Raw genomic sequence first — 144,179 nt, 5'->3', positions numbered from 1 at the left:
CAGTGATGTTTAACAGTCTGTTTGTGAATGTCTTATTTCCAGATGTTTGATCACCAGTCCATTGAATGTCAAAGACAAACCCCACTCCAAATAGTTCATCCAATTTCAGATGCACAAAGGATGTTGATATTTCAGTTACCACAAGACTGTCATTTGATCCTGTTTTAGAAAACAGAAGCATGCGAAACAGCCAAAGATTTTTTTACATTCTTATAAATAAAAGTACAAAAGCTGTAACTTGGGTGGTACATTTTCAAAAGGTAGACTTGTGTTCTATTTAGGCAAGGCAAGGCAAGGCAAGTTTATTTATATAGCACATTTCACACACAATGGTAATTCAAAATGCTTTACATTAACAAAAATAAAAGAAACAAGAAAATAAAAACAACAAAGAATAAAAAAATATTAAAAACTGATTAAAATGTGTTAAAACAAGTTTTAAAAGAATGAAAAAGAAAAGAAAAACATAATATCGTGATCTGTTGTACGTAGCACAGTGCTTATTCAGTAAAGGCACAGCTAAACAGATGTGTTTTCAGTCTTGATTTGAATGTACCTAATGTTGGAGCACATCTTATCATTTCTGGAAGCTGATTCCAGCAGTGGCTTTGGATTTTGGACTTTTGACTTGGAATTGTTTAATTTACTTGATTCTAATGATCTGAGTGATCTGTTTGTATTCAATGAGCAAATCTGTGATGTATTGAGGTCCTATGCCATTTAGTGATTTATAGACAAGTAATAATACTTTAAAATCTATTCTGAATGTAACTGGGAGCCAGTGTAAAGACCTGAGGACAGGTGTGATGTCCTCTGATTTTCTGATTCTGGTCAGAATCCTGACAGCAGCGTTCTGGATGAACTTTTTGGGAAGTCCAGTGAGTCCATAACAGTAATCCACCCTGCTGTTGATAATAGCATGAACAAGTCCTCACTGGAAACAAAGCATCTAATTCTTGCAATATGTTTGAGATGATAGTATGCTGATTTAGTTACTGCTTTGACATGACTACTAAAACTCAGATCTGACTCCAGAATCACACCGAGATTCTTGACCTTATTTTTTGTTGTTGACCATTAGAACCAAATTGACCGCTAGAGCCAAGGTACACATTCACCTTGAGAACATCATCCCTGTTCTAAAATGCAATGACTTCAGTTTTCTCTTTGTTTAACTGAAAAAGTTTTGGCACATCCAACTGTTAATTTTATCAATGCATTGGCAGAGGGTGTCAACGGGGTTGTAGTCATTAGACTATAAGGCTAAGTAGATCTGAGTGTCATCAGCATAACTGGGGTTGGAGATTTGGTTCTTTCTCATTATTTGGCTCAGTGGGAGCATATCAAGGTTGAACCGGAGAGGTGCCAGAATTGAACCTTGTGGAACTCCACATGTCATGGGTGTCCACGTTGAACTATGGTCACCTATTCTGACATTGTAACCTCTTACTTCAAGGTAAGATCTGAACCATTTAAGGACCGACCAAGACAGGCCAACCCAGTTTTCCATTCTATTCAGAAGTATTTAGGTATCATAAAACTAACAATAGGTACTAATATGAACCTGTACATTCTGCAGTTATACAGTTTTAAATTCATTATTTGTAGACAGTACTGTCTGGATTCTAAATACTAAAGATGCATCACATGCTATTTTCTGTTCCAAGTAAGCTTGAGGTGACTGCAAGGATGATTACAAATTAGCAGTACAACCGAATGAACTATAACAGGAGAGGAAGAGGTTATAACCTCTAAACAGCACCAGGTAGTTTTTGAATGGTTGGTGGATTGATTTTATATTTGTGTGTATATAAAGTTTAATCCAACTCATTGACTAGCATGTTACATTTGTTTCAAAGTGCTGGAAAATGTAAAAAAAAAAAAAAGCCTTTTTCTGTGAGGACAGCATGCTAATGTGGTCAGATTACTGATACGACTAACCATAAATCATCTTCCACTGTCAATAAGCATGAACCATAGCATACTTGCTTTTGATGTACGCACAAACAGAAAATGCTGCTTCGCAAAGCCAAGATTGCAGAGCCCTGATAATGTGGTTGAGTCAAACATTGAGTATGTTTACATGGGCAACAATACTTTAATATGATTTTAATACGATTAAGACAACATTCTGATTAGAGTCTACCATGTAAACAGGGATTTTTGATTACCTTAATCCGACTAAAGTCATGACTGAACTAAACGGAAATTAAGACATGTGGAGTATGCATATATTAGTGGCATTATTGAAGTAAACACCGTAATCAAACTATTATTGTCATGTAGGAAATACAAGCAATTTCAAAACATTTTTACAGCAAGATGGTAAGAGCTGAAAGGAAACGACTTTCTTTATTAGTACAAGTGAACCCTTACAAAAAAGATTCATACTTTAAGAAATTATACTTTAACTTTATAAATGTTACCAGTTGATACTCCAGATGTAATTGAACATTTTAGCACTCACCTGTTCCAACGCTCTGTGCATTCAGCCTCTGAGGAAAAAGAAAGTTGATCAGTTTAGAGGTTTCTAAGAGTTAGGCCCAATCCCAATTCTACCCCTTAGCCCTTCCCCTTTCCCCAACCCCTTTTACGCGTTCACGTGAAGGGGTAGGGGTGTCCCAATTATCTTTAGCTTGACGGCGTAGGGCTAAGGGAAAGGGCTAGATCCCCCTTCAAACAGAGATTTTTCAGGACCACACTCGAAACCAAGGGGTAAAAAAATTTCCCAGAACACTATATACAACGGCAGCATGACTGCACACGGAAGTCAGGAGATGCACAAATAAGTATTTTTTGTCATTATTACGATTTTTACAAAAAACAAGCATATGTTTTAATACATTCCTAAACGTGTTCGTGTTTTACAGTCATGCTTAAATTTTTTTTTTATAAAAAATGTAAAATTTCGCTATCTAAAATCCATAATAATAACTCCTAAATAGTAGTCCCACAACATTCTGTCCCTCGATGACACTCGAATACCCTGTCAGAAAAGTCTAGTGGCTAGGAATGACCTTTTTACAGTGTCTGGTATAATGTTAATGTTGTTTTCTTGTGTTTACATTGATGAATATGGCCACTGTGTAAATAAACAATACAGTTACGAGCTTTTTGCCACATTATATCGTTATGATAACATGATATCGTTGCCTTCAGTGATTTCCTGAAGATAAATACCAAAAAATAACACTACTGGAATAACTACAGGAGTCGCCATCGTCGATCTCATATGAAGCAAGAGATCGCTATGACATTTGATGACATGTGCAGGTGTTGTAGTGGGTTGCCATTTTTTAAGGGTACATTTTGAGGCTCTTCCCCTTCACATTCTGTTTCAAGGGCCAAGGGGAAGGGGTAGAGGTACAAAAATAGAATTAGGATTGGGCTTTAGAAGCTTTGGTCTAGTTTACAAAATTAAAACTTGCCTTTGAGTAATTACCAATCAAATTCAACGTAAGCTGTCAGATGTTTAAGATGACGTTTAAGCTGTCAGATGTGAACTCAATACAACCCGCACAATCTCACAATGCACACAAGCTCAGTGTTAAACTTGTTGCTCATCTGTAAATATGTGCCAAAATCATAGCTATCAGAGGGGGGAATATCCACTTAAACATAAATACTGCTGAAGTATTTAAATACTATCAAGGCCAATTTATACTTCTGCATCAAGAAAATGCAGGTACACAGACAGACTTTTAAAGAATGAATGTTGAATGTTGTACTAGTCAGATTTAAGTTAAACAGTTAGATCGACTTTAAAACACAAACCATTACCTTGTTTGCACGATACCACCAGTGTTGTCTGTGAATAAATGTGCTTGATTTGACATTATGTTAGTAAGAACGTAAGAATATTTTTTTATCACTGTATTAGATGCTTCAGCTATAATGATGTGCATTGCACAGCTTTGGAAACTAGAATTGTGTAATGGGCTTCTTGTGAGATGATTCTCGCCTACCTGTCTGTGATGCAATGCCCTGATAGACTGTATTTTTGTGTTTTTCTATTGAAAAAGGAATAACCCAGGCTCATTCTGAAAATGTACCTCTACATACATATCTGGAGACCATCTAATACATCCCAGGAGCTACGTTTTTTTGCAGTTTATGTTTTTGCGAATCCACGAGAAGCAGATGAGTACACTTTTTGACATCTCAAATTTCCCGCGTGAGTGCCATTCGTGCCTGATGTTCTCTCGTAAATGCACCAGAGGCCGCTGTCGACTGACCATTTGACTGACTAAATGACTGACTGACTGACTGACTGACTGACTGACTGACCGATCGATTGACCCACAGTCCCCTTTCCCTAAACCCAACCAACAGTATTTGAAAAGGCACAGATTTACACGCCCACACACTTCCCAAAACCCAGCTGACAAATTTAAAAAGCAATTCAGAAAAAGTAAAGCGCTCCTCTGATTTTTACCACATATACCACATTCTCACCCTGTTATTTACTGGTTTATTTTATTTTCTGGCTTCTGTTTTTGTCTTTCCCTCTACCTGGAACCGTTCTTCACTGGACTCCAACCCTGTTGTCGTGGTTATCTTCTCTCTGCATCTAAAGTCCACCGATGTACATGGTGAGCTAACTGGACAAACTGGTTATAGCTGGACAGCTGTCCATATGGAGGTCAGCTGGTAAGCGTGAAAAGGAACAGCATCATACCGCTCCGTATCGTTCACAAAAAAATAAAAAAAGAAATGCAACAATACGTACTTCTAGCTACATAATTCATGATCTCCAGAAATCTATATAGGGCTATGTTTTCAGAATGAGCCTATGTTGAAAAGGAAAGTTATGACGTGACAGTATGGTAACCCATACTCAAAATATGTGCTCTGCATTTAGCCCAAGTGTACACACACAGAATTGAACACAAACTTTTATGATCCATAAAACAAGCTGCAGTTACAAAATGACAGCAATAAAATGACACAATATATATATATAAAAATAATAATTGTGTAAGATAAGCTAATCTAAATAAGTGGGTTTTCATTTGAGCCTTAAATTGGTATAATGAATCTAAATCACGCATGTTAGCTGGGAGGGAATTCCAAAGATGAGGAGGTAACCCATGGTGCTTAAACGAGCAGTGGGTGTGTGTAGCAGACCAAGTGAAGAAGAACAAAGGGTATGATAACGAGATCTAAGAGATATTATGGCACCAGATTGTAGAAAGTTTTATATGTGATCAGGAAAATCTTAAATTTAATGCAAATTTTAATGGGAAACCAATGAATGTGTTGGAGAATTGGGGTAACATGTTGTATAGATATAGTCTGGACTATAATAGGAGCAGCAGAATTCTGAATCAACTGGGGTGTATGGAGAGATTTGTGTGATTAACCAAATAATACAGGTTTAGGGTGCTTTCACATCTGTGGTTTAGTTCATTTGGTAATTCATTCATTCGGACCAAGGGCAGTGTAATTTATACACTGCTGCATTTTTCTGCTGTTTTGGGTCCTTTTCACACCACACTGATTGCTTTGGTCTGAACCAATTGAAAAAAAAAACTAAATGCAGTCATGTAACAAAATCCACATCACTCATTAGTCAGATGTTATTGTACATATTTCCTAAACTGCTTTTTGATTGGTCAGAATTAAAAGTGGATTCGGACACGTCCTTAATGCTTTTGCGCCACGCGCTTTAGACTTTGTGCCTAGATCGTAAAATAGAGCTCTGAATTTGAACTGCTCCTTTAAAGTGGACAAACTGTTCTTTTTCTTTTCAGTTTTTGACTTTCCAGAGGTAGTTTTGAACCTACTAGTTCACAATACACAGCTCATCTGTTTTTCAGTCACTATAGTGCATGCAACTGCAGTGATGTAACATTGACATATTTTCCCACATGTTCAATAAAACTAGAAAATTACAATGGTAAACAGCTGAAATTAAATATCTGGAGTCACTGTTATTCAGTCAGTATACAGTGTATAGAACCCGTGATGTAGGAATGGCAAAGGATAAAACAAAAAAGGATCCAAAATTTTAGGTTTAAATATATAAATAATTTATAAATGGAAGTTTGTTATATTAGTAAATGCTTTTTGTATATTACTAAGTGTTGTTTTTCTTAATTTTTTTTCTGGCAAAACATAAAACATTTTATGGTGCTATTCAGTAAACTGTAAAAAAAAAGGAGGGGGTTGGGGGGGGGCTGCTTTGAGAATTTTTCTGCCCAAAAATGGTGTTTTACAAGAAAATATTTGTATTACCTATTTGCCAACTACTGTACCTTATATAAATGTAAATTACATGAATGTAATAAATTCATAGCTTGGAAACAATAGCCGATAATTTGTTTTAACTCTCATTTTTTTAATTCAGCACTAATAAATAGTACAGTTTATCTCTGAATGTGACTTAGAACAAACTTTAAACCAGAGTAACAGGTAAATTCATTAGCAACAAAGATATCCAGATAGTAGACCTAAGTTGATTCCACATTGAATAAATGTTAAAACATGAACCAAACTATCATTGATTCAATATTATTGTTAATTTCTAGCCAGTTTTGCACCCTGAAATAATGTGATTTCAATGAAATAACCAGATCAAAATCGTCACAAAAAAATAAAATTTAATTAAATCACTATTTAAACTGAAACTGACATTGAAATAAAGTTTAAACATCAACCAAACTATCATTGAAACAACGTTAAAAGTTATCATTGATTTTTAGCCAGTTTTTCACCCCTAATAACGTTATTTAAACAAAGATAAATAGATCAAAATGGTCACAAAATCAACATTTTGTTTGAACAAAATTTAATCACTATTTACACTGAAAACAACACTGAATATGTTTAAACATCAACCAAACTATCATTAAACACTCAACATTTAATCTAAATCATTTAACATCAAACAAGCACCACAATTTAAGCACAATAGAGAACGTGTCCTACCTGAAAAACGACAAAGAACAGAAGTGCTGTGCTTTTACATGCAGATTTAAAAGAAAGACATGCCATCTTTTTGATGGATACATACACACAAAAAATTAATACAGCTGTTATCTGTAACATTAAACTCCTTTGTAGAAAACAGTTTTGTTGGTTATAACGCAGCTCAAAATAAGCTACACAGAAGTAGATTTGCATAATTTCCACGCAAAGCATAACAGCAGCACTGTTCTCGGTTGTCTCTATCAGGCTCACATCATTTCAGTGTTTTCAAGTCAAATAAACAAACATCATGTCATGTTTTTGCCATAAAATGGAGACGTTTGGGTTTTGAAAACTATTTACAAATTTTTTTGGAGCCTAATTTACTACACAAAAATGTTTTATTTCTATATATATTTTTTTGTCAATGCCATGATTACAGCATTCGTACATGTACGAACATTGTACGTCAAAAATGAAACTATACAGTTGAAGTCAGAATTATTAGCCCCCCTGTTTATCTTTTTCCCCAATTTTTGTTTGATGGAGAGAAGATTGTTTCAACACATTTCTAAACATAATAGTTTTAATAACTCATTTCTAATAATAAATATTTTTTATTTGCCATAATAACAGTAAATAATATTTTACTAGATATTTTTCAAGAAACTTCTATACATCTTAACGTGACATTTAAAGGCTTAACCAGGGTAATTAGGTTAACTAGGCAGGTTAGGATAATTAGGCAAAGTATTCTATAACGATGGTTTGTGCTGTAGACAATCGAAAAAAATATATAGCTTAAAGGGGCTAATAATTAAAAAAAAAAATAAAAAAATAAAAAAAAAATATATATATATATATATATATATATATCTATATATATATATATATATATATATATATATATATATATATATATATATATATATATATATATTATAATTTAAAAATTTTTTTTTTATTATTAAAAACTGCTTGTATTCTAGCTGAAATAAAATAAATAAGACTTTTTTTTCCGGAAGAAAAAATATTTTCAGACATACTGTGAAAATTTCCTTGTTTTGTTAAACATAATTTGGGAAATATTTGAAAAAGAAAAAAATATTCAAAGGGGGGTGGGGAGGCTAATAGTTCTGACTTCAACTGTATATATTTTTGTCCTCCCATTTAGACAAATATTCTCCCATTATATTGTCTTTGGTTTACTTCTGAGCTCTATTTACTTTTAAAAAGTAAGGCTTAAAGAGATAGTTCAACTAAAAATGAAAATCATTTACCCCTTAGCTTGTTTAAAATCTTTATGAGTTTCTTCTTTGTGTTGAACACATTTATTTATTTTTTTATGTTAGAAACCTGTAACCACTGACATCCAAAGGACTTTTGAAGTCTATTGAAGTCAATGGTAACAGGTTTTCAGCTTTATTCAAATTATGTTATTTTGTGATACAGACCCATAAAGGTATGGAACCACTTAAGGGCTGAGTGCATATTCATTTTGGGGTAAAATATCCCTTTATGGTTCATTATCATTGAGTTTACCTTGTTTTGCATTAAACACTTCAGGGGTAGTACAGCTCAAAACAAGCTACTCTATAAAACAAGATTTGCATAACCACCACCCAGTTAAAATGGCACTATTGTTCACTATAAGGTTAAAATCGTCACTATATTCTCATGAACTTACATCATTATTTGATTATGTCATGCTTTGAGTTGAAGTTTGTCTATTTGGATTATTTGAACAATGAGGTTTGTTACCACAATTGTAATAGTTTAGATGCAAAAACCTTTAAATCTGAATTTTTCTTTTAAAATGAGCTCTTCTGTGTAGGTTCAGTAATTTCACTTTCATGGCAAAGAATATGTTGTTTTCATTCCCCTTAAAGTGAAATAACTATGAAAGTTAATTTCCACCACTGAATAAAAATATTAAAAGGTTATTGTGACTTTTTATCTCAGAATTGTGTGATATAAACTTGCAATTCTGAGTTTAAAAATCTTAAACCTGAGATAAAAGTCTTAATTCTGAGATAAAAGTCAGAATTCTGACTTTATATCTCACAACTCTGAGAAATAAAGTTGCAATTGCCTGATATAAAGTCAGAATTGCAAGTTATAAAGGAGCTTCCTGTTATGAACACTGACCTTAAATGGAGTGTTAAAGATGCATGGTTATTTTATTACCTAAAGAGAACCTTCCCAGAAGGTTCCCTCCAGGTTTTATTTAGATTTTTTTTCATAACCTTAGTGTTATGAAGCGGACAGGAGACAGAGGTAAGGAAACGTTAGGGTGTTTATTAAATGACAACAAGGAGCACATGAAGGATAGCCAGGAGGATCAGGAATGATGTTGGGGTCTTTTCCTCCGTGGCTGGGTAACAGGAATACACGAGGATGGACAGCACACACCAGATACAGCTGACAGAGGATGACACAGACTTGGAAGGACTGGAAGACAGGACGATTCGGGTGGACCAGGAAGACTAGGAGGAATACAAAGAGAACAGGTAAGTAAAGCGTTTGTTTTAGCTGAGGATGACTACGCTGAGTGGTCGCTCAGTTGTCCGCTTTCGTCGAGACGAGCCCGGACAATGAGCGACTGGAGTGCTGTGCTTTTATCTGGTGCTCGTGAATGTGATGCAGCTGTGTGCTCATTAGAAGTCAGGTGATGGTGATCTTCGTGAGTGGGGATCGTGAGAGCCTGACCAATCCGTGACAGTACCCCCCTCCCCAGGGCCCGCTCCTGAGGGCCGACACCTCCGACGCCGTGGTGGTCTCCCTCTGCCTCTAGGCGCTGGGAACTCAGGGTGGCTCTCATGAAACTCCACCATGAGACTAGGATCGAGAATATCAGCTCTGGGAACCCATGTCCTTTCTTCGGGGCCGTACCCTTCCCAGTCCACCAGGTACTCCAACTGGCCACCACGACGTCGGGAACGCAAGATCTCCTTCACTGCGTAGACGGCTCCTTCTTCTAGGAGCAGTGGAGGAGGGGGTTCCTCTTCGTGGTCAGGCTCTGTGGAGGGAAGAACAGGATCGTGATAGGGTTTCAGGAGTGATACGTGGAATGTAGGGTGAATACGGTAGTGAGAGGGTAATTGTAGTTTGTAGGTGACGGGGTTAACCTGTTCCACGATGGTGAAGGGACCAACAAATCGGGGACTTAACTTGCGAGAGGGCAGTCGCATGCGTATGTCCCGGGTGGATAGCCACACCTTTTGTCCGGGTGTGTATCTGGGTTCTTCAGACCTTCTTCTATCGGCGGTTACCTTGCTTCGACGGACTGCCCTCTGCAGATGTTGATGAGCCTCGTCCCAGACTCTCTCGCTCTCCCGGAACCAGTGCTCCCCTGCGGGGACATCAGATGGTTCGCCATCCCAGGGAAAGAGCGGTGGTTGGAAGCCCAGGACGCACTGGAATGGCGTGAGTCCGGTGGAGGGTTGCCGCAGTGAATTTTGGGCATATTCTGCCCAGCCCAAATACTGGCTCCAGGAGCTCTGGTGACCACTGCAGAAGGTCCTCAGGAACCGTCCCACCTCCTGAATCTTCCTCTCTGTCTGCCCGTTGGTTTGGGGATGATATCCAGAAGAGAGGCTGACGGCCACACCTAGGAGCTTGAAGAAGGCTTTCCATAGACGTGAGATGAACTGTGGACCTCTGTCCGACACAATATCTTCTGGAATACCAAATGACCTGAAGACTTGATTAAAGATATTGTCGGCTGTTTCAAAGGCTGTGGGAAGACCTTTCAGAGGGATTAGTTTGACAAACTTTGAGAATCTATCTACGATGACTAGAATACAGGTATTACCTTCTGACGAGGGGAGGTCAGTGATAAAGTCCACTCCTAGGTGTGACCAGGGACGGTTCGGAATCGGCAAGGGATGGAGCTTTCCAGCGGGTAGATGACGTGGGCTCTTGGATTGGGCACAGTCCTTACAGCCCTGAACATATTGCCTCACATCCCTTGCCATGTTTGGCCACCAGAATCGTTGGGATACTAGCGAGAGAGTATTGTTGATCCCTGGATGTCCAGTGCCTAGCGAGGTATGTAAGGAGTGGATCAGATCTACCCGGTGTTCAGGTGGTATGAACTGCCGATGAGGAGGGCATCCCGGCGGAGCAGGGGCTTCCGGAGTGGCAACGACTGGAGGAGCGTTCCAGGTGATCGGACAAATGGAGATGTGTTCGGGAAGAATCGTCGTTGGGAGTTCTTCATGATCGTGATGCTCGTGTAAACGAGAGAGAGCGTCTGCTCTTAGATTCTTGGGTCCTGGACGATAGGAAATGGAGAAATCAAAACGTGAGAAGAAAAGTGACCATCTGGCTTGACGTGGACATAGTCTCTTGGCCTCTTTGATATATTGGAGGTTTTTGTGATCTGTGATCACCTGGAACGGATGTTTGGCTCCCTCCAACCAGTGACGCCACTCCTCCAAGGCTAGCTTGATTGCTAGAAGCTCCCTGTCTCCTATGCTGTAATTCTGCTCCGCCGGGCTCAACTTCCGAGAGAAATAGGCACAGGGATGCAGTCGGGGCGGTGTATCATGATGTTGGGATAATACTGCCCCGACGCCGGTGGTGGATGCGTCCACTTCCACCACGAAAGGAAGATTTGGGTCAGGATGAGTCAGGAGTGGGGCCCTTGTGAACTCCTTCTTAAGAAGGCGGAAGGCTGCGGCTGCTTCTTTGGTCCACTCCAGTCCTTTGGGTTTACCCTTGAGGAGATTAGTGAGAGGTGATGTAATCCTGCTGTAGTCCTTGATAAACCGTCTATAAAAGTTAGCAAACCCAAGAAACCTCTGGAGCTCCTTAATGGAAGTGGGTTCTGACCAGGATAGAACAGCCTCAATTTTCTTCCCATCCATACGTATACCGGTTTGGTCAATGATGTATCCCAAGAAATGAATCGACTTCTGGTGGAATGAGCATTTCTCCGCTTTGAGGTAGAGGTGATGTTCTCTCAATGTGTGTAGGACCTCCGCAACGTGTTGGCGATGTTCGGCCTCACTCCGGGAGTAAATGAGGATGTCATCTATGTACACTATTACAAAGTGGTGAAGAAACTCCCGGAGGACTTCATGAATGAAGTTTTGGAATACGGAGGGGGCGTTGACCAGACCGTAAGGCATGACCTCATATTCATAGTGGCCAGTAGGGGTCACGAATGCTGTCTTCCATTGGTCCCCCTCACGTATTCTTATCAGATTATACGCGCTGCGGAGGTCCAATTTAGTGAAGACTTTAGCTTCTCGGAGCTGTTCCAAAGCGGCTGGTACCAGAGGAAGGGGATATCGGTATTTTACTGTACCGTTATTTAGGACCCTGTAGTCGATGCATGGACGCAGCCCTCCGTCCTTCTTGGCCACAAAGAAGAAGCTTGAGGCGGCTGGTGATTTGAGTGACGTATGTACCCCTGACTCAGAGCCTCCCTTATGTAATCTTCCATTGCCTGATTCTCTGGAAGCGAGAGCGGGTAGATCCTACCTCTTGGCAACTGGGCATCTGGAACTAGGTCGATCGCGCAGTCCCATGGCCGATGCGGCGGTAGCTGGGAAGCTCTCTTGGGGCAGAAGACATCATGAAAGGAGCTGTACTCCTTAGGAATGTGGATAGACTGCTTCTCAGGAGGACTCTCGACCGATGTTGTAAACAAAGAAATGGGGTTCCGACCTTGAAGAGGGAGATTTGGAAAACAGGTAGGTGTACATCCAGATCCCCATTTCTTTATCTCTCCTGTGCCCCAAGAGATGATGGGATCGTGCTTCACCAGCCACGGGCGCCCTAGAATGATGTCCATATTTGCACCCTCCAGAACCAGAAATTGAATCCTCTCTTGATGTAACAACCCCACTTGAAGAAGGATGTCTTCGCATTGTCGATGGATACGGGTCGAAGATCGAGTGCACTGGGTTATCGGTTGTATCTGGTATATATGCGAGGACGCCTCAGTACGTAGGTGGAGTTGACGACAGAGGGATTGGGAGATGAAGTTCCCTGCTGACCCGGAGTCGATGAGGGCTGTGACAAGGAGAGAAATAGAGGCAGTAGTTATTTGTACGGTGGTAGTAAGTGGTTTACATTGTTCAATATTCGTACTGAATACACTCACTGAAGTCCGAATGGGACGAAGGGGACACTCCATACGGGTGTGTCCACTGACACCGCAGTATAGACACAGACCCCGGGTCAGCCTCCTCTGTCGTTCCGCTGATGTCAGTCTTCCAGACTCTATTATCATGGGTTCTGGTTCTGGAGAGGCTGTTGACTCAGGCGATTGGAGGAGTGCAGACGAGGGGGTGATGGTGTCCTGTTGATAGGAACGGAGACGATCGGAACATCGGAGAGAATGTTGGATGAATCTCTCCAGACCCATAGTATCATCTAATGTGGCCAGCTGGATTCGGAGAGTGGGTTCCAAGCCGAGCCGGTACGTGGTCAACAACGATCTCTCATTCCATCCACTTGCAGCTGCTAGAGTGCGAAACCGGAGAGCATATTCCTGTGTAGATAGAGTACCTTGCTTTAGATGATACAGCTGCTCTCCAGCGGCTACTTCCCCATCAGAACGTCCAAACACCTCTTTGAAATACTCCGTGAAGGTAGTGATGGAATTCATGACCGGCCCGGCTTGGTTCCAGATCGTCTCAGCCCATTTAAGTGCAGGCCCAGAGAGTAGTGATACGATGTAGGCGATCTTTGACTTATCTGTGGGATATAGAGAAGGTTGCATTTCGAATATGAGGGAACATTGTAACAGAAAACCATTGCACTCCCCCGCTCCGCCTGAGTAGGGCGCTGGTCGGGCCATGGGACTGGAAGGAAGGGCCGAAGAAGAAACTGTGGAGGCGGAAGTGCTCGGTGCTGGTGGTGCGTTGGAAAGTGGAGCTGGTGGCTGTAGAATCCGCTTCAACTGGTCCACCAGCTCTTGAAAGTGATCGGGGGTGCTCATGTTGTCGTCGTTATGGGTCCGGGCTTCTGTTATGAAGCGGACAGGAGACAGAGGTAAGGAAACGTTAGGGTGTTTATTAAATGACAACAAGGAGCACATGAAGGATAGCCAGGAGGATCAGGAATGATGTTGGGGTCTTTTCCTCCGTGGCTGGGTAACAGGAATACACGAGGATGGACAGCACACACCAGATACAGCTGACAGAGGATGACACAGACTTGGAAGGACTGGAAGACAGGACGATTCGGGTGGACCAGGAAGACTAGGAGGAATACAAAGAGAACAGGTAAGTAAAGCGTTTGTTTTAGCTGAGGATGACTACGCTGAGTGGTCGCTCAGTTGTCCGCTTTCGTCGAGACGAGCCCGGACAATGAGCGACTGGAGTGCTGTGCTTTTATCTGGTGCTCGTGAATGTGATGCAGCTGTGTGCTCATTAGAAGTCAGGTGATGGTGATCTTCGTGAGTGGGGATCGTGAGAGCCTGACCAATCCGTGACACTTAGCTTGTCAATCTCAATAATATGTTTTTTGTCCACATACAGAGATGGATATGTTAAGCGTGATAAACCTTCTGCCTTAGACAGGGTTCTGCCTCTGAGGGAGAGATCTCGTAACAGCCATTGGTTCATCTTTTTTTTTGGTTCTTTGAATACTTGGGTTGAAGTTTAATGAAATTCTTTTTTGTTGGTCCTTGGTAATTGTGATACCTAAATGAACAAGTTCATTTTTGAATGGAATACTACAAATAGAAGATTTCATGCAGTCCTCAATGGACATGATTTCACACTTATTGATATTAAGGTTTAAGCCAGAGGCTATGAAAAAAAAATCTATATTATTTATTGCAACAGAAACTTGATTTTCATCTCTAAGAAAGAGAGTGGTATTGTCCGCCAGTTGAGATATAGTAAGCTCTCTACCTAATATATTGATACCAATTATCTCACTTGATTAAATATGAACAGACAAAAGCTGAGCTTTGAATCTGCTGAGCTTTATTGAATCTGGGAGACAGGTGGTATGTCTCCCAGATTCAATGTCTCTAGAGGCATCTGACAAGTTAGTCTAATTGAGCTATTACTATTATTATATAGATTTTTAATAGCTGAGAAAAAAAAATCACCAAAACCAAATTTTTTTAGGGGACTGTAAAATAAGTGGATGTTCAATATTCTTTTTCGAGGCTTGTTTGCTGGTTGCAATCCATTCCGTTATTGGTATAATCGTGGTCGCTAGCTAAGCAGCTAGACCCCTCCACGTTGGCCATGGAATCGTTTAGACGTTTCTGTCTGGACTTTCTAGGCATTATAATCGTGTTCTTTTAGACTTTTACTGAGACTTTGTGTTAATCCTTGTAAATTATTTCAACTACATTTGCAGAGGCTGGCAGCCAATTTGTGCTTTAAATTCAGTTTGATGCCTAGAGCTTGTAATGTTGCGGCCATTCACTCCGCCATCTTGCCGGAACCCAGAAAACCTGTCACTCACACGCCGACTCCAGCTTCATCACGTCGTCAGCCAGCTGTGCTAATCAGGTTGGTTTATTCCAGATAGCATACGAATGTGGGCCACTTTAGGCAGTTATGCGGCACTGGTGGTATTCCTTCGGCCCAGACAAAATGAGTGTGAGTGTGAAGTGGCACACCTGTACAATGGCAAAGAGGAGCCTAAGATTCAAATTCATAGATGGGTCATTTAGGGCAAAATGTAATTTGAATGTGAGCCTAATGTGGCCCATGTAGAAAATGATAAATTTGGCCCAAATGACAAAGGACAAATGTGGGCCAAAAATGTGGCATAGTCATTTAAGGGTAATCTGGGTCTAAACCTAAAGTGGCTCACACGTGTAAGTGCAAATGTGGCCCAGTTATCTTAAGACATATGTGGGCCACTTTTGGCAAATATTTGGCACATTTAGCTCTGGCTAATGTGGCTGTGAGCCTAAAGTGGCCCAGAGAAGATATGGCAAATGTGGTCCAGTTATCCTAAAACAAATGTGGGACACTTTTGGCAAATATTTGGCACAGTTAGCTCTGGCTAATGTGGTTGTGAGCCTAAAGCGGCCCAGAGAAGATATGGTATAAGTGGCCCCATTATCTTAAAACATATGTGGACCACATAGACTAAAGTCACCATCATGACGAAAAATGTTTGCTTTAATTGGGCTCATAGCCCTGAACCTCTTAATGTAATTTTTTTGGGCTGCTGTAACTTTTAAGAACTTTGCTTGAAAAGTTTATTCATTACAGCAAACAAGCCAAGTAAAAAAAAAAAAACTATAATGAAATAATATAATTCACTGATGTTAACCAATGTTTAATCCGTTATTAGAAGTAACGTAATAACATACATGAACATGCCACAGAATTAGGATAGTTTACAAGCTAAAAAAATTATATGGTTCAACTTCTACTCACAGAGACATCAAAAATCAGCATATGAACCTCAACAATGGTGACAATTAACAAAATTAACTAAATTCACAAACATAACAAAAATGTTACTAAAAATGACAAAATCAACAACGTTAACATAAACAGCAGAATCAAAAGCAAATAAATGAAAACTGTAGCATCAATAAGCCATAGAATGTATTCGTACTGCAATGCATGCTGGGAGTTTTGTACTTTGCCACACCCAGCAGGTGTAGGCCAGATCTAGGCCAGAATAGAAGAAAACTGTGGCCCAGAATAGGGTCAGTTCTGGTTCGATTGGTTGAATTCTGGCTGATGTGTGATATTGCTATGGCTTAATTGTGACCCAGATCTGGCAAACAGGAGTGGGCCGCCCAAGTGCCATCATTCCATGTGGTACAGTATGTGGGCCAGATGTAAGTGTCTGGTGTGGGCCACATTTGAGCCACATACATTTTGCTAGCTGGGATCAATTGTCTTTTGATTTCGGTATTTTTTAGGACTTTGTCAAAATCCTTGTGAATTTGTTCATTAAACCTAAGTTATTATATCAAATGTAAAGTTTAACAAGACCATTAATCACATTATACGGTACTTGCTATTTAAAAGCAAACGGTTAATTTATAACGGTTAATTTATAATGGTCAACTCGTTACGTTAACCACTTCAGAGTCTGTTTTCTGAGGCTATATTATCTTCTACAACCACACAAATCTATCAACTTAAAACATTTTACACTCATAATGGTGTTAGTTTGATTTATTGTTGAACTGTTCTTCAACCAAATCTTCGAGGTGGCCATATGAGCTGGTATATTGTAGAATGGCAACGTGAGTACAATAACGTTATCTTTATCAATAAATGCTCTGACATTTAACCAACTTCGCACAGATATTCAGAAGTGTGCTTTTTACAAAGGCTAAACAGATATTATTAGGATGTAATTAACGTCATCTTTTTATGTAGACAAAGTCTAGAGCTAGTATAACAAACTTGATGCACATTTCCAATTTTTTCATTGTCAATTTTAGTCAATTTTTCATTTCCACAATTAACACAGAGCCCCGGTGTTAGATTGACCTCCTTTAGACCCAAACATATAGGTTTCGTACAATATTTAAATCATAATCACTGATTTTTCTTTTGCAAAGATCCATCCGGACACAGGTTGCAGCATTTTTTCTGATGTACATACAGGTACTTTTTTCACTGATGTTCATAAACATATTTAATTTAAGAATAACTTGTACTTAAATCTAATTAAAGGATTAGTTCATCAAAAAAATGTAATTACACCATTAATTACGCATCTTTATTTCATTCCAAACCTTTTTTGTTTATCTTTAGAACACAAATTATGATATTTTAGATTAAATCTGAGAGCTCTCTCATCTTCCATAGATGGCAAGGTTCCAGACAAAATCCAGAAAAGGAACCCAAACAAATCCTTAGACCATATGCCTTGAGTGGTTCAATCTAAATATTATGAAGCTATGAGAATATGTTTATGCATACATAAAACAAGAGTAATATATTTATTGAACAGTTTCTTTTCCTCTGTGCCAATATAGGCGACAGTGTGGCCGAAGTAACACTTCAGCAGCTTGACATGCAATAAAAAGCACAGCACTCTCTTGAACATGCCTTATATTGATACTGAAGAAAAGAAACTGTTGAATAAAGTTGTTATATTTGTTTTATGTGCATGGAAAAATCATTCCTTGATAATATTCATTTCGAACCCTGAAGGCACATGGTCTGTTTTGAGACTGTTTTTGTTGCCTTTTCTGGACTTTGAGTGTCTCTGAATCCTTGCTGTCTATGGATGAGGGAGTTTCAGATTTAATTTGAAAACTATCACAATTTGTTCAGAATATAACAAACGTCTCGGGATTTGGGACATGGGAGTAATTTATAACAAATAATGTTTTGGTGAACTAACCCTTTAATAATGCAACAATTTAAAGTCATTAATAATTTCTTAAATGGTTTGTTAGTGCAAAAAAAAAAAATGTATTTTTGTAATTTATATTGGATTTGTAACATTTTTGTAACATCTAGATAACAAGAAAAATATTTACCTGAGATTACAAGAAAACACAAAAAAGAAAACAACAGTGCAACAACGCATAGCCTCAGTGTTTCAAATAACCTGTTTTTTCATGTCTGTGATCCCTAAGGCAAAACACAATGCAGTTTCATAATTCAGTAGTACCGGTAAAATTGCTTGTAAAAAAGTTCTATATTGTGATTGTTTTTAGACAGTTATTAATGCAATAGAGGGATTTCATAAGAACATAAATGGTGATGAGTGGTAACAAGAGTTTGTGATAAATGTTACCTACAGTGGTCAGCATAATTGAGTACAGCGGATTCTGAAAATGAATATTTCTAAGTATATAAGATAAGTAATGTCTCTGTGTGTGTGTATTATATATTATATATATATATATATATATATATATATATATATATATATATATATATATATATATATATATATATATATATATATATATATATTAGTCATTGAACATCTTTAGAAATAAAAAGTTAATACATTTAAATTCATGCAAAATATTTGAAAGAAAAATACAAACTACAACATTTCAACTAAATTGTAGAATTTTGCTCTTTTTAAATGTTTTATTCAAGATTTTTCCCTAACATAAATTTAGGTGTACACACACACGCACGAATATGTGGTTTGTAAGAAACATAGACATAATAATTTATAATGTACAAATTATATATTCTGTGCTGTAAACCCAACCAAGTAATTTCAAAATTATATTCAAGTTAATTGAAATAATAAAATAAATGTTAAAATCTTGTTTTTTAATTGAATTGAAAATTCTCTCTAAATGCATTACTCTTCTTATCATCTTGTGCATTTTCAGATATCATTGCACATTCTTAAATTTTTAGGGATATACCACAAATAATATCTGTTTCTTTTTTCTCTTTTCAGTACTGATCTCCATCCAGCCCCAGTTAAGCAGAGCTGAATCAGCTGATCAAGATCTCCAGTATTACAACAATCTGCCAGGTACAGTAGTGTGTGTTACAGCGAAATCATGCAACATAGTGTAGCATGAGTTTTCAAGTTTGAGAAACCCTTCTATACTGATTAGCCAGTAATCACTGTTGGATTATCAAAGCATTTTTTAAAACAGTATTTTTTTCAGCTCTTGGTAAGCCAGTTGAAGCACATTTCCAAATTTTTCATAGTCAATTTTAGTCAGTCATATTCATTTGTTTTGGGTCAATTTGTCATTTCCACAATCAGTGCACAGCCCCGGGGTCGAACTGATCCATCCAGGCACAGGTTGCTGCATTTTTTTTGATGTACATACAGATACTATTTTCATTGATGTTTATGAACAATAAGAAGAATAACTTATATTTAAATCTAATTAAAGGATTAGTTCATCAAAAAATGTAAATTACACCATTAATTACTCATCTTTGTGTCATTCTAAACCCCTGTTTGTTTATTTTCATAACAAATTATGATATTTTAGCGCTCTCTTATCCTCCAGACAGCAAGGTTCCCGATTCAAAATCCAGAAAAGGAACCCAAACAAATCCTCAGTCAGAACAGACCATATGCCTTCAGTGGTTCATTCGGTCTCTGGGGTTTGGGACAACATGAGGGTGAATAATTAATAACAGAAATAACATTTTAAATTGAACTAACCCTTTAATATTGCAACAATTTAAAAGTTATTAATAATTTGTTATATTGATAATAATAAATAAATAATAATTTGTTGAATCAGTTGTTTATATGTGTTTTTGTAATTTATTCACAAGCTGTTTATCTTAAGTTCATAAATGTTTGATTTAATATGGTATTTAAGAAAACACCAACTTCTGCATTGCTAAAAAAAGAGAACACATCAGATTCATCTTGAACAAGACACTAATCAGAATGGATTTGTTACATTTTTGTGATAATTGAATAAAATATGAGATCACAAAAAATAAAACACGAAAAAGAAAAAAGACAGCAATGCATGGCCTCAGTGGTTCAAATAATTGGTTGGATTTTCACATCTGTGATCCAGTTCAGTAGAACCGGTAAAATCGCTCTTAAAAATCTGTTATATTGTACATTGTGTTTTTTTTAGACATAATTATTATTGCATTACAGGGATTTCACAAGAACATAAATGGTGATGAGCGGAAATGAAATAAAATGTACAATTTTTATCAATTTTTCAGTGAATATATTTTGGTGCATTTGAACAAAACACATTTATTAAACATTTTATTCAATATTTTTCCCTAACATATAAATTTGGGTGTGCTATTTGTAGATCGTTATCTTCAGTTATTTTGGAATATTAGCTCCAGATTTGGTTTCAGTACTGACTAATATAATGTGTATGCACAAATATAATATTGTAAAGCTTTCTATAGAAAATATAAATTTAAATGAAAGATTTGTGAGAGGTAAACTCATATAGGTTGAGCACTTTGTTTATTTTGCACTTATAAATGACTCTCTCTTTTTATCATTTAATTTTTAAGTATGTGATTGTTTGACTCTTTAATGCAAACAAGTGGACAGTTTTTCCAGCTGCTATCAAATGAATAATTATTGTTGTTTATTACTAACATTTCTCCCCTTCGGATGGGGAACTCCAATGCTATGTGGAAACTTCCACTATGGGGATTTCGTCAGAAACCAATCATCAGAAAGAGTATAAAAACTGATTGTCATTGATGCCAGCTGTGCACGCTGACGCCGCCAACTCATTGGCATTTCATTGGCGGGGTCAGCGTGCACAGATGGCATCAATGACAATCAGTCATGCTATAAAGACGCAGCCAGTGCCATTCTTGACATCCTTTCGCTTTCAGAGCCTTTCACGAAGCTTCTGAGAGAGTCTTTGAGGGTATCTTCAACCTGTGTCTACAGAGAGAGATCGAGAAGCAGCTTCTCCCGGTCCAGAGCGCGTATACGCAGTGGCAGATGGTCGAGCTAGATTTTTCTCCCTTGCCTGGCGTCCTTTGGGTCCGGTCCTCCAAGAGCAGTTTGTATGTAGGAAAAAAGCTTTTCTAAAAGAGCAACACGGTCGTGCAGCGCGTCTCTCCGTCCGTGCGTTTCTGGATGCGGTGGTTTCCTATTCCCGGATGATGGGCACGAGCACAGCGTTTCATGTCTGGGGATCCAGCATGTTAATGTGGTGCTCGCGGGCAGTACATGCCATCACTGTGATGTCATGTCTGTTGCGCAGTTAAGATCGTGGCTCGCTCTTGCAAAAGATCCACCCACCCCAGTTGTAACACGCACTGAGGTTGGCACTCGGGCAGATCTGAGGGTTTCAGTTTCTTGCTCCTCCACGCGCTCCATCCAGGCTTCTGGTGAAAAGAAGCGCTCCGTCCTGGGATGGTCGCTCTCTCACATGATGACACCAGGGGGTCAGATGTCCATCGCTGCATTGGAGGATGGGCTGTCATTGTCTGATGAGGATGCGAGCCCGCTCGCTCCCTCCCTCCGGGGTGGAGAGTGCGACGTTGGCATCTAAAAAGCAGACATGATGGCCGTGCTTTCTCGGGCTGCTTTGGCCATGGGTCTGGTGATGGTTTATCCCCCAGCCCCGTGGCCGGACCGATTTGATGGGTGTTATGCAGAGGATATAAGGAGGAAAGACCTTCAAAGCCCGGAAGTGCACAGTAAACTCACGCAGTCTAGAGGTCACTTTTTTTCTGCCCTATCTGCGTGCGCTTCCATCCTCACCATCCTTGGAGGGTGGGCTGTCAAGGTCTGACGAGGATTCGAACCCGCTCGCTCCCTCTGGGATGATGAGCGTGGCGTCGAATCTAGAAGCAGACTTTGTGGCTGTGGTTCCCCAGGCTGCTACCGACTAGAGGGGTGTGATGTGGAGGATGAAGGCAAGACCTTCTAAGCCTCCCCATCCCCTTCTTCCTGGATGGGCACAGTAGGCTCATGCAGTGTGCTGCGTGCGCCTTCGCCCCCTCACCATGCATGCTATGGCCACCTACCAGTGCCACCAAGCGCAGGCGCTGGCCCGGCTGCGCTAGGATGGTTCCGACCCAGGACTGAGCATGAGCTCCGCACCACAACCAACTATGCTCTTAAAAAAAAAAAAATCGGCTGTGTGTGCCCTGGAAAAGACGATGATCACATCCGTGATCCAGGAACGCCACCTTAGGCTAAACCTGGTGATGTGCGTGATGTTGACAAAGTTCGTTTTCTTAACTCACCCATATCCCAGGCGGACCTGTTCGGTGACACCGTCGGTGAATTCGCCCAGAAATTCACGCCAGTGATAGAGCAGTCTGAGGCGATGGGCGATATCTCTGTCGGCGGGATTGGTTTTTACCAAGCTTGCGGAGGTTGCCCCCATGCCCCTTCGGCTCGCGGACATCCGCATGCTCAATTTTCTTGCTTACTGGCTGATTTTAGCCCACTCACGGGAGCAATTGATTATGCACAGAGAGAAGGTGCTCCGGCACCTTGCCTTCCAACTACTGGTCCTCTGACCCCAGCAAGCTGTCCCTGGGGCCAGACACTCTCCCTAGACTTGCAGTCTGGGCTTTTGAGTGCCCCTTTGCCTCCACCTCAAGGGTATCTGGCCCTGCGAGCTGTCCCTGGGGCCAGCCACTCTCCCTGGGCTTGCAGTGTGGGCTCTTGAGTGCTTCTTGCCCTCCACCTCAAGACTCTCTGGCTCAGCGAGCTGCCCCAGTGGCCAGCCACTCTCCCTGGTTTTGCAGTTTGGGTTCTTGAGGACCCATTGCCCTCCAACTCCAGGATCTTTGAACCCAGCGGGCTGCCCCAAGGGCCAGCCACTCTCCCTGGGTTTGCAGTCTGAGCTACTTAGGGCCCCTTGCCTTCCACCTACAGGTCCTCTGACCCCAGCAAGCTGTCCCTGGGGCCAAACACTCTCCCTGGGCTTGCAGTCTGAGCTATGAAGTATCCCTTGCCCTCAACCACAAGGCTCTCTGGCCCAGCAAACTTTCCCTGGGATTACACACTCTCCCTGTGCTTGCAGTCAGGACTATTGAGTGGCCCTTGCCCTCAACCTCAGGGTTCTCTGGCCTAGCAAGCTGTCCCTGGTGCCAGACACTCTCCCTGTGCTTGCAATCTGGGCTCTTGAGGGCCCCTTGCCCTCCAGATGTAGAGTCTCTGAACCCAGCGGGTTGCCCCAGGGGCCAGCCACTCTCCCTGGGCTTGCAGTTTGGACTGTTGAGGGCCCCTTTCCCTCCAGGTCCAGGGTCTCTTACCCCAGCCGGTTGCCCAAGGGGTCAACCACTCTCCCTGGGCTTGCAGTTTGGGCTCCTAAGGGCCCCTTGCCTTCCACTTACAGGTCCTCTGACACTAAAAAGCTATCCCTGGGGCCAGACACTCTCCCTGGGCTTGCAGTTTGGGCTCTTGTGTGTCCCTTTCCCTCCACCTCAAGCTTCTCTGTCCCAGCGAGCTGTCCCTTGGGCCAGCAACTCTCCCTGCCTTGCAGTTTGGGCTCTTGAGGTCCTCTTGCCCTCCTGATGCAGAGCCTCTGACCCCAGCGGGTTGCCCCTGGGGCCAGCCACTCTACCTGGGCTTGCGATTTGGGCTCTTGAGGGCCCCTTGCCCTCCACCTCAAGGCTCTCTGCCCCAGCAAGTGGTCCCTGGGACCCGCCATCTTCCCTGGGCTTGCAGTCTGGTCTTTTGAGGGCCCCTTGCCCTCCAGCTGCAGGGTGTCTGACCCAAGCGGTTGGCCCCAGGGGCCAGCCACTCTCCCTGGGCTTGCAGTTTGGGCTGTTGAGGGCCCCTTGTCCTCCAGGTCCAGGGTCTCTGACCCCAGCGGGTTGCTCCAGTGGCCAGCCTCTCTCCCTGGGCTTGCAGTCTGGGCTCTTGAAGGCCCCTAACCTTCCACCTTCAAGGCTTCTGACCCCAGCAACATGTCCCTGGGGCTAGAGACTCTCCCTGGGCTTGCAGGTTGGGCTCTTGAGTACTCAATGCCCTCCACCTCATCGCTCTTTGGCCCAGCGAGCTGTCCCTGAGGCCAGCCATTCTCCCTAGGCTTGCAGTCTGGGCTCTTGAGAAATCATTGCCCTCCACCTCAAGGCTCTCTTGCCCATTGAGCTACCCCAGGGGCCTGAAAATCTCCATGGGGTTGCAGTTTTGGTGCTTGAGGGCCTCTTGCCCTCCAGCTGCAGGGTCTCTGACCCTAGCGGGTTGCCCCAGGGGCCAGCCACTCTCCCTGGGCTTACAATTTGGGCTCCTGGGGGCCCCTTGCCCTCCAGCTCCAGGGTCTCTGACCCCAGCGGGTTGCCCCAGGGGCCAGTCGCTCTCCGTAGGCTTGCAGTTTGAGCTCTTGAGTGCCCCTTGCCCTCTACCTCAAGGCTCTCTGGTCCAATGAGCTGCCCCCGGGGCCAACCACTCTCCCAGGCTTGCAGTTTTAACTCTTGAGGGCCACTTGGCCTCCGGCTCCAGGGTCTCTGACCCTAGCGGGCTGCCCCAGGGGGCAGCCACTCTCCCTGGGCTAGCACTCTGTTCTCTTGAGGGCCCCATGCCTTTCAGTTGCAGGGTCTCTGACCCCAGCTGGATAGCCCAGGGGCCAGCCACTCTCTCTGGCTTGCAGTTTGGGCTCCTGAGGGCCCCTTGCCTGCCTGCTCCAGGGTCTCCGACCCCAGCGGGTTGACCCAGGGACCAGCCACTCTCCTTGGGGTTGCAGTTTGGGCACTTGAGGGTCACTTGCCTTCCAGCTGCAGGGTCCCTGACCACAGCGGGCTTCTCTAAGGGCCAGCAACTCTCATTGGGATTTCAGTCAGGGCTCCTGAGGGCCCTTTGCCTCCCACCTACAGTGCCTCTGACCCAAGCAAGGTGTCTCTGGGCCCAGAGGCTCTCTCTGGGCTTCCAGTCTCGGCTTTTGAGTGCCCCTTGCCCTCCACTTCAAGGTTCTCTTGCCCAACGAGCTGTCACTGGGGCCAGCCACTCTACCTAGGCTAGCACAAGGCCCTCAAGAGCCCAAACTGCAAGCCCAGGGAGAGTGGCTGGCCCCAGGGATAGATCCTTGGGCCAGAGAGCCTTGAGGTGGAGGGTAAGGAGCATTCAAGAGCTCAAACAGCAAGCCCAGGGAGAGTGACTTTTTCTTTGACCCAGCAGGCTGCTCCAGGGGACAGCCACTCTCCCTGGGCTTGCAGTTTGGGCTGTTGAGGGCCCCTTTCCCTCCAGGTCCAGGGCCTCTGACCCTGGCAAGCTGTCCCTGAGGCCAGCCACTCTCCCTCGGCTTGCAGTCTGGGCTTTTGAGAAATCATTGCACTCCACCTCAAGGTTCTCTTGCCCATTGAGCTGCCCCAGGGGCCAGCCACTCTCCCTGGGGTTGCAGTTTGGGTGCTTGAGGGCCCCTTGCCTTCCAGCTGCACGCTCTCTGACCCCAGCAGGTTGCCCCCGGGCCAGCCACTCTCCCTGGTCTTACAGTTTGTGCCCTTGAGGGCCCCTTGCCCTCCAGCCCCAGGCTCTTTGACCCCAGCGGGCTGCCCCAGGGGCCAGCCACTCTCCATGGGCTTGCAGTCAGGGCTCTTGAGTGCCCCTTGCCATTCACCTACAGGTCCTCTGACCCCAGCAAGCTTTCCCTTGGGCCAGTCTCTCTCTCTGTGCTTGCAGTCTTGTTTCAAGAGGACCTCTTGCCCTCCACCTCAGGGCTGTGTGGCCAATCGAGCTGTCCCTGGGGTCAGCCACTCTCCCGGGCTTGCAGTCTGGTCTTTTAAGGACCCCTTGCCCTCCAGCTGCGGGGTCTCTGACCCCAGCGGGTTGCCCCATGGGGCCGACACTCTCCTTGGGCTTGCAGTTTGGGCTATTGAGGGCCACTTGCCCTCTAGCTCAAGGCTCTTTGGCCCAGCGAGCTGTCCCTGGGTCCAGCCACTCTCCCTAAGCTTGCAGTCTGGTCTCCTGAGATTCCCTTGCCCTGCACCTTAAAGGCCACTGACCCCAGCGAGCTGTTCCTGGGACCAGACACTGTCCCTGGGCTTGCAGTCTTGACTCTTGAGTGCCCTTGCCCTCCACCTCATGGCTCTCTGACCCAGCGAGCTGTCCCTGGGGCCAGCCACTCTAGCTAGGCTTGCAGTCTGGGCTCTTGAGTGCTCTTTCCCCTTCACCTCAAGGCTCTCTGGCCCAGCGAGCTGCACCAGGGGCCAGCCACTCTAACTGGGTTGTAGTTTGGGTTCCTGAGGGCCCCTTGCCCTCCAGCTGCAGGGTCTCTGACCCCAGCTGGTTGGTTGCCCCAGGGGCCAACTTTTCTCTCTGGGCTTGCAGTTTGGGCTCTTAAGAAACCTTTGCTTTCCAGCTCCAGGGTCCCTGACCCCAGCAAGCTTTGCAGGGGGCCCCTTGTTCTCCCCCTCAAAGCTGTCTGGCCCAGCAAGCTGTCCCTGGGGCCTGCCGCCCTCCCTGGGCTTGCAGTCTGGGCTTTTGAAGGCCCCTTGCCCTCCAGCTGCACGGTCTCTGACCCTTAGCGGGTTGCCCCAGCGGCCAGCCACTCTCCGTGGAATTGCAGTTTGGGCTCTTGATGGCCCCTTGCCTTCCACCTACAGGTCCTCTGTCCCCAGAAAGCTTTCCCAGGGGCTCCTTGCCCTCCACCTCAAGGCTGTCTGGCCCAGCAAGCTGTCCCTGGGGCCAGCCACCCTCCCTGGTCTTGCAGTCTGGGCGGTTGAGGGCCCCTTGCCCTCCAGCTGCATGGTTTCTGACCCCAGCGGGTTGCCCTAGGGGCAGGCCACTCTCCCTGGGCTTGAAGTGTGGGCTCTTGAGGGCCCCTTGCCCTCCAACTGCAGGGTCTCTTACCCCAGTGGGTTGCCCCAGGGGGCAGCCCCTCTCCCTGTGATTGCAGTTTGGGCTTTTGAGGCCCCCTTGCCCTCCATTTCAAAACTTTTTGGCCCAGCAAGCTGTCCATAGGTCCTTCCACTCTCCCTAGGCTTGCAGTCTGGTGTCCTGAGGGTCCCTTGCGCTCCACCAAAAGGTCACTGACCCCAGCAAGCTGTCCCCAGGGCCAGACACTCTCCCTGGGCTTGCAGTATTGACTATTGAGTGCTCCTTGCCCTCCACCTCAAAGCTCTCTTGCCCAGCGAGCTGCACCAGGGGCCAGCCACTGTCCCTGGGCTTGCAGATTGGGCTCTTGAGGGCACCTTGCTCTCCAACTGCAGGGTCTCTGACCCCTAGCGGGTTGCCCTAGTGGCCAGCCACTCTCCCTGGGCCTGCAGTTTGGGCTCCTAATGGCCCCTTGCCTTCCACCTACAGGTCCTCCGACCCCAGCAAGCTTTCCCGGAGGCCCTTTGCCCTCCACCTTAAGGGATTCTGGCCCAGCAAGCTGTCCCTGTGGCCAGCCACCCTCCCTGGTCTTGCAGTCTGGGCGGTTGAGGGCCCCTTGCCCTCCAGATGCATGGTTTCTGACCCCAGTGAGTTGCCCCAGGGGCCAGCCACACTCCCTGGGATTGCAGTGTGGGCTCTTGAGGGCCCCTTCCCCTCCAACTGCAGGGTCTCTTACCCCAGTGGGTTGCCCCAGGGGCCAGCCCCTCTCCCTGTTATTGCAGTTTGGGCTCTTGAGGACCCCTTGCCCTCCATTTCAAGGCTCTTTGGCCCAGCAAGCTTTCCACATGTCCTTCCACTCTCCCTAGGCTTGCAGTCTGGTGTCCTGAGAGTCCCTTGCTTTCCACCTAAAGGTAACTGACCCCAGCAAGCTGTCCCTGGGGCCAGACACTCTCCCTGGGCTTGCAGTCTTGACTCTTGAGTGCCCCTTGTCCTCCATCGCAAAGCTCTCTGGCCCAGCGATCTGCACCAGGGGCCAGCCACTGTCCCTGGGCTTGCAGATTGGGCTCTTGAGGAGTGCCCTCCAACTGTAGGGTCTTTGACCCCAGCTGGCTGCCCCAGGCGTCAGCCACTCTCCCTGGCCTTGCAGTCTGGGCTCTTGAGGGCCCCGTGCCCTCCTGCTCCAGGGTCTTTGACCCCAGCGGGCTGCCCCGGGGGCCTCTCTGGGCTTGCAGCCTAGGCTCAAAGAGCCCCTTGCTCTCCCTCTCATAGCTCTCTGGCCCAGCGAGCCGTGGCTGGTGCCAGCCATTCTCCCTGGGCTTGCATTCTGGGCTCTTGAGGGCTCCTTGCCATCCAGCTCCAGGGTCTCTGACCTTAGCAGACTGCCCCTAGGTCCAGCTACTCTCCTTGGGCTAGCAATCTGGGCTCCTGAGAGCCCCTTTCCTTTCACCTACAGGGCCTCTGACCCCAGCAAGCTGTCTCTGACACTCTCCCTGGGATTGCAATCTGGGCTATTGAGTGCCCCTTGCCCTCCATCTTAAGGCTCTTTTGCACAGTGAGTTGTTCCTTGGGCCAGCCACTCTCCTAAGGCTTACAGTCTGGGCTCTTGAGTGCTCCTTGCCCTCCACCGCATGGCTCTCTTGCCCAGTAAGCTACCCTAGAGGCCAGCCATTCTTCCTGGGCTTGCAGTTTGGGCTCTTGAGTGCCCTTTGCCCTTCAGCTCCAGGGTCTTTGAAGCCAGCGGGCTGCCCCAGAGGCCAGCCACTCTCCCTGGGCTTGCAGTCTAGGCTCCTGAGGGTCCCTTGCCTTCCACCTACAGGGCTTCTGACCCCAAGAAGCTGTCCCAGGGGCCAGACACTCTCTCTGGGCTTGCAGTCTAGGCTCAAGAGGGCCCCTTGTTCTCCATCTCAAGGCTGTCTGGCCCACCAAGCTGTCCTTGAGGCCAACCACTCTCCCTGGGCTTGCTGTCTGGGCTGTTGAGGACCCCTTGCTGTCCAGATACAGGGTCTTTGACCCCAGCGGGCTTCCCCAGGCGCCAGGCACTCTCCTTGGGCTTGCAGTCTGGGCTCCGGAGGGCCCCTTGCCTTCCACCTACAGTGCCTCGGACCCCAACAAGCTGTCTCTAGGGCCAGCCATTCTCCCTGGGCTTGCAGTTTGGGCTGTTGAGGGCCCTTTGCCCTCCGACTCCAGGGTCTCTGACCCCAGCAAGCTGTCCCTAGGGCAAGCAACGCTCTCTGGGCTTGCAGTCTAGGTAGTTGCAGTTTGGGCTCTTGAGGACCCATTAACCTCCAGCTCAAGGGTTTCTGACCCCAGCAGGCTGCCCCAGGGGCCAGCCACTCACTCTGGCCCAGCGAGCTGTCCCTGAGGCCAGCCACTTTCTCTGGGCTTGTTGTCTGGGCTTTTGAGAGCCTCTTTCCTTCCAACCACAGGTCCTCTGACCCCAGCAAGCTTTCCAGGGGCCAGACACTCTGCCTGAGCTTGCAGTTTGGACGCTTAGTTGCCCCTTGCCGTCCACCGCAAGGCTCTCTGGCCCAGCGAGCTGTCCCAGAGGCCAGCAACTCTCCCTGGGTTTACAGTTTGGGCTGTTGAGGGCGCTTAGCCCTCCAACTCCAGGGTCTCTGACCCCAGCAAGCTGTCCCTGGTGCCAGACACTCTCCCTGTGCTTGCAATCTGGGCTAATGAGTGCCCCTTGTCCTCAACCTCAAGGCTTTCGGGCCTATCGAGCAGTCCCTTGGGCCAACCACTCTCCCTAGGCTTGCAGTCTGGGTTCTTGAGTGCCCCTTGCCTTCTACCTACAGGGCCTCTGACCACAGCAAGCTGTCCCTGGGGCCAGACACTCTACCCTGGGCTTGCAGTCGGGGCTCTTGAGGGCCCCTTCCCATCCACCTCAAGGCTGTCTGGCCCAGCGAGCTGTCCCAGGGGCCAGCTACTTTCACTGGGATTGCAGTTTGGGCACATGAGTGCCCCTTGTCCTCAACCTCAAGGCTTTCAGGGCCATCGAGCAGTCCCTTGGTCCAGCCACTCTCCCTAGGCCTGCATTCTGGGTTCTTGAGTCCCCCTTGCCTTCTACCTAAAGGGGCTCTGACCCCAACAAGCTCTCCCAGGGGCCTGTCACTCCCTTTGGGCTTGCAGTTTGGGCTCCTGAGGGCCCCTTGCCTTCCACCTACAGGTCCTCTGACCCCAGCAAGCTTTACTGGAGGCCAGTCACTCTCTCTGAGCTTGCAGTCTAGGTTCAAGAGAGCCCCTTGCCCTCCACCTCAAGGCTGTCTGGCCCAGCATTCTGTCCTTGAGGCCAACCACTCTCCCTGGGCTTGCTGTCTGGGCTCTTGAGAACCCCTTGCCATCCAGATACAGAGTCTTTGACCCCAGTGGGCTGCCCCAGGCACCAGGCACTCTCCCTGGGCTTGCAGTCTGGGCTCCTGAGGGCCTCTTGCCTTCCACCTACAGGGACTCTGACCCCAGCAAGCTGTCACTGGAGCTAGACACTCTACCTGAGCTTGCAGTCTGGGCTCTTGAGTGCCCCTTGCCCTCCACTTCAAGGCTCTCGGGCCCATCGAGCTGTCCCTTGGGCCAGCCACTCTCCCTAGGCTTGCAGTCGGGGCTCTTGAGTGCTCCTTGCCCTCCACCTCAAGGCTCTCTGGCCCAGCGAGCTGCCCAAGGGGTCAGTAACTCTCTTTGGGTTTTCAGTTTGGGCTCTTGAGGGCCCCTTGTACTCCGGTTGCAGGATCTCTGATCCCAGCGAGCTGTCCCAGGGGCCAGCAATTCTCCCTGGGTGTGCAGTTTGGGCTCTTGAGGGCCATTTCCCTCCAGGTCAAGGCTCTCTGACCCTAGCGGGTTGCCCCAGGGGCCAGCCACTCTCCCTGGGCTTGCAGTTTGTGCTCTTGAGGACCCCTTAACCTCCAGATCCAGGGTCTCTGACTCTAGAAAGCTGTCCCTAGGGCCAGCCACTCTTCCTGGACTAGCATTTTGGGCTCTTGAGGGCCTTGTGCTCTCCAGTTACAGGGCCTCTGACCCCAGCGGGTTGCCCGAGGGTTCAGCCACTCTCCCTGGGCTTGCAGTTGGGGCTCATGAGGACCCCTTAACCTCCAGCTCCAGGGTCTCTGACCCCAGCAACCTGTCCCAGGGGCCAGACACTCTGCCTGGGCTTGCAGTCGGGGCTCCTGAGGGCCCCTTGCCTTCCACCTACAGGTCCTCTGACCCCAGCATGCTCTCCCAGAGGCCAGTCACTCTCTTTGAATTTGCAGTCTAGGCTCAAGAGGGCTCCTTGCCCTCCACCTCAAGGCTGTCTGGCCCAGCAAGCTGTCCCTGAGGGCAACCACTCTCCCTGGGCTTGCTGTCTGGGCTTTTGAGAGCCCCTTTCCTTCCACCCACAGGTCCTCTGACCCCAGAAAGCTTCCCCCGGGCCCAGTCACTCTCTCTGGGCTTGCAGTCTAGGCTCAAGAAAGCCCCTTGCCCTCCACCTCAAGGCTGTCTGGCCCAGCAAGCTGTCCTTGAGGCCAACCACTCTCCCTGGGCTTGCAGTGTGGGCTCTTAAGACCGCTTGCCCTCCAGCTACAGGGTCTCCGACCCCAGCAAGCTGTCCCGGGGGACAGTCACTCTCTCTGGGCTTGCAGTCTAGGCTCAATAGGGCCCCTTGCCCTTCACCTCAAGGCTGTTTGGGCCAGCAAACTGTCCTTGAGGCCAACCACTCTCCCTGGGCTTGCTGTCTGGGCTCTTGAGGACCCCTTGCCTTCCAGAAAAATGTTCTCTGGCCACAGTGGACTGCCCCAAAGGCCAACCACTCTCCCTGGGCTTGCAGTCTGGGCTGATGAGGGCCCCTTGCCTTCCACCTACAGGGCCTCTGACCCCAGCAAGCTGTCCCTAGGGCCTGCCACTTTTCCTGTGCTTGCATTTTGGGCTCTTGAGGTCCTCTTGCCTTCCAGCTACAGGGTCTCTGACCTCAGCGGGTTGCCTCAGGGGCCAGCCACTCTCCCTGGGCTTGCAGATTGGGCTCTTGAGGACCCCTTGCCCTCCAGCTCCAGGGTCTCTGGCCCCTGTGGGCTGCCCCAGGGGCAAGCCACTCTCTCTGGGCTTGCAGTTGGGGCTCCTGAGGGCCCCTAGCCCTCCACCTCAAGGCTCTCTGGCCCATCGAGCTGTCCCTGGGGCCAGCCACTCTCCTTAGGCTTGCAGTCTGGGCTCTTGAGTGCCCCTTGTTCTCCACCTCAAGGCTCTCTGGCCCAGCGAGCTGCCCCAGGGGTCAACCACTCTCCCTGGGATTGCAGTCTGGGCTCCTGAGGTCCCCTTGCCCTCCAGCTTCAGGGTCTCTGACCCCTGCAAGCTGTCACTGGAGCCAGAGAATCTCCCTGGGTTTGCAGTCTGGGCTCTTGAGTGCTTCTTGCCCTCCACCTCAAGGTTCTCTGGCCCAGCGAGCTGTCCCTGGGGTCAGCCACTCTCCCTAGGCTTGCAGTCTGGGCTCTTGAGTGCCCCTTGTCTTCCACCTACAGGGCCTCTGACCCCATCAAGCATTCCCTGGAGTCAGACACTGTCCCTTGGTCCAGCCATTCTCCCTGGTCTTGCAGTTAGGACTATTTAGGACCCCTTGCCCTTCAAATCCAGCGTTCCTCACCCCAGCGAGCTGCCACTGGGGCCAGTCACTCTCCCCTGGCTTGCAGTCTGTGCTCCTGAGGGCCACCTACAGGGCCTCTGACCCCATCAAGCACTCCCTGGAGTCAGACACTGTCCCTATGCCTGCCTGCCTGCCACATATGTGCTTCCCTCCAGTGCCACGACTCTGCCTGCCACACATGTGCTTCCTTCCACTACCATGGCTCTGCTCAACACACATCTGCCTTCCTCCACTGCCACGGTTCTGCCCGTCACACATGTCCCTCTTTCCACTGCCACAGCTTTGCCCGCCACACGTGTCTCCTTCCTATTTCATGCTTTACCTGCAACACATGTGCTTCCCTCCACTGCCATGACTCAGCCCGTCACACATGTGCCTCCTTTCACTGCCACGGCTTTGCCTGCCACACATGTGTCTCTCTCCACTGCCATTGCTCTGCCAGTCACACATGTGCCCCTCTCCACTGCCACGGCTCTGCATGCCACACATGTACCTTTCTCCACTGCCACAGTTCTGCCTTCCACACATGTGCCTCCCTCTACTGTGACGACTTTGCTCGTCACAAATGTGCACGAATCTGCGTGCAACACATGTGCTTCCATTGCCACGGTTCTGCCTGCCACACATTAGCCTCTCTCCACTACCACTGCTCTACTTGCCACACATGTGCCGTTCTACACTGCCACAGCTGTGCCTGCCACACATGTGTCTTTCTCCACTGACATGACTCTGCCTGCCACACATGTGCTTCACTCCACTGCCACAAATGTGCTTCCCTTCAATGCCACGGCTCTGCCTGCCACACATATGCCTCCCTCCACTGCCATGGCTTTGCCTGCCAAACATGTGCCTCTCTCCACTGCAATGGCTTTGCCTGCCACACATGTGCCTCTCCCCACTGCCACGGCTCTCCCTGCCACACATGTGCTTCCCTCCAATGCCACGGCTCTGCTTGCCACACATGTGCCTCTCTCCACTGCCACGGCTCTACCTGGCACACATTTGCTTCCCCTCCAATGCCACGGCTCTGCCTGCCACACATGTGCTTCCCTCCACTACCACGGCTTTGCTTAACACACATGTGCCTCCCTCCACTGCCACGGCTCTGCCTGCCACACATGTGTCTCTCTTCAGTGGCACAACTTTGCCTGCCACACATGTGCCTCTCTCCACTGCAACGATCTGCCTGCCACACATGTTTCCCTTCACTGCCACGTCTCAGCCCACCACACATGTGCCTTCCTTCACTGCCATGAATCTGCGTGCAACACATGTGCTTCCATTGCCATGGTTCTGCCTGCCACACATTAGCCTCTCTCCACTACCACTGCTCTGCTTGCCACATATGTGCCTCCCTCCACTGCCACAGCTCTGCCTGCCACACATATGCCTCTCTCTAATGCCACGGCTCTGCCTGCAACACATATGCCTCCCTCCACTGCCATGGCTCTGCCTGCCACACATGTGCCTCTCTCCACTGCCACGGCTCTGCCTGCAACACATGTGCCTCTCTCCGTTACCACGGCTCTGCTTGCCAGACATGTGTTTCCCTTCACTGCCACGGCTCAGCCCACCACACATGTGCCTCCCTTCACTGCCTCGGCTCGGCCCGCGACACATGTGCCTCCCTCCACTGCCACGTTTCTGCCTGCCACATATATGCGTCTCTCCATTGCCACGGCTCTGCCTGCCACACATGTGAATCTCTCCACTACCACGGCTCTGCATGCCACACATGTGCCTTTCTCCACTGCCACGGCTCTGCCTGCCACACATGTGCCTCTCTCCACTGCCACGGCTCTGCCTGCCACACATGTGCCTCCCTCCAATGCCACGGCTCAGCCTTTCACACATGTGCTTCCCTCCACTGCCATGGCTCTGCCCAGCACACATTTGCCTCGCTCCACAGCCACGTTTCTGCCTGCCACACATATGCTTCTATCCATTGCCATGGCTCTGCCTGCCACACATGTGAATCTCTCCACTACCACGGCTCTGCAGGCCACACATGTGCCTTTCTCCACTGCCACAGCTGTGCCTGCCACACGTGGGCCATTGTCCACTTTCACGACTCTGCCTGCCACACATGTGCTTTCCCTCCACTGCCACAGCTCTGCCCTCCACACATGTGCCTTCTCCAATGCCATGGCTCTGCCTGCCACACATGTGCCTCTCTCCACTGCCACGGCTCTGTCTGCCACACATGTGTCTCCCTCCACTGCCACGGCTCTTTTAACCACACATGTGCCTTGCTCCACTGCCACGGCTCTGCCTTCTAAACATGTGCTTCCCTCCACTGCCACGGCTCTGCCTTCTACACATGTGCTTCCCTTCACTGCCACGGCTCTGCCTACCACACATGTGTCTCCCTCCACTGCCTTGGCTCAGCCCACGAAACATGTGCCTCCCTTCACTACAACGTTTCTGCCTGCCACACATATGCTTCTATCCATTGCCATGGCTCTGCCTGCCACACATGTGAATCTCTACACTACCATGGCTCTGCATGCCACACATGTGCCTTTCTCCACTGCCACAGCTGTGCCTGCCACGCATGGGCCATTGTCCACTATCACGACTCTGCCTGCCACACATGTGCTTCCCTCCACTACCACGGCTCTCCTCAACACACATGTGCCTCCCTCTCCTGCCATGGCTCTGCCTGCTACACATGTGCCTCTCTCCGCTGCCAACGGCTCTGCCTGCCACACATGTGCCTACCTCCACTGCCACGGCTCTGCCTGTCACACATGTTTCCCTTTACTGTCACGGCTCAGCCCATCCCACATGTGCTTCCATCCAATTCCACGGCTCTGCATGCCACACATGTGCATCCCTCTACTGCTACGGCTCTGCCCGTCACAAATGTGCCTCCTTCCACTGCCAGGTCTTTGCCTGCCACACGTCTCTCTCCAATGCCATGGCTCTGCCTGCCACACATGTGCCTCTCTCCACTGCCACGGCTCTGCCTGCCACACATGTGCCTCCCTCCAATGCCACGGCTCTGTCTGCCACACATGTGTCTCCCTCCACTGCCACGGCTCTTTTAACCACACATGTGCCTTGCTCCACTGCCACGGCTCTGCCTTCTACACATGTGCTTCCCTCCACTGCCACGGCTCTGCCTTCTACACATGTGCTTCCCTTCACTGCCACGGCTCTGCCTACCACACATGTGTCTCCCTCCACTGCCTTGGCTCAGCCCACGAAACATGTGCCTCCCTTCACTACAACGTTTCTGCCTGCCACACATATAATTCTATCCATTGCCACGGCTCTGCCTGCCACACATGTGAATCTCTACACTACCATGGCTCTGCATGCCACACATGTGCCTTTCTCCACTGCCACAGCTGTGCCTGCCACGCATGGGCCATTGTCCACTATCACGACTCTGCCTGCCACACATGTGCTTCCATCCACTACCACGGCTCTCCTCAACACACATGTTGCCTGTCACACATGTTTCCCTTTACTGTCACGGCTCAGCCCATCCCACATGTGCCTACCTCCACTGCCACGGCTCTGCCTGTCACACATGTTTCCCTTTACTGTCACGGCTCAGCCCATCCCACATGTGCTTCCATCCAATTCCACGGCTCTGCATGCCACACATGTGCATCCCTCTACTGCTACGGCTCTGCCCGTCACAAATGTGCCTCCTTCCACTGCCAGGTCTTTGCCTGCCACACGTCTCTCTCCAATGCCATGGCTCTGCCTGCCACACATGTGAATCTCTACACTACCATGGCTCTGCATGCCACACATGTGCCTTTCTCCACTGCCACAGCTGTGCCTGCCACGCATGGGCCATTGTCCACTATCACGACTCTGCCTGCCACACATGTGCTTCCATCCACTACCACGGCTCTCCTCAACACACATGTTGCCTGTCACACATGTTTCCCTTTACTGTCACGGCTCAGCCCATCCCACATGTGCCTACCTCCACTGCCACGGCTCTGCCTGTCACACATGTTTCCCTTTACTGTCACGGCTCAGCCCATCCCACATGTGCTTCCATCCAATTCCACGGCTCTGCATGCCACACATGTGCATCCCTCTACTGCTACGGCTCTGCCCGTCACAAATGTGCCTCCTTCCACTGCCAGGTCTTTGCCTGCCACACGTCTCTCTCCAATGCCATGGCTCTGCCTGCCACACATGTGCCTCTCTCCACTGCCACGGCTCTGCCTGCCACACATGTGCCTCCCTCCAATGCCACGGCTCAGCCTTTCACACATGTGCTTCCCTCCACTGCCATGGCTCTGCCCAGCACACATTTGCCTCCCTCCTATGCCATGGCTCTTCTTGCCACACATGTGCCTCTCTCCATTGCCACAGCTCTGTCCACATCACTTGTGCCTCCCTCTACTGCCATGGCTTTGCCTGCCACACATGTGCCTCTCTCCACTGCCACGGCTCTGCCCACCACACATGTGCCTCTCTCCAGTGCCATGGCTTTGAAGAGGTTTTCCTTTAGGGCCCCATTTTTCACTCAATGTATTTTTAAATTTTTTTATACAAAAACAAAAATAAACTTGAAAAGGTTGTCTCTAGCAGGGTGGTGTTGATTACAGGCGAGCACCCCGAGGGCATTGTAATTGGTTTATAGCCTAATGTTTAGTTTTTCAATTCTTGCATTTGCATTTAAGGACTAAAAGTGCTAAAGTTGTATTTTCGTGTGAGGATCATCCGGCTGGACAAAATGTGTAAGTGTAATGAACTGTTTGAATAAAAGAGCTTATTTGCAATCAATGTTCCCTCTAAGCTGCGCGCGTGCGCAATCGCGCACTGCCCGCACATTCTCAGCGCACAAGAAAATCTATCCAGCGCATAAACAACATCAACATAACGTATTAATTAATATGTAATATTAGACTTAATCTAATCTAATTAATTCGCCCAATAATATAGTTTTTTTGTTTCTCACTCAGTGAGTGACAGGTGTCTAGCCAATGTTACGATACAGTTCACTTACGGTACAAAGCCAATCATGGCATTGACGGTGCTTGCATCTGGGCCCTGCCTATATGCGCCGTGCAGGTTAGCTAGCAGGTTAATAGATGCTAATACAAACCCCGCATCATGGCGAAACGAACAGGCAGCGACACATCCACTCACCATTGGTGTCACAAAGTCACAGTAAAAAAGAAATGCAGTTCTTTTAAGATGGAATGGTTGTCGGAGTATGTGCAAATTGAAGAAAAAGCGGTGAAATTGGGTGAGATTTTTTCTTTTTCAAGTGAGAAAGGTCTACTCTGCAAAACATGCAGCGATGCCAAAGTAGCAAGTGAGTTTTCAGAGGGAAAGATGTGGATTGAATGCAAGCTGGACTATCTCAAGCGTCACGTTCAGCATAAAAGTCATTTAAAAGCTGTCGAAACTGTACGAAGACTCAAGATGGGACAGGGGATTAGTACATTATTGCAGGAGAGCGCAAAAGACAGAGAGAAAAGGAACGAGCTGTCACACAAAACAAAATCGGACCCTGAACAAGTTAAAGTTCTCATTGACAATATTTTACTTGCCATCAAAATGAATGCATCAATGCTGTCAGTTTAACAAATCCACGATCACATGGCAAAGTATGTGAGTATACCAGAAAGCTGGCGAAGCAAAAACTATGCCTTTGAATTTGTGAACTCAATCAGAATGAGACTATGTGCAGTATTAAAAATGCACCCTGGCATACCCTGATAGTAGATGAGAGCACAGACATATCAGTACACAAAATGCTAGTCATATATATTAAATACAGGGAGGAAAATGATGTTAACTACAAAACTGTGTTTGGTGGCATCATCCAGCTGACAGCATGCACTGCTCAGGATATTGTGCAAGGAATAACTCAGTTTTACTCCAAACATGGACTGGACATGCAGAAAATGGTGATGCTGACCTCCGATGGTGCCTCAGTAATGCTAGGAAAATACAACGGAGTTGCAGCTTTGTTAAAGCGCCAAATACCACACCTAACTGAACAACATTGTGTGGCCCACAGAGAGGACTTGGGCATTGATGATGCCTGGAAAAATGTGCCTTCGATGCGAGATGTTGAAACTCTTCTTAGAACTGTCTATTCCACTTTCTCTCGGTCCGCTGTGAAGAGGGGCAAAATGGAGGACCTGGCAAAGATTCTTGATGAAGATGCACTGTCATTCAGGCCTCTGAACGAAGTGCGATGGCTGTCGCGGCACCAAGCTGTCAATGCTGTTCTGAGGAACTACACTGTGCTTACAGAATTCTGTAAAAGAGAATTCACCGATAACAGAGATCCAGTGGCAAAGTACTGCTACAAAAAGCTGAGTGTTTCAAAATTCAAGGTTACTATCACTGCTCTGGGAGATGTTTTGGGTGAGCTAGCACAACTCTGCCTCACTTTACAAAGACGCAACCTGACTGTGATGGAAGGACACTGCTTTGCTAGAGCAAAAATTGAGAAGTTGCGTTCCCAATACTTGAAGGAGAAGGATGTACAGTGGAGCGACCGTGTCAAAGAGGCAATGGGGACCTCATCAGCTGATGGCAGAAATACTGGTGAGATTACTCTTTTTATTAGTAAGCTGTGTGATCACATGGATGCTCGTTTTCCAGAGGAAGAATTAAAGGAGTGGTCTGCATTTGATATTGAAACATTGAGCTCAGACATCAGTTTTGACTATGGATCAGCAGACATTGCTACATTGGCAAAGAAGTATGAGGTCATTCTCCACCACCCATCACAGTCTATGGAGACCATTAACAGTCAGTATGCTGAATTCAAGTACATAATGAAGCAAAAACTTAAACAGAAGTCAATCAGCACATTCTCAGATATGGTTGCTGCAACACTTAGATGTGAGGAGCTAAAGGAGATTTCACAGCTTGTGGATATTTGTGCTACATTTCAAGCTTCCAGTGCCGACTGTGAAAGAGGATTTAGTTTAATGAATCATATCAAAACAAAATCCAGAAATCGTCTTGAAGTGACACATTTGGACCAGCTGATGTGCATAAAATCAAAGCAAGAAGCAGATGAGGCCATCAACCTGGACAAAGTGTACAACCATTGGAGAAGTGAGAAGGACAGACGTGAAAAATAAGGTAAAATTTAAGTCAGATTTGTGCATATTCTAGTGACGGTTGTTAAGATTTTGTCTTTATGGATATTAATCATTAAATGTTGTTACTATTAGGTCATTTATGGGTAGTAGAAATGCCAAGAAAAACTGTGTAATTAGATATTTTACAGACAAAGTGTTACAGGAATTTGCACTGTATCACAAGCTACAGCACAAATCATTGTGCAAAATGTGAATGTTTTAATGTGAGCAAAATGTTATGTCTGAAAGGTCTATATGTCTCATATCTTCCAGAACAGGACCCTCAGCCAGGCCAAAGCAGGACTGTCACATACTGTATAACATCTACACATCCCATTTTTCAGATTTTTGTCTTTTTTTTAAGTGGACCAAATTACTTATTTAAAAATAAAGCGTGCATATCTGATGTTGCTCACAGTAGTCCTCAGTTTGCTCAGGGAGCTTGTGTGTATGCCCAGATACATGAAAAATTAGAGGGAACATTGTTTGCAATCTTTAAAAAGCCTATGGGAAAATCCTATAGGGATTTTATCGAGGGAACCAGTTTTATGCTAGCAGCCGATTAGCCTACAAGGTGACGTCATAGTTCCTCCACTCTATAGAGTGGAGGAACTATGACGTCACCTTGTAGGCTATAATCGGACTACAATGCCCTCGCGCGCTCGCCTGTGTAGTCAACACCACCCTGCTACAGACAATTTTTCAAGCTTATTTTTAGAAATATGACAAAGATTTAATCTCTCAGTTTATCATATTATAATCCACGCTATTTATTATAAACAAATAAATGCGCAGAAACACATAGACCTGCATGCATTTTAGATCGTTTTTTTAGGTGGGAAATGGTTGTTGTAAAAGTTTTTAAACTATTTATAAATGTGCCTACGTAGTATTATCACAAGACATTGAAATAAGTGTATCACTCGCGTGCACACAGCTCGCTTACCTTAGTAACACGACAGAAATGAGGCATGAGGGACATGTCTATTTGCATGCAAGTTCCATCATGGATAGAGAACAACATTCAAAAAGCAGCCCAGCAGTCACATATGTTATTCTTTTTAAGGAGGAGTGTAAGTATTGTAGTTATGACAGAGTTAAATGTGTTCAGATGAAAAAAAAAAAAAAACAACAACAAAAAAATCACTTGAGCATGTTAAAATGACAGTAAATATGTATGTATTTTTTTACTCATTTATTTACAAATTTGCATTATTGAGAGCAGGAAAGAGACAGGCTGCACTGGTAAGTAATATCTTCATAATATCGTTTAAATAAAAAAAATCATCAACAAATGAATCTGTCTTTACAAGTGAAGGCATGATCTACACATAATATGAATTCCCAATTAGAAAAACACTACAAACTATAAAATACTATTCATGAAAATATTTAAATAACAGACAAATCCAAATGCCCAACACAATCGAGCTGCGTTTCAGACCAGTTCACCTGGATGACTTAACTGAAATCCCTTTAAAAAACATGACTTTGGGACGAGGAAACCGGAACTGCTAAAATGCTAAAAAAAACTGCAAAAAAAATTGCTTCTGGATTTTTGCATACAAATTGACGTCATAGTTCCTCCACTGTATTTATACACTTCAGTCATTATTTAACCAGTTCCATACTCCATTCTAGTTGGTGGCGGTAATGCACCTACAAGTTTGTTTGCCATCCGTCAGTAAAACCCAAAGAAGAATTCCTTAACATTTTTTTTTCTTTTTCTTTTTACTTTTTTATTGCTGAAACCAAGAACAAACAAACATACATACATACATAGATACATACATACATACATAACAGTACATAAAACAAAAATTACAGTATCAATCAACAAATGACATTGACAAAATGTACAGTATGAAACAATGAAAAAATAACTTAAAAGATAAAGAAAAAAGAGAAAGAGAACAAAAAACATTAAAGATTTTTTTTTCAAATACAAGGGTTAACTTAAGGTACTTATAAGAAGATCTTAAAGGCAGAGCATATTTTGACAGTTTTTAAAGCTTTCTTAGACGATTCAGAAATCAACTTTATATAATTCTCCATATCCTTAATGAAGACCACAAAGGCAAGTTTACTATTTGTGAATTTGCATATGTGAATGTAAAATTTACTTAAGAAGATTATTAAATTGATTAAAGAAACATTATTTTCTTTTGTGGGGCCCGAGTTAAAATACCCAAAAATAATAATTTTCATTTGTATAGAAAATTCTGGCAGAATCTTTACCTTAACAAAGAAATCTATATTATTCCAAATCTTCTGAATGTAATGAAATGACCAAAACAAATGTACTAATGTTTCCTTAGCATTCACACACACAAAAAAAAAACAGTTCAAGTCAGTTTAAACTCTAAACTTTTGTATAAAATTCTTGACAGGATAAAATCTGTGGATCAGTTTAAAAGAGACGTCTTTTACCTTATTTGTGAGAAAAAAATTTTGTTGTAGTGGCCAGATTTCCTCCCAGTTAAGATTATCATAAAGATTCTTCCAAAAGAAGATACTGTGTGGAATAGAGGTTAGATTCTCAAGAAATAGTGATCTTATTGTGTGATTTTTGTTTCTTTCTTCCAAAAAACAAATTTGACCGACAGGAGTGTCACAGGGATTGAGGGAAATTGTAACTGTAACTGTTGGGGAACATCCACAGTTCCTCAGAAGTGTATATAATCTAGGGATAGGCATTTCTGACCATTCTTCATTTCAATTAATCCACATGTTTGACAAACAAGTACTCGATTCATCGGGGTGGGGCTTAAGCAAGAGGCAGGGGGCGTGTGTGCTTCATAGCGACAATTAAATAACATAAAAAAAAAAATAATAAAAAAAAAAATAATAATAATATATATATATATATATATATATATATATATATATATATATATATATATATATATATATATATATATATATATATATATATATATATATAATATTTAAAGCCCATTTAAAATGTTGTTCATAAAACTATGACAGGTTTCAGAAAACAATTAAATCAAAGCTGTTGGGTTATTAAAAATCCCCATCAATATTGGTTAACAAAGTAAACATGTAAAGAAATGTGAGCAGTGGCGTATTTAGGCATGGGCAATATGGCCGATGCCCAGGGCAGTATCTTGCTGGGGGTGCCGCGGGGAAAAAAAAACGAGCCCCAGTAAAAGCTTTAAGATACGAATTACTTTATGCAAGTGTATTAATTTAAAGTAGTAATCATAGAATAAAGACATTAGAGGCCATTCACATTTGCCGTATTTTGCATGTGCAAGTTTGTTATTGTCTATGTGCAACCGAAACAACGGTGGTGAACAGTGGCGCCTGCAGCCGTACGGTTGTACGCACTGTGCATACCTACCATGAGAGGACGGAAATTAATGCCGCTTTATTTCTTTATTTATTTACTACATAATTTAAATTGAATATTAAACAGTATACAATATGATATATTGACAAAGCAAGAAAGATTGACAACAAGTAAAGGTGTGCATTTGTGTGTTTTAAAGTGTGTATGTACTTGCATGGTGGGAGATGGGTAAAGAAATCTATTGGCTTCAGTTTTGCTAGTAGTTTTTCTGCACACTAAAATTTACAATTCAAATACTGTAACTATTGTTTAAAACAAGGTTCAAAATGAGTGAACACTTTTTAAAACAGATAAACTTAATTGAGACATTTGCCAAAAGCCCGAAAACTAATGAGACAAATACTGATCTTCCACACGGAGTGGAGTCCACAGTGTCATTAGCACCTGAGCCGGGGAAACTGTCTCTTTCATCAGACAGATCAGATCCAGCTGCTGCGCAGCCTCCTCGCATGGAACTGCTACCATTCAAAGTGTTTTAAGCAATTTTATCTGACAGACTGGCATAAATAAGCAGACATCTCCATTCTAACAACAAGTTTCTGAGATTTCTCACCCTTACAACCGAGTTTGTTCCTCCAAGGTAACGTGGGAACATGTTCAGTGCTGTTGCGAATACTTTGTAAACGCCTGTCCTGCTCATTCAAATCATCTAATTAAATTAATTAAATTGTAATTGACCGGCACAACATGGAAAACAGTTTAATATGCTTCTCTGAAACTTTCATTTTATTTAGGCTAGATTATTATTTTGTTGAAGAATTGCGGATTTGTTTTGAAGCACTTCACCTCAAATGTTATACGTTCTTCTTTTTTTGTCTTGAAGATAACTGACCAAGAAAAATATTTGAACAAAGAGACTAACAATATACAAAATTCCTTTCCAAGCCCTTCCACTACTTAGCTTTGCAGGTGGATGATGTTCAGTCAGTAGAAAGTAAAGATTTAAATATTGCTTCTCTAATTACATTGTATCAAAGCTTCTGTTATATTTGCCATTGTTTTAATATATCATAATTTTAAAGATTACATCATGACATCATCTAACGGCGCTTCTGGTGTGCAACCTCCTTAAGAATATGTACAAACACACTGCATACATTTGAACAAAAAGCATATATTCAAAAACAAACTGTAGTTCGAATGTCAAGAATGTTATTTTAATGCTCTTTGTGAGACCTTGCTGTTATAAATTGAGGTGTTGCCCGGGTAACGTAGACAAAAAGCATACAAATTAAATTAAATATTGACTTTGTCATTAAATCGCATGTAATGCACACATTGATCTCAATTAGATCATGTATCTTCAGAAAGTTGCAGGCGCAGGTTGATGTGTGACCAATGGGATTGTAGCTTACTAAGTACCAGGTCTTTAATTAAGATTAAAGATTAAACATCTTTAAAAAAATAAAATCAGAGTCATGATATTTCAGATTATATTGTGACCAAAAGCTATTGAGAAGATGATTTATCAAGATACCACTCAGCCTATTTAACCTAACAAAAAAATGTCAGAAATGTATCTTTTAGTAAAAAAAGAACAGGTTAGTATTGATGTGTTTTATTACTTTATTTGATATCATTTCCAGCATGTATTAGAAACTTCCCAAAGAGTGTATAATTCAACAGATATGCAAGCAGCTTTATAAATAACATACATACATACACACAAATATGGAGGCAGCTGCAAGAAACAGGTCCAAAATAAATATATATATATTTAAGTGGCAAGTGTGAAAGTAAATAGATTCTAGTGCAATATTGTTCAAATAAAATTTAATAACTTATTGAAAGTGTTGATCATAGAAATGCATTAAAATTAGAATTAGTGCAAACATTTAAAAAAAATAAATGTTTGCAAGTGTTGCAAAAATACAGTTGCAAGTGTGATTGCTGTTAACTAAAAGTGCAGTTAGCAGGATTGTTTTACTAAGTATTATCAAGTAAATAATTATTAGTAATAAAAAGCAACATAAATAAAATTACACATCACAAGCAAATGCCCAGTTCATCCAAAGCAGCATTGCGGAACATCAAATGATATACAAATTAACTACATCTAATGAACTAATAATTTAATGTACCATACCTGTCATATATTCTTCATTTCTAATTATTAATGTTATAGCACATACAGTAACCACAATTTTAGATTGTGCATTGACAGGTTGGGAATGCTTTCAAGTGAAAGAAAAAAAGGTTTCTGCGCTAAAAGATTAAATAATATTTAGCATATTCTTTTAAAAATATGTTAAATGATAAACATTTTATTAAACATGTACTCTTAATGCAATCTAGCAAATAAAATCATGGCAGGACTAAAATATACAGTCACTTGATATTGCAGTATATAATATATAACCTACCAAATAAATCATGACAAATATTGTATTAGGACGTGTCACGGTAAAAAAATAAATATCTTGACTGAAAAAAAAAAAAAAAAAGTAAAATCACTCCTTACAAATTTCAGTGTATATTTCAAAATTCTTAACAAATAAAATGGCTGCATTATTCCAGTGTAATATTTTTAACTATATTTATTACAATTAAATTTTTACTCAAATGTATTGAGTATTGTGCAATAAAACATTCACAACTTTGATCATTTGATGAAGGATATTTTGAGGCTGTCAATATTTAGGATTTTGTTAATTTAACACTCTGATAGACTTGGAGTGCTGCTGCGTTCTGGTAAATTAAATCCACGTTAGTCCCAGTTCTTGATCGAATGAGGTCATACGCACACTGGTGGAGGTAAACATACTGGTCCTATTGACGAAAATCAGAAAGAACAAAGAAACATAAGTATAGTGAAATAGTGTACTTTGGGAAAGTGCTAAAACACATTTTATATTCAAATTTTTACTTTTGTACATTTTGTAGATTCTTTTGTTTAGTTAAGTTTCTGCTGTGTTTGCCAGCTCAGACAAGTTGAAAAGAAAACATTCGTATTTATTTATATGCCATAGTAAAGTATCTGTTTGAGTTTTCTTCACGTGTCCTCCTCCAAGCAAATGTCTCAGTTGCTGTCGTAGTCTTTGTTCTTTGAAGGAGGGAATGGAGACATTATGTTGAAACAACATTATGGGGAATTGCCAGATGACCAATCACTCTGAGGTGTAAGAAAACGGTACGGTACGGGTCACCTTTATCAGGCTTGCATTTCCACTGCCAAAAGGGTACCAATGGTATACGACAGAAAGTTTTAGTCAACGTCATTCTTGCTTGATGAAATGTCAAAGTAAAACTGTACGGGTCATTCACATATCATATGAGTAGCTCTTCTCACAAAGCAGATGCTGTATTCACATAAATACTTGTGTATAAATGTTCATTGCAAACATTTCTATGAACATGATTTGATTATAACTGCAGATCAATGATGTTCAAAATAGCCTACTGTAACATCTACAATTATATAAAACAAATGCAATATATATGAACACATACAGACGCTTACAGTCTCCGATATGTTACCAAATACAGAAAAACTACACAGAGCATACATTAGACCTTATTTGGGTTCAAAAACAACACACAGACATACAGCCTACAGTCAGTGCAAACCTCTCATCTGTATCTTTAATCTTCACCAGCACATGTAACCTCTTGTTAGAAAGTAATTCTGTCATTCTGAGTTCATAATAGTTCAAAAGGTGATGAATGGTTAAACATGGCAGTTTGTTCATGTTTTAGGTTGCTGAAAAAATCATTTGCTCCTTTGTTTTTTTTTTTTGGCTTGTCCTTTGCTTTTTTGTGCTTCACTCTCATGTTTGCCCGTTTCTGAAAGGATCGAGTGTCAGAAGCACTTCAATAATCACATGCACGTTATTATCATCAGCTCAAAAAATTTGTTTCAAATATAGAAACCGGCGAGTGCACGCGAGAAAGCAAAACCTCTTGCGCTTTAGATGGCCTTGTAAAATATGACAGGATAGATTCTGCTCTTCTTCTTGGCTTTTTAACTGTTCATCAAGACGGCAACAAGGTTTGTTTACGCTCTGGTCAACCGTGGCTCGTTGTTATATGTATATATAATTACAGTGTAATGTCTCGGCTGTGTATTTAAAATGGCGCTTCCTTTGTTTTCATTCTCCTGGCTTGTGCCAGAGCGACTGATGTATCACTGTAAACCAATAACGTTCAGTTGTGTGTCTTGCTCCGCCTTTTGGTACCCTTTTGTTGTGCTAGGTACCCTTTAGAAAGGAAACCCAAAAAGTGGTATGGTACAGTTCGCTTTAAAGTACCTTTTAACAGTGGAAATGGCCATAAAAGCATATCGAACCGTACCGTACTGTACAACTCAGTGGAAATGGGCCATAATCAGCAGAGTATATAAGCAGCACCTGGAAGAGCTCCAGTCAGACTTATGCTGTGGTCACACTAGAGTTTGAGCATGCAAAATTCTGTTGTTCTGTGCTGCGAAAAGGGGAGGGATTTAATAAGATGATTGGACATTAAAACATTGAGCCATTGATTCATGTTTTAAATGTCTGTACAGAGAGGTCTTGTTTTGATCTTCGACTGGTCTCATGCAGCCGTGTGATGCAATTTAGCAGGTCAGAGTTCACCAAGCTTGAACTCTCCAATGGTACAAACTGTGAAACAAGCTTGCGTTTCTGGTCTGTCGCACTTGCATGCGTATGATTGGAAGTCTATGGGGTAAAAAGTGCAGTGTGACCATGGCATTACCCTTTGAGGAGCCAATCACACTAGCATTCAGCTGGTGATTCTGTGTCTTTAACACTGAAACATAATGTCTTCATTCCCTCTTTTAAGCAAAAAGAGTTACAACAGTTACCAACACATTTCGCTTCAGGTCGGGAACTAAAACATAGTTGAAATAACATTATGGGGATGCTTGGAAATCACCACAGTAGCTGAAACTGTTACGCGTTTGGTGAGGAGCTTGCCAAGTGAATAGCATGAGTGCACAACGTCCCCAGGCACTTTTATACCAGAATCTGCAAATACTAAAAGATATCAGGGGGGGTTGTAAGAAGCTTTTAACCTAGCTACTGCAGGCAAGGAATTTTGTATTATGGCAGTACATTGGGAAATCAGCCCAGTCCTGAAGTGGGAGGGTGCTGTGAAGGCCATTTTCTACCCAAATGGGGAGACACTGTGATAAAATTCAAATATGGGCTAGCCCTAACTTAGGGGCAACACTACATATGAGCAAGATGGCTACTTGATGAGGAAAATACGGGTCAAGCCTGTAAGGGGAACTCCACCGTGGCTGACCGAGCGGGGATGTGCATAGAAGACACCGATCTCCAAAACACAAGATTATCAAGCGGGCAACCAGACAATGTAATGGGCCCAGCATTCGGCTCCTCTGCTGAGATGTTGGGGGCCTTGCAGGAAGTTAAAGAGAATGGCACAGCAAGCATTTTCAACACTGAAGCTGGCTTTCTCCTGACTGGCTAGCATTACCCAGAAATAGAGAGGAAACCGGCTCCACCTGAAGATAGTAAAATTTCATGAAAGTGTAGGTGTTGCCCAGGCCACAGCTCTACATATGTCTGTTAGAGAGGTGTGTCATGCTAACGCTCTGGAGGAGGCAACACTCCTTGTTGAATGCTCCCTCACTCACGGGGACATGGCTCACCGTGGCATGAGAATGTGAGGCGATGGCATTTACTAACAACACTTGCCTTCTGCCAACTACCATAAAAGACAAACAGCTGCTCAGATGATCTTAGTGCGGTCCAAATAAGGGCGCAGAGCGTGAACAGGACACAGCAAAGAAAGAGCTGGGTCTGCCTCTTCCACAGACGGTGTTTGCAGGTTCACTACCTGGTCTTATAAGGGAGTGGTAGGAAGCTCCTAGCCGAGCCGGGGTACCAGGATAAAGTGAGAGTAACCTGTTCTGAAATTCAGGCAAGAATCAATGACCGAATTTATTCATTTTCCTTCCTCAGGGGAATGTGCCAGGAAGGGCTATCATGAGGACTGTGAGTTTGAAAACCCTGGTCTGCTTGGGCCGGAGTGGCATAGCAGAAGACCTGCTTCTCATCCTCCCTGACATCACACAAAATCTGTGCGAGCAGGCTGACTGGGGAAAAAGCATATTGGCGCAGGTCCCAGGGTCAGCTGTGTGTCAGTGCATTTGTGCTGAGGGAGGCCTCAGCATGGAAAATATCTGGCAAAATACTATGCTCTACCAAATACCAAACTACCATACCAAACTCTTCTCAAGCTTGTTGAGAATGTATACCACCCATTTGGTTGACATATAATCTTTCAGTTATATATGCTCGGTTCAGAACAGCATGTGCTCCCATTCCAGCACCAACTTGTGTTGGTGGAAAGTGAGAAATGTTGCCACAGCTTCAGGCAATTGATATGCCAATGCAGCTGGGGTTCGCTATAAGAACCTGTAACTGCATGCTCATTGCACACTGCACTCCAGCCCCTCCAGGGACTGAAAGTGTGGTGACACAGCCTGGTCATGGTCACCCGGTGTGTCCTCATGTACAATGCCCATCTGGGGATCCAATCATGAAGCCAGCTCTGAAGTGGTTTCATATGGAACAATCTGAGCAGCCAACGTGACTGCGGATGCCATATTCACCAGAAGCCTCTGAAAAAACGTTGATGGGATCCCTGTTTTCCTTTTGAATACCTTCAGACAGGCCAGCACTAGCCCAGCGTGGTCCTTGGTAAGGTACACTGTCATGGAGATTGAGTCCAGCTCCATGCCAACATAGAAGATGCTCTGCCCTGGGGAGAGTATGCTCGATTCTCTGTAGACCCGAAATACCAACAGGTCAAGGTGTTTGTGTGCATAATCAACTGATCTGTAAACTGAGCTAAAATGGATCTAAATCATGCAGATGCCCATGAGCCGAAGTGGTGCCAGGGCACCCCCCAGGAGTTTATAAAACCCATGGGGATGGAGACAGCCTAAAGGGAAGGACTGCAATGCCATGACCGGCTTTCAGATGCATATCGAAGAAATAACTTTAGGTGTGAGAACATCGAGACATTAAGTATGCAACCTTTAGGTCTATATTCTGTGTACAGAAGCAATGAAAAATGCTTTAACATCAAATGAGGCTATATAAATATATATATATATATATATATATATATATATATATATATATATATATATACATATATTTATTGCTCTAAAGTCTCCTACCTCAGTCTGCACCATGAGAGCCCTGTGCATTCGCATATCATGAACAATTCCGTAGATGTCCACCATGCTGTCTCTTTCAATCTGGAAGCTCAGGTGGTCAATGGCAATGAAAGTCCCTGTTCTTCCCACACCAGCACTGATAAAGAAAAGTCAAATAACCAGATGAGTTTAATAAAGATGCCAATTTAATATTTGATGTTTACACTGCAGTATAAATGTATGGATATTTGATTATAAGAACCACAGTCACCTGCAATGCACCACAGTCGGAGAGTGGCGCGAGTACTGGTCCATGTGTTCTCTCACCAGGTGTCTAAAATCGATAAGAACCTCAGTGGTCTCTGGAACTCCATGATCTGGCCACGCTGTGAAGTGGAACTGGCGTACATAGCGAGTTTCTGCTGTTTTCATCTATAGGAGTATAAGGCATATTTTAATAAATGTTAATGATTTAAATACAACACATTCTTACATGCTAGACAAGAATTAAAATATCAGGAGGAATATCAGGAAGTGTTGCTTTACATTTTTAATTCTGAAGTCTCTAATGGTCCATTCATCCAGTTCTATCTCGGAGGTGGTTGTCACAGAGATGTTGTGATAATGACTAGTCGTTGATGGCCAGTACTTTTCACATTTAACCTATTGAAAATGGCACATAGTGCTTATTACCATTACTCTGTTTTGACTTTTGACCACTTAAAATTTGACCAGTTACAATTTTAGCTCACCCGTCCCATCTCGTTGCATTTGGTCAGCATCACTATGGTGTAGACATTCTTCTCCCAGATCATTCTCCAGAATTCATTCACCGTGAAAGGCAATGGACCCTGAGCAGCTATGAACTCTTTTCTTGAATTGTAGCCCTGATCACAAATAAAAAGAATGAAAAACATTGATTGATGCAATATATAAAAGCCTTGAGCCATCCTGAAATTTCCCTTATGTGTATATACTCACAGGGACATGGTTGGCATTAATGTAGTCATCAAAGGGGTTGCCACACATTGATAGTTTAACTCTTGAAGCATCATCTTAAGAAAACAAGTATCATGCGATTAGTAGCAAACAGTAGTTATGGATTAGTAACAAACACACAAACATATATTTAAACATGTATTTCATACACTGTTCTTTGGATATTACTTTGTCAGATATTATCTGTACTCGTATGATGAGCCAATGAAGAGTCAAAACATTATGACCACCTGCCTAATTTGCTGATGGTTATACAACATCCAATAGATGCCCAAATAGATTGATATCTAGGGAATATAGAAGTCAGGACAACACCATGGACTCTTTAACATGCCCTTCAACTTGAAATTTGTTAAACCTGGGTTATCCTAACCTCTGGATAAACAGAATCCTGTAATCTGTAATCACTTTCACGTTGGTTATACTATACCTGGAGTTAATGAATAATCCTGGGTATTCATTAACACGTTTCACATTGTACATCCCTAAAACCAGGTTTAACATTCTTATTTGCTCATTTACGTTGTCATTGTTGCAGATTGGACAAACAGCAGAGAACTGTCTTTTGACATTTCTTACTTTTGAAGTTTTTACTTCACATTACCTCTCACTGGCTGCTGTTTACACTATGCGATGAGTTTCATTACATGATGTAAACCTTACTTCTTAATTTCTGATTGGGTTTCTCTGTTGCCAAGAATCTCGTTCAACAAGCATACATGGCTCCATTTCACACAAACAAACTTAGGACCATAATGCAGGAATTTCATAACGCTCAGTAAAATGCTGTGCTAATATGTTCTCAACATACAGTTTACAGGTGTGAAACATGTCTTTATCTGGAATTAAAAGCAGTGTTTAAAATGATGATAACCTATCGTTAAGTATGGTTAGTAGACCTCCAAAGTGAAGATGGGAGGGTTCGCTTTGTGGTTTCCAAAAATTAAATACATTTTATTAAACTATAGGAATCACCATACTTTGTTCATAAGAAAAATATATAGTTAATATTTATAATAAAAACAACAACAGCAGGCAAATGAATATCCAATCCAAAAGCCTTTTGATTTTTTCCCTATTATATTGAGACTCCTGGGTTGATTACATTTGATAAGGCATGTCAAAATCAGTTCCTGGAGGGCCGCAGCCCTGCAGTTTATTTCCAACCCTGCTCCAACACACTGACCTGTAGGTTTCAAACAAGCCTGAAGGACTCAATTAGTTCGATCAGGTGTGTTTAATTAGGGTTGGAACTAAACTGTGCAGAGCTGTGGCCCTCCAGGAACTGAGTTTGACACATGTGCATTAGATTAATGGCAGAGCAAGACCATCAGTTGCAAGAGATCATTTTTATGGCACCATGTCAAACTTTATTCTGGTAATGATCTGCAAAATAAACCAAGAATGGACTTGCTGTGCTCCAAACATTGTGTTCATCCATCTCATTAGGTGAGGTAAATTAGTAAATTACTATAAAAATAATTTGGTCGCTAAACTGTTGCAGTTTTTGTATTGTCAATATGCTTATGTTTATATAGGCCTATTGGTGAGTGTGCCAACGCAATATTTGTATATTTATTACCACCTCCAATGATGGTGTGGGGTCATGAGACACTGGCATTGTTATTTTGGGGGTGATGAGCTAAAAGGTTTGAAAACCCTGACATACATGATCTGTGATGCATTCCTTCCATTACAATAATTAAAATTCAAATAGTATATCCCTTTAACCTTGGGTTCCCAACACCTTAAGCTGTTTTCCACTATCGTGGTGAACCATTCTTTATGCTGAACCATTTCATTCCGTGCCAAACTGGGCCAAGGATACAGTTTCATTTTCCACTGTGGTGCTGCAACAGAGCTCTTTGTAACGTTACACAACATGCATCAGTAGTTGCCTTGGTAATCCAATGTAAACGGCTCCCTTTGTTCATTTGTTCAAATTTAGGCTAAATAAAAGCCGAAACTAGTTTTTTCATGTTCATGTGTAAAAGTGAAAACAAATGCGTGTCTAAACATTTTTACGCCACTCTCTTGTATAGCGGTGCTATAATATACAATAGAAGTCACAGTACCCATAATAATTTAGAGGTCATATGTTGCGCAGCTCTGGGCTAATTTTATTTGAAAATTACCAAAATGTAACATGATGATTGAAAATGAGGGGAAAAAATATATATATTTAAAATCTCCGCACATAACGGAAAAATAAGCAGCAACAATAACAGTGTATCTGTATTAGTGGCATTGCAGAAATATATTTTTGGACAGGCCTTGTCAAAAGTGAGTGGGCACTTTCACTAATAAAAAAAATGAACCACTTTATTTACACAAATTATTTCATTTTTAACAATCAATTAAATCATGGTTTTATATCAGAAGTTGATGATGAAATAAAATATACTACAATTTGATGGTAAAATATAACCATTTAAATGACGGCTGTTGTTTGTTTTGTGTTCAAAAATTAAATAATGAAGGCATTGCTAACAAGTTCAATAAAAAACAAATTTGAAAACCACATAGCATATCGGGATATCAATCATATAAAGGACTATTATATTTAGCAAAATGCTGTTTTTTGTTAGGCCTATTTTAATATATATATTTTTTGTCTTCATAATTAACTAACGAGCTAGACAGATTCTTGCTTGATGTTTTAGAAAATACTTTGGTGGCAAAAATCACCCAGTTTTAAAGATCCCAAAAAACAAAACAAAAAAAAAAAAAAATTTTGATAATAAGTTATTTTTAAATGTCTGGGTAAGAACCCCCCCCCCCATTGAACACAAAATATTTTATTTTAAGAAACATTTAAAATATTTTGGACTTGTAGATTTTGTTGTAGAAGTTAATTTTCTGCTGAAGATACTGTTGCCCTAAGAAAACCCTAAGTAAAATTGTTGTGAAAAACAGTTTAAAAAGGTTTTAAAACCTTGACTTTTCCAAACCGCGGTAAACCTTGAAACCGGTTATTGTCCCATGCCTACCTTGGACAGCTACAGTGCCACTCCGTAAAGCTTTTAAACAAAAGTAAAACATTTTTTAAAGATTTGACTTTCTATGGTGACGACCGACATCATTGTAACTGTTCTTCAGGTGGTCTAGCCAGCATAAAATGACAAAACAAGTCACAGACGTCTGGGCTTTGATTTGACAAGTGCAATTATTTCCTCATTGTTCAAAGAGTCTGCAAGTTTTTGTGTTCGATGGATATAGAAATGTTGTTGTGGATTGTGAACATCGATGATCTTAAGCGTGTCTTTTTTCAATGCGCAGCAGAAAAAAAAATTCTTTTAGCAGTGCATGAAGTTCTTACCCGGACTAGAGCGAGTTTTTTTGTGCTACCAAACAGCACTGCATGCAATAAACTCATACTCAGTCACGCGAAGTAACGCTCTCAAGATGTCAATCAAGTTAAGCAAGCTCTAGCCATGTATAAAACAATAGGCCATTTTATTATTTTAGATGATGGATTAGTAATTATTTTATACATGGTTGTAATTATTTTCGGTTCAATAATATAATAACTTTAAAGGTGCAGTAGGGGATTGTCTTCAGAAACATTTTTTGTTGTGCTGGTTGAAAGTCTCTTCACGGTCCAATAGTAATTATTAAAATAAATTATCTAAATGTGTTTATATGTATATTTACATTTAAAGGGTATAGGGTAAGGCGTAAAACTAAAAAAATGTTCATCCAATAAATATTGTCGGGCCGACATCTCCTATATTTCCAATAAGTAGCCCAAACTGTGTCAACAAATATAGATTTGGGCTTTTGCGCATCTCTGTTCATGCAGTTCCGCCATTAGCCATGCGTTCACATGCAAAGAGACAGTCACAGTCGCAGTAAAATCAAATGCTGAACTGAAACTTTTTAAAGTCCTGAATCAATGTTGGAGTAACTTTTGCATGCAGGAAGGACGACACCATGGCTGAAGTATTTACAGTATGTTAGACAGGTAATGTTCTGTCTTTAGTCCCCCAAAGCTGATGTAGATTGTGTGTTGTGTTATGATTGGCATAAATGCACTGAAGTGTTGTTCAGCCACTGAAATCTTCCACCAAAATATTGATGTGACTATTTTCAGTTTCATACGGGACCTTTTACAGCATAATAATATATATTTTATAATATATAGATTAAGATAGATTTTTATTTAGTTTAACAACAAAGCATCACTAAATAGCACTATTCCACCTAGCCTGCTTTACTGAGGTGAAGTTGCTTTTATATTTACATTGGTTCATTTTTTGAACAATGACATCCTCCCTATACTGTTTACCTTGCTACTCTGAATATTCGCTCTGAAATAGCATGTAAGTATGCATGCCGCCAGTCAACCACTAACTACATTTCTAACTGGTAAATGACATGAACTAGTGGTTTGTCTGTTTTCCAGTCGCGGTGCACGCATTCGCGATTTCAGGGGGCGTGGCTTTGAAACACAGTCCCTCCCCTGCCGTCCAAAGATAATATGCTAACCGGTTCGTACTGTGGCAGATGTGTTAAACCTGGTTAAACAAAATGTGCTTGTACGAATGTGGCGGGCCAGTGATTCCCTTCTCTGCCAGAGACTGCTCTATGATTTTAAAACCCTTTTCAAACTGTATCGCTTAGACCTGTGTAATTTTTTATGTTAAATGCAGTGTTGTTTACTTGTGGATGTCTGATGACTAGCCACTGAGCCAGCTGTGGTAGCTTGGCAACAGAGCCGTGACGTCAAAACACAGGATCTACTGGCACAGTTGTCTTACCGTGCCAAGAATTCCCGACTGAGAACGGTTTGTAATCGTGCCGCACCATACCAGGCTCGGTGGAAAAACACTTAGAATGGTTCGGCGCGATAGTGGAAAAGTAGCTCTTGTATTACCACCAAAATCCAACTTTTATAATTTTCCAATTAAAGAAAAAGATAGACTTGTTGATTGTGTGTAGAAATTAATTATTCATAAATTTCAGGACATTTCAAAGCATCCAGCCAACAAGAGTGAAGCTTGCATTTCAGAAAAGATATTAGCACTTTTTTTTACAATATGCAAGATACTCACAAGGCAAAACATTGGAGTAGCGGTTCTTTGCCTTGTTTTCAATAGCCAGGGCAGCAGTCTTTGACTGTTGTGTTCCAACAGATTTTAACTCCTGCAACAGCACAGCACTTTAGTCATGACTTTGAAAACACTGTCAGAATGTATAAATTTAACTATGTAGTTAGCCATATGCTTAATTGATTAATAATATTAGTACAGAAATATATATTATATAATTTATAATATATAATATATTAAAATGTTATAAATACCTCATACTCCTCAGCAAAACCACAGTTGGAATCAGCACTGTTGCGTTTAAAATACTCTTCATAATCTTCTATTTTCAAAGCATTCTTACTGTAGATCATAAAATAAAGCATGGAGAAAAAAACAATAACATAGAAAATATTATAATATTTATTATAAGTATGTGGATTTATATTAAAAATTACTTACGTTTGATCACTGGAAAAGGAAAGAAAATAAATGTTAATCATTGACTTTATCAAATACACATTCAAATATGAACATATCAAACATAGTTACCTAATGATGTGAACAGGGATGTCGGGATATTGTTTTTTGGATTGTCTGGAACAGAGTTATAAAGGGATTTTTAATATAAAAAATACAAAATAAATAGAAAAATACATTTTTATTATTCTGTGTTTACAGTCAGTGGCTTGAAATGTACTCAAAATATATTGAGTATATTAAATTAAAAGTTGAAATGATTTAAAATTTAACTTAAGTATTTAAAATGGACAACTGATTAATAAAATAGAAAGGATTTATAGAGTATTTAATCATCCTCTAATGTAAGATAAATATCAAAAAGTAATTAGTTAGACAGACATACAGAGGTTTGGTTAAAGACATTTTGGTTTTAATAATTTTAATTTTAATTACAATTTAAATAAAAAATATATAACCTTTAAAGGGATACTGTTTTTTTAGGTGTTTGGATATGATAGTCAATATATAATAGCTTGCTTATTACCTAGTAATAAGATCACTTTTATAACCAAATTAACACACAATGTTTCTTTTAAATGCTTTTTTTTTTGAAGATTTGTACTGTAACTATTCATAAAAATAAAATAAAATCATGATTTCATTTAAACAATCTAACATTAATGTACATTTGTAACATCACTAAATTTTGTTTGCACTTAGTCTTGTGCAAGCCAGTAATATACTTAACAGATGATGAATGAATATACAGCTATGAAAAAAAATGCAGAGACCACCAAATTCTGAGTTTCTCTGTATGGGTTTCAATAAAATGTTAATATTTGTTTTAGTGCTGCACAATATATAGTTTTAGCATCGATATCGCAATGTAAGCTTCTGCAATAATTACATTGCAAGATATGCAATGTTGAGTTGGGATTATAGATGGCCAGAAACCACAGGTCAAAACACACAAGATCTGTGGAGACACTTCAAAATTGAACCATTATTTGCATTTATTTTTAAGGCCTGTGACTATGTGAGTATTTTAAGAGAGTTTAAAGCATTTTAGTAGTGCATAAAAGTATAATAAAGATTAATTTTATTGAATTATTTATGTGAAAATTTTGTACCTGAATATTGTTACTCTCTCCAGAAAACCTCAACGCATGGTTTGTTTCACTTTATTATTTGCACTATTGTATTTATTTATGACTGTAGTTTGTTTATAATATGTATAAAATAAATTACATAGAAATATATTTACATTTAACACCCAAATCATCCCAATCAATCTAAAGAAATGACTTTGCAAATAGTGAAACTGGTGAAAATTTATTTATATCGCAATATGTCGAGAAAAATCGCAATGTCAAATTTTTCCAATATCGTTGGAATCCAATATCTAATTTGGTTTATTTAACAAAGATTTTATAATATTTATTTCCAATTTAAAATGAAAATATTGTAATTAAAGCATTAAAATTTGATTAACTTTTTAAAAGATCAATACTAAATAAAACATAAAATACATTTTACTTAAACACAGAGTTAGAAATCATAATTCCAGAAAAAAAGGAGAAAGTAGTCTTTTATTTTTTTCAATAGCTCTTTAACAAACTGAAACTACGTGTAAAAGCAAACATAACTTGTTCTTGATAAAATTATCCTAAAAAAAAAAAAAACAGTATTTGATACCCATCAAGAGATTTATTCAATCATCACCTCTCTGATGATACAGAAAACTCACCTTCTTGAATAGAAAAAGACAAATAAAATTATGCCGACGGTGAGACAGATCAGTGTCAGAACTATGCCAACAATCATCCCAGTGTTGTTTGTGCTGCTGTCAGTGTTGGTGGGTGCTTCTACATCTGAATATGGTAAAAGTATTGAATATGTTAATATAAAGAAATTCAGTCACCACTAATTCCATATTATATGATTCCATATTATACACTGTAAAATGATGCTGGGATTTTGTGTTGGGTCAACATTAAGGAATCAAGTTTAAACTAATTAGTTTACAAACGTTTACAAATTTAAGTGCCTTGAACATAAAAGAATTAAGTTGTCCCCCCAAAAAACTCAAGAATTGTGTTGTTTCAGCTAATTTGGTCACACTAATTTGGTCACACTTTATTACTATAAGATTCTTATAGTCAGTTAAATATCTGTTGGAGCAGTATCAACAGATATTAAGCAGAGAGTCTACTAATACTCAAATGGACTATCAAAATAAAGTAATTTTAAATAAGTAGTTTGAATGAACAGCAAATGTCATTTTTTTTGAGTGTATTATACTTTTCTGTTCATTCTTCTGGGTTAGATAGAAGTTCCCTATGTAATGTGTTTGAGCAATTACTGATTCTATTAATCCTATTAGATCAATTCATGAAAATACATTGTGTTATTGTTTATTGTCTGTGTGGATGATTATAAAAGAGGACAGATTTTGTGATTGTACATACCGGTAAGTACAGTCAAGAAGACAAGTTGGCTTTTTATGCCTCCAGTAACAGCACTGACATGAATTGTGTAGTTGGTTGCAGGCATGAGACCAATGATTACATAGGAAGTGTCATTAGTTATTCTTTCTGTGCTTCTCTGAAAATCCCACTCAACTGAATAATAATCTATTGGTCCACTTGGTGCTGTCCAACACAGAGTCACAGATGATGCTGTGATCTTAGATGCTGTGAGATTGCTGACCACATTTGGCTCTGTGTGTGGGGAAGAAAAGAGTAAAAACATGTGTTGTTGAATGGAGGAAAGAAACCAGCTTAAGAATTTGTACAATTCAGATGTATCGCTATGAGGACCTTCCTGTAGGATGCTTCGAACAGATATTTAGTAACTGTCATCAGCTAGAACAGTGTTTTTTTAACAGGTGAGCCCAATACCCACAATTTTGAGTGGGTTATGATGCGTTTGTGCGATGCATAACCTTGATTTTGAAAGACGTGCGTGATAGCCGTTGACGATTCTGTCAGATGTACTTCAAGTGCGAGAGAAAAATTCTCCTAATTCCTTGCATGTTTCACATAATTAATCCAGTAGGTGGGATTAGTCAACAGCAATATTAATTCACAGACCTTAGCAAAAAAATTAGATAAACTATTTCTTTTATGACCACTCTCGGGATTGAGAATGTACAGGTATATGCCAATGTTGATGCATTTGGACTTGGCAGAATAGATCTGCTATGCTGCTGCTGCTTCTCCGGCTGCCTTGATCATTATGGCAAAGCGAGTACAGAGACTTGCTACTGTATGTATATTCACAGACATACCATCTGAGAATATAACACATTGCTGCTGCAAACATAATATACAGTTGAAGTCAGACTTATTAGCCCCCCGTTGGATTATTTTTTCTTTTTTAAACATTTCCCAAATTATGTTTAACAGAGCAAGGAAATTTTCACAGTATGTCTGGTAATATTTTTTCTTTTGGAGAAAGTCTTATTTGTTTGGAATTTTTTATGAACCATTTTAAGGTCAAAATTATTAGCCCCTTTCAGCTATATATTTTTTTCGATAGTCTACAGAACAAACTATGATCATACAATAGCTTGCCTAATTACCCTAACCTGCCTAATTAACCTAGTTAAGCCTTTAAATGTCATTTTAAGCTGTATAGAAGTGTCTTGAAAAATATCTAGTAAAATATTATTTACTGTCATCATGGCAAAGATAAAATAAATCAGTTATTAGAGATGTGTTATTAAAACTATTATGTTTAGAAATGTGTTGAAATTTTTTTTTAACTCTGTTAAACAAAAATTGGGGAAAAAATAAACAGGGGGGCTAATAATTCTGACTTCAACTGTATATGTAACCCTCATAGCAGATCTAAACACAGGTGGAGCTGGGATGGAGTGGGTCTCCAAAAACACACTGCAGCATAGCAGTGTAGAATGGCACAGCATTTATAATGCTAGGGAGCTAGCTCATTGGCTGCCGAGGCGACAGAAACCAATCTCTTGCACTATATAGTTAAAGATAGAGGAGTAGATTAGGTGACCTATCAGTCTGTACGCACATGGAGTTTCATGGCAGAAATTGTACTATTTTAAAGCTGTCGAAATGTGATTCTTTTGACACATCAAGCTGTGAACTGGAAGATTAGAGCATCATCCTTATGCATAAATGCACATCCTAATGTCTAATTTTGATTTCTATTTAAAAGGTCAGAGGTTTAAAAGTATATGAGCATAAAATGTCACAGTCATTTTCTTGTATGAAACATTTCTTGCGCTTTTAGGAAGTAAAGTGTACATTTTAATTCTGAAATACCATTTAACCATATACTGTATATTTCTATATCTCTGTAGAGATAAAAAAAAGTTATGCTTTTATTTTACACATTTGTTTATCATCTTCAGCATTGGGCTTACTTATTATCTGTGTTAAACAGATTGCATTTTTTATGAAGCAGTATCATAGCAGTACATACAATTTTTGATTTATTGGCTAATTTGTACAATTTCGTTCATACATTTTTGTATGATTTGTTCATCCCTCAAAGAAGAGTAGGTTTATAGGGATCAGCATGTTTTCATGTGAATGGAATCAAATGAATTGGTATGAATTAGCCAATTTTCTGATAATACATCAAATATTTTCTTTACCACAGTGTTACTTTTATAGTCAAACAGTTGTTTAAATATTTAATTTGTAAAGAGCTTTAAGTAGAGATTTGTGTAAAACAAAATGACAAGTGAATGAGTGGTCACACTTGCAAAATGTTGGCTAAATAAGTACTTGTTGGTTAACTGGCCAAAAAAAAAAAAAAAAAACACGACAAAGCCGTCTGGACTAGAATAAATAAGTTGTCTGAACAATTTTTGGGTCAACTAAGATATGATTGTTGAACTGACTTAAATGCAAGTTGATATTAACAGAAGTTTGCGCATGTGTGATGCATGAAAAAAACAGGCATGGCATTTTATTAGAAATATACACTCACTGGCCACTTTATTAGGTACACTGGTCCAACTGCTTATTAACGCTAATTTCTAATCAGCCAATCACATGGCAGCAACTTAATGCATGTAGGCATGTAGACATGGTCAAGAGTTCAAACCGAGTATCAGAATGGGGTAGAAAGGTGATTTAACTGACTGAATGTGGCATGGTTGTTGGTGCCCGGCGAATCATCTCAGACTGGTTTCTTGAACATGACAATGAATTCACTGTACTCAAATGGCCTCCACATTCATCAGATCTCAATCTAATAGAGCATCTTTGGGATATGGTGAAACGGGAGATTTGCATTATGGATGTGCAGCCGACAAATCTGCAGCAACTGCGGGATGCTATTATTGTTAATTATATGTTATTGTTAACATTATGTTATTATGGACCAAAGTCTCTGAGGAATATTTCCAGTACCTTGTTGAATCTATGCCACGAAAGATTAAGGCAGCTCTGAAGGCAAAAGGGGGTCCAACTCGGTACTAGTAAGGTATACCTAATGAAGTGACCAGTGAATGTATACAGCATTACTAAACCAAAACTACATTTGTGCAATTCTATTAGCTAACATCTCATATGGGAATTTGAGGAAATGAAAGAGCAGACAAAATAGCAATAGAAGCTTTAAATAGTATAGAAAAAAATTGAGTCAACAACTTGGTTTAAAAGTTGAGTCAACTCAAAGTTATGCAGCAAGTTGCCTTATTATTTTAAGTTGAGTAAACTTTTTATGTTATACTGTGCATGGACTTGGCAACAGGGAAACATTCAACAGCATTTATACAGTACGTTAGATTCATAATTACAAAGCATACTATTTTACATACTTGTAAAACTTGAGATGCAGACAGGATCGCTTTCTTCTGAGAGTTGATTTACAGCAGTGATGCAAAATGTGTAATTGACTCCAGCAGCCAGATTAGTGACGCAATAGAAAGTGTAAGTAGTATTTGTCTCATTTCGCCATGTTCCACCATTAGCCCAGTTAAGTTTATAGTAAGCTGTATCTTTATTTATCGCTTGCCATGTCAAGGAGACAGATGATGTAGTGATATTAGAGATTGTAAAATTCCAGTTCAGATCTGGCTCTGCGGGATAAAGAGAAAAACAAATCATGAATGTTGATTTTAAAACATATTTATAATAATAAAAAACATACAGGACACATACAGAAATAAATGCAGTGGGTTATCTAAATTAACAAGCAACAGGCTGACAGGGGTGTAAACATGAGTTGTGTTCTGTGTGCAGCTTTATTGGAAGTAACCTACTGTAAAGCTCAAGTGGGATCAAACACCAGCAAGGGGATTTCAATGTCAGGCACAAGAATTATAGGAAATGGAGTCCGTATTAGAACTGCAGGAACCACGTTGAAAACTTTGAATTAATTAAGTTTATTTATAAACTAATTTTGAGAGGATCATGTGCCTATAATTGCTTGCGGCCGGTCCCGCATTATTCAATTTATGATTCACCAATCAGACGATTAAGCCACTATAAATACCCTAAGTTCCATATAACAGCCATCTTCGTTTTGAAGAATCCCTCCTTCCACCCCTCCTCCTCCTCCTTTCCTAGATGGGTGGCACGGTGGCCCAGTGGTTAGCGCTGTTGCCTCACAGCAAAAACGTCAGTGGTTCTAGTCCTTACCAAGCCAGCCGACGTTTCTGTGCGGAGTTTACATGTTTTCCCCGTGCTCACGTGGGTTTCTCTTAGGTTCCCTGGTTTCCTCTCACCATCCAAAAACATGCAACTTAAGTTAATTGACTAATCCAAATCGGCACCATAGACATGCTCCTAGTAAGTAGTTATCCCTTAAGAGCAATCACTATCTGTTCATTAGCTACTACAGCAGGGGAGTTCTTAAACCTACCTGAGCTCAAACTCCCCTCTCGCCTTGCAAACGGGAGGATCTTATGAGCTCAGGGCTCTCTCCCAGGACGGCATGCCAAACAAGCTTTATAATCAATCATCAGCTAAGTGTGAACTCTTGAATATTAATTCATTTAGCAGGTGCTTTTTTACAAAACAACTTACCTGTGAGGATAAAAAAGCACTTCAAATGATCAGAAAGCGCCAATATATATATATATATATATATATATATATATATATATATATATATGACAATGACAAGTTTAAGTTTAGAAATGTATTTAATAATTCATAACTAGTATTGCCTGAACATACAGGAGCTTAGACAGACTTCTGAGAGAGCTCTGGTGGTAACTAGGGGAATAACTTCTCACTAGTAAATACCATCAAATGTCAAAAAGTCTTAATGTGAACAATGAATTCACAAAAAAATCCTTTTGTAATTATTTTTTACCTAAAGTCTAATCATTTGTTTCCGCTCTGTTTTTTTGACGGCTTGGGTAAAATGTTTAGACATGACCCTCCAACTATTACTTCAAACTATTAGATAAACAATATATATAAAATTGGTGTGTCTAATATTTGATGTCTGTAAATATGTGCAGGGCAGAAAAAATAGTGAAGAAGATTAAAAAAGAATTAAAATACTCACTTGGTGTTGTTGTTGGAGATGTTTGATTAGAGTCTGTAGTGGCAGCGGTTCAGTTCACAAACAACAAGATCATAAATTTTATGGCATTTGTTAGTGATACAAAGACATTTGTGCATAAAATATAATGCTGCATTTAAGAAATGTATAACACAAATGGAAAACATATATGTTGATTACGTGTAGCTGTTGCTGTTGTTTGAGATTGGGTTGTAGAAGATGTACTGGTACGGGGTGCTATTTAAAAAATAGAAACAATTTCAGTAATATGCACTGACATATCGCATTTTTGATAATAGAAGAAGATCTGACTAACTGCACTGAGTACAAAAGTAGTTTGGAATGTAAATTATGCATTAAAAATAATTGTGAAAATGGTGAAGGAACTAGCAGCTTTTTTTTGCAAAGATTTCTTAAAGAAGAGACATATTTGCAGCACTTGACTCACAAAATTTTCTTTTAGCCTTTGAGCTCCCAAAGTTAAAATTTAAAATGTATTATATGTTAATATCACTCCTACTCTGCAAAGACATGCTTTTCTTACTTAAATTTGTCCAAATATCTTACAATTTTTAAATGAAGAAGCATTTTCTAGAAAAGCAAAAAAGTAGTCTTCTTTTGAGACATACTATGCCTAATAAGTCTAATAAGTCTAATTGTCTAATAAGCCAATCACATGGTAGCAACTTAATGCATTTAGGCGTGTAGACATGGTCAAGACGATCTGCTGCAGTTCAAACTGAGCATCAGAATGGGGAAAAAAGGTGATGTAATGACTTTGAACGTGGCATGGTTGTTGGTGTCAGACGGGCTGGTCTGAGTATTTCAGAAACTGCTGATCTACTGGGATTTTCACACACAACCATCTCTAGGGTTTACAGAGAACGGTCTGAAAAAGAAAAAATATCCAGTGAGCGGCAGTTCTGTGGGTGCAAATTCCTTGATGCCAGCGGTCAGAGCAGAATGGCCAGACTGGTTACAGCTGCTGGAAGGCAACAGTCACTCAAATAACCACTCGTTACAACCAAGGTCTGCAGAAGAGCGTCTTCGACTGCACAACACATCCAACCTTAAGGTGGATGGGCTGCAGCAGAAGAAGACCACACCGGGTGCCACTCCTGTCAGCTAAGAACAGGAAATTGAGGCTACAATTTGCACAGGCTCACCAAAAATGGGACAATAAAAGATTGGAAAAACATTGCCTGGTCTGATGAGTCTCGATTTCTGCTGCAGCATTCGAATGGTAGGGTCAAAATTTGGCGTGAAATAACATGAAAGCATGGATCCATCCTGCCTTGTATCAACGGTTCAGGCTGGTGGTGGTGGTGTAATGGTGTGGGGGATCTTTTCATGGCACACTTTGGGCCTATTAGTACCAATTGAGCATCGTGTCAACGCCACAGCTTACCTGAGTATTGTGGACCGTGTCCATCCCTTTATGACCACAGTGTACACATCTTCTGATAGCTACTTCCAGCTGGATAACACGCCATGTCATAAAGCGCAAATCATCTCAGACTGGTTCCTTGATCATGACAATGTACCATCATTGAATCAGTTATCTGCACATCAATAACTGTCTGGTTTAGCTCAGCTACTAAATACGACCTCCAAAGACTACGTCGAATAGTTCGGACTGCTGAGCGAATCACTGGTACAACCCTTCCTACTCCCCAAGAACTGTACTTATCCAGAGCGAGCAGAAGGGCTGCCAAAATCACTCTGGACCCCTCACACCCAGCACACTGCCTCTTTGAACTTTTACCTTCTGGTCGACGCTACAGAGCACTGCGCACCAGAACAGCCCGACACAGAAACAGTTTCTTCCCTCAGGCAATCCATCTTATGAACACTTGATGATAATAATTGCGAAACCAACATCACTACTTGCTATACATTTTTGTACACATATACACTTATTTAACAACACACTTTACATGCCAATTTGCACATAACAGCTGCACATATAATGTTGTATGTAGTAATAAACATGTACATACACTTGTCAATCTGTATACTTGCACTCACTACTTACTTCTATTTTTTAAAATATATTTATTATCTGTTTTTTGTTCTGTCTCTGTTATCCTGTTGCACTGTAGAAGCTCTGTCACCAAAACAAATTCCTAGTATGTGTGAACATACCTGGCAATAAAGCTCTTTCTGATTCTGATTCAAATGGTCTCCACAGTCACCAGAACTCAATCCAATAGGGCACCTTTGAGGTGCGGTGGAATGGGACACTCACAACATGGATGTGCAGCCGACAAATCTGCAGCAACTGCGTGATGCTATCTTGTCAATATGGACCAAAATCTCTGAGGAATATTTCCAGCACCTTGTTGAATCTATGCCATGAAGGATTAAGGCAGTTCTAAAGGCAAATGTGGGCCCGACACGATACTAGTAAAGTGTACTGTACCTAATAAAGTGGCTGGTGAGTGTACATTTCTTATAACAGGACAATATGTTTTACTTGTCTAGTAAATGCTGCTTGCTTTAATAATTTTTTGATATTTTGGACTAGAAACAAGACATTCCCCTTCTAGGGAACTTCAACAATGCATCTAACCAGAACGCTAGGGGAACACCTCTTTTATAAGTGTCTTGAAGCACATGTGAAATCAATCTAATGTAATTAAGCGATGTCGTCAGACCAGAGAGTACAAAAGCCTGCACTGAGCCTTCAGTGTTAACTTCTTTGCTTTCAAGAAGCACGCACGTGAAAAAACACCCTCTCTGTGACCATTCATTACTGACTTTGCATACACAAAATACAAAAAAACTGACAAACTAGCTTTTTTGTTTTTGATATGGCAGAAAAAAACTTTAAACGCTGTGTGCCTCCATGTCCCCGTTTTATCACGGCTGGTGACTCACATGATTTGTGTTTAGAGTGTTTGGGAGAGGAGCATGCCCTGGCAGCATTTGAGAATGCTGACTGTGTGCACTGTGATGCTCTCTCCCGCAAAGTGCTGCGTAGTCGGAGAGAGTTCTTTAATAAAACTCCCGCGGCTCGCGCTCCTCGCGGTTCGGGTCCCGCTCGTGCTGAGGCTGAGCGTAGGCTCCATTCATGGGGTTCCCAATTAGATTTAGCGGACGAGATGGAGACGGACTCTGTCCTTTCTCTTCCTCTATCCGCGAGATCTAATCCTCCCTCGGGAGTGTCAGAAGCACGCTCTGCGGTTTCTTCTGCGCCTCGTGGGAGGGCGGCGTCATCCGTTTCCGAGGAAACCGATGCTCCGCTACAGCAAAGCCAAAGAGGGTCGGGGGATCTGACACCCCGGTCAGTAGAGTATGAGGAGTTAGTGGAGGTGATTTCACGTGCTGCTGACAGGTTTGATGTAATAGACTGGCAGCCAGCACGTGAGCAGCAGCAGCTGCGTCTGATGAGAGATGAGAGAGATGAGAGAGAATTACCCAGCAGGGTTGATCCTCCACTGAGGGACCTCCCCTTCTGTCCCGAATTACATCATGCGGTTTCTAAATCATGGAATAATCCATATTCAGCTCGTTTAATGACACCAAAAACGGTTATTTATTCAGCAGTTCGTGGGCTGGGGGAAAAAGCATGTACAGAAATGCCAAAAATAGAAGAGGATCTAGCACGTCATCTTCGTCCAGATTTAAAATCTGCAAGGGTCCCTCCTTTGTCATCTAGACCATTAGGAGTCACATCTGGTCTAGTTGGCAAAGCATACATGACGGCTGGTCAGTCTGTCGGATGCCTGCACACTATGTCAGTGTTGCAGGCATATCAGGCTGACCTAATAAAAGAGTGCTTAGATGGTGGGGGAGCAACACCCGAACAGCTTCGAGAAGCTCTTCGAGCGTCGGATTTAGCTTTAAGAGCTACTAAAGAGGCGGCCTCTAGTTTGGGGCGGTCTATGGCAACCCTGGTGGCTACAGAGCGGCACCTCTGGCTGACACAAGCAGAGGTGTCAGAAAGTGATAGAGCTATTTTTATGGACGCTCCAATATCAAGCTCAGGGCTTTTTGGTGACGCCGTCAATCGCGTCGCCGAATCCTTTGACCGAGTGAAAAAACGCTCTAGCTCCCTCGGTGACTTTCTCCCCCCAAGATCTAAAAGTCAGGGGGCTGCTAAAAGACAGCCCCAGCCGTCAACCAGCTCCTCATATCGAGCGGTACAAAAGGAGAGTGTGGCGTCTCGGGCTCCCTCTCAGGAAAAGAGGGCCTGGAGAGCACGCTCTCAGCCTGAGCCTTCCTCAAAAAATCTCACAAGGAAAATAGTAATTTCCAGGAAGGCGAAGGATAAAAGGAAGTCCTGACGTGTTGGGAGTCAGGCTTCCCAGGGCCCCCCCTGGACATCGAGAGCGCCATTCGGCGCCCTCATTGAACCAGGGTCCGCGGAGAAAGGGATTTTTGTCTCCCGGGGTGGGCATTCCTCAGTGTCTGAGGGCATTGGGGACCCCACCCCCTCTTCGGAGGGTCCAAGAGCAACCAGAGGCCAGTCTCGAGAGGCTGGTACCCCTAGCACATTTTTTGGCAGCGTGGAAACACCTGCCGATGGTGTCTCAGTGGGTCCTGTTCACGGTGGAACATGGCTACAAAATACAGTTTTGTGCACGGCTACCTCACTTCAGCGGTGTTACACCCACCATAGTGAAGCCAGAACAGGCTCTGGTTATGGAACAGGAAGTACTGGCTCTATTAAAAAAAGGCGCGATAGAGCGTGTTCTCCCACTCAACAGAGAATCAGGGTTTTACAGCCGGTATTTTATAGTTCCCAAAAAGGATGGGGGACTGCGTCCCATATTAGATCTGAGAAATCTAAATCGGTCCGTCGGGGCCCTCAGGTTCAGGATGTTAACCATCAAAAACGTGGTGTCACAAATTCAGTCCGAGGACTGGTTTGTGACAATAGACCTGAAAGACGCATACTTCCATATATCCATCCTTCCCCAACACAGGAAGTACCTGAGGTTCGCTTTCGGGGGCGAAGCGTTCCAGTATCGGGTTCTTCCATTCGGTCTAGCTCTGTCACCTCGAACCTTCACCAAAGTAGTCGAAGCGGCACTAGCACCACTTCGTATGCAGGGTATATGTATCCTAAACTACATAGACGATTGGCTAATTCTAGCTCAGACTCACGATATGGCAGTTCGACATCGAGATGTCGTTCTTACCCATATCAGAAGGTTGGGGTTTCGGTTGAACACCGCAAAAAGTGTGCTTGTTCCAGCCAGGATGACCATTTTTTTAGGTGTGCTATGGGACTCCATGACGATGCGAGCACGTCTGTCCCCGCCACGAATCGCTTCGATTCAGTCAGCCGTACACAGAGTCAAACTAGGCCAGTTCATCACTGTGAAACACTTTCAGAGAGTGTTGGGTCTCATGGCAGCAGCAGCCAGCATGATTCCGTTTGGTCTGCTGTACATGAGACCCCTGCAGTGGTGGCTCAAATCCAGGGGGTTTTCCCTCAAGGGGAATCCTTTCCGCATGATCAAGGTCTCGCGGCGCTGCCTTCGAGCCTCAAGTATGTGGAAAATGCCCTGGTTCCTGTCCCAGGGCCCAGTGTTGGGGGCTGTCTGTCATCGCGTCATGCTTATGACAGATGCTTCTTTAACGGGCTGGGGAGCAACCCTGAGGGGGCTTCCTGCAGCGGGACAATGGGGAGAACATCATCATTCTTGGCACATAAACTGCCTGGAGATGATGGCCGTGTTTCTGGCCTTAAAACACTTTCTCCCCGATTTAAGGGGCCATCATATTCTAGTCCGCACGGACAACACATCGGTGGTTGCTTACATCAACCATCAGGGGGGTCTGAGGTCTCGAATGCTATGCAAGCTGGCACATCAGATCCTCCTGTGGGCCCAGAACAAAATTCTGTCCATCAGGGCAATGTATGTCCCGGGCCATCTGAACAAGGGAGCAGATCTCCTGTCGAGGCAGGGGGTGAGATCCGGGGAATGGAAACTTCACCCCGAGGTGGTGGAGACCATTTGGGAAAAATTCGGGAGAGCGCAGGTAGACCTGTTTGCTTCCCAAGAGACCACGCATTGCATACTGTGGTTTTCTCTCTCGCATCCAGCCCCTCTGGGATTGGATGCCATGGTGCAGACGTGGCCGAGGCTTCGTCTGTATGCTTTTCCCCCGGTCGCTCTGCTCCCAGGAGTCCTGGAGAGGGTCCGTCAAGACAGGATTCAGTTACTGCTGGTAGCCCCGTTTTGGCCTACGAGAATTTGGTTTTCAGACCTCATAGCCCTGCTGGCGGGTCTCCCGTGGGAGATCCCCATCAGGAGGGACCTTCTGTCCCAGGCGGGAGGAATGATACTTCATCCCCAACCCGACCTGTGGAAACTGTGGGTGTGGCCTCTGAGGGGGCCCACCTCATAGAGTATGGACTGTCAACCGAGGTTGCTCAGACCATTCTAAGCTCCAGGGCTCCCTCCACAAGGAAGCTTTATGCCCTAAAATGGGCTCTCTTTTCAGCTTGGTGTAGAGAACACCAGCTGAACCCAGTCAGCTGTCAGGTAGTCTCAGTGCTGGAATTTCTCCAAGATCGCCTGTCTGCTGGGTTAGCTGCATCCACTCTGAGAGTGTATGTTTCAGCTATAGCGGCCTACCGTTCCCCCCTAGATGATGAGTAACTAGGGCAGGACCCGCTTATTCGTCGCTTCCTACGTGGAGCCATAAGGCTAAGGCCTGTCAGCACACACAGAGTACCGACATGGGATTTAACATTGGTGCTCGAGGGCATCTCTGTTCCCCCATTTGAGCCACTGCAGGAGGCTTCAGATAAGTTTCTGACATTAAAAACAGCTTTTTTATTAGCTATTTCTTCTCTAAAAAGGGTTGGTGACCTCCAGGCTCTGTCGGTTGCACCTTCATTTCTGGAGTTTGCTCCGGGCATGTCCAAAGCCTTTCTTTATCCCAGACCTGGGTATGTGCCGAAGGTGCCCACTCATGTGGCGAGACCTGCTGTGCTGCAGGCCTTTAATCCGCCCCCATTTCAGTCGTCGGACCAAGAGAAATTGAATTTACTCTGCCCAGTTAGGGCTCTGGATACGTATGTTAACCGGGTTAGCAACTGGAGAAAGAGTGAGCAGTTACTGGTCTGCTTCGGACCCTCAAAGAGGGGGAGTCCGGCGAACAAGCAGACTATAAGTAATTGGATAGTTGAGACTATTTCGGTTACCTATCAGGTTGCTGGACGTCCCGCACCTAAATTTAAGGCCCACTCCACAAGGGCTGTAGGGGCCTCCAAAGCTTCTATTTCGGGCTCTGCCCTTTTGCCTGTTACTTCTTTCAAGCAAATTTGAAGTTAACACTGATGGCTCAGTGCAGGCTTTTATACTCTCTGGTCTGACGACACCGCTTAATTACATTAGATTGATTTCACATGTGCTTCAAGACGCGTATAAAAGAGGTGTTCCCCTAGCGTTCTGGTTAGACGCAGTGTCTCGTTCCCTCTCGGGGAACTATGGTTACATACGTAACCTGAGACGTTAGTGGTGCACATTTGGCATCATCCAATGTTTAAGACAGATAATCCAAAAAGAAAACTAGAGGTGACACTTTTAATGTATAAAAATAAAATGTTATTTTGTGAATAAGAGGTGAAAAAATACAGCATTGACAACACCTTGACATAAAATTTGTATAGACCACATACAAAACTATATTATGCACTGCCAGAATAGAACTTTAAACTCATATGTGATTTATTTGCATGGACTGAACTCTGAAATTTCAGAGTAACTTCACAAGGTAAATCCACTATCAAAAAGTGACCAGTCACTTAAGATTCATTTCACTGATAGTATCACACACATATTTTTTCAAGATTTTTATATAAATTTCAATGTGTCTTTGTGGTAATTACTTTTGGCCATGATATTCATTTAGTGAAAAGTCTGATATTGTGAAAATATTGAGAAAACAAAATAGGATCAACAACACCAAGACAATTGTTTTACATAATGTTGGCAGAATAAAAATACTCACTTGTAGAAGCTGATGTTGTAGACACAGTTGTAGGAGTGTGTGTTGTGGAAGTGGCTGCTGGGACATTTTGAAGAATTAAGAAATAGAATCACAAGGACCTGAATATTTCTTCACATTCTTACACTTTCACATATAATAAAATTCTGCATTGTACTCAAAAGGTGATACACATACACTATATTGCAAAAAGCTGAGATATGCAATTGCACCAAAAATAGAAAACAATTAAGTAATATTTAAATGCTTAAAAAGAACAGATTGGTGAGAATGGTCTATCATTTAAAAACTATTTTCATTTTGTGGAAATTAAAAAAGGCAGGAAATTTTAATTATCGGAGAAGTAAAGTTTTGTGCATGTTCACTTTATAAGCTTTATTAAACTTACTAAAGCTCAAGGAGGTTTAATAATCAATGTTTATAATAATTGTACATGACAACAATGCAAACAGAAACAAAATACGGCACCTCTGTCTTCAGTGGCTTAGTTCAAATTGATGTGCATAATGTGAATTGGTCACAGTAATATTAGCCTTTCTTTAATGCAGTGACCGTGATTGTAACAATAATGAGACAAACAAAACAGGATTTTTCTGGACCTCCATTGAACATCTAATTACAAATGTCCAATGAAAAATAAGAAATTGTATGAAGTGAATTCATTTGTAAATGAAAGAAATGATAACCATTTTGAAAATAGACATGACCAGGTTGTACATACGAGATGCAGAATCTGACACTCAAGACTTACACATGCATATTTATTGAAAGAGGAAGAAAAACCTATTTGTGACTTGTGTAATAATATTTTGACGATAATACATATTTAATAGAATGTGCGTTTTTAAATTATATTAGAGAACATTTTTATTCGGGAAATAATTAAGTGAAATGTTTGAAAAGGTGCCTTCTGGAGCACCTTTTGAATATTTATCTTTAATCAAACTAAAGATTGTATATGACTCTTTTCAGTGTTGTTGCTACTTGTATACTTTTTTTTTTTTTTTTACAATGTAATGTATGTTTGTTAAGAAACTAATTTGATTTTATGATTATATATTGTATATTTATTCATATATGTTTTTGCCATGAATATAGCCAATGCTGCTGATATGGCATTAAAACATAAATAAATAAATAAATAAATAAATAAATAAATAAATAAATAAATAAATTAATTAATTAATTAATTAATTAATTAATAAATTAATAAATAAATAAATAAATGTCTAATTAATATGGTCACACAATATTCAGAAAATAAAAATACTCACTTGAAGCAGATGAAGGAGTTGGAGGAGTATATGTTGTGGCAGTGGCTGCTGGGAAATTTGAAGATCAAAGACATAGAATCACAAGTTTCTGAATATCTCTTGATATGATAACAGAAACAGCATCCATCCATCCATCCATCCATCTGATTTCTTTGAGTTCCAGATTTCTAATGATAATTTTATGTAATGCATATAAAATGTATTGATAATAACACTCACTTGAAGACACTGATGTTTGAGTTGAGTTTGATGTTTGAGTTGAGCCTGATGTTTGAGTTGAGCTTGATGTTTGGGTTGAAGAAGAGTCTGTTGTTTCAGTGGCTGTTGGCACATTTTAGATCAAGAAAAATAAATTCAACTTTCTTAATATTTTTTTGACATGCTTGCAAAAAACATTTTGGCATACAGTGAAATTGAATGTTCGTTTAATACACAAATAAATAATATAAACATTAGACACCACTGTAAACTAAGTATTTTTCATATAACAGAAGGTGCTTTATACTTTGGAAGTGATTTGAAATACCTGAAGCAGCAATTATTATAATTCTAAATTAGCACTGAAATACCAAAACTTTTGTATGAGGAACTACTTTCTTTCGCCATTCATTCACATATGCAACTGACGTCAGAACAGCTAGTATTTGAATGATTCTCTAGCATGATGTCTAACGTTAAATTGATGACAAAACAGATGATTTTGCTCACATTTTAAGATTATAAGGCTGAACGGCATGAAATGCCATCAGTCTACAGAGATTCCCCAGTATTTCTCTGTTGCAATCGGAATATCACAATAATTAACCCTGAAAAAGCCAAAGCAGCGCAAACACTACTGGACTACTGTTGTGTTTGCGATAAGGAAAACGCTAAACATATGCGGGCATTACTTTCTTTATTTTACTGAACTAATCTGCAGTAATGAAAACAGGAGACTCATTAGATACAAACAGATGGCCAACCAAAAACTCAGGGTTATACAAAGAGTGGCCGACACAAAATACATACATTCCTGATAAGAGTCCCATTTCACACTCAAAAAACTACAATTACTAGGGTATAAATACAGCACTGCAACATAAAAAAGAGAAAGTCACTTACAAGTTTTCTAATGATTTGTTCAACTCTTGTTTAAATTTATGTAAGGTTGTTTCTTCTCTAAGGGCTTATTATGCGGTTTCTGTCGCCATCTTGTGTATGGCGCTGTATCTCCGAAATTATAAATATATAAAATAGACACTATCCTTATGAATAAACTGCATAGTTGCAATCTAAACAACTACATTCTTGCCTAAAAAGCCTCAAAAGTTCATGATGTTGTCCAACAGCTGCAATATTTGTCAAACTGTAGTAAGTCTATTGATCTGCTTTCACTCTATATGGGCAGAGTAATACAGAAGGGTGAGGAGGCTGTAGGAGTTCTGGTATTGCAGAATATCACACTCCTATCAGCCAATCCGATTCGAAAACCAGATAGAACTGTTGTATAAATGTATATATAAATTACTCACATGTAGGTCCTGTTGATTGAGTTGTGTGAGAACTTGTAATGGTATGAGATGCTGAAATATTTAGGTAGAAAGAGACAGAAAATATTACTTAAAACGACAATTTCTACAATAAATTAATATTAGTGGAATAACAAATAACTTAAATTGTAAACTGTGTAAAAATAGCTTTTCCTAATGAAAATTCTGTGAAAACGAGTAAAGATTGGTAAGGTTTCGTAAGTTTCCTTTTTCGTAAGTTTTTTTTTTGGCCATGTACAAACACAATATGGGTCCAACAACTTTAGCGTTTATTTGTTCACACAATATTCCACTAATAAAAACGCTCACTTGATGTTGGAGTTGATGTTTGAGAGTCAGTTGAAGTGTAGTCTGTCGTGTCAGTGCCTGTGTGGAAATTTTTAACAAAGAAGAAAAAGATTATCTTAATAGAATAGAAATTTAAATTTGTGTTGTTTCTTGACAAGCTTTCGAAAGCATTTTTACCGTACAACACAATTCTTGAAAAAGAAAGGTTAGTAGGTGATTTGTAATACACAAAGTACATTATTTATTACAACCCGCAATCAGAAAAAGTTTAAACGATCTGGAAAATGCAAATAAAAAAAGAAAGTAATGATTTTAAAATTTCATTTCATTTGTATTTCATTGCAGACAATATGAACACAATATTTAATGTTTTGTCTGGTCAACTTCATTTCATTTGTAAATAGACATCCTTTCCTGTCATTCAGACCTGCAACACACAGCAAAAATAGTTGGGACAGGAGCAGTTAGGGCTAGTAATCAGATAAATTGGTTAAATAATGATGTGATATGAAGCAAGGTATACAGTATCAACAGGTGATTGTAATTATGATTTGGTACAAAAGCAGCATCCAAGAAAGGTCTAGTCCTTTAGGAACAAAGATGAGTCAAGCATTGCCAGTTTGCCAACAAATATAATTAGAAAATTATTGAAATGTTTAAAAACAATATACCGTAAAGAAAGATATGAAGACATCTGTAAATTCCAATTTTAACAGTGTGTAACATCATTAAACGTTTTAAGGAATCTGGAGGAATTTCAGTGCATAAAGGACAAGGGCGCAAGCCTAAGCTGAAAAATTGTGATCTCACTGTATCAAGAATCATCATTTATCTATAAGCGATATCACCACATGGGCTCAGGACCACTTTAGCAAACCTTTGTCAAGTACCACTATAATTAGTTACATCACAAATGCCAGTTAAAACTGTACTGTGCCAAAACGAAGCCCTATGTTAACAGTGTCCAGAAACACCATTGACTTCTCTGGGCTCTGAGACATCTGGGATGAACCATCACATAGAGCAAACATGTACTGTGATGAAATGAATAAGTATTTCAGGTATTTTTTGGAAGAAATTAGATACAGAAATTGGATGCCGTGTGTTCCCGACCAAAGAAGAAAAGGATCATCCAGACTGTTACCAGTAATCAGTCCAAAAGCCAGGGTCTGTCATGGGTTGTGCATTCAAGAAAACATCTTTTCTAGTGATGTCAATGCATATTTCAGCAAGACTATGCAAAACCACATTCTGCACATATTACAAAGTCCTGGCTGTGGAGGAAGAGGATGCAGGTACTTGACTGGTCTGCCTGCAGTCCCGACCTGTCTCCAATAGAAATTTTATGGTGTGTTTTGAAGCATAAAATGTGACAACGAAGACCCCATACTGTTGCCCAACTTAAGACTTGTTTGCAGGAAGAATGGGACAAAATTACACCTAAAACATTTCATTACTTGGTGTCTTCAGTCTCTAAACATCTTTTAAGTGTTGTGAAAAGGAATGGACATTTTTTTACAAAGTGGTGAATGCTTTACTGTTCCAAATTTTTTTAATGTGTTGTAAGAACCAAAATTGGAATAGGTGTTTATTTTCAAAACAAAACAAAAAAAAAACTAACTAAAAGAACACAATAAATAATGTTTGTTGTATTGTCTGCAATGAAATACAAGTCAAAGTTAATTTAGAAATCACTTCTTTGTTTTTTTATTTTTTTTATTTGTGTTTTCCATACTGTGCCAACTTTTTTTTTTTGATTTGGGGTTGTAATATAGAAATAGTAAAACTCCCCTCATAAATTGTACAGACAACTCTTAAATATTACTCATATGACTTACTTGAATAGGCTGTTGTTTGAGAAGAAGTTGAAGAGCCTGTACTGGTTTGTGATGCTGAAATATACAAAAAAAATAAGAAATATATTTTTAAATAATAATTCATAGCTTAAAATAACATTTTAAATGCAATGAAGTGCTGTATCACAAGACCTGTCAAAATAATTACACATTAATCTAACAGTTAACAGCAAGTTTTCTGAATAAAAATGCTGTCATTTTGGGAAGATTGAAGTAATGACCTAGGAGGAGTTCAAAAATAGCTTTTTAGGAAATTTGAGGATGGAAGAAAACAAGTGATTAAAAGGCATAATGGTCGAGCTTGACAATGGAATAATAAGAGTTCTAAGGTTATATTTCAAAATGCACTTGAAAAAAAAAATCACATTTCTTTAGCTGATGAACACACAAGCTAAATATAGTTGTCAGTTTATCATGAAGTGCTTCATCTTGTTCAGTACAAACAGCTGTTGGGATGTGTAAAACTGAACAACTAGCTGTGTAAGGAACACTACACTTGTTACCATGTAGATGTGTATGAATAAATAGATACTTCTTTGTGGAACTGCAGTCTCGCCGTCTTCTTTATTTCACCAACCAACATACAACAACTTCCGTGTCCAACACATAAATTCCTAAGGGCATTCTCAGTAACCTCTTACAAACACAAAGGAGAGACAAGCTACCATAAATATAATCTACATCCCCCCTCTTAGAAGAGGATACCAGAGCATGCATTACAAATAAAATTGAAATAGAATGCCACCCAGAATAAAGGCAATAATCAGTCTTAGTACCAACAGGATTCCAGCACCTTAAATTCCAGTACCAAATTATCATGAATCTGTAATCATCCACTAAAATGTTTACAAAATTCTCCATGAATTAAAAAAAAAACTCACTTGAAGTTGATGTTTGAGATACAGTTGTAGAAGAGGTTGTTGTGGCAGTGGCTGCATGGAAAGGTTGATGAAGAAAATAATAAAAACAAATTATGTATTGCACAAAGTGTTAATAGAATAAGATATTATTATTATTATTATTTATGAATGGCATTGCAGGAAATTTGTATGAATCATTGCTACGTTTTTCAAATTTAAGCACTGTACTAAGATAAAAATGATTAGATTTTTAGCTTCTCTATTAAGTCACTCTATGAATAAAATCGTCACTCAATAAAGCAACTGACATGCTTACGAAAACATTTTTGCATATATGTCTGTGTTTAAAGATAATTGCACAAATACTAATTCATTATTTGTTTTTAAGTTTTAAGTGTATCTAATACACCTGAAAGAAACTGCTTTTTAATAATAAAAAATTATCAGTTTTTCACAATTTAAATGTTTTCACTGTAGTCCATGAATACAAATACTCACTTGAAGAAGTTGATGTTGGAGACTCAGTTGATGAAGTATGTGTCATGGCAGTGGCTTTTATTTTTGAGGAAAAAATCAAATCAAATTATGTATTGCAAGAATTTTTTATAAAATATTATATCAATTCAGTTCAGTTTTTATGAATGAAAATGCAACAAATATTTCAATCAAGGTGGCATTTCCCAAAATCAGAAAATTAGTTTTTAAATAAAACGCAGATAAAAAATGTTATCCTCATACTTTTGTACTAAGGCATTGTGCTAAGATTAAAAACAATTAGCATTTTAGCTTCTCTATCACCTTTTTAAGCAATAAAATCTAATACAACCAAAAGCTTATTTTTGGAATGATAAAACTTATAATGTGTCAGTGTGACAGTCATTGTACAACTTCTAATTATCAATTTTTAATTAAAATGTTTACAAAATACTCACTTGAAGGAGTGGATGTTTGAGACCCAGTTGAAGAAGAGTCAGTGGCTGCTGGAACATTTTGATAAAGAAAAGAGTCAAACATTTGTTAAGATTTCTTGATAGTTTTACAAAGGTTCTCATGTGCTGAAGCTTGATGCTTAGAATATTGAAATGCTGATTTTTACAATATATCAACAATACAATGGTAAAACCATCTGCATAAAGTATTTAGAGAACTGTACATAATGATACAATACTTGTATGGGATGTTGTTTGAGTGCTTGCACTGGTAGAGGGTGCTGAAATACATAATACATAAATGCATTAAATATTATTTATATAATACTGAAATTCTTAAAGCAAAACTGAGCTGTCATCATATACTTTTGCATTCTGATGTTGTGCTAAGGTAAAAACAGTTAGCATGTTAGCTTCCTCAACAAAAGGTGGCTTTTTTCTTGCAATGATTCATTGACCAAAAATAAAAAGATGCATACATAAAAATTGTTGGATTTTAAAAAACAGTTGTAAATTTTGTTAAAGTTATTTTTTATGGTGAAACACATAATTGTAAACAGTACACATTTAATCAATTGATGTTGCTGATGCTTGATATTCAGAAGGTGATTTTTATTCACCTGAATCATATATTATTGCAATATCCCTGCACAATATGGTAAAACTTTCCAAATATAGTAAACTGTGCATATATATATATATATATATATATATATATATATATATATATATATATATATATATATATATATATATATATATATATATATATATATATATTGCTTACTTGTAGGTGTTGTGTGAGTCTCATTTGTGGACAAGCTTGTACTGGCAGGTGTTGCTGAAATATAAAGATGTTTTTAAAAAAATTATAATATTGAAATGCTTAAAAGCGATTCCACATGCAATTAAATGATGTATTAATGTATAAAAGGTTAGCATTTTAGCTTCTCTATTAAGGTAACTTCATGAAGTTTTGTTAATATTTGTTTACAGTTTGTTTAAATGATAAAATCTATTACAACAGTTTTTTGAATGAGGAAAATGATGAGAGTGTGACAGTCCTATTGTATAAACAGGATTCCAGCACCTCTAATTAACTTGAACCTCTAATTATCAACTATTAATTCAAATGTTTACAGATGAGTCCATTAATAAAATTACTCACTTGGAAAAGTTGATGTTTGAGTTGAAGAAGAGTGTGTCGTTGCAGTGGCTGCTGAGACATTGTGATGTAAAAAAATATATAATAATTATACCTCTTGACAAGTATACAAAACACACCCCTAACAAATCTATCTTTCATATTTTTAATAGGAAGCTATACAATATTATGTATATTTGTCCATATACATTAGATTAGTCAGTACTGAAGCCAAATCTGAAGCTAATGTAACGAAATAACTTGCAATAACAGTCCAAAAGCTAGTACACCCAAATTTATATGTTATAGAGAAATATTAAATACAAATTTTAAAAAGAGGAAAAATCAAGAGAAGCAAAAAGAATCTTTTAGGTTGTATTTTTTATTCAATTGTATTATATTTCATATTTTGCTTGGTGACTAAAATATTATTTAAATAAATATATCTGTTTAATAAATCTGTTTTGTTTAAACGAACCAAAATACATTGCCTTTATTCACTGAGAAACGGATATAATATTCATTTTCAAAATAGAGTGTACTCAGTTATGCTGAGCACTATATAATATAAATATTATATACAATTGTGTTAATAATGCACTGTCATGTTATATTACAGTTTTTCATGATATTAAAATTGCTGATGCTAGCTACACAGGATTTTAAAATGTACAATATACATCAATACCTTCCTTATAAACTATTTATATAATACTGAAATGCCTAAAGCAACAGTTATCATCATATATTTTTGTAATATGACGGTGTATAAAAACAGCTATTTTAGCTTCCCTTACAAAAGCAGACCTTTGTCATTTGTGCGCAATGACATGAATCATTGACAAAAAAATAAAGAAATAACATGAATTTGTCCAAAACTAAAATTATTTTGTTGCATTTTAAACAAAGATTGTTAATTTTAAAACACAAACAAAAATACAAAAAAAATTTATCATCTGGAAAGTTGCATAAAATTGATAGTGATGTGAATTACATGAAGTACCAATTATTACCTTATTGCAATAACTGTATAATGCTAAAGCTCTCCTACAGTAGTCAAGTGTGTTTATATATTACTTACTTAAAGGTGTTGTTGTTTGAGTCTCAGTTGTAGAAGAGCTGGTAGGCAGTGCTGAAATATATAGATGTTTTTAAAAAATGTAAATAATTTTAGTAATATTGCAATATTTTTGTAATATTAAATATTATGGGGCGGCATGATGGCTCAGTGGTTAGCACTGTCGCCTCAAAGCAAGAAGGCTGCTGGTTCTAGTCCTGGCTGGGCCAGTTAGAATTTTTGTGTGGAGTTTGCATGTTCTCCCTGTGTTGGTGTGTGTTTCCTCCTGGTGCTCCGGTTTCCCCCACAGTTCAAAGACATGCTCTATAGGTGAATTAAATAAACTAAATTGTCTGTAGTGTATGAGTGTGTGTGTGAACGAAAGTTTATGGGTGTTTTCCCGTACTGGTTTGCGGCTGGAAGGCTGCGTAAAACAAACTGTATGCTGGAATAGTTGGTGGTTTATTCTGCTTTGGCGACCTCTGAAAGAGAGACTAAGCTGAAGGAAAATGAATGAATGAAATATTATGGTTGAGCTTTGGGTCGACTGAGAAAAGAACAAGTTCACCCCATATATAGAATCACTTTTCTTAACCTGCAGTCTGTGCCCCTGTGTATTGATGGGTACTCTATACTGCTCAGTGAGCGCCGTCTTTCGGATGAGATGTTAAACCGAGGTCCTGACTCTGTGGTCGTTAAATTATTAAGTATGAAAATTACTAACCTTGTGCATGCGGGCACTCATTTAAACCTCTGCAAGTTTACTCCCAGGATGTCCTTCGAAAAGAGTAGGGGTGTAACCCCTGGCATCCTGGCCAAAATTTCCCACTGGCCTTTGTCCATCATGACCTCCTAACCATTTTGAGTGTCCAAAAAAAGCACTATATAAAATTATTATTATTAAACATGGGAAGGGCCCATGTTGGCTTTTTGTTGGCACAGTGGGCCCTGCACGGGGAGCCCTCACCTAGTCCCCAGGAAGCTGTCACTAGGCCCACACTGACCCTGTATTTAAAAAATTACAATAGTGCATCCATTTATTTGTGTGCATGAAAGTAAATGAGTAAACGCACATGAGTTGTTCTTCTGTTAGTAAACTTGCAGAGGTTTAAATGAGTGCCCGCATGCACAAGGGTAGTAATATTCATACTACATGACCAAACTAGTCTGCTTTAGATTGGGCAATCTGAAAAATGCTTTAAAAAATTTAAAAACAGATTATTGTATATGTGTGGTCTAAGTTGTTCTTGTTTTTTACCCCATACATTAACAACACATTTTAGTACAGATGTTTTTAATGATCATAATTTATTCCTGAAAACGTCCATAAGAATATTTAATGCAAAATGTGTACATATGAATGTTTAGTTTAGACCCATTGTTTTTATTATTTGTTGTTTATGTTTATAAAGTATAAACTGGATTCCCAAGTTGTAGTATGAACAGGATTCACCACACCTTTAATTAACTTAAACATCTAATTATCAATTAAACTGTTTACACATAAATAAAACTACTCACTTGAAGTTGATGTTTGAGACTCGGTTGAAGTTGAAGAAGAGTGAGTTGTGGCAGTGCCTGCTGGGACATTTTGATGAGGGAAACAATCAAACATTTCTTATATTTCTTGAAAGATTTACAAAACATTTTTGCATTCAGTGAAATCCTGCTTTGCAATAAAATGTGCGACACAAATGTAATGAAAATTAAAGAGAGGATTGCAGGATGTAAATTTTTTCCATGCCATTGAAATTGCTGATGCTAGATACTGAGGATTTCTAAATGTATATAATTATTTGATACATCAACTAAACATAAATATATTAAAAAAAAAAAAAAACATAAAAAATAATTGAATAAGTATATTATTTATATGTGCAGTTATTTGAGTTGCAGAAGTGCTTATGCTGTGTTCACACCAGATGTGTCTTGCATGAATAAATCACGCTAATTGTGCGTAAATAGACACCTGAACATTGTGAGTTTATCGTATCATTTGCGCGTGAAATCACTTCACAATAGAATTTACGTCATGGGCCTGCCCAGTGTCTGAAAAACAGCCACTAGATCCTTTCTGAAGTGCACCCAGCTCTGAGAGTTTATAAACTCCTCCAGATACATGCCTAGATGATGGAAGCTTTCATTGGGGCTTCCGAATGAGCCAAGCCCAGTTTGATGAGCTGTTTTCCGGTGTCGGCAGGAGGATTTCCCCTCGGCACAAACACTACAGGTGCTATGTCATAATTACACTCATATGAGAACAAGCTCCTGATTGGTTAACATGGAGTTAACATACATCCACTGAAGTTCAGAGTAATTCGCACGTTAGGTGTTTCAAATGTGAAAAACTCTCAATTCATGTCCACTTCACTTGCGCGAATTGCATCTTTCATGCCGCCTCATTTGCGCAAATAGTGCCACAGTATGTCTATTCGCGTCTTTGTATTGACTAAACCATTACACTTGGAAAAAGGTTCTACAAATACATAATCTACTAAAATTTAATTTAAGTGATACGGAAATATTTAAAGGAACAAAGTTATCCTCATATTTTAGTATTTTGTCTATGTGATATATTGTCTTATTTATTAACAAAAAATGAATACAATATTAATTCAACTTAATTATTTAAAATAAAAATAATTAACTAAAATGTAGTAATTACAATTAATTTATTAAAAAGGTATAAAACAAAATTACATTAAATGTAATATTTTTTTATAAAAAATTAATTTCTTTAAATTAATTAATTAAAACATGAATTTGTTGTATTTATATGATGACAATGATTGTTCATTTTTAAAAGTTATTTAATCGTGGTGAAAATTTACCAATTTATTAGTTATTACAATATTTGCAATAACTGTAAAATTTCAAAACTCTCCAAATATAGTCAATTGTACATATATATTACTTGTAGGTGTTGTTGTTTGAGTCTCAGTTGTAGTTGTATAGATCAGAGCTGCATTTTCAAAATGCCACTAATGGAGCTAGGTGAACTTAAGCTGATGATGCTTTTGGAAAACACTAGAAGAATTTGTCTAAGAAAATTTTCAGATAATTAGTTTTTAAATAAAAGATAGAACTAGTACAATTTTATTCTCACATATTGTTGTACTTGTTGTGTTGAGATTAAAAACTGTTAGCATTTTAGCTTGTCTATCAAGTTACTCCATGAATACAAATTTTGGATTGAGCTGACATGCTCACAAAAGCATTTTTGCACACAATTAAAAGCAGTAACACTTTATTTTGATGAACCATTTGAGTATTAGTAGACTGTCTGCTTAATATCTGTTGATACTGCTCCTTCAACAGACATTTAACTGACTATAAGAAACAAGACCCTGTCAACTTACACTAACCCTAACAACAACCTTAACCCCAACCTAATAGTCTACTTATAATCTAATGAAAGCTAGTTGTCAGGTTACTTAAATTCAACAAAGGGACCATCAAAATAAAGTTTAACCTTAAAAGCAAGATAAGTCATTAAAAAAAAATCTTATTTTTTTATTTCTTTATTTTCTTAAACATATTTTTTCTGTACAGATTATTTTAAAGTGACAATCTAATACAACTAAAAGCAACTATGCTTTTTAAGTGAGCAAAATTATGATACTGTGGCAGTTTTATGCTGCAGTCACACTAAAGTTTGAGCATGCGAAATTCTGTTGTACGACACTGCAAAAAGGGGCTGGATTAAACAAGATGATTAGACATTAAAAAAACGAGCAATTAGTCCATATTTTAAAAGTCTGTACAGAGAGGTCATGTTTTGATCTTCCATTTGTCTCAAGCAGTTATTTGATGCGATTTCACAGGTTTGTCGCATTCGCTTGATTATGAATAGAAGTCTATGGGGCAAAAAGTGCAGTGTGACCGCGGCTTTAGTATAAACAGCATTCCAGTAGCTCTAATTAAATTGAACCTTTATGTACCCACTATCAATTAAAATGTTCACTCAGTAGCCCATGAATAAAAATACTCACTAGAAGTTGTTGATGTTGTAGACTCAGGTGAAGAAAAGTGTGTTGTGGCATTGGCTGCTGGGAAATTTTGATGAAGAAAATAAAAAAGATATACATTTTGTTTGTGTGTGTATATATGTATGTATGTGTATGTATGTATATATGTATGTATGTGTATGTATATATATATATATATATATATATATATATATATATATATATATATATATATATACAGATATAGATATATATATTTTTTTGCATTCAGTGAAATTCTGAAGGAACTGCACGGAAATGTTATAGAAATATTCAATATAATTAAGTCAATAATACACTTTTATGTTACAGTACACTTTCTATGTCACTGATACACTGTAAAAAAAGCTATATATGAGCTTATATATAAGCTAGTGTGCCAGAAAGAAAAAACGTAAAATAACAGCCGTTAAATTTTAGACATTTGCTGTAAAATAACAGATGGTAAATTACAGAAATTTATCAGAAATTACAATTTAGGAAAATTTCTGTAATTTAACGTCCATTATTTTAGGGTAAATGTCTGAAATTTTAACGTCCATTATTTTATGTTTTTGTAAATCTGTAAAATAACAGACTTTTTTTTTTTTGTGAGTATTGTATCTGCTAGATTCTCAGGATTTTAAAATGTTGATTATTTCAATATACATCAACAATACAACAGTACATATTACAGTACTTACTTGTGTGTGTTGTTGTTTGAGACACAGTTGTAGACGTGCTTGTACTGGTAGAGGTTGCTGAAAGACATAGATGCATTAAAAACAGAAGTGATTTAAGCAATACTGAAATGCTTAAAGCAACAAATTTATTTTCATTCTGTATATACTTGTACTTAGATTATATCAGACACCCTAGTTTTTCACGATTCCGCGATAGCTGAATCTAACGCAAAATCAACAAAAAGTCGAATATTTTTGCGATCCTGCAAAATTCTTAATTAAATGCAAAATAATCACAAAAATGTAAATAATCTCATAAAACATCCAATTCCAAACCATATAATCAAAATATATCTATTTCAATTTGCAGTGAATATGCAGCACACATGATGTATTTGAGTGTCTCTCGAAAAATGCCATCTCACCTGCTCTATCACAATCATTATATAACATTAAATGGGGGGGGTTAGCTTGTGCAGTAGCGTGAGTGATTTACATGTGAAGTTAAAGCAAAGATGCGATTAGACATCCTGTGGCACGTATTGGGTATTTTGTGCGTTTGACGCGCTTCAGACTGCAAACGAAAGTTGGAGCAAACATCTAACAAACTTAGCAATGGAACAAACAGAAAAGCAAGCAGCTTACAATAATGGAGATTAGTTCAAGGATGACGGGCGCTGGACGTGACCGAATTGAAGGACATTTTTTTTGGCTTTACAAGAAAACGCTTCCTTGCCATTGACGAATTTTACAGCAATCCGTGTTTTAGGTGTATTACAGGAGGGGGAGCCCTAACGCATGTCCTATGTGTGAGGTAAATTATGTCAGATGCTCCAGGGAGTGAAAACTGGAGAGAAAGTAAGATTGTGGATAAAAATAAGAGTACAACCTTCCTTTGGCTTAATCCCTACCATTTTAGATCTTGTTTTGACAAGAGACCAAAATAAAGAAGCTTTATTTTTATGATTTGTGTCATTGTCAATTGTCATTAAGTCAGGTTGCACACCTAACATAGTAGGTTACCTATATATATATATATATATATATATATATATATATATATATATATATATATATATATATATGTAGATCTAAAAAAAATCTTAAAAAACTAGGGGGTCTTTTATATGCTAAGGTAAAAATTATTAGCATTTTATCTTCTGCTAGGAAATGTAATATATATACAATGGCATATTTTATTGACCAAAATATATATATTTTTAAATAATATATAATTAAAATAGAATAAAAGATATTTGCTGGGTTTTTAACATCATTTGTTTATTTGGAGTAGTTTTTAATCATGCTAAAAAGTTACATATCATTGTAAACAATATGCATTTTCCTATCAATTGAAGTTGCAGATGCTTGATATTCAGTTGATGTGAAATACCTGAAGTACTGATCATTCCATATATTTTTATACTTACTCATATTATCTATTAGGATTAATATTCAGTAAGTGTAAAATGGTACAACTTTCCATATATAGCCAACTGTGCATATATATAGTTTACTTGTAGATGTTGTAGTCTCAGTTGTAGAAGAGCTTGTACTGGCAGGCGGTGCTGAAACATTTAGATGATTAAAAACAAAACATATTTTTAATAATACTGAAATGCCAACAATTAAATTCTGCATTTCAAGATGTGTCAATAGAATAGGATATCAATTCAATTCAGTTCCCTTTGACACAAATATATATCTAAGTATAAAACGATTAAAGCATTAAAATGTAAATTAAATACATCAATACAAAACTAGCTAACTCCCCCAAGTCTTCTTTAAAAGCTGGTATAAAATCAAAGTTTTAGTTTTTATTATTTAAAGAGTGTGTTAGTAGTATGTGCCTATGTGAGTCTAAAATGCGTGTACACATTGCTGATTATACACACAGGGATGCACAGAAGCATGCAAATATATCTAAATATAAAAAATTAAAGCATTAATATGTAAAAAAAAGTATATATACATATAAAAAAAATACATATTATTGTCTACGTCAATATAAAAACAGCTATTTAAAGATATTTGCATGCTTCTGTGCGTATAATGGGGGGGGGGCATTATACGCACAGAAGCATGCAAATATCTTTAAATATGAAAAATTAAAAAGGATTCAAATGTTAAAAATATATTAAAATCTACATCAATACAAAAACTGTTACTTTCCCCCCAGGTCGTCTTCACCTCAGAGGGCAGGTCTTTGTTAGAATTCAGCAATGTTGTAGCCAGTTTATTCATGAAAATGTACATTTGTTTATTGTTATAACTAGTAGTACTATAATTAGTATTATTATTGGTATTAGTATTAGTAGTATTTGTTATATACATATTTGTATTTATATTTATTGGATTATATTTATCCACTTGTCAGGTTTTTGAGATGTACTGTATGCGTATAGAGGCATAGGAACAGAAAAAATGTATGATGGGCATGGACGTATAGCACGCTTTTAATGTTTTTGTTCATTTATTTGTTTCCTTGAAATTAAAACTGAATTATTTTTTATTTTTTTATTTCTTTTATTTCTAAATTAATAAGCCTATGGAATGGATGTCTTAAGTGGAGTTTGTCCAAACCAACCACCGTTTCTAGAATCCATGGTTGAATAGAAGAGTTTTTCCGCTTACAAAGTCTGCCACGTAGATATCGAATGTGCCATAATGTTACCAACTGACTCTTAAAATGAATGGGAGATAAGACTCTGATTGGTTTAATGCACTTTATGTCCAAAACACAGTCATAACTCATTAAGGACAACCCTTTTAGACCATGCGCCATGTGCAACGACTGTTTTTCCTGTCCTTAAAATAGCAAAAGTGGATTCGGACACGTCCTAAGTGTAGCTGCGCCATTCACTTGACACTTTGTCGATTATGTCCCTATGACACAACTCTGAGCCATTAGCTAAATTCCAAGCCTTGCTTGGATCCTCAGAGATATCCAATGTAGCATCTTGCAGGCATAGTCCTAAGTGGGGGAGTGGCCACACATGCAAATTCATTAATTCATTGTCCCTTTTTCATACAAGTCAGGGTGATTGGTCTTCTAAGAGAATCACCATCTTTCAGTTAAGACATAACTTTTCTGTTCCCTCCTTTAGGGAACAAGAGATAAATACATAATCAAGGCAATTTTCTGAAAGAAAATGCAGCAAAAATTATGGTTCAGGACTGCATTTCTTAAAAGTACTGTCATTCTAATAGATTGTAGAACCACTGCCACTAAAAGAGTTGGAAAGAGAGAATGACTTAGAGGAAGTTCAGAAAAGTAGTTTTAAAATAAGAGATTAAAAAAAACTGTTACTCTAATATACCGTTGAACTTTAAACTAAAATAAAAGTTGTGCTACAATAAAAATGGATTTGGACCCTGCGTTTTGTTAAAAAAACAGTTTGCATTTTACCTAAAATCACTTAAAGCTGACAAGCTTACAAAAAACATTTTTGTATACAATGAAATTCTGTATTGCAAGAAAATGTATTACAATTTTATGTTTTATTTTTTGACACAGTAGTCCATAACTAAAAATACTGACCTGAAGATGTTAATGTTGTAGACTCAGTTGAAGAAAAATGTGTCGTGGCAGTGGCTGCTGGGACATTTTGAGAAAGAAAAGAATAAAAAATTCACAGATATACAAAACATTTTTGCATTTAGTGAAAATGTGCTGCACAAATATGAAATATAAATATAGAACTGTGTTAATAATTTAAAAATTAAACACTTCATGTCAATGCAATTACTGACGTTTGATCCTCAGGAATTTAAAATGTTATTACAATATACAGTTGAATTCAGAATTATTAGCCAACCCCCACCTCCCACCCCCCCCCCCCCCACCTTGAATTTATTTTTTATTTTTCAGGTATTTACCAAATGATGTTTAACAGAGCAGGAAAATTTTCACAGTATGTCTGATAATCTTTTCTCTTCTGGAGAAAGTCTTATTTGTTTTATTTCGGCTATAAAAGCAGTTTTTAATTTTTAAAAACCATTTTAAGGACAATTATTATCCCCTATAAGCTAATTTATTCATTGATAGTCTACTGAACAAACAATCGTTATACAATAACTTGCCTAATTAACCGAGTTAAGCTTTTAAATGTCACTATAAGCTGTATAGAAGTGTCTTGAAAAATATCTAGTAAAATAATATTTACTGTCATCATGGCAAAGATAAAATAAATCAGTTATTAGAAACGAGTTATTAAAACTATTAAGTTTAGAAATGTGTTAAATAAAATCTTCTCTCCGTTAAACAGAAATTGGGGAAAAAAATATACAGAGGGGCTAATAATTCAGGGGAGCTAATAATTCTGACTTCAACTGTACATCAACAATTCAATGGATACACTTTCCTAATAAAGTATATAGACAGCTGTAAATATATATTACTTGTATGTGGTGTTGTTTGAGACCCAGAAGTGCTTGTATTAGTAGAGGGTGCTGAAATAAAGACGCATTAAAAAATAAATATAACATAAGTAATATAAGTAATGCTGAAATGCTTAACATAACGTTATGCTCAATTTTTGTATTTGACAGCATGCTAAGGTAAAAACATTTTAGCTTTCGTTGTATAAAATGTCCTTATTCATTGACAAAAGTACATTTATTAAATATTAATAACAACATAATAGGAAAATGTTTACTGTTTACAATTATATGCAACTATTCACCATGATTAAAAAAAAACCTTCAAAAAGATTAACCTTTGTGTTATCTGTAGCAATGTTATCCTCATATTTCTGTACTTGGACTATATGGTCAAAGGTGTGTGCTAGCTTCCCCTACAAAAGGTGGCTTTTTGTATAAAATATCCCTATTGACAAAAAATAAATTCATTAAATATTAATAACGATAACAAAACAAATGTTGGATTTACACAATGGTTAATCTTTTAAAAGTTTTTTTTAAATCATGGTTAATAGTTATAATATAATAATTGTTAGTATATATATATATATATATATATATATATATATATATATATTAAGCAGTAAACATTTTCATATTTACTGAGCTTGCTGATGCCTAATATTTAGAAGCTGATGTAAAATACATGAAGTACTGATTAAGAAAATATACAATTTTTATTGCTAAATTGCTGTAAATTGCTAAAACTCTTTAAATATAGTCAGCTGTACATATCTATTGCTTACTTGTAGATGCTGTTGTGTGAGTATCAGTTGTAGAAGAGCTTGTACTGGCAGGCGGTGCTGAAATACATAGTTTAAAAAGGAAATTAGAATTTTACTAATACTGAATGCCTAAACCAAATATTTTGTGTACAATTAGGCTAAACTAATCAGGGCGGCTATTCCCAAAAAAACCCCAAAAATAAGACTAAATTGATTGCAGGACAATTGCTACTAATGGAATTACAGTTAGTGAATTTAAGCTTATGTAACAGAGGCCAGCTAGGGAAGTGCTAGTCAGATAAACCTCACTCCTCTGACCTCTAAAGGTGCTCTAGCAACAGACACTAAAGGCCATGGTCTTTAGCCTCCTTGTTAGAGCGACCGACACCCAATGAAAGAATCACTGGTTCAATCCCAGCTCAGCACAGGTTGGGTGCAATAAGACCGATGTATTACATGTGGAGACTCGTCCAGGATGGGAGTGAGGTTTAGGAGAGTGAGTGTAATAGAGGCCAGCTAGCGAAGTGCTATGCAGTTAAACCTCACTCCTCTGACCTCTAAAGGTGCTCTAGCGACAGACCCTAGAAGCCATTGTCTTTAGCCTTTTTGTTAGAGCAACCGACACCCATGGAAAGAATCACTGGTTCAATCCCAGCTCAGCGTAGGTTGGGTGCAATAAGACTAGTGGATTACATGTGGAGACTCGTCCAGGATAGGAGTGAGGTTTAGGGTGGTGAGTGCAATGGAGGCCAGCTAGTTAAGTGCTACGCAGGTAAACCTCACTCCTCTGAAGGTGCTTTAGCAACAGACACTAGAGGCTATGGTTTTTAGTCTCCTTGTCAGAGCAACTGACTCCCATGCAAAGAATCACTGGTTTAATCCCAGATCAGCGTGGGTTGAGTGCAATAGGACTGGTACATGCTTTCAAACTCATTTTTGCATACAATTAAATTCTGCATTGCATAAAAGTTATTTTATTTTTCTGTGTACATATATGAGTGACAATAATTACAGTAATAAAACCAAAAGCAACCAAGGTTTTTGAATGCAAAAAATTATGACAGTCCTAGAATAAACAGGACTCCAACACCTCTAATTAACTTGAACCTCAAATTATCAATTAAAATGTTTACACGGTAGTCCATGAATAAAAAAAACTCACCTGAAGTTGTTGATGTTTGAGACTCAGTTGAAGAAGAGTATGTCATGGCGGTGCTTGCTGGGACATTTTGATAAAAAATAAACATTGGAAATTGAACATACATTGAAATTTCTAATGCTAGATACTTTTTGATGCTAGATTTTGAAATGTTGATTATTACAATATACATCAGCAATACAATGGTTAAACTTTCCTAATAAAGTATTTAGACAGCTATACATATATATTACTTACTTGTATGTGGTGTTGTTTGAGACTCAGAAGTGTTTGTACTGGTAGAGGGTGCTGAAATAGGTAGATGCAAAATGTGAGTATAAGTAATACTGAACTGCTTAAAGCAACAATGTTATCACTTTCTTTTTTTGTCCAATGGCATGACACATTTATCATTAATTAATTAAACATATAAATAAATTTGCAATAAATAAAATAAGTAATGAATTTATCCAAAATAAAAATTATCTGTTAAATTTAAAATGACTGTTATTATTAAAAAGTAATTTTATGGTGAAAAGTTAAACATTTTTTTCCTATTAAATTAAGGCGCTGCTGCTTGATATCCAGGTTATTAAATAGTAGTATTATTGCAATATACAATAACTGAAAAATGCTAAAACTCTCCAAATATAGTCAGCTGTACTTATATATTACTTACTTGTAGGTGTTGCTTGAGTCTCAGTTGTAGAAGAGTTTGTACTGGCAGGCGGTGCTGAAATATATAGATGTTTAAAATAAAGACAATTTTAGTATTATTGAAACGCCCACAAGAACAATTTTGCATGCAGTTAAATGATGTACTGTATGGCAAAAAGTGTTTATAGAATAAGATAAATTTAGTTCAGATTTTCCTCAATGAAAACGCAGCAAAAATTGTGACAAACAGGAGAAAAATTGGTCATTGTGTGCAAGTCACTTATGAATCCCTTTAGCTATTGACCATGAACTTAAATCAAAATAATGACACACTAAAATGAAGCCTTAAAGCAAAATCAGAGTGTAGAGAAAATGTTTTGTAGATCCATACAGTATATGGTTTCCGCTACATTAATTCGTCCGTGGCGGGGCGCCACACCAAAATTCATCCAGCCACGGCTACATTACAACTTTTCATTCAAAATATTTGGTTGTTTTTTTTTAAGATAGCAGGTTATAATTGCACCAAAAATGTATTAAAAGGTAAGTAAATTATAACAGCGCAAACTTTTGTAACAGTAGTGCTGTGCGTTCTTTGTTTAACCCTTTAAGGTGACATGCTGACAGACTGACTGACTGACAGACAGGTGCGTGATGCGTGAGGCCAGCAAACATGGCGTAGCTTTCAGTTATGATGAACACAGTATCCATAATTATATTTTATTTATAGATTAAGGTCTGTGGTTCTGCATACAATGACTTTATTTTGCTGGAGTTTATAGCCGTTTCACTTTACTTCAGGACACATTAATGCCGCTCTGTAGGTCTGTTAGAGACATTCATAAATATTCCTAGCAAATCTAATAAATGTTGGAGACATACTCGTTACATAAACGCGCTAAATCACCCTCCAGCAGTGTTTATTTGAGGGCGCGCAAGAAAATCTGCACTTGAGCAGCGTATATTTGAGGGTGCACAATAAGTTTTGTGCACGAGCAGAGGAAATCAGCGCTCGAGCACAGAGATTGACATGCTCGTAGGCTATTACATGAATGCGATCTCGACTTAATAGTGCGCTCACAACATTTGTCAATGAAATAACGCCACATGTAATTGGAAGATCTGTGTAAAATGCCCTACACAGCCACAGCTGCAAAAAATCCTAGAGCAAACACAGCAGTATATTCTAAGAGAATGGTTTAACATCAGAATGTTGAATAAAGCCAAACAAAAACTGTAGAGAGGTTGTAAGCAGTAGTGATAAAAACGTTTGCAATGAAGAGGTTTGTGGCATGAAGCCTACAACTGTTATGATCACCATTACCAATTACAGATCCCATCATGCACCTCACGCGCACACCAATTCCAGTTCTCTCCCTGATTACACACAGCTGATGCTCGTAAGGAATATTGACCAGGACTATTTATACACCTCACTTTGACATACACTTTTCTGAGTTTTGTTTTCTGTTAGCATTTCAAAGTGTTATTTCTAGTCTAGCCTTCCTGTGGTTTTGACCCAAGTTTTGTTCATTGTTTATCCTCTTTGCTACCTGCACCGATCTCTTGCCTGCTTTTGACCATGCTCTTTGGATTGTCTATATGCTCCAGTTTGTACATTTTTTTGACCGTTGCTTACCTGACTATTCTCTTAAATAAACTGCATGTGGATCATCAACTACTTTGTACCCCGACTCTGTTACAACAACCTTGAAAAGATTTATACTTCAAAACAGGCTCTAAATAGTGAATATGATCATTAATTCCGGTGAGTTTTGCTTGTTCTTTTAGCTTTTTGATGTTATCAGATGCAAAATGCAAACACTTTACTGTGTTGTAGTTTTTAATTTTGTTATTTGATGTGACTTATTTCAATATATTTGAACTGTGAAACTTGAAGTGCTTGTTTATTAGTATTTAGCTTCTAGCGATTGGGCACATGTGGAGGTCAAAACCCTTCCCAACCTCCAAAGTGAGCAAAAGGTTAAAAAAAAGTGTGAAAAAAACTGACAAAGAAAGAACTTTTAAAAAGTGATTTTATGATAAATGATACTGTAAAAATGTCTGTTGTACTTAGGCATTGTGCTAAGATAAAAACAGTTAGCATGTTAGCTTAGCTTCTCTATCAACTGACTGTGCAATTAAAAATACTCACTTGATAACGTTGATGTTGGAGACACAGTTGAAGAAGAGTGTGTTGTGGCTGCTGGGACATTTTGATGAAATAAAAAATAAAAATAAATCATTATTTTCATAATATTTCTTCAAAGATTACAAAACATTTTTGCATTCAATGAAAACCTGCTTGACAAGAAAATGTACTGTACAAATATACTTTAATTAGATGGCACTGTGTTCTAAATAGTGAAAACAGGCTCTAAATAGTGAATATGAAAATTAATAAATAGCGTATATGATCATTAACTCTTGTCAGTTGTGTTTGTTCTTTTTACATGCAGTATAGAAAGTGACAAATGGACAGCACTCCACACTTTTACCATATATTGTCTAAATCTGATGTTATCAGAGGCAAAATACAAACACTTTGCTTTATTGTAGTTCTTAATTTTGTTATTTGATGTCATGTTTTTTAAATGTGACTTATTTCAATATATTTGAACCAGGAAAGTTCAAGCACTTGTTTATTGGGGACAAGTGGAGCTCAGAACCCTTTCCAACCTCCAAAGTGAGCAAAAGGTAGCACAAGTTTGAGAAAAACTGACCTATAAGATCTTTTAAAAAGTCATTTTATGATAAATGATAGAGTAAGAAGTGTCTGTTGTACTTAGGCATTGTACTAAGATATAAACAGTTAACATGTTAGTTTAGATTCTCAATCTCCATCAACGGACTGAATGACTAAAAATACTCACTTGAAAAAGTTGATGTTGGAGAAACAGTTGAAGAGTGTGTCGTGGCTGCAGGGACATTTTGATAAGGTAAAAAAGAAAAAAGAAAACATAATTTTCATAATTTTTTTGGAAAGATTTACAAAACATTTCTACATTCAGTGAAAACCTGCTTTACAAGAAAATGTACTGTACAAATATACTACAATTTTAGATGGCACTGTGTTCTAAATAGTGATTTTTGAAGTTATCAGAGGCAAAATGTAAACACTTTACTTTATTGAAGTTTTTAATTTTGTTATTTGATGTAATGTTTTTAAAATGTGACTTATTTCAATTCATTTGAATGTTTATTAGCATTTAGCTTCAAGCGATTGGGGACAAGTGGAGCTCAGAACCCTTTCCAATCTCTAAAGTGAGCAAAAGGTAGAAAAATTGTGAGAAAATTTGACTTCTAAAAAGTCATTTTATGATAAATGATAGAGTAAAACGTGTCTGTTGGACTTACTGTGCTAAGATAAAAACAGTGAGCATGTTAGCTTAGCTTCTCTATCAACTGACTGTACGACTGAAAATACTTACCTGATAAAGTTGATGTTGGAGACACAGTTGGAGAAGAGTGTGTCGTGGCAGTGGCTGCTTGGACATTTTGATAAAAGCGAATCACAATTTTGTTAATAATTATTGAAAAACTTACAAATGTTTTTGCATTCAATAAAAACCTGCTTTGCAAGAAAAATGTACTGCACACACACTGTACATGTATACAATATTATATGAAATTGTGTTAATAGTACACTTTCATGTTATAGTATCAATGTCTTGGTATTAAAATTGCTGTTGCTAGATTCTGAGGGATTTTGAAATGTACATTAATGCAATATACATCAACAGTCAATGGTAAAACATTTCTTATAAAGTATTTAGACAGCTGTACAAATCTATTACATACATGTATTCGCTGTTGTTTGAGACTCAGTCGTAGAAGTGTTTGCACTGGTTGAGGCTGAAATATATACAGTAGATGTGTTAAAAATAGGGTGGAAATTTAGTAATACTGAAATGCTAAAAGCAACAATGCTATCTTCTAGGGCTGTGCAATTAATCAAAAATTCGATTTCGATTTTGGCTTCTAACGATTATGAAAAAGCATTAATCAAGATAAACGATTATTGCATCATATACCGGCCCCTTTCCAGTTGTACATATTTTTGCTCTGCAAAGCCCGGTTTTACATGAAAATTACTAAAAGCATGTACTGTAATGTAACGTTTGTAGCACAGGATGCGCATTGTTCATTGATGTACACAAATCATACATGTTTTTAAAAGCGCAAATGAGACCACATGCTGCCACACACACACAGCATGCGGGCAGTATTCGGTCTCATTTGCCTCTGAGGTGTCTCATTCGCACACCTCAAAGACGAGCAGAGCACACACATGTAAGTCATCAATGTGAGCGCTTTAATGGTCAAATAGGTGTCAACGCAGTGTTTAGTGATTATTCATATTAACCCTCATTTCTGTAATAAACCAACGAGTTGAGAATCAAAAGACACATGAAAGAGAAACCATTAAAGTGACAGCACGCAATATTCCTGCTACTGGCTGTTTTTCTCATTAATCAACAAAATGAGAAAATCCCTCACTGCTCTTGACTGAAGGACTGCTGTAGCTAAACTTTTTTTCCTTACAGTTATGCTTAAAGCACAGCTTGTTTCATATTTTTATTCTATTTTATTTATTTCCTTTTCCTTATTTAAAGGGAGAAAAATAACTGTATGTTGAAGTCAGAATTATTAGCCCTTCTGAATTATTAGAGACCCCCCCCCTCCAATTAGTGTTTAATGTAAAAAAGATTTTTTTTCCACCCATTTATAAGCATAATAGTTTTAATAACTAATTTCTAATGACTGATTTCTTTTATCTTTGCTATGGTGACAGCACATAGAATTTTACTAGATATTTTTCAAAATACAAGCATTCAGATTAAAGTGCGATTCAAAGGCTTAATTAGGGTGATTAGGCAAGTGATTGTATAAGAGTAGTTTCTTCTGCAGACAGTCAAAAAATATATTGCTTAAGGGGGCAAATAATAATGACCTTAAAATAGGTTTCAAAATATTTAAACCTGCTTTTATTCTAGCCAAAATAAAACAAATCAGACTTTCTCCAGAAGAAAAACTATTATAGGAAATACTGTGAAAAATTCCTTGCTCTGTTTAATATAATTTGGGAAAATATATAAAAAAAAAAATTCTTGGAAAGGCGAATAATTTTGACTTCAACTGATAATTGTTTTAAATAATCGTGATTACAATTATGACCAAAATAATCATGATTATGATTTAATCGAGTAGCCCTACAATCTTCATATATTTTGATCATTTTGATCAAGTTAAAAAGCGATTTAGCATTTTAGTTTCTTCTATAAAGTGTGGCTTTATCTTAAATTGGTATTTACATCAACTTATAATTAATTCTAACTGTTTATGAGTGATTTTTACCCCTATAAAGTTTTGCTCAAACCATACCATCAACACTAACTTCATGCTAATCAACTCTGAAATCTCAACTTTACTAGAACTATGTTAAGCTGCTTTGACACAATCTACATGGTGAAAAGTGCTATATAAATAAACATGAATTGAATTGAATAATTTTATCAATATACAGTATATTTGATGAAAGGGATCCTGACTAAAGTGGTGAAATGTTACGTATAATTGTAAACCATACACATTTTCCTATTAAAAGGAAGTTTCTGATACTTGATATTGTTGTGTGGAATACTTGCAGTGCCGATTATTACAATATACAATAACTGTAACATGCTAAAACTCTCCAAATATAGTCAACTGTATAAAACATTACTTGTAGGTGCAGCAGTTGTGTGAGTCTCATTTGAAGAAGAGCTTGTATTGGCAGGAGATGCTTAAAATAAAAAATAAAAAACCATTAAGATACATATTGACATGCCTTAAAACCAATTTGCATGCAATTGGAAGAAGGGTAATATATAAAATAACTAAAATGCTAAAACTCTCCAAGTATAGTCAACAGTACATATATCAGGGCACGACAATAAGAACTACCCGAGGCCCATGGTCAGCTTGCGAGACGCTCGGGACAGTAGACAGGATCATTACTGGCCCGATCGGGCTAGTGCTGCCTTGTCACTAAAGTTTAATTTGGCTATGACTGTTTGTAAATTGTGTGCAAAGGGCTATTTACATAGCTAGTGTTTTTCAGCCAATGATGAACTTCTGGTGAAAGCTTTATGTGACTATTTATTATGTCACACGGTTCCTTTTACAGCATTGATGTTGTAATGCAATTCAAATATAATCAGTTAAATAGACTTAAGCACCCACTTGGGTGACAAAGCGTAAAAAGAGACAAAAGACCATTTAAACACAGGCGCTTTCATTAGCGGCAGACTAGTGCAAAAATTCTATTGACAATACTGGGGTAAAATTAATTTCCATATTTTAAAGACATGCTAAAACTCTCCAAATATAGTCAACTGTATAAAAACATTACTTACTTGTAGGTGCAGCAGTTGTGTGAGTCTCATTTGAAGAAGAGCTTGTATTGGCAGGAGATGCTGAAAATAAAAAAAACATAAAGACATACAGTTGAAGTCAGAATGTCTGATAATATTTTTTCTTCTGGAGAAAGTCTTATTTGTTTTATTTCGACTAGAATAAAAGCAGTTTTTAATTTTTTAAAAAACATTTTAAGGTCAAAATTATTAGCCCCTTTAAGCTAGATTTTTTTTCGATAGTCTACAGAACAAACCATCAATATACAATAACTTGCCTAATTACCCTATCCTGCCTGGTTAACCTAATTAACCTAGTTAAGCCTTTAAATGTCACTTAAGCTGTATAGAAGTGTCTTGAAAAATACCTAGTAAAATATTATTTACTGTCGTCATGGCAAAGATAAAATAAATCAGTTATTAGAAATAATTTATTAAAACCGTTATGTTTAGAAATGTGTTGAAAAAGTCTTCTCTCCAATAAACAGAAATTAGGGAAAAAATAAACAGGTGGGCTAATAATTTAGGGGGGCTAATGATTCTGACTTCAACTGTATATTGAGGCTAGTGCTGCCTTGTCACTAAAGTTTCATTTGGTTAAGACCGTTTGTCTTAGCCAAAAATATATGAATGCAGTGCTTCTTGTTTGGTCTGATACACACTTTATATCGTATCTCAGTCGGGCAGTGAAGATTGCTGGTTTTTAAAGAAATCAGATCTTAAATACGACGATTTTGTATGGTATGACAATTCACCAGAAACCCTGAGGCTGGCAGACTATGATGCAGACTGAAATGCAGTCTGCGTGCATATACCCCATTAGGGTGCTTTTCACAGCTAGAAGTTTGTTGTCTCGTTTGGCATATGTGAATCACACAATTGTGCTCAGATCCGTGCCAAAACAATCAACCTGAGATCGCCTGAATGAGGTGGTCTCGGCTCGATTGAAACAAATTGTGGAGCAGATCAATTGTAGCGAGAAAGCAAAACATTCCAATGAACTAACAAACCACTGTATCAGAGTGTATTATGGTTGTGTAATAGCCACATATACGGCTATGTGAAAAGAGAATAAGGAGTAGGGCGGGATGTCATTCATACAGGCAAATGTGTGTTTCATGTCAAATACGAAAGTAAAAGCATGATAAAATATTACAGAATGCTGTTTGTTCGTTAGGAAAATTGACCAAAATTATCTGATCATTTTTTTCATATTTTAATCTTATAATATTTTGTATTAGGCCTATTGTTTTGTAAATGTCTGCACTGACACATCAAAAGAAAGATCAACATTGATCTGCTTTATGGTCTGACTGCAATCTTGGTTCATCTGTTATTTCTCTCTATAATTTAAGCCTACAATGCATAATTCTAGCCAATGTTTTTTTTATTAGATTGATAAATTCAATAGGTAGATTTACCTCTTTTTTTTTTTTTTTTTTTTTTTCATATTTAGTTACATCACAATTGTATTTTTTTTTTAATTTTCAGTTGTAAAGAACAGTTATGCTGAAGTTTTCTTTGGCTTTTGACACATTATTTAAAATATCTGGCTAAAAACTTGATAATACTAGCTAATAACTTTTTTTTTTTTTTTTTGGTGGGGCCAGTGAAATTGTTGGCAAGGCAAGTAAACCACTTAACCACTGGACCACCAGTAGACAAAAAATTCTTAGCATTGAACCCTGTATATATTACTTACTTGTAGGTGTTGTATGAGTTTCATTTGTAGAAGAGTTTGTACTGGTAGGCGGTGCTGAAACATATACAGATTTTTGTTTTTTAAAAGAAGGAAATTTTAGTAATATTGAAAAGCCTAAGAGAACAATTTTGCATGCAGTTAAATTATTTGCTGTATAACAAAAACAGTTCATAGAAAAAGATGAATTCAGTTCACTCGGTAGGTTCAAAAACACTTATTTTTATACATTAGTCGAAATTCCCTTCACATCTTGTTAGAGTTCATTAAATTAAGCTGTCTAATTGTATTTGTATGTATTATGTCTGTGGAAGATGTAGGATAAAAAAAACCCTCATCCAAATGTTAAGTCAACATCAAAGTAGGTATCAAGTATATCTGTCAATACTGTAAATACTGTGATAGATCATTATAATTTTTGGGGGGCGGGGGAAGCAGTGTGAATAAAATATGACAACTTTAACCCCCCTCCCCCCTCCAAAAAAAACATGTCACAAAATGTCATACTATATACAACAAACAAAACTGAAAAACTAGACTGAGGCTACTTTCACACTGCAGACAAATGTGGCCCGAATCAGATTTTTTTGCCCACATGTGATCTGTTTTTGTCTTGACAATGTGAACAGCCCAAACCACATGGAATCTGATCTATTTATTCAGATGTGTGCCACTTTCATATGTAGTATTAAATCAGACACAGATCTGATGTTTTTGCAATGCGACCGCAGTGTGAACGGTTGTGTTGGATTTCATGCGACATTTACATAATCTTTGAGCGACATGCGTCATCATTCTGTGATGCAAACATCATCTACTTATCAGAAGCGTATAGAATGGCACACAGGGCGATTACTTAACCAGAGAAAGTTGGTTTTCATTTTGGGAAAAAAAAATTGACGATAAAACTGGTGCTTGTTAACCAATCTGGTTAACAATTGGAGCACAGGTTGATCACGAAGCTGAAGAGTGTCGGGGGGTGTTGTGGATGGGGGGCCTTGGAGGGCTTTTATTCAGTTTTAATGGGCATTTTTATCCAAGAGAAAAAAGGGCACGTGTTGGGCCCTACCTATGCATATACTTGCCGCCTTTACAATTGAGTCTGCGGGTGGTCAGAAAGACGCGCATTGCAGTTGTCATAAATCACAAATGATCAGTGTTTTCTATCACAAGTGACTTATTTTAGGTTTCAAATGCCGAAATACACATTAGAAGTAGCATAACAACCCTTTACAGTTCATGAAATACACCACAGTTGTCTTATTAAATATGCATTAACAATGGAATAACAAAAAAACATTCCTAAATACTCTACATATATATTACTTACTTGTGTTTTGAGATTCAGTTGTAGAAGAGGTTGTACTGGCAGGAGATGCTGAAATATTTAGATGTGTTAAGAAAGAGAAACATTTTTAATAGTACTTTAATGCCTCAAATTAATTTTATATTTATAAGCAATGGTATAGTTTTACTGGATGAAATCCAATCAATCTTTTCAAAATATACAAATCTGGCATCCTGATAGTCTTAGGGCCCTATTTTAACAATCTAGGCGCAAAGTCTAAAGCGCATGGTGCAAAAGCATTAAGCACATGTCGGAATCCACTTTTGCTATTTAAGGATGAAAAAATATGGTTTGCACGGTGGCGCATGGTCTAACAGGGTTGTGCTTATTCTATTAATGAGTTATGGGTGTGATTTGAGCATAAGTTGCTTTAAACCAATCAGAGTCTCATTTCCCATTCTCTTTACGAGTCAGTTGCATCGCACCATGGCGCATTTGCTATTTACATGGCGGACTTTGTAAACGGAAAACCTGAATGCTTGACTAGCGAGAAAACAGTTAAACAGACCATCTGCAGCGAGGATAAAGAACAAGCCTCCTCCATTCAGCCTCTACTCTTTACTTTACACTTTTATTTTCGTGGATAAGGAAACGGTGTTGTACGCACTCCACTGAAGACATCCATTAGCCTACATATTTAATTTAGTTTGCTAAGAGCAAAGATTTGTTTCAAAACTATTTCTAAATTCAGTTCTAGTTTCTAGCAAACGAATGAATAAACAATAATAACGAAAAAAGTGGTCAAAAAACTTATATCTAAACACACGTCCTATTCTTATGCATCATGCTCATGAAAATTGCTGTTACCATGGTCTGAAAATAGCAACAAATTGTGCCATACACGTCTTGCACCTTATTGTATGATAGGGCTGATAGTATGAACACAACAATGATTCAGCAACTCGAATAACTTGTTAATAAAATTATAATATTTTTTTTCAATGAAAATTAGTCCAAGAACAATAAAACTCACTTGATGGAGCTGATGTTGGAGACACAGTTGAAGAAGAGTTTGTTGTGGCATCTACATTTTGATGAATGAAGAAAGGAGAACAATTTTCTTAATATTTCCTGATATGCTTACAAAACATTTCTTTTTTATTCAATGGATTTTGGCATTGCAGAAAAAATATTTCATAAAACATTTTCCCAAAAAATAGTTCACTGTGTAAAACACTGTTTCCATCCCTTACTTGTAGTTGTTGTTGTTGTTTGAGGAACATCTACTGATCGGCTGATGACATGGGATGCTGAAATATTTAGATGTACAGTATAAGGAATTGTAAAATAATGTTAAGTATATTTAATACTAAACATTATTTATTCAAAAGCAGTAAATTCCATACAGCAAATATTGTGAAAAGAATATTATATTACTGTAAATAGTGTAAACAGTAACTGTAAACAGTGTGAATATAGTTTGTTGCAAAAACTGGTCAAGATTGGGCCAACTCCCACCATGGTCATTTGTACGTTAAAAGGTACAGTTTTGTATTTTATTTCATTTGAATGTATTTATTTATATCTATGTATGTATTTTTATTCATTTATTTAAATTTATTCATTCATTTTCTTTTCGGCTTAGTCCCTTTATTAATCAGGGGTCACCACGGCGGAATGAACCGCCAACTTATCCAGCATATGTTTTACGCAACGGTCATACATACACTACCAATTTAGCCTATTCAATTCACCTATAGCACATGTCTTTGGACTGTGGGGGAAACAAGAGCACCCGGAGGAAAGCCACGCAAACATGCAAACTCCACACAGAAATGCCAACTGACCCAGCTGGGGCTAGAACCAGTGACCCTCTTGCTGTGTGGTGATCGTGCTACCCACGGCACCACCATGACACCCCTATATATTTTTATATACACTCATTTAGTGTCCAAACTGTAATTCATTTGGACATCTAATTATTATTTTCAATTAAAATCTTTACATAATAGCCCATGAATAAAAAACTCACTTGAAGGAGCTGATGTTGGAGTCTCAGTTGAAGGAGTGTTTGTTGTGGCAGAGGCGGCTGGGACATTTTGATAAAAGAAAAATAGAAATCATAATTTTTGAAATACTACTTGACATTTATACAATAAAATTCTGCATATCAATAAAAACCAAAATTGTAAACAGTACAATATAATACAGAAAACACATAGAAGAACTGTCAAGGAGGCTGAAATATATTTAGTAATAAATAGAAACAATATTGGAATGCACAAAAATACATTTATCGTGCAATGAAGTTATCAACTTCAAGAAATTACAACAAATACGATAAAACTAACTATAAACTGTGAATACAGTTATTTCTGAATGAAAAATACTGTGTGAAAATTAAAAAAAAAATCTTTACCAGTTTATAAATCTTTAATGACAGAAAAACAATTGTCTGAGGTCTACACCACCTGACAAGTCTTGTTGCCTTTTCAAGTTTTAGGAACAACAAATAATAACTTGACTTCTAGTTGATCATTTGGTATCAGAAGTGACTTATATGAAAGGCAAAGGCCTCTAGATTACGCTTATTTTACCAAAATAAAATATGATCATGTCTTGATTTTTTTTATTATTTAATTAGGACAGTGTCTTGCTTAGACAAAAGTCTTCTCACTTAACAAAAATAATGTACAGTATAGAATATAAAGGCATGGTGCAGTGGAAAAAGAATTACTATTTTGTATGACTCCCGTGAGCTTGGAGTACTGCATCCATACATCTCTGCAATGACTCACATAACTTATTAATAAAGTCATCTGGAATGGCAAATAAAGTGTTCTTGCAGGACTCCCAGAGCTCATCAAAATTCTTTGGATTTATCTTCAATGACTTCATCTTACCCCAGACATGCTCAATAATGTACATGTCTGGTGACTGGTCAGGCCAATCCTGGAGCACCTTGACCTTCTTTGCTTTCAGCCTCCACCTCAAAGTTCGTAAAGTCTGAGAAGGAGCGTTATCCTGCATAAGAATTTGCCCCCTCTGGTTTGTAATGTAATGTGTAGCACAAATGTCTTGATACCTCAGGCTGTTGATGTTGCCGTTCTCTCGCACGCCACACCATGATTTTTCCTCCACCAAACTTGACTGATATCTGTGAGAATCTTGAGTCCATGCGGGTTCCAATAGATCTTTTGCAATATTTGTGATGATTCAGATGAATTATCTGACAAATCTACCTTCTGCTACTTTTCCTAACGATCAACTAAAAGTCAAGTTATTTTTTGTTGCTCTTACAACTGGGATTGATGACAACACTTTTGTCAGGTAGTGTATGTGTTGAAGCACTTGACTCAAAGACGGAGGATTCCAGAGTTGCAACACACACACACACACACAGAATACACACACACACACACACACACACACGCACACACACACATACACACACACAACAACTACAGTAAACTAGGTTTTTTAGTCCATCTTCTGGTGCTTAGTTTTGCCCTATAAACACACAGCTCAGTAAATCATGGGAGTAACAATCACATTCAACAATCAAAGTATTCTCAAAATATGCAGGTAGTCAAAACTGCAATTACAAAATTGCTACACAGTGTAGAAACCAATCTGCTGAGTGTTTTCCAAAAAAAAAAAAAAAAAAAAAACATTAACTAAATAAGATTGTAACTTTTTTTTTCAACAAAATATTTATTAATTTTTCAGTTTGTGTATTACTATAGCTTACACATTATATAACAATCATGTGTACACAGCAAATATTTTACATCCCACTTGCCATCCCACCAGCCCATCCCCAAACAGAAAGGAAAGAATAAATTAAATAATAATAATAATAATAATAATAATAATAATAATAATAATAATAATAATGATAAAAACATTAAAATTGGTAATACATAAATAAAGATGCCATAAAATAAAAAGTATTAATAATATAATTAAAATAATAATTAAATAAATGAAAAAATGCATAAATAATAAATAAAAATAAATAAATAAATATTTTAATTAATAATAAAGCAGTAATTATACATAAAATATTAATAGTAAGAATAAAAATATTTTTTCTCTAAATTTTTTTAACAATACTACTTTATTATTAATTGATTCACCTTCATCAAATTAACTTTGACCTCTAATTATAATTTTCTAATTGAAATGCACAATAGGGTATGGAAAAAGACTCACTTGAAGGAGTTGATGTTGGAGTCTCAGTTGAAGTAGAGTTTGTTGTAGCAGCGGCTGCTGGGACATTTTGATAAATGAAGAAACAATCACAGAATCAAATTCTGTACTGAATAAATGTTAATGGATTATGTCTTTAACTATAAACTATGTAAATAAAATAGTTTTTAAATTAAAATGCTGTAGAGATCATTTATTGACATGAACAAAGTTTATACTTGACATGTAGACAATTTTATATAAGGTACCTTGTTTTATTATTAAAATCTGTACAAAATAGTTCATGAATAAAAATACTCACTTAAAGGAGATGTTGTAGTTTGAGACACAGTTGACTGAGAGTCTGTCAAAATTTTGATTATTAAAAAAACAGAATAACATTTTTGCATACAATGAAAATACAAGTTACAAATAAAGTCACTGGGCTCTATTTTAACGATCTAGGTGCAAAGTCTAAAGCCTGTGGCGGAATAGCATTAAGAGCATGTTCGAATCTAGCCTCCTTCATTCGACCTCTTTACTTTCTCTTCCTTTTTACTTTTACTCTTTACTTTACTCCTTTACATTTTCGTGGAGTAAGGAAACGGTGTTGTACGCACTCCACTGAAGACATGCATTAGCCAACATATTTAGTTTCGTTTGTTAAGTGCAAAGATTTCATTGATAAATTTATTTTCGCTTTAGTCCCTTTATTAATCAGGGGTCGCCACAGCAGAATGAACCACCTCGCAAAGATTTGTTTCAAAACTATTTCTTAATTCAGTTCTAATTTCCAGTAAACTAATAAATGAATGATAATAACAAAGTGTGGTCAAGAAACTGAGTTATATCACACACATCCTATTCTTATGCCCCATATGGTGATGCATATGTCTATGTAGTAAATGATAATTTTGTAACATTTTAATCCTTTATTTTTTTTATTTATGTTTTATATGTAAAAATATTTGTGTATTCCTGTACATCCTGTGTGTATTACCGTACATTCACACTGAAAGCGGCGAGAGCATCAAAGTAGCCGGAAGTCATTCATTTTCATTGAGAGCCGGCGGCGAGGAGTAGCGTGGTGCATCTTCGCTGGTGTGTGAAATCAAGTCAACTTTATTGTAATGAGCTATGATGCGGTTCGGCGGCAAGCAATCAGAATGAAGAAGTCCACTGCTTGAGAGGAGTTCAGAGAACACAGACCTGTGAACTTTGGTTCTGACCACAGTTGTTCCCAAAGGTTTGATTATTTCGGTCGCCGGAACATGCATTAAATAAGTTACTAATGTGCTTTAATGTTTTAACATTATATATTTATCTTTAAAAAAAGCGGGAATCTCATGCGACAGTACAAAACAGTATTGCTGCTTCAGGATATTTCAGACATATGGACACATATTGGATAATTAGGTGGAGCAAAGCCACACCACATGCAACTTGATCTTCTATTGTTAAATGAATTTAAGAAGTGTGCAACATTTTCACGCTAGAAAGCATGTTTTATGCAGGAATGTAACTGATATGCTGCAACGGCCCCTTTAAATACGAGATCAATGTAGCGAATTTTGATGCTCTCGCTGCCGGAGCTGAAGGCAGAGAGCGTTGTTGTCAGGGCGGCCAGAGAGACCTTGGACGCTCTCACCGCTTTCGGTGTGTACGCAAAGTTAAGCAATTGAACCTGCATAGGCGCATAACTAATGCAGTCTGCGGTGAACTTTAGACCAGATTTTAGTTACTCAATGTTGCGGTCTATTTCAGTTTCTCCAAATAGCAACTCATCAACAATGTGCATTAACATAAATCTTTTATAGACCAGCACACCCATAAGTCCACAAAGTAGCGCAAATACTTTTTAAACAACGTGGCTAAAAATTTGAAAATTAGGGTGGCGCTGGTCTAAAATATAGTAACAAATTGCACTAAACAAATGCACAAATGATGAGCTTTGATAAAAAAAATAAATAAAAAAAAAAAAAAAAAAAAAACACTGTCAAACCCTCTAAGTTACTGATCAAACTCAGAGACCTGGATATCAACGCGTCTCTCTGCAACTGGGTTATGGACTTTCTGACTAACAGACCTCAGAATGTTAGATCAGGCCACATCTGCTCCACCACCGTCACACTCAACACTGGTGTACCACAGGGCTGCGTGCTGAGCCCCTTCCTCTACTCCCTTTTTACCATCGACTGTAGGCCCGTGAACAGATCCAACACCATCATCAAATTTGCAGATGACACCACAGTGATTGGTCTAATCAGCAATAATGATGAGACTGCCTACAGGGAGGAGATACAGCATCTGGCCACTTGGTGCACCGACAATAATCTGCTCCTTAACACCAATAAGACCAAGGAGCTCATCGTGGACTTCAGGAAGGGACGAACAGGCTCGCATGATCCCATCCACATTAATGGGATGGCCGTTGAGCCTGTCTCATCCTTCAAGTTCCTGGGGACCCACATCTCAAAGGACCTTTCCTGGACCACCAACACCTCCAGCCTGGTCAAGAAGGCTCACCAGTGCCTATTCTTCTTGAGGCAACTAAAGAAAAACCAGCTTTCATCAGCCGTCTTGGTGAACTTCTACCGCTGCACAATAGAAAGCATCCTGACCAACTGCGTCACAGTCTGGTATGGAAGCTGCTCTGTTGCTGAGCGTAAGGCACTGCAGCGGGTGGTGAAAACTGCCCAACGCATCACAGGGACAACACTGCCAGCCATTGAGGACATCCAGAAGAAACACTGTCTGCGCCGAGCACGCAGTATTCTTAAGGACACCTCTCACCCTGCTCACAGACTGTTTTCTCTCCTGCCTTCCGGCAGGCGCTTCAGGCTCCCCCGGACAAAAACCAGCAGACTGAAGAACAGCTTTTTCCCCAGAGCTGTCTTCCTTTTGAACTCTGCCCCTCACTGACTCTTTTGCCCCCCCCAATACACCCCCCACACTCCTCTAACTTGTACTCCTCAAAATCACTGCACTATTTAACATTTGCACATTAAAAGTTTGCACATATTCATTGCACTACATTGCACTGATTCACTTATTTGAACTGTACATACCCACTGCACATGAACATTTGTAATTATGCACACACCCACTGCACATGGACATTTGTAATTATGTTTATCTATCTGCCACTCCTGATTATTAATAGCATCCTGTACATATATTCATTTATTGTAAATCTGTTCATAGCTAATACAACTTGTATATAATGTTGATAGTACATCCATCTGTAAATATCACCATAGTTTATCCATAACTGCACTTTATAACTTATACCTGTATCCTGCACTTGCTGCTATTGCACTGCTGGTTAGACCGAAACTGCATTTCGTTGCCTTGTACTTGTACATGTGTAATGACAATAAAGTTGAATCTAATCTAATCTAATCTTCAAAAAGAGATCACCATTTCTTTCTCCAGCTGAACTTGATGTGCTCATGCAAAGTTAGAGCAAATATGAGCATATATTTAAAAAAGCAACACAACTGCATCAGTTAGCGTGGGAAAACAGCTGCTCAAGTTAATGCGTAATTTTACATCTAAAGTATTTAAATATTTAAGCATAATAAAATAAGTAATGTTATGTGTGACGTTTATAAAATTTTTACACACACTCCCACTTTTATTCACATTGATCAGTTTTAATAGATTTAAAAGTGCACTTGTGTGTCTGCCTTTTTGATCAAGTGATAGAGGTTGATTTGACATTTAGAATGTAAGCAGAACTAAAAAATAGTTTTAATAATCCCATTAATCTAGTAACAGTACATGTCCCTGTCGAAGGTCAGTGAATTTAAGCGAATTATTTATTAAAAAAGGACAAGCCATTCTTGTACGTGACTTTGTTCTTTGTGTGACTGAAATGTAGGCAATAGCTATGTTTCCATACAAATATGTTAATTAAGTTTATGTGCAAAACTGGAATAACGCATAAAAAATGTGCGAATAAAGCAGCGTTTCCAACGAGTCAAGGAGAACCAAATCGTGACTTCCTGATTAACTGGCGCCAAATATCAACAGTAAAAACAGAATTTACTGTGTTAGAAGAAGCTGCGTCAATCTTTTCTTTATTTAATAAATGTACTTGCGCCTCAGAAGACAATGCTGACACAGTGAACGTGTGAGGGTGTTTGAAGTCATAAGATGCGGAGAACAGCACTCTTGACACTCTCCAGACGCTCTGGAGGTCATTAATAGTATAATAACATTATTACTGAAATGGTTAAGGTGTTTTAGAATGAATGACCATAACAACATTTAAGATGTGTTACAGTGTGCTTAGCCTGCTGGTTTGTCCATTTACACACATTTTCATCATCATATGATCTCTTAACAAATCTTTTTTTAATGCACATATTGGAATTTGTGTTTTTTATAAATTTTTTTCAAAAGTTATGCGCATCTTGATGTTTCCATCAATCGTTTTTATGCGCATATCCAAAATGAGCATTAAAATAGGTGGGTGGAAACGTAATACCGCTTTGTCTTAAAAAAAGGGGAGGAGACCGACAGAAACGGATAAAACCTGCTCCTGACCAGGTTAGGTTCACAAAGTTACCATAGTAACTGACTCTAAGTTAAAGTTACCCTCTCTTTCAGAAACAGGCTTGACTTACCCTGCTTTCTCGAGTTTAACAAACCTGCCATTTTGAAATGGAAAACCCAGAGTTTCTCTCATTTCAGGGCTAAAATACTCAGAGTTTTCACTTAACCTCCTTTCTGAAACGGGCCCCATGTGTGTGACGTTGTTATTACTTGGGATTATTGTTAAGAATAGAGGAATATGCTGGTGTTTAACTGCACTGCATTAATGCATTGGGCTCACACATATACTGTACTCTGCTCTCACTATAACCATGGTGGGCGTTTCTCTTCGTCTTGCACTGAACCCAGTGGACCAATCACAACAGACTGGGTCATCGGACCAATCACCACAGATTAGCATCACGTAAAGGAGTGGTTTGGGAACAAATGAATCACTGAACAAATCACACGGGAGTCGTTGGGATAATCAGGTAAAAATAAATGCATATTATAAGACAATGAAAGTGTTTTTTGACCTTGCGTGCCTGTTGTTGGAGACCCCCAAAACCAAAATATGACCTTTTATAATTATAATATGGGCTCTTTAATGAGACATTTGTTAAATGAAAAGGAATAATAGTTAATAATAGTTATGAATTCTCTTGTTGGTCTGTTTAGCAGAGCCCAACATAAAAACAATATAGGCTATAAGCCTTGAAATATATTTGAAAGAGAATGCATATTATGCAGAAACCTATTTAATTATATTACATAAGGAGTTAAGTTAATATATTTATAATACATATTGCAGAATTCCAACACTAATTAAGATAGGCCTATAATTATCATTTTCAATTCAAATGTTTATAAAATTGTTCATGAATTAAAAAAAAAAACTCACTTGTAGGAGCTGATGTTTGAGACACAGTTGATGTGGAGTGTGTTGTTGCAATGGCTGCTGGGACATTTTGATGAAAGAAGAAATAAAATCACGGTTTCTTTAGTATTTGCACTGATTAAAACAATATACTTCAACAGTACAATAGCAAAACTACACAAAAATGTTTAGAAACTGCATATTCATTATTTACTTGTAGATGTTGTTGTTTGAGACTCAGTCGTAGAGGAGCTTGTACTGGCAGCTGGTGCTGGAATAGTTAGATGTTAAAAAATAGAAACACAATTTGAACATTAATTGTTAAAATTATATGTTCTTGCTGTATGATACTCCATTAAATGTTTATGGAATATAACTACTACTGTAAATGATGTACATTTAAATAAAAATGCTGCAAATGCAATGAAACTGCAAGAACTGTAAAACAAATATTTCTTGTTGTGTGTATATTGTTTTAAATGAATCAAAAGGAAAGCATTGTAGCAACAAATCTGATTTTGTGACTATTGATACACACTTTCAACAATTAAATTATTTGTCCAATTAAAATGCTCACTTGATGATGGAGAGTTTGCTGTGGCAGTGGCTGCTGGGAATATTTGATCAAATTAGACACTTATAATGACACTTATTTGTTAGCAGGTTTACAGAAATGTTTGGTGTCCAAACAACGAAATTCTGAATAACAAGAATATTATTACAAAATTGTATAATAAATATCACATAAGTGGTGTTAGCAGTAAACATTGTTCCTATTACTTAAGGTGCTGATGCATGAGGGGAGATGATTTTAAATATATGAAAGTACGATTATTAAAATAAACATTTGCAGTAAACTTGTAAAATGTTTCTAATAAAGTGTTTAAACAACTACATAATGTAAAGCACTGCCTACTTGTAGGTCCTGATGTTTCAGAAGTACTGGCAGGGGATGCTGAAATATTTAATGGTAGAAACAGATACATCAATTAAGTTTTATGGTATATGCTCAAAGTACTTTTTTTTTGCATACAATGAAATTCTGAATAGCAAGAAATGTTATTATATAAATATATCATATAAAAAATTTGACACATTTTTGTGGCATCAAGATGCAATCAGCTGGCAGCCACTGGGTTTCAAGATGTCCCTGGGGACTTCACTGAGATTTCCAAAGAGGCATCCTAAAAGAGCAAAACAAACCTCTAAAAGAGATAAGGATTGGTTAGATTTGTTTTTTCAATATGGCTTACCAGCCCTGCATTTCTGGATGCAGTGGTTTCTGACCAGGATGACAGCAACAGTCACTGCATTACATGTTTTGGGATACAGCACGTGATCATATAGTGCTCTCTTGCAGTTCATGTCCTCATTGCAAGTGCATGCCTGTAAGGGTCCTTAGATTGTAACTTGCTACCTTAACAGTGTGGGTCTACATCAGTTGTTTCCCATACTTCAATGAACACTGAAGATCACAGTGCAAGCTAACCCACTGGCAAAAACACCCTGTGGTCCTCTCACTCACTTGCAGCCCATTCCATCCAGACTTCAGATTAGGGTGCTGAGTTCGAGAGAATGGCCAACTTGATAGGTGCTACATGGGGGCTATGAAGAATGGATGGGGGGGGGGGTTGAGAGTTATTTTACCAATTCCACCTGGGGGTGCACAAAGAGCTCACACAGGCATTGTGGGCTTCTTTCTCTGCCCTGTCTTTGAGCTCTTCCACTCTCATCATTCTTGATGGTGGAAAGACCCAGGGTTATGTTGTAATCCCCAAGGTGGTGAAAGCAATTTTGTTGAGTTTTTGCCTGCAAGACATCATTCTGGGGCAGGATAGATCATATCTCCTGTCCAAAACGTTTGGAAGACTGCTTCCACCCTGCATGCTACTGTATGGCCACTTACCTGGCTTTTCATAAAGCAAGCAATGGTGCAGCTGCATGAGCGAGGTCCCTTCCCAAAGATTATGCACAGTGATCATTATGATCCAAACTTGGCTACCGACTAAGCACTTATTATATCTGGGAAGAATGTTGGCTACTAAAGTGATTCAGGAACACCACCTCTAGCTGAACCTGGCAGATATGTGGGCTCTTTCACCTCCCTCACAGCAGGAGAACTCTACATTGCACATTTTATGTTGGGCTTGCTGCAAGAAGCAAATACCCCTATCCCAGGGCACTGCTGAGGCTGGCAAATGGACAATGAAGCATCCCTGAGACAGGCCACCCAGAGGATGGATGCTCTTTCCTCAGTAAAGGGCCAGTTACAAACTACCTTACCACCACTGGCCTCACAGCTGACAGCACCCACATTCTCAAAATAAGAGAAGTTTTCCATATTTCTGGGTGTGAACCCTTAAGGGTTACTAGCGAGAAACGTGCCGTTTCTCTGCCCGCACCCATGGGAAATTACTTTGCCAATGACCAGGAGTTTTCCACCAGAGGACAGGCTTCTTACTCTCATGGTTCTAGCCTTGTTGTGGGATTTTGGAAACCTGGATTACTATACAGCACTTTCAAACTATCTTCAGGATGTGCTGCCACCCAAGACAGGTGTGCGTATGTCAGCAATCATTCCATTTATGCCTCTTAGATGGGCTCTGACATCCTCAATGGCTTTTTCAGATGATCCGACTCAGCTCTGCAATTCAGGTCTCCACATGGCCTACCAAGTTCTGGGGGCATGTAGTGCACCTCCATGGCTTCACAGATGCCCATCTCTTGTATAAGTAGATTGCTGTCCTCTGTATGAAGGATGCAATTGAGCCATGCCCTTTAGCCAATTTGAAATGCAGGTTTTACTAGCTGTATTTTTTTTTATACCCAAGTGGTGGGTTATGATCAATCCTGGATTTCCACACTTTTAATTTTTTGCACAAGATACCAATCAAAATGCTCACACAGAAGCACATACCTTTGATCCATTTGTCCTCAGAATATATTTACAGCCATTGACCAAAAGTACACATATTTTCATTTTTCAATCCTGCTGCCACATAAACTGTTCCTTTGGTTTGCATTTGACTGTTGGCATAGCAGTACAGGTCCTCCATTTTGAGCTGTCCCTGTCCCATGAGTCTTTACCATGGTCAAAGAGAGTGTGCTATCTCCTCATTGGCAGGTGGGCATTTGCATGCTCAATTATTTCAGTGACTGGCCTATTCTACCACAGTCTTGGGATCAATTGATGATGTACAGCAGGGCTCACCAAATGTGTTCCTGGTGGCTGGTGTCCTGCAGAGTTTAACTCCAACCTTAGTCAAATCCTAGACAATCTATTAACGGTATTATTAGGTTTCCTTGAAACTTCCAAATAGGTGTGTTGAGGCAAGTTGTAGCTAAACTCTACAAGGCCACCAGTCCTCCAGAATCAAGATTGGTGACCTCTGATGTGCAGGGACATGGTGTTTCAGCACCTTAGCTAGTTGGGCCTTTGGGACAGCCAAAAAAATAGAAGGGTCACCCCTATGCAGAACATCGAGAACATGGAGCTAAACTTGGTTACCGTGACAGCACATCTTACCACCCAACATGCCAAGTCAGTGCTCAATATTGCTCAGCAGGAAGAATGTGATATCACTGTAATTTTTTTCTGAGGGTTATGAGACATATGGCTTCCACAGCTGTGGTTACGCCACTAGGTTGGCAGAAGGGATGTGCCATTTCCAAACAAAAGTCAGCCCACTGGATAATGTATCTTACCAGTCACTTGTTACGACTTCCTTATTTCATTAGTTTTTTCTGATATATATATTCTAAAAATTAAATATGGTTGTTGAGATTTATGGATGTCACAATATACTTTTGTGAATATTTAAAGACAAATAGATATAATTTTTTTCTGTTTGTCCTACTTTTTCTTATTCTAAAAATGAGTAGAACCCTTACAATACATGTTATCATGACAATCATAATACAAACATAATATAAATCCAACACTTCAAATTTAGCTATACATATAATTATCATTTTTCAATTTAAATGTTCACACAATAGTCCATGAATAAAAAACTTACTTGTTGGAGTTGATGTTGGAGACGCAGTAGAAGTAGAGGTTGCCGTTGCATTGGCTGCTAGGAAATTTTGATGAATGAAGAAAAAGAATTACAATTATCATAATATTTGCACTGATTTCTACAATATACATCAACTGTAAAATGATAATAAATATGTTTAGAAACTCTGCATATATATTATTGACATGTGGGTGCTGCAGTTTGAGACTCAGCTGTAGAAGAGTTTGTACTTTCAGGGGGTGCTGGAATATTTAGGTTCATTTAAAAACAAAATAAGTAAAATAAGAAATGGTTATTTTTTAGTTTCTTTGTTTGTTTGTTTTCTGTTTTATGCCATGGAATTCTGTACTGAAAGAAATGTTCATGGAATATGACTACTACTTGAGTAAACACACATTCTGCAACAATGACGATGAATACAGTGACATTATTGTAGTGTTTGCTTTTTGAGAACATTATATCAGTGTAGTGGAATACCAGATATTGTGACTGAATTGTGACAAACATTGTGACACCTTATTAATTACTAAATTTTTTTGTTTGTTTGTTTCCATAATAGTCCAATTAAAATGCTCACTTGAAGTTGGTGTTTGAGATGAAGGATAGTTTGTTGTGGCTGTTGGGAATTTTTGATCAATGAAGAGACAGAAGACACTTTTATTAATATTTGTCGACATTCATACAGTAACATTTTTGTCATACAATGAAATTCTGAATTGCAATAAATGTTATTACACAAATTTCTAACAAACATCACATAAGAGTTGTAAACGGTACACACTGTTAATATTACCGAACACATGACAGAAGGTTATTTGAAATGCATGTAGTACTGATTATTACAATATACAACAACAGCAAAATGTTCAAATGTTTCTAACAAAATGTTTACCAACTACATACAATACAGCATTGCTTACTTGTAGGTCCTGATGTTTGAGACTCAGAAGTGCTTGCACTGGCAGAGGACACTGAAACATTTAGAGGTAGAAACAGACATCATTTAAGTATTATAGTAAATGCTTAAAACCATATTTGTACACAGTGAAATTCTAAATTGCAAGAAATCTGATTACAAAACAATAATATAAAAAAAAAGAATTTAAATGATAAACATTGTTCATAATATTGACGGTGTAGATGCTTGACACTCAGGAGTCATTATTGTTTTTAACACACAGAACCATGAGTGCCCCTAGAGACGATTCTAAGGGCCCATGCCATTTTGGGCCCCCCAGAGTCACTATTAGGGCGCCTAACCACTTTCTTCTATGACAGCCACCCCTCCCCCCTTACCGACTGACACCTGCCTAAACACCCCATCCCCCACCCCACCATAACACCAACTCGGATGAGGATGATTCTAAAGGCCCACAGCGTATTGGGGTGCCCAGAGTTACTATAAGAGGGCCAAACCACTTTGAAGACCGTGGGAGGGGTGGCTGTTGTAGACCACTTTCATCCACAACATAAGCCACCTCACCCCCCCATCCCATCATACCACCAACCAGGACGAAAACGATTCTAAGGGCCCATGCCATTTTGCGGCCTCCAAAGTTACTAATAACCACTTTCGTCTACAACAGCCATCCCTCCCCCCTCCCCCGGTCTTCACTTCCATCCATGACATACTGTAAGAACACGACCCAACCACCCCCACCCCCATACCTCCAACCCGGACAAGGATGATTCTAATGGCACACGCCATTTTGGGGCCCCCAGAGTTACTATTACCACTTGTGTCCATGACAGCCGTCCCTTCCCCACTCCCCCGGTCTTCAAATTCTTTCATGACATATGTAGGGCCAGACGGAATCTGCAGATATTTGTTGCTATTTCTGCTGAGAATTATGGCAAAAATCTGCAGATTTCTGCAGAATTATTTTTGAAGTATCATAACTAAAACCTTAATATGTGAAATAAAATAAAATCTTTAAAAATTTTATCTAATGTTTAAAATGCAAATCCAATTAGATTCACTTTATTGCTTTAAACAAAGCAAGTCTCTCATATAATATATGCACTAAAAGACAGAAAATATTACCCTACAAACTGCATTGTACATAAATCAAATGGACATTTTCATACTAGTCAATAATATTACTGTAATTTCAAAACTGAATAAATATATATTTACACACATTTACTCAAGTCAATAAACAGAATTAATGATGGGCTAAAAATCTGCGGAAATTTGCATGTGCAGATTCCGTGTGGGCTTAGACATATGCCATTACGCCCCCTCCAAAAAAAAAAACCACCCCACCATACCATCAAATGTTCTCATAGGGCCCATACCGGCCAATAAATGTTCTAAGTTCAAATGCGGCTATCACCTCTTAAAACTGTATAGTGTGTATGTGGCCACAGCGCCACCTAGTACTGATATACTGTCTGTCTCTGGGCCTGAGCACAGGAACATGTTTGGAATTATCCTCCAAAGTAGTCTATGCAGTGTCTACAATATACTGATGGTCACACTATTTAGAGCAGAACGAGGAAGAGGGCGATGAAGAGATTCTGTACAGTAAGGAATGTTGAGATATACTGCACTGTAAAAAAATACTTGTTGGCTTACATTTTTAAGCTGAATCAAATGAACCTGAGTCATTTGAACTTAAATTAAACTGACTTAAAACATCTTGCGTAACTTCTAAAATTAAGCCAGAACGTGTATAACTTAGTTTAATAAGTGACAATGAACTAAAACGTATGTTGTCATGACTAATCGATCATATAATATTTTACAGTGTGACAACAGTGATAAGTGTGACCTTTAAAACCTGAAATGTCACTAAGTTTATTTAGATGTGTCACAATATACGGTTATCGATGACATTTAAGAATATATTTGTTTATAAATGTTCTACTTGGTCTTGTTCTAAAAGCAAAAAAAGTAGAACCCTAACAAAAATATGATAACATTACTGTCCTAATATAAACACAGTAGGATTCCAACAGCTTTAACTATGCTGCAACTTCTAACTGCCATTTCCCATTTAAATTGTTCATGCAATAGTCCATGAATAAAAAAACTCACTTGATGGAGCTGATGTTGAAGACACAGTTGATGGAGAGTGAGTAGTTGCAATGGCTGCTGGGAAATTTTGATGAATGAAGAAACAGAATCAAAACGCCCTTAATATTGGCAATGATTATTACAATATACATCAACAGTAAAATAGCAGAACCATAATAATTATGTTTAGGAACTCTGCATATACATCATTTACTTGTAGGTGCTGCTGTTTCAGATTCAGTTGTGGAAGAGCTTGTACTGGCTGAAATATTTCGATTTATTAAAAACAATAAAACAAAGTGCTGCGAATGTGATAACTGCAAGAGCTGTAAAGGGTAGATGTTTATTCACATGTACGGAATGAAGTTTTGGTTCTGGAAAATCTGACATTGTGACTCTATTGTGACAAACACTTTCCACACCTCTAGTTAATTATAAATTAAGTTGTGTAAAAAAAGCTCACTTGAAGAAGTTGGTGTTTGAGATGACGGATAGTTTGTTGTGGCTGTTGGGAATTTTTGATCAATGAAGACACAGAATGACACTTTTATTAATATTTGTTCACATTCTTACAGAAACATTTTTATCATACAATGAAATATGCAACTGCAAAAAATATCAACAAACTCATTTCTAACAAACATCACTTAAGAACTGTAAACAGTACACACTGTTAATATTACTGCAGGAGCTGACGCATGATATGAGGTGATTTGAAATACATGTAGTATTGATTATTACAATAAACAACAGCAGTAAAATAGTTTCTAACAAAGTGTTTAAGCAACTACATACAATACAGCATTGCTTACTTGTAGGTCCTGCTGTTTGAGAAGTACTTGAATTGGCAGGGGATGCTGAAATATTAAAGGTAGAAACAGAAACACAATTTACGTAATATAGTAAATGCTTACAATAAAATTTTTGTGTACAAATAAATTGGGAATTGATGATACAGTTTAAACCTTGAACAGTTTACATACGTGTCAATTCTGCTATTTGAGACTCAGTTGTGGAAGTGCCTGTATTGGCAGGAGATGCTGAAATATTTACATGCATTAAAAATAAAGGTAAATTTGGCTGACCTTTTTTATAGCAAATAAAAAAATAGATATTGTAATATATTACCACACATTTTTGGGCCACAATCAGTGTGCGAATTATACATTGACGATCAGAGGGGTCAACTTTTTTGATAATGTTAGTTTGTGTAATACTTGCTTTAGTGAATCAAATGTACAGTCAGTACATCTGGAAAGTATTCATATAGCTTCACTTTTTCCACAATTTTTTTATGTTACGGCCTTATTTCAAAATGAATTAAATTAATTTCTTTCCTCAAAATTCTACACACAATACCCCATAATGACAATGTAAAAAAATATTTTTTTTAATTGTTGCACATTTATTAAAAATAAAAAAACCTGAAAAATCACATGTACATAAGTATTCACTCACCTTTGCTCAATACTTTGTTGATGCACATTTGGCAGCAATTACAGCCTCAAGTCTTTTTGAATATGATGCCACAAACTTGGCATACCTGTCTCAGTTGTCTCAGTACAGTACCTCTCATACTTTATCAGGATGGATGGGAAGCGATGGTGTACAGCCATTTTCAGATCTCTCCAGAGATGTACAAGAGGATTTAGGTCTGGGCTCTGGCTGGGCCACTCAGACATTCACCGAGTTGTTGTGAAGCCACTCCATTGATATTTTGGCAGTTTGCTTTGGGTCATTGTCTCGCTGGAAGATGAACCATCGCCCCAGTTTGAGGTCAAGAGCACTCAAAAGCAGATTTTCATTTAGGATCTCTCTGTATATTGCTGCATTCATTTTCCCCTCTATACTGACTAATCTTCCAGTTCCTGCTGCTTAAAAACATCCCCACAGCATGATGCTGCCACCACCACCAGCCTGGTGATGAGCGGTGCCTGGTTTTCTCCAAACGTAACGCCTGGCATTCACTCCAAAGTGATCAATTTTACTCTCATCAGACCAGAGAATTTAGTTTCTTATGGTCTGAAAGTCCTTCAGATGCCTTTTGGCAAATTCCAGGCAGGGAGTGGCTTCCGTCTGGCCACTATACCATACAGCCCTGATTGCTGGATTGCACAGATGGTTGTCCTTCTGTAAGGTTCTCTTTTTTCCACAGAAGAACGCTGAAGCTCAAACAGAGTGACCATCGGGTTATTGATCCCCTCCCTGACTAAGGCCCTTCTTCCCCGATCACTCAGCTTAGATGGTCGGCCAGCTCTAGAAAGAATCCTGGTGGTTCCAAACATCTTCCACTTACGGATGATGGAGGCCACTGTGCTCATTGGAACTTTCAGAGCCTTCCCCAGCCTTGTGCCTCAAGACAATCCTGCCCCGGAGGTTTACAGACAATTTCTTTGTCTTCATGCTTGGTTTGTGCTTTGACATGCACTGTCACCCCTGCAACCTTATATAGACAGGTGTATGCCTTTTCAAATCATGTCCAATCAACTGAATTTACCACAGGTGAACTCCAATTAAGCTGCTGAAACATCTCAAGAATGATCATTGGAAACAGAATGTACCTGAGCTTAATTTAGAGCTTTACAACAAAGGCTGTGAATACTGATGTACATGTGATTTTTTTTTTTTTTTTTTTTTAGTTTTTTTTTTTTGCAACAATTTAAAAAAAAATAATTCATGTTGTCATTATGGGGTATTGTGTGTAGAATTTTGAGAAAATAAATGAATTTAATCCATTTTGGAATAAGGCTGTTACAAAAAAAGTTTGGAAAAAGTGAAGCGCTATAAATACTTTCCAGATGCACTGTATGTTACAATACATCATTAGCACAAAATACTTGGGCTTTGATAAATGTAAAATAGTCAAACTGAAAAGGTTTCCTTACAAAGTGTTCAGATAACGGTAAATGTTACTTACTTATAAGTGCTGCTGTTTGAGACTGAGTTGTAGAAGAGCTGGCAGGAGATGCTGAAACATTTAGATAAAAAAAATAGAAACAATTTACCAAAAAGTACCATGACATTGCGTACTGTTAATGGAATATGACTTTATAACTTTAAACTTTTTAAATATACAGCTTGACTAATAGAACTTAATATGGCAATATATGAAATTGACTGATAATTGCATGATTGATTGATTGATTGATTGATCAGAGACATACATTTTTCTGCATTTTTCAGCACTTGAATACAGGTAGTCATAAACTCATTTACAAACTATGACATACAGATTGACAGTATTTAAGTCTCTTTCATATTAGTCGCTCTCTTCTGTATGTTATGCATTTGCACAAAAATAAAGGAATAAAGGAGGTACTTATTCACTTATTTGTGTTGTCATATATAAAAAAACACAAGAACAACCTGATAATAAAGTTGTTTTATATGCAGTAGTCTGATTCACTAGACAAAAGAATGATAAATAAACAAATAATTGCCAATTTGGCTTATTTTACTGATATAGATATTTGATTTAGATATTTTAATATACTGTACATTTACAGAAATCCTTCCTATTACTGAAAATACTCACTTGAAAGAGTTGTGGTTGTTTGAGTCTCAGTTGAAGGAGTATTTGTCATGGCAGAGGCTGCTGAGACATTTTGATGAAGAAATATAAACACAATTTTATTAATATTTGATGGCATGCTTACATAAACATACAATAAATACAGTAAGGTTATGGATTGCAAAGAAACGTTCTTATACATATTTATAATACAAACATTAAAACTTAAAACATAATGGATTTTTCTTATTATTAAAGACTTGTTTCATGTTTAGGATTTGGAATACCTAAAGATTATTATAATTAACATTAACTACCAAAGACACCTGTACATATATGTTACTTACTTGTAGGTTCAGATGTTTGAGTCTCAGTTGTAGAAGAGCTTGTACTAGCAGGTGATGCTGAAATATTTTTGAAAATAACTTTATACACCATTAAAAAAAATAATAACTAGAATTCCAACACCTTAATTAAGTTGGCCCTACAATTATTATTTCCCCATAAAGATGTTTACACAATAGTCCATCAATTAAAAAAAACTCACTGGAAGGAGCTGATGTTGAAGACACCGTTAATGGAGAGTTTGTTGTGGCAGAGGCTGCTGGGACATTTTGATAAAAAAAATAGAGATAAAAATAAAAAAAAGAATTGACAATTAGATTTGATTTCCGTATGTGATCACGTTTACAGAAACAAGTTTGCATACAATGAAATTCTGCACTGCACGAAAAGTTATATAAATATGTACACATTTTAATATAAACATTAGATAGAATTGCTTTCAACGCTTTTTTTCTATCATTGCAGAAACCGATGCGTAATGCTCAGCAGGTGGTTTGAAACACCCAAACTACTGATTATTATAAAAGACATTAACCACAATGGTTCAGGCAACTGTATATAAATAACACCTACTTGTAGATTCTGCTGTTTGAGTCTCAGTTGTAGAAGAGTTTGTACTGACAGGAGATGCTGAAATATCGATGCATTGAAAAAATGTAAAGTTAATTTTGGGTAGTACAGAATGCTTAAAGGGACTTTTTTCTTTCCATAAAATCTGTGCAGCAAGACATAATAGAATGCAATGACTTCAACTATAAACTTTATAAATACTGTACATTCTTCAAATGAAAAGGCTGCTCATTTGACAAAAAAGAAAAAACAAAGGTGAATTTGACCAAGCACTGTTTTTCCCCAAAACATTATACATTACTTACCTATAGGTGCTGCTGTTTGAGTCTCAGTTGTAGAAGAGCTTGTACTGGCAAGAGATGCTGAAATGTTTAGATTAAAAAAATGTAAGAAACATAATTTAGCAAAGGGTACCATGACATTATGTACTTAAGAAATATATGTTAACACAATAGCCTATGAATAAAAAAATACTCACTTGAAAGAGTTGTGAATGTTTGAGGTTCAGTTGATAAAGTGTTGGAGTTAGATGTTGTGGCAGAGGCTGCTGAAACATTTCGATGAAGTGAAAAAATAAAAATTTTGCACAATATACACAATTTATACAACAAAATTAGTAATGCAAGCTATGTCAGTTATGTCCTCTCACCTGTCCCTGAGCACTTCACTGGCAGCTAAGAGCAGCTTTCTCTAAGAGATCAGCACCGTTGGCAAACAAGTCTTTTTAAAGACATACCATCTGTGCTGTTTTTGGATGCAATGGTTTCCTGTCACTGGATAATGATCATGGTCACTGCATCTCATGTCTGAGGGTCCAGCATGTGGACTCAGTGCTCGTGAGCAGCTCATGCTTAATCTGAGGGGGAATATTGGTTGGTGTGCTTAGATTGTAGTTTGCGCTGGAAAAAAAATGGCAAAATCTTCAGCTGCTTTTCGCAATGCAGTAAACAGATTTGGGAGATTGGAGGATTGCAGTGGGGGCTATCTGCCCGAGACCTCCCACTCCTTAAAAGTACACGCCATTCAGGCTTTAGATGATTGTGCCGGTTCATACGGCCGCATTCTCATCTGATGACTCTGGTCCACTGACATCCATCATGGCATCAGAGGGAGAGTTATCATGGTCTGAGCAGACCTGGGTCCACTGCCTTCCAGGGCCGTGGCTTAGGGCCATCAATCGGAACATGATAGCTATACTTTCCCAGGTTGCTTCTGTGGTTAGGTTGTGGGTGAGCCTCTAGCTCAGCAGCCAGACCTATTAGATTGATTGCTTCGTGGGGCAAAGAAAAGTGGAGTAAATCCCTCACGGGCCCACATCCCCTTCCACCCAGAGGTGCATTGAGAGCTTGTACAGGCATGGAGGGTACTTTTTAGCCTGGTCTTTATGCTCTTCGCCCTCACCTTTCTCGATGGCAGGGCAGTCTGGGGTTTGACGCCATCCTCCAGAGATCACAATTATGGGCAACCTTGTCCACAGATAGCAGACAATTCGTGTAAGCTGAAGCTCCCTGTCCAAAGCATGTAGCTTCTCTGCATTCCTCATGGCTAGAGCCTACACTGCTGAAGCCCTGACCCTGCATGCCATGGTCATATACCACAACCTGGTTGAGCTGCATGAGTATGGCCACTTACCAAGTGTCATGTGTGACCTCTGCAAAGCAAACTGACTATGCTCTCTAAGCATGCCGCTCATGTCCTAGGATGGCCACCATTGACTTACTCTGGTTGATATGTGAGAAATAGACAAGCTTCTCATTCTTGACACCCCCATATCACAGGCTGGCCTGTTCAGTGACAATATTGGGGACTTTGCACAGCAGTTTTCATTTGTGAAAAGGCAAATAGAGCATTCTCTACTGGCAGTCTCAGAAGACCGCTCAGCGGTCGGTGGTCCCCACATCAGTTGCTTCTCACTTAAAGTATTCACCTTTGAGTACCCCGAGTACAGGAAGTTGATGCTCCCACCTTAGTGCACAACAAAATAAACGGCAAAACATCCCTGAGACAGGCCATTTATAGAAGGGGGGACTGTTCCTTCACTGGTGGAGAGCTAGGGATCCCATCTGCAACTAGTTTGCAGCACAACGTTGGTCCTCCAGCTATCCAGCAGCGGTACCAAATGTATCAGCTGTCGTTCCCTGAGCTACTGTTGTAATCTTTGTTCCCTGAAGGAGGGAACTGAGACATTATGTCTCACTGCCACAGTGGCTGAATCACCAGCTGAATGCTAGCCATACTTGACCTGGCTTAAAGCCTGGCTTACTCTCCTTCATTATAAGCAGCCATACCTGTGATGAGCTTAACCTGCTAATTCATAGGCATTCATTGGCCCTTTTTCTTACATTTCAGAGTGATTGGTCATCTGACGATTCCCCATAATGTCTTTCCAACATTACTCAGTTTTCCCTCCTTGGAACGAGGGTTACAACAGTAACCAAAACAACAGAAATTATACAAACAGTATACACAGGAATTGATTAGAAATACCTGAAGTAATTACAATTATCTTTATATTCACAGCAAAATGGTAAAACATTCCTGAAATAGTGTTTAGACAACTGGACATATATATTGCTACTCTAGCCAAACCTTTGGACAATTATGCCAATGACAACATTGGTTTCAATGGTGCCAGCAGTGAAAATCTTGAGCTGTGGACAATGTGAAAGATGTATTGTTTTATGATAAGTCCACCTTCACTGTCTTTCACACATCCAGGAGAGTTACGGTGTGGAGAAGCCCCAAAAGAAGCGTACCACCCAGACTGTTGCATGCATAGAGTGAAGCATGGGGTGGATCAGTGATGGTGTGGGTTGCAATATCATGGCATTTCATAGGCCTGATACTTGTTGTATTTGTACTCTAAAATGGTAAAGATAACCTGAAATAACACTTAAACAACTGAATATATGTTGCTTACTTGTAGCTGCTGTTGTTTGAAATTCAGTTGTAGAAGAGCTTGTACTGGCAGGTGGTACTGAAATATTAAGATGCATTAAGGAAAAGAAGATTTGAGATTAATCATGAAGTGATAAAGTAAAATATATATATATATATATATATATATATATATATATATATATATATATATATATATATATATATATATATATATATATATAATATATTAGCTAAAATGTTCACACTATAGTCCACAAATAAAATACTCACTTGAAGTAGTTGTGGAAGTTTCAGTTGAAGGAGTGTTTGTTGTGGCAGAGGCTGCTGAGACATTTGAAGAAGAAATAGAAACTCAATTTTCTAAATATTTGCTCACATGCTTACAAAAACATACAATAAATACAGTAAGGTTATGCATTGCAAAGAAACTTTCTTACACATTTATAATACAAACATTAGACTTTAACTTTAAACATAATGGATTGTTCTTAGTATTAAAGGTGCAGTAGGCAATTGTCTTCAAAAACATTTTTTGTTGTGCTGGTTGAAAGTCTCTTCACATTCCAGTAGTAATGATTAAAGTAAATTATCTAAATGTATTTATATATATTTTTATATTCTCGATAAAGCATATAACTAAAAATGTTCATCCAATTAAAAATTGTCAGACTGACAAATAACTCCATTACGACAGGAATTTCAAACTGTGTCAACAAATTTAAATTTGAATTTCTGCACAGCCTCTTTGAGCAGACAGATGCCACTGCCGCGTACACGTGAAGCACGCATCTACCGCTGACAGAGAGCGAGCGACATCATCCTGCAAACTCTGCATCAACCTGAACTTCTTTCTGGAAGACCAACATGGCCTTGCATGCATGAAAAGAAAGATTGTTTCAGAAAGGGGCTTCTGCCAAAATGCAGAATCAAAACTTTTCTAAACCTGAATCAATATCGGAATTACTTTTGCACGTTGGAGGGCAATGATGTTATGCAGTTCAAAACAACGATTTGAAGGATGACACCATGGCTGAAGTATTTCTTTTAGACAGGTATGTTTTAAAACTATTTTAGCCATGCAAAGATTATGTAGACTGGTGTTGTTCAGCCACTTAAAACATCCGCCAAAAAATTGGCTATTTTCAAGTTCACGGAGTACCTTTTACATCGATTATATTGTCTGGTAAATAGACATAAGCTTTCGTTTAGTTGTTCAAGTGAAAAAGGAGATGAAAACAGCGATGTACGTGGATCAGCGAGCACAATTGAAAATGAAAAGTCACTCGTTGTCTTGGTAACGTAAACATAAGTGTGATGTAAAAGATGACAAGATATTTCTGTTTTTAGCACTGCTTTTTTCTGATCTAATTTTTATTTAGTTCAATAACAAAACATAAGTAAATGTGGTCTTCTGCCTGACCAGCTTTAATGAGGTGAAGTTTGATTTATATCACACATTTGTTGACACATTTTTGAACAGTGACAGCATGTGACACAGTTTTGGTGAAATATAATCCTGCACTCGCTGGCCTGTCAACAACTACGCTTGATAAAGTGTGTGTCTCCATAGAGTTTTCTAACTGGTGAATGACATGATCTAGTGTTATATCTAATCAGTGCATGTTCGCGAGTTCATGACTTAAGGAGGCGTGGCTTTGGATGGCAGGGGAGGGTCGTAAAATTATTATAAGCTATTATACTAATGCTAGCATTCTGGCAGATCACCTACTGCACTTTTAAATACACTTTTATTTGCTATTTAGAAGGTGATTGCAATACCTTACATAATGATTATTTGAATCCTTTTTAACTTCTTGTTTCTTTATTCTTGTTTATGTAATTCACATTGAATTACCAATGTGTTTGAAATGTACTATCTAAATAATCTCACATTGCTTTGCCTTATAATTTTTATTTACATTAACAGCCGAAGACACCTGTAGTAATATATTACTTACTTGTAGGTTCAGATGTTTGAGTCTCAGTTGTTGAAGAACTTGTTCTGGCTGAAGATGCTGAAATATTTTTGAAAATAAATTTATGCACTATTAAAATGATTCATAATGTTAAATCTGAGGAGAACGTTTACACAACTGTAATACCAGACACCGTAGAATTTCACCACCTCTAGTTAAATTGGCCCTATTATTATCATTTACCCATAAAGATGTTCACACAATAGTCCATCAATTTTAAAAAAACTCACTTGAAGAAGCTAAGGTTGAAGACACAGTTGATGGAGAGTTTGTTGTAGCAGAGGCTGCTGGGACATTTTGATGAAAAAATAGAAATAAAAATAAATGACAATTAGGTATGTGTATGTGTGTTCACATGTTTACAGAAACAAGTTTACATACAATGAAATTCGGCACTGCAAGAAAAGTTATTATACAGATTTATTTAATAGATTTCATTAGATAGAATTGCTTTCAATATATATTTTTTCTATTATTGCAGAAACTGATACTTGATGCTCAGCAGGTGATTTGAAACACCCAAACTACTGATTAGTATAATAGACATTAAGCACAATAGTGTTTGGGCAACTGTATATAAATATTACTTACTTGTAGGTTCTGCTGTTTGAGTCTCAGTTGTAGAAGAGCTTGTACTAGAAGGCAGTGCTGAAATATTGATGCATTAAAAAAATGGAAAGTACTACACACTGTACAACTGTACATATATATATCACTTACCTATAGGTGCTGTTTGAGTCTCAGTTTTAGAAGAGCTTGTACTGGCAGGAGATGCTGAAATATTTAGATTTAAAAGATTTAAGAAACATACTTTAGCAAAGGGTACCATGACATTATGTACAGAAAAAAAGTTAATGTTATATGGCGTATACAGTTTTATACAATATACAGCTGTGAATGCAATGAAATTGTTGACTGTTAAAACAATTAATATAGCAATACATGAATTTGACTCTTAATTGCATGACGATTGATTGATTGATTGATTGATTGATTGGTTGATTGATTGATTGATTGATTGATTGATTGATTGATTGATTGATTGATTGATTGATTGATTGATTGATTGATTGATTGATTGATTGATTGATTGATTGATTGATTGATTGATCAGAGACATATTTTTTCAGCACTTGACTCATAACCACAGGTAGTCAATAAGGCATTTACACAAAAGTGTGTAAGGGACCAAACTGAACAACTGACATACATTATTTAAAAAGCATATTGGTTTCTCATTTGTATTTATTCAGTGCACTAAATTAAAGCAATTGGGTAAGTCTTCACTTATTCGTGTTGTCATATAAAACAACAACACAAGAACAACCTGATAATGAAGTTGTTTTGTCTACAATAGTCTGATTTACCAATCAAAAGAATAATAAATAAACAAATATGGCAAATTTGGCTTATTTAAAATTTAAATATTGTAATATATTGTACATGCACACAATAATTATGTGATAAAAATAAGATATTATGACAGAAATCTTCCTGCAATCCTATTGAGCTTGTCGTGTGACTAACTGAAATCTTCACACAGCATTCTATTAATGAAAAGACTCACTTGAAGGAGTTGTGGATGTTTGAGTCTCAGTTGATGCAGAGTGTGTTGTGGCAGAGGCTGCTGGGACATGAGATTTGATTAAGAAATAAAATTACAATTTTACACAATATATACAATAATACACACAATAGATACACAACAAAAATTAGTAATGCAAGACAAGGTATTACAAAGATTTATAATACAAACATTAGTTCCACTTCAGATCAGGAACTCCGAGTTATGTCAGATATGTCTTCTGTCCTGTCCCTGGGCACTTAACTGGCAGCTAACAGAGCAGCTTTCTCTAAGAGATCAACACGGTTGACAAATACGTCTTTTTAAAGATGTTGTACCATCTGTGCTGTGCTGTCTCTGGATGCGGTTGTTTTCTGTCACTGGATACGATCATGGTCACTGCGTCTCATGTCTGAGGGCCCAGCATTTGAACTCCGGCGCTCATGAGCAGCTCAGGCTACACTAAAGGGGGCACGTCTGTTGGTGTGCTTAGATCGCGATTTGTGCTGCCAAAAGCAGATGACTCCTCAGCTGCTTTGCAAATGCGGATTGGGGGTTTACAGTAGGGCTATCTGCCAGTTAATTTCCCGTGGACCTGCCACTTCTCAAAGTACACCCCATTCAGGCTTTGGATGATTGTGCTGGTTCATCCTCTGGGATGGCCACACTCTCATCTGATGACTCTGGTCCACTGACATCCCTCATGGTATCAAAAAAAATGAGTTATTATGCTCTGAGCTGACCTGGGTCCACTGCCTTCTGGGGCCATGGCCCAGGGCCATGGACTTGGCATGATAGCTATGGCTCGCTTCGCTATCCATCACATTCATCTCTTTACAGATCCATCCCAACCACCTCTCATGCCATTTGCGATCTCTCTGTAATTCAAGCGATTCTGCAGAAAGCGGTGTCAAAAATGCTGGAGATGGAGATGCAAGTGCCTTATCTCCACTCTTCTAGTAAGTTCCTCATCTGGCAAATCTAGAGAGTTCCTCCGAGGCCCCCAACACTTGACTTGGTTGAGTAGTCGAGTGCTTGGACCATTACAATGTCCTGGTATGCTCGTTTGATTAACCCATAATTTTGGGGATCTGTGGCCAGCTATGCGTGATCCCAGCTCAGTGATCCATTTGCGTCAGTCGCCAAGGTAAGTTTCCCCTCCTCAGACAGACCCGTGTCTTCCCTTCCAGCTAACCATCTTAATTATATGTAATGCATCACGATCAGGGCTATCTATATTTGTTTATTGTCACAGGGTCTTCTCATTTGGGTAGATAGTGGCCTCTGCAGCATCCTTCTCTTTAAGACTGGCACGCTTTCCAAACATACTGCCTTACGACTCCCTGTAAATTCAAAATATTCTGGTAATCAAGGGGCCTAGGGACATTTAAGGGTCATCCGGCGATTCCCCATAATGACATTGACATAACTCGGAGATCCTGAAATTCCCTTTAGAAACTTTAACATTCACAGCAAAATGCTACAACTTTCCCGAAACTGTGTTCAGGACAACTGGACATATATTTCTTACTTGTAGGTTCTGCTGTTTGAGACTCAGTTGCAGAAGGTCTTGTACTGTCAGGTGGTGCTGAAATATTTAGATGTATTAAGAAATCATAAAGTGACAAATCTAGTATTGTCACAGTTACATGACAAGCACAATGGCAAACCAGCGAGTTCATTTAGCTAAAATGTTCACACAATAGTCCATGAATAAAAAGACTCACTTGAAGAAGTTGTGGATGTTTGAGTCTCAGTTGAAGGAGTGTTTGTTGTGGCAGAGGCTGCTGAGACATTTTAATGAAGAAATATGAACAAACTATTCTTAATATTTGCTGACATGCTTATAAAACATACAATACAGGTTATGTATTGCAATGAAACTTTCTTATACATATTTATAATACAAACATTAAACAGAACTTTAAACATAATGGATTTTTTTAAATATTACAGACACTAATGTTTGCTATTTAGAAGGTGATTGATAATTATGTGACGATTATTATAATTTACATTTACACCCAAACACTAAAACGTCGTTTAACATTTATTCCGACAACTGTACATACAGTATACATTACTTACTTGTAGGTTCTGCTGTTTGAGTTGTAGATCTTGTACTGGCTGAAGATGCTGAAATATGTAGATATATTAAATTATACTTTTGTTATAATTTAAATCTGAGTAGAACATTACAAAACTATAATATTATGGCAGTAAAAAAATTCCAACACAGTCAATTTCCAACACCTAGTTGGTCCTGTAATTTTCATTTCCCTATAAAGATGTTCGCACAATAGGCCATGAATAAAAAAAAAACTCACATGAAAGAGCTGATGTTGAAGACACAGTTGATGGAGAATTTGTTGTAACAGAGGCTGCTGGGACATTTTGATTAAAAAAAAAAAAAGAGAGATTTCCTTATTTGTGTTCACATGTTTACAGAAACAAGTTTGCATACAATGAAATTCTGCTCTGCAAGAAAAATATTAATATAAACATTAGATAGGCTTGTTTTCAAACTTTTTTTTTCTATTATTGCAGAACCTGATGCTTGATACTCAGCAGGTGATTTGAAACACCCGAACTACTGATTATAATAAAAAACATTAAGCACAACGGTGTTCTGGCAACTGTATATAAATATTACTTACTTGCAGGTTCTGTTGGTTGAGTCTCAGATGTAGAAGAGTTTGTACTTGAAGGCAGTGCTGAAATATTGATGTATTGAGAAAATGGAAAGTTAATCTTGAGTACTACAGAATGCTTAAAAGGACTTTTTTTCCTTTCGATTAAATCTGTACAGCAATAAATATTAGAATACAATGACTTCAAATATAGACTGCATAATACTGTACATTCTTCAATAAAAAAACAATTATGCTCATTTAAAGAGCCCATATTATGGGTTTTTGAAAATGCCCTTCCATGTAGTGTGTAACACAGCTCTAAGTGAAGTGAAATATCCAGCTAGGGCTTAAATCTGTAAGTGTACAGTGTTTAAAAACTATTGATTCATCTATAAAAGAGTCGACTCATAGTGCTTCAAACGAGTCGCCTTGATAACGAGTCATTAGGTGTTTCGCGATGACGCAGCCACGAAACACAAGCCTCGCCAGTAGTTACGCGCGCAAACCAGGGAGATTTGAAACCTGCGGCCCCGCCCACTAACACAGAAAAAAACACTAGACACACACACACAGACGCCGCCGGTCGAATGAAGTCACGCTGTGCTCAGATGGATAATATTGACAGTCTCTACCCAAAGATGAGTTGTTAACCTGGTACAGTACACGCGGTTACTCTTTATATTCTCTTATCACATGTAAGCCACGTTAAAAACGCGACGCGTGCCGCTTTGTTTACGGATTTAACGTTAAAGGCTTTTGTGAGCTCGCGTTCCACTGCCGTTTGTCGTTGCTATGGCGATCGATCGTAAGCTAGGAGACAGGAGACTTGTGGTCACTTTCCCTAGTTCTTCTGAGGAGCGTTGTGTGTGTGTGTGTGTGTGTGTGGTGTGTGGTGTGTGTGTGTGTGTGTGTGTGTGAGAGAGAGAGAGAGAGAGAGAGACTCGCGTCGCTTTCCCCAGTTCTTCTGAGGAGCGTTGTGTGTGTGTGTGAGAGAGAGAGAGAGAGAGACTCGCGTCGCTTTCCCTAGTTTTCTGAGGAGCGTTGTGTGTGTGTGTGTGTGTGTGTGTGTGAGAGAGAGAGAGAGAGAGAGAGAGAGAGAGAGAGAGAGAGAGAGAGAGAGAGACTCGCGTCGCTTTCCTCCTAGTTCTTCTGAGGAGCGTTGTGTGTGTGTTTGAGAGAGAGAGAGGGAGAGAGAGAGAGAGAGACTCGCGTCGATCTCCCCAGTTCTTCTGAGGAGGGTTGTGTGTGTGTGTGAAAAAAGCTTTACACTATGAAGCGCGTGTGCACTGTGACTACTTTTATATAGTTGATTACCAGCTGGGCATTTCACTCTGTCTCGTGCTGAAGCCTGTCACTGTCGACCAATCGCAGCAGGCTGTCATCGGTCCAATCAGCGCAGATTAGCTTCGCGCTGAGGAGGGGTTTGGGAACAAATGAATCGCTGAACGATTCATATGGGAGTCGTTGGGATAATTAGGTAAAATAAATGCAGGTTATAAGACCATCAAAGTGTTTTATGACCTTGCATGCATATTAGACTGTTGTTGGAGACCCTTACAACCTAAATATGACCCTATTTCATGTATAATATGGGCTCTTTAAAAAAAATAAATAAATGAACAAACGAAGATCAATTTGACTGGGCACTCCCTCCAGTATAAACAGTATACACAGGAGGTGATTTAAAATACCTGAAGTAATAATTATTATCATTTACATTCACAGCAAAATAGTAAAACATTCCTGAAACAATGTTCAGACAACTGAACATATAAATTTCTTACTTGTAGGTGCTGCTGTTTGAGAATCAGTTTGCAGATGGTCTTGTAATTGCAGGGAGTGCTGAAATAGTCAGATGCATTATGAAATAGAATAATCTCAGTAAAATATAAAGTGAAAATCTGATATTGTCACAATTACAGGACAAGAGCAATGGGATAACAGCACTTTTTATAACAAAAATGTACACACAATAAATAAAAATACTCACTTAAAGGAGTTGTGGATGTTTGAGTCTCAGTTGAAGGAGTGTTTGTTGTGGCAGAGGCTGCTGAGACATTTTGATGAAGAAAAAGCAACACAATATTCTTAATATTTATTTGCTGACATACATACAATAAATACAGTAAGATTATGGATTGCAAAAAACGTCCTTATACATATTTATAATACAAACATTAGATGGATCTTTTAACATAAAGGATTGTTACTTATTATTAAACAAACTAATGTTTGCTATTTGAACATGTCAGTCCTAATACTAACACAGTAGATTCCCAATACCTCTAAATAAGTTGTCCCTAGGATTATTATTTCCCCATAAAGATGTTCACACAATAGTCCATGAATTAAAATAAAACGCACATGAAGGAGCTGATGTTGGAGACACAGTTGATGGAGAGTTTGTTGTAGCAGAGACTGATGGGACATTTTGATGAAAAAATAAAGATAAAAATAAATTACAATTTCCATTCTGTATGTGTGTTCACATGTTTACTGAAAAAAAGTTTTCATAGAAGTAAATTCTGCACTGCAACTAACGTTATTATACAAATTTTATCTAAATACTAGATGGAATTGCTTACAATACATTTTTTATATTATTGCAGTAACTGATCCTTGACTCTCAGGAGAAGATTTGAAAAACCCTGTACTACTGATTATTATAATAGACATTAAGCACAATAGTGTTCAGGCAATATAAATTATATCATGTATATTCATATTACGTACTTGTAGGGTTCTGAGGTCTGAGTCTCGGTTGTAGAAGAGCTTATTCCAGCACGAGATGCTGAAATATAAAAAAATAGGGTAAAATTACATTGTACTGTTATGGGAATATGACTTCAACTGTAAACTTTAAATGAAAATGCTACGAATGCAATGAAATTGTTGATTGCTAGAACTGTTAATTGTTACATAAGTACACACTCTCAGAAAAAAAATGGTACAATGTTGTACCAAAGAATGTACAAACCCTTGTCACTGGGACAGTACCTTTTTATGGGACAGAATTGTACCTTAAGACAAAAAAAACTAATTTGTACTATTGCAGTTTGTACCTTTTAAGGACATGATTTGTATCATGGGAAACCAAAATGTACCTTTGGTTTTAAAACCTGCAGATACAATAGTGTGCCTTCATAAAAAGTACAAATCTGATCCATGAAGGTACCACTACAGTGACAAGACACTTTGTACCTTAAGAGTGTCAAAATGCTTACCAAACATTTATTAAAAATGTCTTAAATGTTAGTTTACAATACCTATAGTTTTATGTTTTACCAGTTGTTTTGTATTATAGAACTTTATAATGAATGTTTATGAGTTTCTTTAAACATATGCTTTTAAATGATGATTCATGTTTTTATGTGGAAATTATTCATAAAATCACTTTGCCTTTCCAGTAATATTTATTTTCATAGATATTGTAATAAAGGAGTTGTCCAAAACTTACATTTCAGGTACAGAACAGTATCATTAGAGGTATTTTCGGTACCATATGAGGTTAAACTTTACAAAGATACAAAACTGTTCCTTAAAGGGCACATAGTTTACCTCTTTTTTATGATTAATATTAATATTATGGTTCTTCTAAGTGTGCCATTTTAGGTTCAGTTTAAGAACACAATTCAGATTTTTTTATTATAATGTGTTAAAAAGTGTCATGTTGGGGGCGTGTCCACAGTTCGCTGATTTATGGGTGTGTTGCTTCACATGTAAATTAGTTTCGGCTTCCCGCCAACGTAACAAGGGGGCGGGGCCATGAGCTCACCAGCTCTGCGTTTGCAACAGAGTCAGACAGGCAGACTGCGAGAAGGAGCTGGAGTGAGAGGTACAGCATTCAGTCGTACATGTACGACTCTGACAAAGACCAAGCAGAGAGTACAAAATCATATGTGTCTTTGTACAGTTTTACAGCCAACTGTGTGCTAGTTTCAAGTGTCGAGCTTGTACAGAGAAACTAATAACCACGCACACTGAATTAACTTTGACGGAGGCACCGGATGCGCCGCCCAAAGCCGCGACACGGCACACCAGACACTCTCTGTGGCGCGGCAGATACATGAAGTGTCCCGAATCGTCGCGCCACGCATTTTTGAATTCTAAACATAGGTTTCTGCAGTGGTCAGCGGCGCCCAGCCGTCGACTTGAGTGTACCCTGATAGAAACCGATGTTTAGAATTCTAAAACGCATGCTAGTTAAGATCACAAGGAGCTTATAAACAACTGAAGTATAAGGTAGACTCAATGAGAAGTACACATGTTTGCAAACCTACCTAAAGATACAACGAATAATTCCGATTAGAGCGATAATGTTGAGAATATTGCTCTTGTGTTGAGCCCAATGAGCCTTGCATCTAAAAATAGAGCTAGGGTGTTCCTTTAGTGATATTGCTTCGACTCACGCTGAAAATGGTGGACGTGAATCAGCAAACTGAGGATATGATGACGCGCCTGTCAATCAATATTGATGGGCGGGGGACCGCTCTCCTACGTAAAGTTGCGGTCGGTTTGAAAACTGCTCCAATTGGTCCACCGTTTTTTATGTTGTTAAATTGAAAAAAAAAAGCACTGGGTGTGCTTATATCACCCCAATATGACAGTCTATACACCATACATGCACATATGGCTGTCCAAACAGCTTGAAAAGTAGATTTTTTACCATAGGTGCCCTTTAGGAACATTATTTGTACCATGTGTACATTTTTTTCTGAGAGTGCAGGGTGAATGTTGCTTCTGATTGAAAACTTTTATTTAGGAACCTAAGTTGAAGTTAGCATGTATTTGTTTCTTGGTATAATCACACTGAAGCTGAATGATTGGTATGTGCCAGTAACAAAAATATTGTGCTGACAATGAGTTGAGTATATAAGCAATAGTACTATACCAACCAAACTGTTCGGACAAATAATTGAAGACAATGCTTCAGCATCTTTTTGTATGCCTGTATAAAAAACTGGCCTTGAATGACTGCCCTTTTAGCACCCAGAAGGAATCATTTTATTCTGTATTGCTCCCTTGCTGCAAGAACATTTAAATCTCAGAAAAGACATCTTCCTGGGTCTTGGAATATTATTTTTTTATCCTGAGAGTTTCCTAGTTACACAGCCTCTCTCTGATTAGTTTTGATTACTGTCTCGGCCCTTAGTCACTTGTTCCCTATTAGTTTTTATGTATCTGAGCTCCTTTGTTTCAGTTGCTTTGTCATTCTTTGGTTGTGTAAAGGGGGTAACATTTGTTTGTTTCTTTCTATTCAATAAATAGCCGTGTTGAATATGCATTTGGATTCGCTTTTATTCTCTGCACTCCATGCTAAAAATACTCACTTGAAGGAGTTGTGGATGTTTGAGTCTCAGTTGAAAAAGTGTTTGTTGTGGCAGAGGCTGCTGAGACATTTTGATGAAGAAATTAAATAACAATGTTCTTAATATTGTTGACATGCTTAACAAAACACAATATGCAATACAATTTTGCAATGCACGACAAGTTAGACATTAGATAGAACGTCAAACAGTACACAGAAGGTGATTTGAAATACCTGAAGTGGTTATTATACGATTATTAGAATTTACATAAACAGAAAGATGGTAAAACTTTCCTGAAATAGTGTGATGTAGTGACAACTGAACATTTATATTGCTTACTTGTTGGTGCTGCTGTTTGAGATTCAGTTCTAAAAGAGCTTGTACTGGCAGGGTGTGCTGAAATATTAAGATGAATTAAAGAATAGAAAAACTTGAGAATAATCATAAAGTGAAATATCAGATATTGACACAGTTACATGACAAGAACAATGGGATTCCAGCAAGTTCACACATAGTCCATGAATAAAAAATACTCACTTGAAGGAGTTGTAGATGTTTGAGTCTCAGTTGAAGGAGTGTTTGTTGTGGCAGAGGCTGCTGGGACATTTTGATGAAGAAATAAAATTATAATTTTCTTAATATTGATTGACATGTTTAGAAAAATCATATACAAAATCATATCAATCATACAATACATTATACAATCAAATACTGCAATGCAAGACAAGATATTATACAGGTTTATGTCATAAATATAGAAAATTTCAAACAGTATACTAAGGTGAGTTAAAATACCTTAAGTAATGATTATTATAATTTACATTATGTCATGGAAGTTTACCCTTTTACTGTAAGTATTCACACAACTGTACATGTATATTACTTGTAGGTTCTGCTGTTTGAGATTCAGTTGTAGATAGGCTTGTACTGGCAACTGGTGCTAAGATATTAAAATGTATTAAAATATTGCACAACAATTACAATAATGTAATTAAATGAATAGATACAGAGGGTAAATGAAAATTAAACAAATCTTTACAGGTAAATGTATTCCTAAATGTGCTGTTGACAAGACTCACCAGATTTTGGGAAAAACTAAAACAATTCATTAATACAAATAAACCAAATGTATTTTTTTACAGGATTTATGTGGTAATAAACAAGGAAATGACACAAGGAGAATTTTCCGAACCACTGAAATGACTAAATTTTGAAATATATTCTATACATTGTATAAAAGGCTTTTATTGGTAATAACAGCTTCAAGTTGCCTCCTGTATGGAGAATGGAGCCACATGCATAGTTCAGGTGTGATTTTAATCACATATTTCGACTTCGTCTTTACATGTACTCTGATCTTTAATTCTTATATAGGATTCAGCTCAGGTGATTGGCTGGGCCCTTCTAGCAGCTTTATTTTCTTTTTCTGAAACCAGTTGACCCTTGGCGAGTGTTTTGGGATCATTGTCTTGCTGAAAAGTCACCCTAGTTTCATTTCATCATCTGGTAATGTAGGTGTTGTGACTGAAGCAGCTAATATTCATTTACACTGAAGAGGGCAGGGTTGCTGAATAACTACTGAGAGATTTCAGCTGCAGTCTGAGCTTTCCAATGTCTTTTTCCACCTCCCTTTCTTCATGTGTTCAGAATCGTTCCTGTGTTGTTTCATTTTATTACACATAACTTAAAACTAACTAGCTAAGAAATTGTTTTCTTCGTATGTATGGATTACTTTGGTTGTTACTGACTTCTTCTTAAAATCACAAGTCAACAATACCTTTAGAAGTTTCTTTTCTGAGAAAAATGGTGTTGTGCTCAATACTTCTGTTAACCCACTGTGCTTAGAAATGAGTAAAACCCATACAAAATATAATATCATGATAATCCTAATACAAAAACCTGTAGAATTCCAACACATCTAATTAAGTTGGACTTATAATCATCATTTCTCCATTCAAATGTTCACACAATAATACGTAATTCACAACTCACTGAAGGAGCTGATGTTGGAGACATAGTTGATGGAGAGTTTGTTATGGCAGAGGCTGCTGGGACATTGTGAAGGGAAATTGGAGTTACAGTTTCTACCAGAATACCACAAAAGACAAATGTACATTTGTAATACTTACTTGTAGGTTCTACTGTTTGAGACTCGGTTGTAGAAAAGCTTGTAGCAGGCAGTGCTGAAATATTGATTAAATAGATATATCAAAATAATGGCAAAGTTGGCTGACCTCATTTTTAAAGATTTAGATATCGCAATAAACATGTACACAATAATATTGAAAAATAATGGTGGAAATGGTGGAAAAATCTAAACTTATGACAGAAAACTTCCTGCAGTCCTATTGTGCTTGCCGTGTGACTAACTTAAATGTTCACACAATAGTCCATGAATAAAAAAATACTCACTTGAAGGAGTTGTGGATGTTTGAGTCTCAGTTGATGGAGAGATTGTTGTGGCAGAGGCTGTGATAAAGATGAAGAAATTAAATGACAACTTTCTTAATACTTTTTAATATGTGTTTACATGCTTAGAAACATACAATACAATTCAGCAGTTTAAGATGGTTTTACATAGATATATAATACAAAGTATATACAGTTCAACTTCAAACTGCATGATTTACAAGTGATGTGAAATACCTATAGTAATGATTATTATAATTTACATTAACAGCAAAATGGTAAAACCTCCCGGGAATAGTCTTCAGACAACTGGACATTTATATTACTTACTTGTTGGTGCTGCTGTTTGAGATTGAGTTGTAGAAGCTCTTGTACTGGCAGGGGGTGCTGAAATATTTAGATATATTAAGAATTAACTTAATATTGCAGTAAAACACGAAATGATGCTTAAAAACAAATATCTCATTAAAAATGAGTGGACCCTTTACAAAGATGTAGTATTGTGACAGTCCTAATACAAACACATATATTTGCAACACATGCAACACACCATCTCCCAATTTAATTGTTCACAGTCATCTGGAATGGCATGAAAGCTTTCTTGTAGGACTCCCAGTTCATCAAGATTCTTTGGATTTATCTTCTATGCCTCCTCCTTCATCTTACCCCAGACATGCTCAATAATGTCTGGTAACTGGGCTGGCCAATCCTGAAACACCTTGACCTTCTTTGCTTTCAGGAACTTTGATGTGGAGGCAGAAGTATTAGAAGGACTGCTATCCTGCTGAAAAATTTGCCCTCTCCTGTGGGTTGTAATGTAATAGGTAGCACAAATGTCTTGACACCTCCTACTAACTGCAATGAAATTGATAAACCTATGAAGCATTGCGCATAAATAATGGTAATTGTTAGTAATGGTTAATAATAATATAATTATTATTTATAGAATTTTATTAATATAATTATAATTAAAATATATGTAAGGTAGGTTTTACCTTATATTTTGCAACATACAAGAAACAATAGATTAATAATTTAAATAATTAAATCTTGATTCCTGGATTAAAACGAAGGCTTTAGAAGATGCAAACAGGTAGATGGAAATAACTTTGTGTATTAAACTATTTCTTTACTCAAAAAATAACAGTAATTTGAATGTATTTTAAATGTGGCTCAAGATAGGCCAATTATTTGGCCCACATATCAATTTTTTACCATCTGGGCCAAATAATACATGTCTTATTTGTGCCACCCATGTCTTGTGTGCTGCCTTAAAAACCATGCCACCTCTGCCAAACCCGGACCATGTTTGGCCGACATGCTGTATGCCAGTGCTAGATGTATTCCAGCTGTGCTTCATGCCAAATCTGGGCCAGAATTCTTTGTTACGTGGGTACATATATATGACTTACTTGTAGGTTCTGTTGTTTGAGACTCAGTTCCAGAAGCTCTTGTACTACTGGCAGGAGATGCTGAAATATTTAGATGTATTAAGCAATAGAACATATTGAGAATACTCATGCAGTGAAAAATCAGATATTGTCACAGTCACATTACCAGGACAATGGGATTCCAGCAAGTTTTTTTTTTACTAAAATGTTCACACAATAGTCCATGAATAAAAAGACTCACTTGAAGGAGTTGTAGATGTTTGAGTCTCAGTTGAAGGAGTGCTTATTGTGGCAGAGGCTGCTGAGACATTTTGATAGAGAAATAGAATCACAATGTTCTTAATATTTAGGAAGCTTAAAAAATACGATATATACACAATTCAATTTAACAATGCAAGATATAACACAGATTCATAACATAAATGAGAGTGAACTTTAAACAGTATTCTCGGGTGATTTGAAATACCTTTATTAATTTAAATACTAATTAAAATTATTATTATTATTATTTCCCTTTTACTGTTAGTTTTCAGACAACTGTACATATACATGACTTACTTGTAGGTTCTGCTGTTTGAGATTCAGTTGTGGAAGAGCTTGTACTAGTAGATAGCCCTGAAATGTTTAGATGTATTAAAAATGAGAGCTTAATTTTGAGTAGTACAGAAAGGCTTAAAAGGACACTTTTGCATGCCATAAAATTTCATACAGCAAGAAATATTAGAATAGAATACAACTTGAACTGTAAAATAAAATCGCTGTGCATATTGCACTAAATCCATAACGGTTAACATTTTAGCCTTCTTGGTTTTGTCAACTCAAAACTAATCCTGTGATCCTGAGTTTGTTCAGCCAGCATCATGGTTTAGGCCCCTTATTAATTTGAAAATAAATGATAAAATTAACAAAATAAAATATATATTTTTAAACAAAATAAAAACAAAATACAAAGAAAGCAGAATTTGACTGAGCAATGGTTATTTTTACCATATTTTTTATAGTACAATACATATTTGGACATTATATTAAGAGCAATATATCACTTACTTATAGGTTCTGCTGTTTGATTCTCAGTTGTAGAAGAGCTTGCACTTTGAGGTGGTACTGAAATATTTGAATGTATTCAAATTTTGAAACAATACTGCACAAAATCACATAATTTATACAAAAAATAATAGATATTTAAAAATTTTTAGATATTTCTTTCAAAAATATGATATCCTGGACAGTCTTAATATATAGTAGAATTCCAACACCTCATTTCAAGCTGAATCTATAACTATTATTTTCTAATTAAAAAGGTGACACAATAATCCATGAATTAAAGGCTCACATAAAGAAGCTGATGTTGGAGACACAGTTGGTATAGAGTTTGTTGTAGCAGAGGCTGCTGGGACATTTTAATGAAGAAATGGGGTGATAAAAAAAAGAATAGATATTTAAAAATGAGTAAAGCCTTTAATAGTCTGATATAGAATTCCAAAATATTTATCATATTCCAATTAAAATAATCTACAAAGGACCATGAATAAAAAAAAACTCACTTGAGGGAGCTGATGTTTGAGAGACAGCTGATGGAGAGTTTGTTGTAGCAGAGGCTGCTTTATTGAAAAAATGGAGTTACAGTTTCAACTACAACACTACAATAGTGTTCAGACAACTGTACATATATTTTACTTACTTGTAGGTTCTGCTGTTTGAGGCTCAGTTGTAAAAGAGCTTGTACTGGCAGGAGATGCTGAAATATTGAAATGTATTAAAAACAGAAACAATATTGCACAAAAATGACAAAAATCAACAAAAATATGATTTCCAACACCTCGACTTAAGCTTGTAAAATAGGGGTTCAGGCAACTGTACATATATATTACTTACTTGTTGTAGGCTCTGCTGTTTGAGTATCAGTTGTAGAAGAGCTTGCGGGAGATGCTGAAATATTTAAATGTATTAAAATGATATTGCACAAAAATTATATTTTAAAAATGTTATTTCTATAGGTTCTGCTGACCGGACATTGTAACAGATTTTGGGTAAAAACCCAAACAATCCAAACATACAAATAAAGTAAAACGCTACAGTTACTAAAGTAACACTTCGTTCCCCGAGGGGGGGAACGGAAATGCTATGTGGAAACTTCCACTATGGGGATTTCGTCAGAATCCAATCATCTGAAAGAGTATAAAAACGGGCCAATGAAATGCCAATGAGTTGGCAGCGTCAGCGTGCACAGCTGGCGTCAATGACAATCATCATGCTATAAAGACGCAGCCAGTGCCATGCTCGACATCCTTTTCTAGCTGAAGAGACTTTCACGCTCAACAGCTAAGGGACAATCGTTGTGGCGAAGGAACATAGCATTTCCGTTCCCCCCCTCGGGGAACGAAGGGTTACTTTAGTAACCGTAACTCCAATGCTATGTGGAAACTTCCACTATGGGGAAATCTATGGAAAACGCCAGAACAAAAGAACCTTACTGCGTCCCTGGCGAAGGGTGTGCCACGCAGTAGAGCGAGCGCACCTACAACGCCCCGAGACACAGTCTTCCAACGTGTCCCCTGGCCCTCACTTACCTGTTCAGAACAGTTATGTTTTTCGGGGAGTCGCAATAACCCAGTAAAATAGGTTTTGATACGACAGTACGTTGGGAAAGCGTTCAGTCCCGATAGGGAGGACGCTGCGGAGCTCACCTGTTACCCAGAGGGGAGACCTGGTGACAACCTATAGACTAGCCCAGAGATGGGGAGTCCTTGCATAAGGATGGTTAGCGGGGAGGGAAGACACGAGCCTGCCCTAGAAGGGGGGACTATACCG

The 144,179-nt window shown here is 38.8% G+C and overlaps 4 protein-coding genes and 1 long non-coding RNA gene across 5 annotated transcripts in view; all 5 read right to left on the bottom strand.

Moving 5' to 3' along the window:
- LOC130218998 (receptor-type tyrosine-protein phosphatase eta-like) overlaps positions 1-22,657 on the bottom strand; it is a 52,774-nt gene extending 30,117 nt beyond the window's left edge. Inside the window, exons 1-3 of the mRNA XM_056451273.1 lie at positions 22,515-22,657; positions 2,468-2,493; positions 1-159 (exon numbers count right to left, since the gene is read on the bottom strand). The exon at positions 1-159 is cut by the window's left edge and continues 81 nt beyond it. Coding sequence (XP_056307248.1) covers positions 1-159; positions 2,468-2,493; positions 22,515-22,657 — 328 coding nt within the window. The remainder of the gene's footprint in view (positions 160-2,467; positions 2,494-22,514) is intronic.
- Positions 22,658-44,679: 22,022 nt separating this feature from the next.
- On the bottom strand, positions 44,680-113,433 carry LOC130219594 (mucin-2-like). Its single transcript, XM_056452027.1, has 55 exons — positions 112,638-113,433; positions 112,299-112,331; positions 111,936-111,992; positions 111,746-111,802; positions 106,628-106,669; positions 106,330-106,386; positions 104,147-104,203; positions 103,368-103,424; positions 103,148-103,198; positions 102,157-102,204; positions 100,830-100,883; positions 99,131-99,190; positions 98,458-98,517; positions 96,534-96,587; positions 96,164-96,217; positions 95,606-95,650; positions 94,888-94,938; positions 92,755-92,808; positions 92,334-92,384; positions 92,100-92,156; positions 90,959-91,015; positions 90,192-90,242; positions 89,332-89,388; positions 87,308-87,358; positions 85,812-85,868; positions 85,114-85,170; positions 82,643-82,702; positions 81,146-81,196; positions 80,089-80,139; positions 79,708-79,761; positions 79,160-79,201; positions 78,924-78,971; positions 78,490-78,543; positions 78,013-78,063; positions 77,114-77,167; positions 75,297-75,353; positions 74,970-75,020; positions 73,678-73,779; positions 73,459-73,506; positions 72,188-72,244; positions 64,394-64,450; positions 64,217-64,249; positions 62,517-62,777; positions 59,182-59,433; positions 58,461-58,584; positions 56,804-56,848; positions 56,714-56,722; positions 56,527-56,614; positions 56,276-56,366; positions 51,204-51,277; positions 50,975-51,109; positions 50,769-50,885; positions 50,494-50,654; positions 50,244-50,379; positions 44,680-45,862 (listed from the first exon to the last, which is right to left on the bottom strand). Exons 1-55 carry the CDS (start codon positions 112,705-112,707, stop codon positions 45,731-45,733), a joined length of 3,894 nt encoding a protein of 1,297 aa, XP_056308002.1. The 5' UTR covers positions 112,708-113,433; the 3' UTR covers positions 44,680-45,730.
- Positions 113,434-114,313: 880 nt separating this feature from the next.
- On the bottom strand, positions 114,314-128,249 carry LOC130218997 (uncharacterized). Its single transcript, XM_056451272.1, has 18 exons — positions 128,246-128,249; positions 128,045-128,101; positions 126,357-126,410; positions 126,106-126,162; positions 123,664-123,732; positions 123,491-123,547; positions 123,189-123,245; positions 122,818-122,874; positions 122,618-122,674; positions 122,295-122,354; positions 121,677-121,727; positions 119,743-119,799; positions 119,572-119,616; positions 119,223-119,264; positions 118,781-118,834; positions 116,661-116,711; positions 116,318-116,356; positions 114,314-114,468 (listed from the first exon to the last, which is right to left on the bottom strand). Exons 1-18 carry the CDS (start codon positions 128,247-128,249, stop codon positions 114,314-114,316), a joined length of 1,023 nt encoding a protein of 340 aa, XP_056307247.1.
- Positions 128,250-128,653: 404 nt separating this feature from the next.
- On the bottom strand, positions 128,654-129,689 carry LOC130219302 (uncharacterized). The gene is made up of 3 exons (XR_008836050.1): positions 129,630-129,689; positions 128,783-128,836; positions 128,654-128,710 (listed from the first exon to the last, which is right to left on the bottom strand). It is a non-coding gene; the product is annotated as an uncharacterized LOC130219302 (long non-coding RNA).
- Positions 129,690-139,443: 9,754 nt separating this feature from the next.
- LOC130218995 (salivary glue protein Sgs-3-like) lies at positions 139,444-143,383 on the bottom strand. Its single transcript, XM_056451271.1, has 11 exons — positions 143,377-143,383; positions 143,244-143,297; positions 143,050-143,106; positions 142,416-142,472; positions 141,610-141,666; positions 141,390-141,449; positions 140,308-140,364; positions 139,981-140,037; positions 139,698-139,751; positions 139,561-139,616; positions 139,444-139,467 (listed from the first exon to the last, which is right to left on the bottom strand). Exons 1-11 carry the CDS (start codon positions 143,381-143,383, stop codon positions 139,444-139,446), a joined length of 540 nt encoding a protein of 179 aa, XP_056307246.1.
- Positions 143,384-144,179: the final 796 nt, after the last annotated feature.

The sequence above is a fragment of the Danio aesculapii genome, chromosome 25 (genome assembly GCF_903798145.1).
Source record: "Danio aesculapii chromosome 25, fDanAes4.1, whole genome shotgun sequence".
In the NCBI taxonomy this organism is placed as follows: Eukaryota; Metazoa; Chordata; class Actinopteri; order Cypriniformes; family Danionidae; genus Danio; species Danio aesculapii.
This window is presented reverse-complemented; position numbering and strand designations above follow the sequence as displayed.

Excerpts from the sequence above, each read along its gene's own strand:
- LOC130219594 (XM_056452027.1), bottom strand. The coding sequence starts at position 112,707 with ATGTATCTGTTTCTACCATTAAATATTTCAGCATCCCCTGCCAGTACT. Across the intron at positions 90,243-90,958 it reads TCACACAACAGCATCTACAA|CACCCTCTACTAATACAAGC; the intron begins GTAAGCAATAGA and ends TCTTTATTTCAG. Across the intron at positions 58,585-59,181 it reads CTTCTTGACTGTACTTACCG|ATGTAGAAGCACCCACCAAC; the intron begins GTATGTACAATC and ends TACCATATTCAG.
- LOC130218997 (XM_056451272.1), bottom strand. Across the intron at positions 126,411-128,044 it reads TCAAACATCTGAACCTACAA|CAGCCTCTGCCACAACAAAC; the intron begins GTAAGTAATATA and ends CAAATGTCTCAG. Across the intron at positions 116,357-116,660 it reads TCAAACATCAGGACCTACAA|CCACAACAAACTATCCTTCA; the intron begins GTAAGCAATGCT and ends AATTCCCAACAG.
- LOC130218995 (XM_056451271.1), bottom strand. Across the intron at positions 142,473-143,049 it reads TCAAACAGCAGAACCTACAA|TACCACCTCAAAGTGCAAGC; the intron begins GTAAGTAAAATA and ends CAAATATTTCAG. Across the intron at positions 141,450-141,609 it reads AACATCTACAACTCCTTCAA|CATCTCCTGCCAGTAGTACA; the intron begins GTGAGTCTTTTT and ends TAAATATTTCAG.